Source organism: Lepisma saccharinum, chromosome 5 (assembly GCF_977018435.1).
Source record: "Lepisma saccharinum chromosome 5, izLepSacc3.1, whole genome shotgun sequence".
Lineage (NCBI taxonomy): Eukaryota > Metazoa > Arthropoda > Insecta > Zygentoma > Lepismatidae > Lepisma > Lepisma saccharinum.
In genome coordinates this window covers 1,282,546-1,426,724 of record NC_139233.1, presented here as the reverse complement: position 1 = coordinate 1,426,724, position 144,179 = coordinate 1,282,546, and the positions used below count along the sequence as shown (strand labels likewise).

The window sequence follows — 144,179 nt, the reverse complement described above, 5'->3', positions numbered from 1 at the left end:
CACCCTGTTCCAAACTAAAGAAAAAAATAACGATTACTACTCAATTTTTTACCCAGTGTTTTGACGCATATTCACAGAAATCTGCAATGTTGCCCATTCTCGTCTGGTAGGAAAAGGACACAATTTGGAAACTCACCCCAGTCTCCCCAACCTTCTACCTACTGATTGATTTCATTTTTGATTTTGATTTGCTTTATTTTTCTTCGCTTTTTGTGCCACTTTTGGCTAATTTGCGAAGATGGAGATGAGTGATGACATGATGAAATTCATGAATGGACACACTGACTTATAGAAAACACTAGAAGTGATAATTAAATGAATGAGCATTTTCTGCAAAGGCAAAACTGTGAAATAATTGGTAATCATTTTTATGAAGTTGTTTCCTGCTATAGCTGTATTTATTACGAGACAAGAAGTATTCTCATCATTGATTATTATAGTGTCAGTTATTAAATAATACCTCGCTGTCGTATCAAAACAACTCACAAAGAAAACATTACAGGAAAAGTTGTTCTCCTTGATTTTGCCTACGAGTTGAGAGAGTTCAGTTATGTTGTATTCTGCATACGTCGCTTAAACGTAACTTTAAAACTAAACTAAACTTCGCGACGCAACAGCCCTGTACCCGGTGGAGTAACATAGTGGTTCGGATATATCTTTAAACTGTAGGTCCAGTCCCGATTAGCCTACCTGTGTATAAAGTGGAGTTACTCAAACTCAATCAACAGTCCTGCTTGGGCTATGGCTGCCAGAGCGTTCTTCTGTTCATTCGCTGATGCGTGGTCAGCTCATCGAGTCCCATCCCCGCTGTTTTATGTTATATTATTATTAATAGAAAGCAATAGTTAAATAAAATCTAATTCTTATTAAAAACATTTAACCTATCATTTGATTTCTTGACATTTTAAACCAGTTGCTAAAGAAATAATATTACTGATTTACATGAATAAATGTACGAAATTAATTTCTTTATAAATATTTAATTATTTAATAATTGATGTATTACATGACTATACCTATAATATACATAGTTTCGGGCTTGGCCCACCTCCTAAAAAATCCTGGATACGGGCCTGACGTAATAAATCATGGGCACGCCACTATTCTTTACATTATGAAACCAAGATTCCTCAATGACTGCAATACGAAACCAACCATATAAGGTAGCATTTAGCGTTCCACCCGCACCGCAAGATCTGGTCCCTTTTCGCCACCACTGAGCAGAAGGACAAAAAGACTTTGATTTCTTTCTCCAACATCGGGCTTTTCTGCAACTGATGTAGGTCCAGCCAGTCAATGTCTCAGGCTTAATGAATGTCTTAGGCTAAACCCCATGGTTTCAAGTGCCGGACCCTGTGGCCGAGTGGTTGCCGGACCCTGTAATTGTAAACAGGAGAATCCACTTCACAGCAGAATCGTTGCTAGGTCTTTTGCCAAAATATTGCCTGAAGTAGCCTACTTTTAACAGATAGTGTTATTTGTCCAAAACAATCAAGATTTTTTTTATTTTTAATATAAAATTTTGGGTGCGTCAGCACTAAGGCTATTTTGCGCCCGTCACACTATACGGGGTCCAGCCCCTTACCGTTTCACATAACAACTCTAACGTTGCTTAATTAAAATCATAAAATATTAAAATGTTCTGACTTTCGTTAAAAGCCGAGACTGCAAGGAACACTCAGCACAAATAAGGACAAAACACAGGACAACACAAACAACATTATACTGGCCATGGGGCCAGTCGCCAGAGCCTCGTTAGTCTTCAGTCCAGGGTGTACTAACGTGGAAGTGAGGTTGACATTTGGGTGTACTACGTGGAAGGTCACCCCTTACACCCCAAAACACTCAAGAAATTAAGTGTAATATGATTAAAGAGATTCTGTCAATCGGAATATATTTTACTGCTACTTTTCTTCATTTCTATTTGTACTTGTTTTGATCATAAATACACACGGGGTGCGACCGTACAACAGTGACAACTTTCACAGTGTGTAGAGGATATGAAGGTCAAACAATACTGAAAATGGCATTTTGTATCCCCCATGCATGCAATCCCATTCAATAGCTTCTTGGTTGCCACTGTCATTTATTTTTACTGTAGAATTAGATTCTAAAAGCGAAAATACACCATGAAACGTTATTATGCCAACGCACACACTGCCAGAAAAATTCATTTACAGGGGTCGCACTGGCCTGAAAATCCTGGATAACTGGAGAAGACAGGAAAACAAGGCTAGGAATGAGATGATCATTGGAAACACAGAAAATTTATTATAAGCGTTCGAAACCTGGACTCGGGGGAATTTTTATTGCCATATTTGGTAACCGAAAATACATTTCGTTTTATCTTACATAGTGATTAATATATTTACAACATTAATGAACATAATGTCCTTCTCCAGAGAAAATTTTTAAATTCCACCTATGGGTCTGCCCCCTCCCTCCAAAAAATCTTGGGTACGAGCCTGACCCGTGCCGTACCTACCAACCGACTGCTGGCCTCACTCCCACCAGAAGTTGGATATCATCCAACCAGTTACGGGGTGAGGTGTGAATTGAAATTGAAATCGTAATTTTGGGTGCGTCAGCACTTAGGTTATTTTGCACCTATCACATTATACGAAGCCCAGCCCCTTACCATATATAAAATATAACTAACATAACAATACTATAATGTCAGAGGACTAAAATATTCTTACTTGAGTTAAAAAAGGGCAACACAGGATTTATACTGGCTGTAGGTCAGCAAAATGCGGTCCAGGGTATATTACGTGAAAGTGAGGTTGGCAATTGGGTGTACTACGTAGAAGGGGTGACGTGTGGTCAGCACGACCAACCCCAGTCATTATCGTAGGTTTTAATGACCAGGTTACACTACTCGTTCGTTCAATTTCCTCACGATTCTGGGTGGGTGACCACCTGCCACGACCGAAGGAGATGCGTCCAGCTCCAGACGCGTGCTCAATGGGGAAGGGGGCTTGGTGTTGGTGGATGTCAAAATATAGTGCAGAACTACTAAAAAAATAAGATGAAACACCTTTCGAAAACCCTGGGCACAGTGGCGCAGGAACGGGGGTACAGGGGTACATTGTACCCCCTAAATTTTTGAAGGGGGGTACTGTACCCCCTAAATCCGTAAATCGAGTTGTACCCCTTCTACCCCCCATGTTAAAAGAACCTATTTTCAGTTCGCCCAATAAAAAAGTGTATATTGTTTATAACAAATAAACGTTATCTTCCTTAACACAGAAATTCAAACCATTCTAAACTTATTCTACTATGGTGCGACCACAAGGAAAACCTGGACGAAAAGTCCCCGCTTTCCCTCTCCCCCGCCCCTCCTCGCAGGAGTACGGTGTACAGGAGTCGTGGGTGTGCGCAGGTTGTTTTGCTTATGGTTCCACTATACATTGTGGTTGCTACTAGTTAGTTCATTGACCTAAGTTCTTGGGAACCTCTTTAAGGAGATGAAAATTGTTTAAAATGTGAATGGAACGATGGAATCAGATTTGCTCTCAGAAAATCACGCTGCAGACGAATGCATATTTTCTAAAGAAATCTTCGAAGATAAGATACAAATCTTCATCAGAAGGGTATATGACTGATCCATTTTCTTTTGAATATTTAAAATGGAATTTTCCAAAACGAAATACTTACACGAACGAGACGAGACACTACAGACCAACTTGGGGGGTACAATGTACTGCTGTAACTCACCCATATTTTTTGATAACTTTGAAAGAGGGTGTTCGGAAACTATACTTAAACCTATATATTAAGAGATTTTGAAAATAGAGTCCCGATTAGCCTATCTGAGCATGAAGTGAATCTAGAATAAGTTTTAATGACTTCCGAGTGGAAACCGAAACAAAAATTAACACAAACAAGAACAAGAAGGACCTCGCCACACAGGAGGCTGTGACAATTTTCTACTCATTTCATCGCGATATCATTCCTAGGTAAAATGAAATTTTTCCCAGACATTCAAACAAGGTGCAATTTGCGATATTATCAGAGGGGGGAATTATTTTTACCTATGTATTAGATATACTTATAATTGGACATTAATTGCTTAAAATCTAATTTTGGTATCAAATGCCACACAAACACAACGCCATTTTAAGTTAAACCCTAAAGTCAATCTGTACGAAAATTACATTAGTCAGATGAATGCACGAGATAAATTAAACGCACTGCAGGTTCTATTGGTAGATTTTGGATTTGATTCGCAAGGTCTTTGAGTGAGATGAGAATGTTTGATTGATTTATTTGGTTTATTTTACTTCGCATTTCTGCCACTTTTCGCTAATCGCAAAGATGAGGATGGGCGATGATATCATGAAATTGATGAACACTCACATGCCCTACCTCTGGCGTCAAAGCGCGCTATGCCAACCCCTCCGCCACGGAGGCTGGAGAGGTGGGAATGTTTTGGATTTTCCTTCTAGATGCGAAAATCTTTAACTCTGACGCGCACATGCTTTTGCTTACATTAAAGTTTACCTTTTCACATAAACGAGAAATTGACATGTCACCCTAAAACACGCATGTATCTGCATTTAATACCACTACATACGAAAAGAGACCTTGGGCGGTTCTTCATATTGTCCACCAAAGATTTAAACTAAAAAAAACAAAACATTTTGAGCGTATGATTGTCCTTGCTTCCTCTGACATCTGAAGGATTTCGGTTTTGCATATGTCATGATAGTACTTTCAGTGCTTGAAGAGTGTCATTAGGTACAGCTAATTATATAACAAATAAATACTTTGTCAAATGTTTCACAATATTTTAAAGTTAGACTTCTTACGAGTTGGTCGGGAACCATCTCAACTCAGTTTATTTCTTTTTTTTAATACAACGCCCTACAGATGTCTGAGTAAATACCAAATACATGGCTTCTAAAAGACATTGGATGTGGTACACATATGCCATAAATTCTTTAAAGATATTTTTATGCGTAGCTATGAGAATTTAAAATTAGAATGGACTGAACTCAAGTGGAACTCTATAGGTATGATATATTCATAATGTGGTTTCTATATTCAGTGGGTGGGAGCTGATTATTCCTGGTTGGGGTGGCTCAAGATCCTCCTCACCCCGTTTAATCTCAACCTGCATTAAAATGAATAGATGTATCTTTGTTCGCAATATTCACATTTCGAACTTCTGATTTTCCGTTCCGTTAAATTCAAATAAGGCCAGAACGAAGTCCAGAGCTTTATATGTTTCAGAATTGTTATCTGGTTTTAAAATCTGTTTAAAAAAAAATTCTAAGAAAAACAAAGAAAAAATAGTTATGCAAATTTTGCATTAAATAACAGGACATTCGTGTGTGCTGTTCTAAAATAGAATATTTCCCATGCCTTCACATTATACCTAAGTATCAAAGACATATTTAGGAGGGGTCCGGACACTCCCCCGAAAGACTTACCAAGAAGTAAAAGTAAATAATCAAAATATAATTGTTTAGCATTTGTTATATAATCGGTGGTTATTTCCGCTGAACTTATGGGAAGGCAAGGAATTTGGCTCATACGGCTTTGAAGGGTTCCAAAAGATTTATGCACACAACTAATGATAATATCCATAAAATATTACTCAGAAACTTTACTTTTCGTTAATTGGATCTAACTCCCTGTTTGTTATTCAATAAATATTCAATTATTTTTCTATTTGACATTAAATTCCTTGCCAGGGCAGTTGTTTTTTATACAAATCTTGGCGATCTTAACTACATGTAACTTAGATAATGAATATATGCTTTTATATCTCTATTATTTTACTATCTCTTACCTATTCATGTAATAACAACAATACAATATTAATTAACTTACATATTTAATTAATATTTTTATTTAATTAAATATAATAATTATAATTATTTATTATTATTATTATTATTATTGCAACACTTGGTTGGACCCCCGAAATGTATTTCTAGGTGCTGAAGCATGTGTGTTTATACAATATATATGGGAGGCTGAATTTTGTACCCCCCCAAATGAAAAACGATCCTGCGCCACTGCCTGGGCACACCATTGAATGCGTCCCTCCCAACCAAGACAAAGCCTACATCACGCCGGAAAAAGACAGCACGGAGTTTGGGGGTTGTTTTTAAAGAAATCGTTGACGCACGACATCACTATGGTCAATGGATTCGTCTCTCCCCCAACTTTCCCTCGCTCAAGGACGACTGGTCCCATGGGGTTCCTCTATGCTTCGCAAGAAGTCGTCCCTTCTCCCCGCAGGCAAGTTCCGTCCTGTTCTCTGCCTGAGAAAGCACATTTTTGCAAGGCTAAGGCGCTAAGGCTTTTGTTAACCCTCGCGGTCTGAAAATTCTGTGACGTCATCGTCGAAGCTCCAAGAACTTGCCTTCCTGTGATATCGTGGGAACTGTTCACGTGGAAGCACGTACAGGGGATACAAGATCTGTGGCGCATAGAAATATTAATGATTGATTGATTGATTGAATTGCTTTATTTTACTTCGCTTCTTGTGCCACTTTTGGCTAAATTTGCGAAGATGAGGATGAGTGATGATATGATGAAATTGATGAATGGACACTTACAAACATCCATGCCCACGCCAGGATTCGAACCCGGGACCCCTGCATAGAAATATTAACATCAGTGGCGTACGCAAGGGGAGGGTACCGACGTTAAACCCCCTCTTGAGTTTTTAAAAGATAATGGAAAATTATGTGGTAAAAATGGCAAGTTTATTATTATCTGCGACAATAATAATAATAATCATTTGAATTATTATTCCCATACAGCACAGCATTCCGTATATTTAAGAGTGAATGCCTTGAAAGTAATCACGAATTTTTGAAAATAAAATATGAGGGCAACTATGAATTAAAAGAGAAAAAAGTTTGTTTTGTATCTTCTGCTGCAACAATGTTCACCGAACATGTATTTTTTTTCCTGTGAATAATGAGCATCAAGTAAAGAAAGTTCTTGGTCCATTGTAATCGGCTAATAAAGACAAAGGCTAGGCCGACAAGAATACGCAATAACCAGTCCGCCACCCTATTGTTTACTACAGCAGGTTTGAATTTTAGAAATCGGACGACAATAAGCCTAACTATTGTGAAATATTTTGTTGGTAAGAACAGCGAGGCAATCCAGACGTAAATTATTGTACATGTGCATGGTGGATTTTGAGAGCGGTATTGGAGATTTCTCACGAATCTTTACGGTGTCGTTTGAGAACTTTCGATATGAATCCATGTAAGCCACCGCCACCGCAAAATTCAATTTTGTACCCCCCCCCCCCAAAAAAAAAGAAATCACTCAGTGACTCACGAAAAAAAGGGGGAATCTAATCAAAATGTCCGAGAGCTATTCATTGATTTCAAAAAAGCATATGATTCGGTCAAAAGGTAAAAAAAAGGTAAAGTTCTCCCCTGTGCTTAGCACCACGCCATGAAGGCGTATAGGGGGTGTGGGGGTAACGCCCTACACTTTCTTGATCCGGTCGTGAGTGGGGGTGATGTGATCAGCATCACGCCCCTGACCGCCTTTACCCCCCAGGGTTTCAAAAGAGATAAATTATATAACATATTAGTCGAGTTTGGAATACCTAAGAAGCTTGTTAGTATGATAAAAGTATGCACAAATGAAACAGAAAATAAAATTCGTGTGGGTATTAATGTGTCTGACAAATTTACAATTCATGATGGGTTAAAAGAAGGAGATACATTATCTCCATTGCTCTTAATTTTGCCTTAGAATATGCTGTTAGGAAGGTAAAAGAAACTAAAGAAGGCATGCGCGCCGACTACGTGGGTGCTCCGGGGCTCGAGCACCCACATAAATAATCTTGTGGGTGCGCCGCACCCACAAGATTTTTAGTTTGGTAAAAACAAAATAAAATAAATATTTCTCACTTGCCATTATCAAAAAATAATAAGCAATTAAACATTGAGATGGAAGTTGAAATTTCTAACCTCTAAAACATTATTGTTTTAAATATGTTTGTGCAAAGACAACCAAGCAACACATTTCCCCCCTTCCTTGCCTGTCTCTGGCCAAGTCAAAGGCAGTCCCCACAATAACAATAGAAGTGTATCGTATTGTGAATAGAATCCCGTCTTCTCGGCTTGCTTTGATGTTTCCTTACAAGTGACACACTACAATATGCCCACTCCATTCGTCAACAATTGTTTTAAAATAACTACTTGCCGATATTGAGCACTAATAAAGAATAAACCGAATGGTGATTCTTCGTGAATTAATATAATTTGTAAGACACTCGCCAAAGAGGCTAGCAGTGTTTCAATCGCTACAAGAAGACAACGAAGATGGTGTTGTAAAAAACATTCTTAGACTGACTTTGCGACCATTCGGTCCCACAAGGTGGTGTGTGAGGGTAAAATCACTACAATCGTTGGAAAGTAGAAAGAAAAAAGTGAAGTCGGTGGGAAGGCTAGTGGATATTTTTCAAACCTACATCAATTCAGATTTCTTATTTTCCTGAAAATGTTAATTTCAGTTTTCGGCAGGATTGAACAACTACATTCTTCTTTTCAGAAGAAATCATTGTCATACCGAGAAATCAAAACTTTGGTAGAAACTTTGTCTGCAAGTTTAGCTTTACAAAGGATTATATTTTTTGAGTTGTGGAATGAAACCATGAGGAAAGGGAAGGAATTGAACATTGATAAACCAGTTTTGCCTAGAAAAAGCAAGATGCTAGAACGCTACGACGAAGGTAGTGATCCTTGTACGTATCAAACGCCGGAGGAAATGTACAGACAAATATTTTTTGAAATAATTGATGTGGCTGTGGATTTGTTAAATCGTAGATTTCAAACAAAGGTTTTGGAACTTATTTCACAACTTGAAGCTTTTGCTATCGGTCAAATTGGTGCTGATCGAATTCTGCAGTTCTATGGGACAGACTCTTGATAAAGACAAGCTAACATTGCACAGGGACATGTTTCTATATGTGTGCAGAACGAACAAAGAAAAAGTGGCCAACTTGTCAGACATTTCAAATATTTTAAGTAGAGAAAACAGTGGTCGTATGCGTGAAATGCTCACAGAAATTGTGAAGTTTGTACGGGTGATTTTAACTATACCTGTTATACTTCTTGTACTTCTAATCGGTCATTTTCAGCACTTAGACGATTGAAAACGTTTTTGCGGTCAACAATGACCCAAAAAAGATTAAATGATTTGGCAATTTTGCAAGTTCATAAAGAAATGACTAAAAATATTGACATTACCAAAATTGCAAACAAATTCATAAGTGCAAATGACGTAAGAAGGAATGTGTTTTATATTGAAAGTTAACATGTCATGATTATTATTATTTGGTACATAAAGTTAGTCATTTTGTAGTTTCTGTTCACAACAAAATCCTTGCATAGTTCTTGCTGCAATACAATTAAAATTATTTGCATTTATGAAGTTTTTTCATTTTAATTTGTATGAATGTGGTATTTTCTTTTAGTAACGTGTTGATAATATCATTTCCTCTTGCAATCATTGTGCATGTAAGTTGTTTAAAGTATACAATACTTGATAATTACAGATCTAACCGCCATTGATATGCACCCACAGAAATCTTGGAAAGTCGGCGCCCTTGAAAGAAGGACTAAAATGAAATAGTGTGACTCAGTTGTTAGCATATGCAGATGATGTAGACTTACTGGGGGATGATGTGAATACAATTAAGAATAATGCTAAAATATTTTTCAAAACTGCTAAAGAGATAGGTTTGGAAGTTAACAAAGAGAAAACTAAATATATGCTTACAGGCCGAAACCAAGTGTTAGGTAATAGTCAAAATCTAATTATTGATAACAACTCGTTTGAACCAGTTTCCAAATTCAAATACTTAGGAGTAATATTAACAAACGAAAATTATTTTAAAGAGGAAATAAAAAGTAGGCTTAATTCAGGAAATGCATGTTACTTCTCTCTTCATAAACTTTTGTCTTCTTGTTTAATATCTTAGAAACTAAAAGTTAAACTATACAAACCAGTAATTTTGCCTGTAGTATTATATGGGTGTGAAACTTGGTCCCTTACATTGAAACAGGAACATAAATTGAGAGTATTTGAAAATAAGATCCTTAGGAAAATATTTGGAGCTAAAAGGGATGAGGGGACAGGTGAGTGGGGAAGGTTACATAATTTAGAAGTACATAATTTGTATTCATGTCCAGATATTATTAGAATAATTAAATGAAGAAGCATTACATGGGCAGGCCGTGTAGCACGAATGGGAGGGGAAAGAGGAGTTTACAGGATTCTTGTTGGGAAACCAGATGGTAAGAGACCTGTAGGAAGGCCAAGACGAAGATGGAGGGACAACGTTGAGATGGACCTAAAGGAAATCGGTAGGGATGGAAAAGAGTATATAGATCTTGCTCAGGATAGGGACAGATGGAAGGCCTGTGTTGCTGCAGCCATGAACCTTCGGGTTTAAGAAGGCTCGAGACAGGCACGTATCCAGGAATTCCTTTCGGGGCGGGGCTGAACATCATATTTTTAAGGGGTAGTATAGATAGAACCTCACAATTGTATGTTTAAGGCCTGTGGTGGCGATTGGGTTCCAAAACCGGGGGTGGGGGGGGGGTTGCAAGGAAAGTTTACTTTTACTGTGAAGATATTGCGAGCGAAGCGATCAAGAAAATTTTACGAAATGTATTCTTATTTGTATAATATTTGAAATCCAGGGGGCAATTTCCACTCTGTGCCCTCCTGCAAGTGCCCTCGGCCGTCTGAAAGATAAATGCATGGAACACGTGAAAACTAATTCCATCTTGAGTATCCATTTGTCCTTGTTTTTCTTTCTTCCTCAATGTTTGCTTCCCCTAGAATGAACTCAATCCAAGGTCGGGGAGGGGGGATGGACAATGCCCCCTTCACCCCTGTAGTTCTGGCACTGTTTGTGAGTGTCTCTTTATCAATTTCACGTCATCACTAATTTTTGCGATTAGCTAGAAGTTGCACAAAAGCAAAGCTAAGTAACAAAAATTAAATATCCACTCCCTCTCTCTACCATATGATTCATATGATATGAATCAATATTACCAAAAGGTAGACTTGGGAATCAAAAATGTAAGCAGTTCGAAGTTCATACCAACACATCAAAGAAAAACATCCGAACACATTAGGGAACTTTAATACAACACTACTCAAAATGCCACAACTGTTCTAGATATTGAAAATTGCGAAATCATTTCCCGAAGTCTGAATCTCGAAGAGAATCCCCCCTTGCATCAATGATTGTAAAATAGAACTAAATATACACAATATTGCAGACTGCAAACTTCTGATGTCTGCCTCTCTACACAACAAACACATTCATTTTTGCAAGAAGAAAATTGGAATTTTACAAATTTGAAAAATCGTCGATGTTATTTTCGTAGCTTATTGTAAGTTCACATTTAAATATTTCATAGTTCGAGGAGGGGCATGCCCCCCCGTGGCCCCTCCCCTGGGTACGGGCCTGCCCATATTATATAATATTGCCTAAAATACCAATTTTTCTATTATTTTTTATTCATCTTTATTTCTTCAACTCAGGTTTAAGTACATTGTAAATGCATTTATGACCTAATACATGCAAGAAAATGCCCTATAAACTTAGAAAAATTACCTAAAAATTCTGAAAGATTTTTAAAACAAATTTATAAACTACCAAGAGAAATTCAAATTACAAATCAACGTTACAGTATCTATCACATGCTCATTGCGTATGGTGGTAGTACAAGTAAGAAAGTTCACTTTTTGTCATCTTTTACACTTTAAGTACTGAGTTACAGTACACAACGAATGATTGTCTGTTTTTGGACAAGAGAGCCTTGTACACGGAAATTTTTTTCTCGACTTCCACCTACACAAGAGTAGCTTACTTGAAATGAACAATATCATTTCCTGTTAAGTCACTTTCAATTCCATAGAGTGCAAATTGCTCCCTGACAAAATATCCGATACAGAGCACAAAACTTTGTACCCTTTGTTTTTTTTACAATAATCCTTCTGGCGACAATATATTTACTGATATAGGGGAAATCACATTGTTTGAGCTGAATTGTTATACAACACCTTGTGTCAACAATCCTGCACAGAATTTCTTTGTTTCTTCAAACACAGTCATTCAGAACTGAGCTGAAGACAATGAGACGAGAGTCGGGAACCTCTCTCCTTCAAAGGGTTACATTTGCATGTAAAATGTCCCTTCTTTCACCAAAATGTAGAAAATTCATAAAATGACTTAAAAAAAATGGCCGAAAAATGACAAACGGTTTTAAAAGTCTAAAAAATTACATTTACTTCAAAAAGGTTCAAAGAATTGCAAAAAAGTGCCCAAACAATGGCGTTACCATTTATTCACTTACGTGTAAAATACGTTCCTATTTACTTATGCAATGTTTCTGCCTTACCAAAAAAAATATGCATTTGCATCAAAATCCTAGCCCTAGTTATCACATTACAAAGGATGTAATATTATTGAAATTCCAATTTCTCACCACCAAAGTAAAGAACCTGGATAGCTACTTGGTGACTCGGACAGAACGACACCAATCAGATGTCAGCCCACCCCTTCCTTTTTTTCAGCTCCACATTTATAGTAGTCAATCATTATTAAATTGTTTCGTTCTACGTGTATTTCGATGCCCGGCCTGGGCATGGATGTTCATTGTGAATGTTCTCATATGAATTTCATCATATCATCACTCATCATCATCGCCGTGATTAGCCAAAGTGGCAGAAAACGACGTAAATAACCTAATTCAATCAATTGAGCATTCAACACTTTCGAATCTCCCCCCCCCCCCCACAAATGCTTTGTGTGAGCCTTCTTCAAATCAACATGTTCTCGTTGCTGAAATGGCGACCCTCGGAAGAATTTTCACCTACGTAGGTGACGTCACAGCAGGCCTGTAGCTATAGGGAGCAGAGGGGCAACTGCCCCCCCCCCCTGTAAAAAATACAGAATACATATCTACCTGGAATTCTCACTAATCTTTACAATTTGATCCTGTATTACTCTAGCAACATAACCAAGACATTTATTGATTTTGTGATTTATGAAGGTGTGTCGGATTCCGTATAATGTCGGATCAGGATTTGGGGAATAAAATCTCTTCCAGATTCAAACTTCAGGAAATGATTTATCAATTTTCAGTATGTAGAACAGTTGTGATATTTTGAGTAGTCTTGTATTAAAAGTGCCTAATGTATTTGGATGTTTTTCTTGGATGTGTTGCTAAGAAGTTTGAACAGCATAATTTTTTGTTTCCCAAGTCAACCTTTTGGTAATAGCGATTCATGTGATAGAGAGAGGGAGTGACGTGAAATTGATGAAGAGACACTCACAAACACTGCTGCAACCACAGGGGGTAGGGGCATTGTCCCCCCCCCAATCTTGAACGGAAGTCCAATCTGGGAGGGGGCAAACATTGAAGTAAAGAAACATGACTAGCAGAATCTAAGAATAGTAGAACAAAATGGATACTCAAGTTGGAATTAGTTTTCAAGTGTTTCTTGCTATTTTCCTCCAGACGGCTAAGGGCACTTGCAGGGGACAAAGAGGGGCAATTGCTCCCTCGATTTCAACTTTCTTTTACAAATAAAAGTACATTTCGTAAAATTTTCGCTCGCTTCGCTCGCAAGTTCAATATTTCCTATTCTTTTAATCCCGTTTTCAGAGCTATAGCTAGGGGACGGCGGGAGTCAGCCCTGGGAGCCAAAACGATCTAAATAAAAAAAAATGTTAAAGAGAATGCCATGTTCCCCGTGAAAGTTGTTGCGCCCTATTAAATAAATATTGTTTTCAGTTTGCAAATATTTGATACTAAAGATTTTCCTGCTCGATTCGATCCCAATATGATTATTTTCTGTAATGCATTCTAAATTACCCGAGAGAGAGATAAGGCCAGATATATACTTCAGACTGTTGCTGCTTAAGTGCATGAACAATTCTTTTGAGGAAATGGAGCGTTCACATTTGAGAGACAATTTGGCGGATGAATTGACCATGTAATGTATTTAAATTATATATATATATATATATTAAAGAAACTTTGAATACGTACACAATTTAGCGTTAACATGTTGCATATGTGTTTTCTTATTTTATGTCGCTCTATGTTACATATGTTTAAAATATATGTTGTATACATGAAAGTTATACTTGTCATATGTACAAAATAATAATGTTCGTCATTATTCTGTCCTTGAAAAATACGGTTTGTGTGCTTGTTTTCCATTATTAGCTAATATGAAATTGAACGTGTTGAAAAAATATTTCAAATACTTTGTGTTCAAACACAAATGCTTTAGCACCGACTTCTATCCCCTTTTGCATGATTTACGACGATAATAACGTCTTGTAATGCTACTATTATTACTACCATTACCACCACTATATTACTATTATTATTATTGGCACGTTTGTCCTGGTACTTGACCCCCCTCTCCAGATAAAAAAATGTGGTTTCGCCTCTGCTCACAAAGAAGACTCATGCCCAGGCTCGAACCTGGAACCCCTGGCTTCGCAGTGTGTTATGTAACCATCCTACCATGTAGGTCGGCTAGTGAAAGATGTAGGACAGCTTACTGGCTCAAATTATTATCAAACACGATGAAAATGTGATAGTGTTTCACAATTATTATTTCGGTTAGAAAGCGATAAAATTTGTAGTTCGATAGGGTTACACTAAGCATCTTATGGAGTGTAAATATCAATTTCAAATCTTATGAATCATTTCTCTATGCAAACGCATCAAATATGGTAAGCAACATAGGTGTGTGTTATGATATCCATTTTATAAAGGAAAAGTTAAGTTTTAACCCTGACTATTTGCATGATATCGTTTCAATAGCATGTTATATATTGCTCTCAGAATTTTAAACGGCAGTAAAAATAAATGACATTTGCTACTACGAAGCTTACAATGGGATTGCATCCATTAAGGACAGAAGATGCCTATTTTGATTGCTTGTAACATCGAAAGATGAATTAGAGGCGCAAATAGTGACTGAGAAAAGTTGCTTGCCTTGATGTCCTGCACACACTGTGAAAATTGTCAATGTTATCAGGCGGCACCTTATGAATGTAGGTTCAAGAAAATGACAAGTAGGAAAAAGCTGCAGTGAAATAAATACGATTGAAAATCTCTCAAATTACATTCTATTTATTTTCTTATATTTATAATAATAAATTGTGTCTGTAGCAGAAGTTGTCTGTTAAACCTACCTCAGGCACAACCTAATTTTTTGACAAATAATTATGTCAACTCTTCTGCTATGTAGTGGATTCTCCTAATTTTATTCATATATCTTAAGCCATTGTGTGACTGGTAAAAATTAGTATCAGAATAAAAATCCCTGATATTTGGGGTTTGTACTCTTCTGCTCAAAAAGTGGTGACGATAAGCTGCTCAGAGACTTCGTGCCGCGGAAATGGGGTAAAGCGAAGGAGGCCCCTTATATCTTTCGGTTTCGTACCATAGTCATTAAGGAAGGTATTTTTCAAAATGTAAAGAGGATACAGCATTTCCCTCGATAAAACTTGATAAAACATGAAATATTAATGATGACAGTGTAATCCAAGAAGTCGCTGATCAATCAAGGGATTCCTATTTGTTTGTCAGGTGTGAACACAATATTTTGCAAAATGGTTAACGTAGGCAAAGATTGTCTGAAGTGATGCAAGAGTCTTTCATTTGAAGCAAATAGAATCCATGGTGGAGTAAGGGACCCATTTTAATGTTTTAGCAAGTAGGTCTAAAAAAATGTAAATGTTTACACAATTCATCAAAGTGTAGATAATATGTAACCATTATTATTTAATTAATTCTATTTTTCTTGCCTAACACAACACAATGGTGTTCTTGGATTCTCGTTAGATTCCTTTGTGCGTAAAAATCTTGCATACTGGAAACTAGAGGAAAACATTATGAAGCACGATTTATAAACGTCTTCCATAATGAGTTCTGCAGAGAAGCCCAAAGCTGTTGGTACATATTAATCGTCCATGAACATTATTGACCTGTAAATATAACGTAGATACAGTCCCGATTAGCCTATTTATGTTAAACTTTATCTTTGTATTCTTTGGTAGTCCGAAAAGGTCATTATTGGAAATATTGTTATTTGATGTTGCTCGAACTTTTTTGTTCGTTGGAGTTTCATTCAAGATATCATCCCTTTCCTGTTACTTATCACTTTTGGAGGAGGGGGAGGGGGGCATCTTCCAATGCAACACAATATATTAAAAATTTGCCCCCTCTAGGATTGACTTCGCCCCCCCTACTAAAAATTCCTGGCTACGGGCCTGCGTCACAGAGAAACTGGCTCTGGCGGGATTGTAAACACGAGAGTTGGGGGAAGAAAATGCCTGTAGGACCTTCAAAAGCGGGCCAAACCTGAATCTGATCCGCGAGCAGTTTGGGCATCGGGGTAATGGTTGCGGTCGTAAACTTGGGAACATTACGACAGTGAGTGAGTCCTAACTCAAGGTTAACCCCCGCCCTCCTCCTCGAAGCCAATGCGTCGCTATTTTTCCACAGACGATTTGAATCTGAAACCTGCGAAGATTGACATAACAGCTACTGAAGGGAGCCACGAAAGCTCAATTGATCATGATAATTAGAGACAGTGGCGTAGTGGCCGCCCGGCAATGCAGGTCGTGGCGAGGTGTAGAACCATCCCCGCAATATTCTTTCTCTCTCTCTGCTTCTGAAATTTTATATAGCTTAGAAATTCAACAGGAAGTGTCGCTTATGAAATAATTTAATTTACAAGACGGAAATCTGGTTTCCAGTAACATATGATACGACATCTTCTATAATAAGCAGGGGCGTTCTGGTTCGGCCAGAGGGGCCCGGCTAACTTAACATATGTGTCCCCTCCGAAATGCAGAATTAACTTCCTTGCTCGCAGGTGGACATCTATAGGAAAAATCCCATATCTCATAACTAGACCTCGGATTTTTAGATTCTAAAAATCCTGAAATAGGTCCTAAAAATCTTAAGCTAGGCTCGAAAAATCCTAAAATAGGTTCGAAAAACCCTAAAATAGGTTCTAAAAATCCTGAAATAGGTCCTAAAAATCTTAAGTTAGACTCGAAAAATCCTGAAGTAGGTTAAAAAAAACTTAAAATAGTTCAAAATTTCTGAATACTGCTGATTAGGTATAGTCACCGGCAATGAAAATGGTACACATATATCCTGAAATATCCACTATCTTGATTAACGTTATGTGTGTTGCCTAACCCTACGGCGATGGCAGAACTCAACATTGGAAATTTGCTATTAAAATCCACTCATCGCCGTATAGTTAGACACCAATCTGTTTTCATGTTAACCACAGTAAAACTCCGCAATTTTGTCTGTGAGAATCATCTTATATTCTGAAAATCTTACAACAAAAATATAGTGAGTGGTGCAAACTTCAATGCTGAAATGTTAGTTTGCAAGGCGTGAATGCCACAAAGCATGGAAGTGACGCCAAAGTGAGCAAGACCACACAGATCAGACCACTTTGTATTGCACAGGTAACAGTGGAACCTAAAATAGGTTCTAACAAGCAAAATAGGTTTTTAGGCACTAAAAAACTTTTGTTGCGTTTTTTAACGAAACGCTGACATAACTTATTATTTCTTGCATGAATCCAGTATAGAAACATCCAGTTACTCAACCAGTCGTTGCTTTGTTGCTGCACAATATAAAGAATTAAATTTGATAAATCATGAACTTTTATCACTAATTTTAATTTACGTGTGGTATTTGAATGTAACTTCACATCAAATATTTTCAAGATGGCTCTAAGCCTTTTTATATTCAAATAAGAGCTGAAAAAAACTCTAAAATAGTTTACACCTGTTCCATGTTACTTCAAAGTGGTCCCAAAACTCAGTTTGATGTGGAGTCGAATTATCCCTTTGCCCTAAGGGTTCACAGCGTACGGGTTAAATGTTACCATTATTTGGGGGCATTTTGTGAAGTTCATTTTTCTTCCATATTGAAATTCTGTGGACATTTCCTTCTTTCCAGTGTGTTTTTATTTTATGATCTACAGTGCTCGAAGTGGATACTCCTATAGCTGGTATGCTTGGTCGAGGAGGATTGGATTGATTTGGTGTTTTAAGTCCACTTTATGCACAGTAAGGCTAATCGGGACTGGACCTACAGTTTAAAGTGGGATCCACTTGTGCCTTCACCGGGTATCGAACCCGGGACCCCTTGATTACAAGGCGACGACGCTACCATTGCGCCATCGGGGAGGCCTCTTGGTCGAGGAGGGTCTTTGTGTAGATCAGCATGGAGACAATGAAGAAGTGGGGGATGCTTATGCAAATTATCGTAGCAGGAGGGGATGGTTAATGGAAATGTACATAACTGGGGGAAAAGCACCCCTCTGCACTCCTTCTCCACACCCACAACTCCAGCACTGATGATCTATTATTAATATAAAAAGGTCTTGTTTAATGAAATATATCGAAAAGAAATGCTATTGTTGAAATTATTATTAATAATGTCCACTATTATTAAAATTGAAATCCTTTTCGGAATTCAGTCTTTCCGATCGCTTTCATTGAGTGACGAATTTTCAGTGAATGAAGTCCCATCACCGCCCTATTACCCGTCTTTCAAAGCTGGAGTCCGCCATATTTCCTTCTACTAGATTCCAATTGAACTTGTGATGCTGGGTTAACACTGGAAATCTAGAGGTCCAGTTCAACCCCCAAAACAGAAATGAGTACATTGTTGAATACATTAGTTACAATTAGTATTAGAAGGCTAATGTGAGGGGATTACTTTATATCATACATTTTAGTCCGATGAGAAGGTCCGGAAAAATGCAGATAGATACCTCAAAATTTTTTAGATCCAATTTGTGCAATTGAAAACAATATTGATTTATTAGTGCGCAATTAATTTCCCTGGACGCCACGGCATTCTCTTTTTACAACTTTTTTTAGATCATTCGTGCCCAATGGCTGGCTCCCGCCGCCCCTCTGAACTTGATGAAAACAAGAATAGCAGATAATGCGAGCGAAACAAGCAAGAAAATTTTACAAAATGAATTTTTATTTGCATAAAATTTGAAATCGAAGGGGTAATTGCTCGCATTAGCCCCTGTCCCCCCTGTAGTTGAGTCACTGTATAATGCAGACATATTTAAGCAATATATGTTTACTTTGGATACTTTAGGCTCACTGCCATTGTTAGTCAACCTTATTCTGCACAGTTGCTCGACTAACCTTGTGTTAATGCGAATACCACGCACCCTTCCCCCTTCCATCCAAACAGATTCTAAAGGCATAACAGATAATGTTTTATTTCAACCCTATCGCCGCGATCACCCACAGGTAGGTAGAAAACCTATACATAATAACCAAAACTAAAAATCAATAACAAGTCAATCAAACGATAATTTAAAGTGGGATCCGAACCACTATGTGCCTCCACCAGGTATCGAACCCGGGACTCCTTTATTGCAAGGCGAAAACGTATTCACGGCGCAATCGAGAAGGCAGTTATAAATATCTGATACATAAAAAATATCAAATAAATTCCCTTATATGTATTAAATACTAATGTATTTTTACATGTTTAGTAATTTACTTTTATATTTAATAACATTATAAATATTAATCATATAGGCTCTTTCTTCTCAGTTGCTTGGTAGAAAATTTGAAAAGTTTCATGCACATACATAATATATATGTATAGTTTGTGTATGTCTGTGTAGACCACAATCTTCTTGCCCCCCCCCCAAAAAAAATCAATCTTCAATGATTTCGCGCCCTGGTAGGGTATGTAGCTGCCTGGCAAAGTCCTCATTCCGTAAATTCACGAACTGCATGAAATCAGAAAAAGACATATATTCCCCCCTCGTTTTCAGAAAACCTGTTTCACAACCCACCCCTGTCCTTTCTGTGGTGAAGGACACTCCAGTGGGACAATGAATCTTCCCCCCCTATTTACTGCGAGCAGCAAAAGAAGACGGCCGCGCCATCTACTGGCCACCGATGGAAATGCAATTTCAAAGCGCAGCGAGGTTTAAATGTGGGGTAATCCTCTACTCCCTAACTCCTCTATGGTACAACTATAGATTGAATTGTATCTTCTCCAAATATGATGTATAAAGAAACAAACTGCCGGAGAACTAAGTGAGGTGAGTGTACAATTTTATATTACTATTATAGTGGAACCACAAGCAAAGAAACCTAAGCAGACTCGCGACTCCTGTGTACCGTAATCCAGTGTGGAGGGGAGGGGGAGAGTGGAGCATGCTCTCTTAAAGTCCGAGTTGAACGGAAGAGGAGGAAGGTTCTTTTTCTTGTGGTCGTTCTTGTAAGTAAGGGGAACTGTGATTGGCCATTCATCTATTTTATCACTTCTTCATAATCTCAATTGACTTAAATGGCCGGAAGAGCAAAGTAAATTTATCAAATATAAATACAAGCACGTACCGTTTAATAAATATCCAAAATGGAATGAAAAGTTAGCAGTTTGTATTTTTATTGCTTTGTGAATACGTAGGGAAAAAGCGAGAGAGAATTGTACACCAATGGCAAAGAAATGGTAGGCGAAGTATTTACCAGGATTATACTCCCTACATTCCTGCTCATAATAAGGAGTCGAAGGTATCTTGCTTAAGGATCTTTCTTCGATGTAAACCTAAAAGTTGACTTTTCAGATTACGTACATAATCTTCTGGGCAGAAATGCGCACTGCAGATTCTAGCATTAGCATGATTCACGTTAGCGTTTCCACACGAATCCAAAGCTCGGTGACCGAAGAATCCTTTTGAAAAACGTATATATTATGTTCAATTTTACTTGGAAGATGTATCTTGTGCTGAACTAAAATAAATAATAATAACAAGTGGTGTGCGGTATCTCGGAAAGTCGGGACCGGGATAGGAAAGAAAAATTCCGTCCCTATCACGACTTCAGCAAATGACTTCCCCAAATTTCTGGATCCCGAGCAGTCGGGAAATACCGAATGGTCATTTTAAAACGGTATTAATTCTTGACGTTTTCTACAGTGCAAGTGTCTGGAACTTATCGGAAATTGTTAGTTTTCATTCCAGAAATGCAAGGAAAATCACATAAGGTGAAAATGAGAATTTGAGATTTCCCGGCTAGTCGAGAAATTGCTAATATTTCCCGTCCCGAATGTCGGGATTTAAAAAAAATTCCCGTTCCGATCAAAAATATTTTGTCCCGCATAACAATATGTACCTATCTATATTTATTTTCAATTTGTCTGAAGCCACAAAATGTAAATGGGTGGAAATGCTCATTTGTGTACTCGATTTCGTGTGTTCAGTTTCTGGCACGGTTTCCTATCTGCATAGTGCAACACTAGCGCATAGATTTGGAATTCATTTCATGGATAAATTCACCTCTTACCGTCGTTTCGTCATTACGATTAAACAACGGATTGGCCCAACCTATACTTCTAATAACCTTGGAGGAAGGCGTGGTCTACGCTACACGCTAGAGTGAAGGTCACGTGCTAGCAGAGAGAGCGAAAGGGGGGATTGCAATGGGTTTGGATGTTGATTCGGGATTAGTTCCGTGGTGTCGCGTTCGTTCGATCCCGCGTGTTGTAGTGTAGCGTTGTGGTGGCTTTTATTCGCTATGAACAAAGTGGATTTCTTGTTGGCAACACCATTTCAGACATTGAGTGACCAAGAAAAACTTGTTGTTAAACAATTAGGTCCTGACCATCCGAATGTTACATTAATACAAAAACACAAATCACAATCACGCTCTTTCAATCCAGACTGGTACAACAGAAAACCGTGGATGACAGCTAGCGAGATCAAGAAAACTCTCTTTTGTTTTAATTGCCTTTTGTTTGGTGGTGATGCTTCATGGACAGTTCATGGCAGTGGCGGCTGCTTAATACGTGCTACCGTGCTATAGCACGCTACTCAATTTACAATGAAAAGAAAGAAAGGGGCTCATTTCATAGATTGAAGAAGTTTAGTAAAACACTGCAGTGAAATGAAAATTCTCACGTTAAGAGGCTCAAAAATTTGCAGCGCGCTATGTATTTTCCGCACGCTCTTAACCTACAACGAATACCGTGCTATTGGCTTCATAGCACGCTTTCGCCACCTCGCGGCGCGCCGAATCTGGCCGAATGCCCCTCGGTTCTACGGGGGAGGTAGGGTCGGAGCCAATCAGCTCGCGAAATTCGTCTGCTAGCGTGCTACCATAGAAAAGTTAGGGAATAGAAGTGGAAGCTACATTTAAACCTAGCTGCGCTTTGAAATTGCATTTCCATCGGTGGCCAGTAGATTGCGCGGCCGTCTTCTTTTGCTGTTTCCAGCACAAATTGGGGGAGAGCTCTTTCGGTGACAGTCACGTGGGTTTCAAACGTCCTTATTGGTCAGATCTCTTGTATCCTAGCAAGGCTGTTACCAATGGCAAGGGCTTTCTTTTTCGCTGGTTCCCTTCCAAGCACCGCTGTTAGGGGTGGGGTGAAGAGATGGGATGGGTGATGCGTTTCCGCCACCGCAAAGTTCTTCGGAATCTTTTACTCGAAAGTAAGGTTGCCTTTCCTATGCAATTAACAGATTCTTTGAGTGTTTATTTGAAGGCGAAATTGGGAATGTAAAATGTAGGCATTTTCAACTGGCGCCTGAATTTTCAAATTCAGTTCTCAAAAAACTATTTTTTTAAAATATTTCAACTTCGCTTGTGGAAATTTCCATTACCACTTTTGAAATAACGAGTACAGTGTGTGGGCCTCCCCGATGGCGCAGTGGTAGCGCCGTCGCCTTGTAATCAAGTGGTTCCGGGTTCGATACCCGGTGGAGCTACAAGTGGTTCGGATCCCACTTTAAACTGTAGGTCTAGTCCCGATTGGCCTGAGCAAAAAGAAAAAAATAATAACTCATAACTGAAGTACAAATTGGGGGCGGCGAATTCCATGCACCGGCGCAACAATCATTTCTTGACTGCAACAATCTTTACTCGACCTCGCCGCACAAGAAATGAAAATTAACTGAATAACGTGAAATTCAAATAATTTTTGTTTCACTTTGCTCGAAATAAAATCGTTTCTTTAAGATAGGGTGACCATTCGTCTCGTTTTGACCGGGAGAGTCCCGTTTCATAGGCGTGTCCCAGTTGTCCCGTCGATATTATACAAGAAACACTATTTGTCCCGTTTTTTAAAAGTCTAGGAATTAGCTTGAAAATCAAGTCTAAATTTGAGAGATTCTTAAAAAGAATGACTTTCTGTGTCTTGGCGGAAATTCAAATGTCAAATCCCGCGTTTTGTGTTAGATATTAATATGTGATGCAACTTTTTCGGGGAGCTTTATTAACGGTTAGTAAAGAATAAAGTTGTTCTCAAGAAGATTGATCCTTCTGCAAAATACTTCTGGCATAGTAGTCATACCGAGATTATAAAAATTAATAGCTCTTGACAACGAGAGATCATATTTTACATAGATATTGTTCATGATGTATCATTTATGTGATCCATACTATAATAAATAATAAAAAAAGGTAAAGTGCTCCCCTGTGCTTTGCACCACGCAATGAAGGCGTATCTCGGCCGAAGCTTGGAGTGATGTGATCAGCACCACGCCGCTGGCCGCATTTACCTCCCAGAGTTTCCTCCAGGTATCCACTTTATACAACACTGGGCGAGCGCCGGAGCCGCATAAACAGGTGGAAAAAGTCCCGGTTCTCTCAGCCGGGGATCGAACCCGGGCCTCTCGCATGGTAGTCAGACGCCATACCGACTTTTTGATATATAAAATAAAGAAATACCCCTATTCGGTGGTATCCCCCGTCATTCACACACATTTTCTCAACATTCGTCCATATCAGTTTCTCTCTATATTCTCGGTTTTCTAAATTTACGGACAACACAAACATCCAAGTCCTAGCCGGGATTCGAACCCGGGACCACAATGCTAACCACTCCTCCACGGAGGCCGACCACCGACTGAGCTACAGCGGTTACTATAAATAATAATAATAATACGTTAATGACAATAATTTTATAGCTAATGTAGAGATATGGAGACTATTAGACCGAGAAAACCTCGTCATGTTAATATTCACACTTGTTTATTTCCTGCACTTGTCCGACCAGCGAGCGATCTCAAGAATGCGCTAGCTTGTAACTTCCGTAAAAACCAGGAACTGGAAAGGCAAACGCGTGGATCTAAACAGGATCTACCGCGTTTGAAAGGTTTAACAACCTTTCGACGCCTAGAATGATAAAAGCAAGCTCCTACCCGGAGCTCGCTCTCTTTTGATTCCGACACTCATCGACGCTACATGGATAACTAGTCCGATTACTCTACAACACGTTACACTGCTAACTACGACGATGGAACACGGAGTTACCGCTGCCTAGCATGCTACAAGGCGCAAGGTATCGCTTGGCTTGGTGAACTGAGGGTCGCTGGATAGAACCTTGGAACTATCACGATTCGGTCAGCGAGAAGCATTAGGACAAGACACCACACACATCTACCAGGTATGAACAAGCGTGAATAACCTTTTACACCAACTTTCCATATCTCTACCCTCCTACGGAGCAGGTTCAGCCATCAAACATTATTAAGCTCTACCTAAAATGTTTAAATGAAACTTCCCTGTACCTCTCAAAGCCCAGGTAAAACGGGCTAACAACACTAATTAGGCCTAACCAATTTTTCAGGAGGGAGTAAAGTGACCTTTGGGTCAAAATATTATGGTCACTCTACTTTAAGAGCAACATCAAATCGTACTTGACCATGTTTTTATGTTTAAATTTTTGCAGCTTTTAAAAATTAAGATATACTACTGATGAAATCCTACGAGCAATATTTGTATTTTCCTCAACCACTACAAATTTTTAATTCGCCATGCTCCAAAAAACTTGTAAAATTAATTTTTTTTTTTTTTTTTTTTTTTAAGAGTGACAATTGTCAATTCAACTTGTATGTGGAGTGAGTTGACGATATGTTCGGGGTCAGTTGACCTTTGAAATGGTTTGGAATATTTTATTTCAAACAATATACTGCCTTAAAATTACAGATTACAAAAATGTGATTTAATGAACAGCATAATATGTAACATAAATGTTCCAAACCAGGGTGCGGAATCCCGGGGGGACAGGGGGAATTCCTCCCACCAACGATCTTGTCTTGAAATTCCCCCCACAAAATTCTTCCAAGGGGGAAGAGTTTTTGTTTTAACAACAAATATAAACAATTAGTTTGAAATTCGAATATACATGACTGGAATAATATCGAGAACATACAAAAAGAATGGACAATTTCTCATCGTCTTTCGTTAGCAACCACGAAGTACATAGATATATTAATAAAACACGTAATGGCATTTATATGTGAATTTTATACATGAAACTATTATCATCTTAATATATCTTATATTTTATCCCTCCTCCCTTATGCACATCATTGTTCATCTATTTGCAATTATACATTTTGAATGAAAGACAGTCGATATAATATATTGTATATTTTATAAAATAATTTGAGACATTTAATGACATTATATATATATATATATATATGGGTCGGGGTCATTCATTCCATGTCAAATCAGGCAGGAGTTGACCCTCATAGTCACGATGTTGATGATATTTCGGACAAAGCTTTGCTTTGCTCCAAGACCTGTGAAAGGATTTTGCTGAAATATGATTATTACGAATTATATGATGGTTGTTCAAAATGTCATTTTTGAGCAACATGCTCTTTTCAATTAAGTATATCTCGGGAACGAAGGAAGATATAGAAGCGTTCTTGAGCTCGTTGTAAAGGGGAAAAACGGTTGCATATTATGAGATGATAAAATGTTGAAACTTTGTAAAATTTGAACACGCTGTTCAAATGTTCAAATTTCAAGTTTGAACAGCTCAAAACATCCCACCATCGATTTTTCTCATTTTTGAATATTTTTAACTACCATCCTTCCTCTTCATACTAATAAAGTTTTATCGAGTTTTTTTTTTATATAAGAGAGAAAAATGAATTTGAAATTTGTCCTGCATCAGCAATGAACTGAGCTATAATGAGACTTTTCATTTGTGTCGCGCTAGAGGATATACATACGTACTGTTCAGGGACAGATGATATTCCTCTTGATAATTGCCTTTATTTTGCGCTGTAATTGCTAATTTATACGTTACTGTTTTCATATTTTTAGCCGCGTTCATGGGGACGAGATGTGGGAGTGTTGTGAAAACTTCTGTGTTAGCCAAAAAAAAAAAAATTAAGTTGAAAACGACGAATGTTGGGAATGATTCCGTAAAAGATGGATTTTGGTCAGTTGTTAGACCTCTACTAGAAGAAAAAAATCTCAAAAGTTCACGTCCTTCTCCCCTGTGCTTCCCCTCAAGCATCGGATTCACAGACTCTTAGTTACTGGCTTATATCTAAGCAGTTATTTTTCTATTAAACTTTTGATCCTCATTAGATAGACTGAAGAAAAGGTAATGTTTCGTTGTTCAATAATGCGTAACGATCTGTAGGATTTTATGTTTTGGTAATGAACGATACTCCTATAAGATTGGATCACATATAAAGACGAATTCAAAGGAATTATTTTCCGGAGAGGGGCATCGTAACGATCTGTAGAATCTTTTAAATGTAACGTACAACAAACTCTAAAATCCCAGACATTTAGCCATCATCTTTCCAATCAGGAAATTGCTAGAACCATCTAAGGAATGAATGTTTTGTCAGACATTGCCGAGCTTCCTTGATCGCCATCGTTGCAAACAGGTGTAAACGATCGCAATCAAGTAAGAGTCTACAGATAACTGAGTCGGCATTACTGAGTAAATTCGATTGGAATAAATGTCTGGAAGGAGAGAGGTCAGTGGTCAGTTCTAAGTCAGTCAATCGAGGAGCGAGTACGAGGATTACGAAGAGAGATAAGAGGACGCCTTGGGGAGACCGTGTCGAGACGAGTCGCAAGTCAGACTCTTTGTATAGTCTCGAGCGTAACCTCTCATCGCATATCTTCAGCTGTAGTGCAGAGACAAGTATACCCTTTCCAATAAGCCATGTTGATCCAGTCTTTGGGGGTTCAAAACTCAAGTGGTGTGTCTTGCCACACGTAGGGTTACCAGACGTCCGGTTTCCCCCGGACATGTCTTACATTTTAGCCTTATGTCCGGCGTCCGGGAGGAATTTGAAAAATATCATAAAAGTCCTACATTTTGAGCGTCACAAAATATTAATTAGGAAAATAGGTAACAGAAAGAAATCATGCAAGTTACAAGTCTATGGACTACGCTTCCAAACTCAATAGTGAAATTTATTTTGCTTCAGTCATTGATGTCCGTTTGCACGAACGAAGATCAAATTTTAAACTCGGATCGGGAAAGGATCACTGGAAAATTCCATTGCACGAAGACGGTTCAACACTTGTTTATCTTCTGATCGGCCATTCGCGACCGTTTTGGTGTGTGATCCTGGTTCACGATACTGACGCTTCGACTGCAGGCAGTTGTTGTTTTAATATAAAAAGAGCGGAAAGTGATATCGAGGGCGTGCAAACGCTAGAGATGTTGGATGTACAATGCTGATAATTCGAGAACTATGTAAACTAAAAACTGCCAAAATAATAATAATAATTTGTGGTTCTGTGGTGCAAAGATGTAATGTTTATAAATACTGTACTTTCTATCCCAGAACACAAAACATATATAAATGTCATATATTACGTGCAAGGTAAATTAGAACACAGCAATGTTTACGATATTGCTACATGGTGTTGGAAATATGATTGTATAAATTTACGAAAATACATGTTACTGGCTATTTACACGACACGACAATATAAATATATAAGAATTAAGAAATGAAAAATTCAAATAGTTACCACAGTACAGTAATAATAGAAATAATAATAATAATATATCTTTATTGCGGGCGAGGTTCAGCGTACACTGTTCTCTCAAAATCGAATGTATTTCGTAAGGCATTAAAGTTCCGTAGAAGAAGGTTCCATGCTTTCTCCTCCTTTTGTGTTGTGCCGTCAGTTCTTTTTTAATATCATTATTTCTTTACACTCCGCTACATCCTTGTACATATTGACAAGGTTGATTAGTACATCTCTCAAATTCAGAGAAGTTTGCAGCCCGAATTATCTTCTTCTCCTACATGTTGATACTTTACCACATCACATTACTCTATGGGGTTCTTGGTTGTGATTTGTGTTAGCCAACCAATCAGGTATAGCCTTACAAATTAATCTCGGATCAGTTGAACGGAATCTCCTGAACATCGTTTTTCGTTGGTGCAATGCAAATCCTTAAACCAAGTTCATTTATTGTGGATTAAAATTGATCTCGTTCATCTGAACTTCGAAATAATCGGCGTTGGTGAACGCGGCCATGAGTCATTGCCCCCCCCCCTAAAAAAAAGTTTGTCCTGCTATTAAACAAACAGGAAAACGGAAGCACTTAATGAACAAAGTTTTGGGACCACTTTCTGATAACGTCACTGTTCAATGCCTGAGCAGAATTTCTTGCCTTAGGGTTTATACTGATGGAACAAGGTCTTGCCCATTCTGATTCAATATTCAATACAATTTGATTGTAAAGCAGGGGTATAGATAACAAAATTATCCATGGTGTCTGCCAGTCAAGAAAGTCATGGTAGTCAAGAAAAAGTAAATATATTAACAAGTAGGTCAAGAAGTCAATAAAAAGGCAATAAATTATTCTTGTGGTCAAGAATTTTTGCTATCATAATGACTGATTGGTTGATTTAGTTTATTTTACTTCACTTTTTTCTGTCCCTTTGGCTAATCGCGAAGATGAGGATGAATGGTGGTAAGATAAGATGGATGAAGGGACAGTCACAAACATATAGGGACAACCGACACAAGCCCCATATGAGTTTATACTGGCTGTGAATAGACGCCAAAGCCTCGCATTTCTGCCAAACACAGTTCAGGCCCATTAGTAGGGCTTTTCATTAAATAAATATTTATTTTCTTAATTACTAATTTTCAACTTTACCTAAGTAGGGGTCGCATAAATAGACATTAAGAAAAACGGAAAAAGGTATAGAAAAGTCCAGATAAAGTCAAGAATTCTGGATGTGTTATTTTGGTAGGCACCCTGGACACTACTCAAGATGAAACTTCTCGAACCATTTTCAATTACGGTAACTGCTGAATATTTGTTTGCCATTACAGGTCATAATTCAAATGTTGAGAGAGTACTTTCATTACCATCAGCACAACAGACTCACGAGAGAAATTATTTTTCATGAAGTCTGTAAAATGTTTGTTTGGTACTGGTCCCTATAATTTCAAAGAGTTTGACTGTCCACTCTAACATAAATATAGTTTGGCTAAACCTGAAATTTTGATAAAGATTGTCTCCTCTGAGAAGTACCGCTTAAATCATGTAGTGAGAGGTGCATTGATTAGTATGATTGCAAGTTTTGAAATTTTGCATTTAAAAATTCATTAAGAATTCATTTTTTAAAAACTGAAAAGTGTCACTTTTCAACTACTTTCTAAAGTGTTCTATAGAAATATCTATTATTTATTGAGAATGTTTTGTGTCCTACCTACATTTTGGGACAGCATGTCCTACATTTCCCTTACAGCGATCTGCTAACCCTAGCCACACGTATGTGTTTAGTCAGTACCACTTGCACCTTATCATCAGGTTTGCCATGAACAGCGAGTATGCCAATAGTTGGGGTGATGAATGATGAATGAGCTACATTACCCGTAGTGATAGATGCGGGATATTCATTTATTTCAATTCGAAATAAATGAAAATTGGAAGGATAGGCAATGATACGAATGTAAGTGGTTTTCACGTTATGTAAGAAATCATCTTTTAAAATAAAGGCAAGTCTTGTCTTCCCCTGTAAAATAGAGACAAGTCTTTCTGTACTTTTAGAATTTTCTCGATTGTAACTATCAAATAAATTATTTGGAATAAAAATTATAGCCTAATTTATAAGCGTTAAACTGATATAAGTTTTAATGTATTTAATCAAAGAATCGCCATAAGATGTGTCTCCAAATAGAGGACTCGTACCCACCATCTTGATCACTGTCCAGCGGCTAAGTCCCTAATGATTGACGAATTGTTACACTTTTTGATAAAAGCAAGAGACTTGGTAGTATAATTGTTATGCCATTTAAGGAATTTTCAGTCGAGGAGCCAATCGCTATGTGCGTGCCGAAGCCTCCCATGTTCAAAATAGTCCACCGTATTAGATTTATTTTGGTTTGATATTTCTCGGGAACGGTGACGCCTATGAATGTCTGGTTTTCTCAGAAGTTCTCCAAATAGTATAAACTTTCACACTAAATCAATAAATCTATTTTTAAAAAATAAACGTTTGTGAAATACTCATTTTTAAAGTATTTTGTGAGAATAACTGCATATTGAAAATTTTGTTGATGGTTATGTTCTTACATTTTCAGTCATATAAATTAGAGCTCATTCCAACATCTCGAATTGAGGTCTCAAGCAATAAAATTTTGTATAACTTTCATTTGTCCAGTAACTTTATAAATATAAAAATAGTATTTTAAGAGGAAATCATGCCCCTCGCCCGAGCGCGACCGTCTCCCCCTCCCTTTCCTAGAAAGACGAGTTTTCCCCGTTTATTTGTAAAAGAAGTAATCAATTCCACTCCTCCGTAACTATTGGACTTACGACCTTCATATTTTTATGGGACACTTTTTAAAGGTTTATTTCATAATCTATTCACTCAAATTCTCTGTAGCAATAATGATTTCATACTTGATTTTAATTATATTGAGTTTGGTAACAGCGTACGATTGCCTCACTAAATGGTCGGCTTCTCACTTTCCGATTCCGTTTACTTCCTCATTTTCAGCGAGGGTAAACAAAACAGGTTTCGAGAATCGACGGGACCGAGCGGGTAGGTTTCTAGTGTTTCGCCCGATGGGAGGGATTGAGAGAGAGGGGGAAGTGAACTGCCTCATCCAGAATAAATAGCCTCGGCCTTTTACCATAGCCATGGGCAGGGGCAGCGTGACAAAATTCGCAGCAGCTTCTATTCTCCACTTGCTTGTTTGTGTCCATAGGAACACAGAGCAGATGGTAGGTTGGTTACTCTATCCCAGTGGTTCTCAACCTTTTCGAGACCTCGGCCTAGTATTTTTTTATTTTATAGGATGATGCCCAATCCCAACAAATTTATTCGTAAATACTTTTCAATTTTTTTTATAGTTTATACTAACAATTGAAAAGTGTGGTATAATCATAAAGACTGACAAATATAAATTTAAATTAGTTACCAATCACTGGACCAATGCAATATTATAGCATATAAGTTCCTCAAGCCATCATCATTAAATTAATTTCTGTTCATTATTATTGACAAACCCCTTTCTGATAAAAAATATATAATATTATTCCGTATAAAATTGATTATTGTATTATTAAATTGATTGATTAATTAAAACTGCCGGCCCCCGTGGCGGAGTGCTTAGCACATCGCGCTACGACGACAGGGGTCCTGGGCTCGAATTCCGGCCTGGGCATGGATGTTTGTGAGTGTCCATTTATCAATTTCATCATATCATTCCTCATCACCATCCTCGCAAATTAGACAAAAATGGCACAAAAAGCGAAGTAAAAGAAAGCAAATCAAATCAATAATTTTAATTAAAACTGTACTCACTATAGAAGTCAATTAAGCAGGAAGCCAGCAGAAGAATGACAGCTTATCGGCGAAACCCTGTCCTATCATATACACACAACAAATATGTACATGCGTAAAATATATAATTTAGTCAATAAACACTAGTTCAACACTAATACCAGGCTGTCCCAGAAGTCCTGCACCATCAGCACACTGAGCCCCAAGAGATGAAGTTTGCGAGGGTAGGTGGCGCCACCGGTGAAAGGCTGTTGGCAGGCATAGAGGACAGGTTCGTGGGATCAAGTGAAGGCACGCGCAGCGTGTGTAGCGAGTGTTCCTTTGAAATGAAAGTGGGCACGATGAGTGAGGACCAAATTGCACTTCGTGCAGTGCTAGCTTTTTTATGGAAAAATGTCTAACAGCAAAAGCGGCAGCGGAGGAAATTTGTCGTGTGGAGAACGAAGAAGTGGTGAATCGATGGACAGCTTCCCGTTGGTTTAAAAAATTCGCTTCGGGTGATCTACGCCTCGCGGACAAGGCCCGCACGGGGTGACCTCCGATGGACATTAACGAGTCTCTGCAGGATGCTGTGCATGCTACACCACAATCCAGCACACGTGTTAGCCAGAGTGGTTGGGGCATCCAAACCGACAGTAAAACTTCGCTTGCATGACATGGATTACACCAATAAACAGTCTCGACAAAGTCCACACGAGCTGACAGAGGTGCAGGCCCAGCGCAGAGTTGCAATTTGCCAGACATTGCTACAAAATCCGCATGATCTTCGTTTTTGGAGGAGAATTGTGACAGGAGACGAGAAGTGGGTGTTTCTGAAAACCCCGATACACGTAAACAGTGGGTGAAAAGAAGACAGGAGCCCATCGCCCATGTGAAACAGGACAGATTTGGGAAAAAGCTCATGCTGAGTGTGTGGTGGAATATTGACGGGATTGTCCATTATGAGTTTGTTCCAGAAGATCATGCTGTAACAGGTGAAATGTATTTTGAACAATTACGCCGAGTGTATGCCATTCTGGACGGGAAATACCCGGCATTAACGAGGAGGAAGAGCTCTGCTGCAAAATGACAATGCTCCCAGTCACCGGTCTCGAAGAGTGACCAACACACTAGCTGAGCTTGACGGATTTGAGTTGTTACCTCATCCCGCCTATAGTCTGGAAGTTGCACCATCGGATTACGGTTTGTTTCGCTCTCTCTCATTTCCTGTGTGGTCGGCACTTCAGTTCATATGATGAGGTAAATTATGCCTGTCGTGAGGTTTTCAATTCTAAACCTGCCACCTGGTATCGCCATCAGATTGAACTGTTGTCGCAGAGATGTGTGAAGATAATTGAACATGGAGGCCTGTACTTTGCTGAATAAAGTCTGTCTTTGTTTCTGATATTCTGTGTTTCGTTTTCGTTCTAGTATGGTGCAGGTCTTCTGGGACAGCCTGGTATTTTATTTTGAATCTGCAAACTAGCTGAAAAAATTAGTTGGCTTATTTTATTACAACTGAGCTTCTTTTTTTGTAAGTTATTCTAGTGAAACTTTTGCTGCCGTTTTCTGTCCGTAAGTTTGTTAATTCAGGAATGAATTAAAGTGATATTCAAACGAAGACAGTCACAAAATTGCAGGTTTTTACCTTGGAACACTAATACACTTCTATCTTCATTTAACTTCTTGGATTCCATTTTCTAATATTCCTGTGAAGAGCATGTTCCAATGTCACTTCGGGTTCGGGCCTATTATAATAATTAATGCACTGTTACAGAAAATGAATTACATGTTTAAGAGATGATAATTAACCTATCGTTAATGTCCAGGTTGAAGAGGTCCTTCATTTCTTCCCTTGGGATCTCGTCAAAGAAGGCGTCATTAGAAATATTATGCTTATTTCTGTGCTTATGTCAGAAATTAGTTTTTAAATTATATTTAGTCCCGTCTTCACAGAATTGCTTCCACATAAAAAAAAACATCCACTGTGAAATGAGATTTGAAAAGCCTCAATTGCGTACAATTTATACGAATCCATGTTTGAAAGACAAATTGAACGACATCCAGACAGCGCAAATTTGTAATTTATATTTTCAACAGATAGTTTCTAATTTATATGATCAGCGATCAATATATGTCGTGGGATATACACTAATGAAATCTGTCCGAAAATCTTACTAATTCAAACATTAATAGAATTTTCAAGAAAACGTGTACATTACCCAGGGCGAAGTTCGAACCTGGAATCTTCGGCGGTGACATTTTGAGTCGATAACTCAAATGATTTGGCCACTGAGGCTGTCCATTAAATGTAGAAAATATAGGTACGTGTATCAGTTTGTACTTAATCACTCCGGATAAATTCAAAGATGGTACCATAATGGAGGCTCTTCCTCCCAGTTTCATATTTTTATTCCTCCATCTCGTCTTTCTTGATCTAATGATATAAAGAGCAATATATTTAAGTTTATTACACTTATATTCACCTCACCGTTAGATCAACTTTGATGGGAAAAAGTTTCAAGATAAAGTAAATTGAAAGAAAGCATACGAGATCTTTATGGAAAACACAGACTTATAATTCACATAAACTGACTGTATTTATTATTTTCGTTGCTTTTATAACTCTTAGTTTAATCGCGACGATGAGGATGATGAAGCGTATACAATACAATTTCTCTCTCCGTGTAAACAATAATTATAATTATAACTAGTGTTGCCCACGGGACGAGACGGGACAGGCTTTTAAAAATTCGAGACGAGACGAGATTGATCATGTGTCCCGAGACAAACGAATATTTTCGAGACGAGACAGCATTTCCACGAGACGAGACAGGCCAAAGTCTCGTCTCGTGGCAACACTAATTATAACCCATGGCGCAAAGGTCCAAGCAGGTCAAGATACTGCCGGCATCACTCCCACATGCCTCAGCAGAGGGAGATCATGCAACAGTGGCGCAACTACAGGGGGGCATTGCCCCCCACCCCAACCTTGGACTGAAATGAGTTCTGGGGGGGAACATTGACGGCCAAGTGCATCTGCAAGGGGCAATTACCGCCCACAACTTCAAATTTTATGTAAATAAAAATGCTTTTCGTAAAATTTTCTTCCTCGCTTCGCTTGCAGTAACTGCTTTTCTTAGTATTATCAAGTCCCGAAACATAGCTGGGGATGGCGAAAGTCGGCCTTGGGAGCCGAACGATCTAAATGAAAAGAGATGAATTGTGATTTTAAGTCCACTTTATGCACAGAAAGGCTAATAGGGACTGGACATACAGTTTAAAGTGGGATCCGAAGCACTGTCATGTGCCTCCGCCGGGTATCGAGCCCGGGACTCCATCAAAAGGTGACGACGTTATCACTACGCCATCGGGGAGGCTAAAAAGTTGTAAAAGAGAGAATGCGTTGGCGTCCCGTGAAATTATTTGCACCCTATTAAATTTAAAAAAAAAAATGGATCTAAAAATATTCTTGCTCTCAGGTTGTTTTCTGTAATGCATTGTAAATTACCAGAGAGAGAGAGTAACACTTTTATTAATTGATTTTGTTTTAAATGTATGAGCAATTGTTGAGGAAAAGGAGCGTGCACAATTTATGTAATTTTTGCTGTTGGTTTATTGTGAGATGGATGAATTTATTGTGTAATGTATTTAAATAATATATTATATTGTATATAATATGCATTAAAGAAACTTTGAATACGTACACAATTTAGTGTCCACGTCGCTCCATGTTGCATATGTGCGAAACATATATCGTGCATGAGTTATACATGTTAATGTAAAAGGGAATTATATTTGGAATGCATTTATCAAGCATTACTATCTTTCAAAAATAGTTTGAGTACTTGTTTTCCATTATTAATGTGAAATTGAACGTGTTGAATAATAATTTAGATCGTTTGTTCGAAAACAAATACTTTAGCACCAACTTCTACCCCTTTTTGCATAATTTACGAGGGTAATAACGTCTTTGATACTACTACTACTACCGCTACTACTACTACTACCAATAAAAATAATAATAATGTTGGTCCCGGGTTCGAATCCCGGCTTGAGTGTCAATTCATCAATTTCATCATATCATTCATCCCCATCTTCGCAAATAAGTCAAAAGTGGCACAAGAAGCAAAGTAAAATGAAGAAAATCAATAATAATAACATTATTATTATTGGTACGTTTATTATGGTACTTGCCCCCCCCCCCCCCCGCAGACAAAAATTTAAAAAATTCGTGGTTCCGCCTCTGTCATGCTACCAGTTACGGGATGACGTGTGATTAGCACGACGAACCCTCAGTTGTTGTTATAGGTTTCCACGACCTGATTACGCTAATCGTTCGTAGCTCCCCAATTTGCTCACGATGGTGAGTGGCCTCCGGCCTCATACCCTGGCCAAAATTTTCGGGAGAAAAGTTGTTACTAAGTAGAAATATTTTCCAAGTATAATAAGTAAGAATCTGATATGGTTCTACTAGAAAGTTTGTATTACTAGGAAGCTAGCAAAAAGTCTATCACTGTTTTGCAATTGCAAACCGAACGATACTGATTTTATATGACCAGGGGTCAACCTAGAATTTTACAGAAGTGTAAGGGTAAATTTAGAGCCGAAATCATAAATTTGACTTCAGTGAAAAATTTTAGGTGAGAGTTGAGAAATTTTGTAGTCGTTAGGGGTGCGTGGATAAATTTTTGTATAGGACGTCATTACTTTCACAGGTAAGGTAAAGCAAAGTTCCCCGTGCATATAGCACCGTGCCATAACACACATTTGGGGGATGTGAGGTAGGGCCCCACACATTCTCGGTCTCGGTCATGTGATCAGCACCACGATCCGGCCGCCTTTATCCCAAGGGTTGCCCCCAGATACCCATTGATTAGAGGCTAGGTGAGCCTCAGAGCCGCTTTATGAGGGGACAAGGCCCACCTCCAGAATCGAAACTGTGTCTCCCACGTGGCAGTCAGACGCCCTACCGAGTAGACTACCGAAGCCGTATTATTTATTTTTATTTCATTTTGTCTTTATTTTTTTATTTTTGGTGATCTGGTGTCCCTTGCTATCACTTCGCTTAAGAATGATTTAATACACAAGGATTCTCTGTTTATTTTTAATACACCAAATCGCCGACCTACATGACGCTGTGGTTAGCACTGTGCGCAACAATGCCAGGGATGCAAGGTTCGAAGCCAGTGCTTTGCATGGTTGTTCTTTGTGAGTGTCGGTTCATCAGAACATCAATCATCCTCATCTTCACGATTAGTTAAAAGTGGTAGAAAAGCAAATAAAATAAACCAATTCAATCAAACCACAAAATCGAAATTAAAGATTTGTTTATACCCGGACATGCAAACAATTTTCATTGTGAACTCAGCCGGCTCCCGTGGCGGAGTGGTTAGCACATTGCGCTCCAACGCCAGGGGTCTCGGGTTCCCGACCTGGGCATGGATGTTTGTGAGTGTCCATTCATCAATTTCATCATATAATCACTCATCCCCGTCTTCGCAAATTAGCCAAAAAGTGAACAGAAGTTGAAGTAAACATAAAGCTAATAAAAAATATTGTGAAATTTTATGTAAATAAAAATACTTTTCGTAAAATTTTTTTCCTCGCTTCGCTAGCAGTACCTGATTTTCTTAGTATTATCAAGTTCCGAACCGTAGCTGGGGGTGGCGAGAGTCGGCCTTGGGCGCCGAACGATCTAAATGAAAAGAGATGAATGGTGGTTTTCCCATTAATTCCGAAGAAGAGCACCCTGCCGAGATTTCTTCTTTGGAACCTTTGAATGTGGTATTCTGCGCCTTTTCTTTCTTCGATCTTCCATTTCTTGAAGGTTTACTCTTCCAACGAAGGTTTGGCACTTGTTACAAATAACACAAACTCCCGTTGCTTCGTAAAACACACTGAAAGGAGGTTCAAGCATTCCGTGGTCAAAAGCAGGCGGGCCATTAGCAGCACCCCTCCCTTCCTTCGCGGTCCTGCCGAAATGAGGGGGAAAAAACTCCAACCGCCGGGAAAGACCCCGTCCCGTGTAAAGGGTCGAGGTTGACTTCGCCTGTTTATGGCATTTGGAATGAACATTGCCAAATTTAATGTAAATAAAACCAAATATCAAACCATTTGTGAGAATGAAAATTTGAATGAATAGATTATGAAATAAACCTTTGAAAAGTGTCCCATAAAAATTTGAATGTCGTAAGTCCAATAGTTACGGAGAAGTCGAATTGATTACTTCTTTCAGAAGTAAACGGGGAAAACTCGGGAGACGAACGCGCTCGAGCGAGAGGCATTATTTCTTCTTAAGTATTCAGTTAATCTAAAATTTAAATTAAAACTTCTAACAAACATTGCCCAATATTACAATATATATAATACTATCGTTTGATTCGGGAATATTTTTAAGACTGCTAACTAGTAGTGGTGATCGGCAGAAGAGAAGTAAAATAAAGTAAATCAATAATAACGATAATAATAATAATGTTACAATAACATTATTAGCAACATTATTATTAACATTATTTTATTAACATTATTATTATTATTATTGGTACGATTATCCTGGTACTTGCCTCCCCCCCAGACAAAAATTCGTGTTTGCGCCTCTGGTCCCAACCAAGACAAAGCCTACATCACGCAGGAAGTCACAGCACGGAGTTTGCGGGTTATTTTTAAAGAAATCGTTGACGCACGACATCAAACTATGGTCAATGGATCCATCTCTCCCCCAACTTTCCCTCGCTCAAGGACGACTGGTCCTCTATGCCTCGCAAGAAGGCATCCTTTCTGTCCCGCAGTCGGGTTACGTTGTGTATAGTTGTGTTCTCTCTGCCCACTCCACTGCCTGAAGGTCCCCTTTTGCAGGGATATAAAACCTTTCTCGTGCAAGGCCTCATCCCCTTTTGCAAAGAGAATGAATCGGATTTTGTCAACCCTCGCGGTCTGAAAATTCTGTGACGTCATCGTCACATCGGCTCGAAGAACTTGCCTTCCTGTGATGTGTTCACGTGGAAGCGTATAGAAATAGGAACATCAGTGCAGGCTCGTAGCCAGGAATTCTTTGTATGGGGGGCGAAGTCAATCCTAGAGGGGGCAAATTTTTAATATATTGTGTCGCATTGGCAGGGTACATAGAAGCACTTGCCCCCTCCCCCAAAAGAGATAGTAACAGAAAAGGGATGATATCTTGAAACTGCAACGAACAAAAAAAAAACTTCGAGCAACATCAAATAGCAATATTACGATAATGACTTTTCCAGATTGCCAAAGAATATAAAGTTTAACATAAATAGGCTAATAGGGACTGTATCTACTTGATATTTACAGGTCGATAATGTTAATAGATGATTAATATGTACCAACAGCTTTGGGCCTCTCTGCAGAACTGATTAAGGGAGCCCTTTATAAATCGTGCTTCATAATGTTTCCCTCTAGTTTCCAGTATGCAAGATCTTTACGCACAAAGGAATCTAACGAGAATCCAACAACACCATTGTGTTGTGTTATGCAAGAAGAATCGAATTAATTAAATAATAATTGTTACATATTATCTACACTTTGATGAATTCTATAAAAATTTGTAATACATTTTTGTACTTGCTAAAACATTAAAACATGGGTCCCTTAGTTCACCACGGACTCTATTTCCTTCAAAGGGGAGACTCGTGCATCACTACAGACAATGTTTGCCTACTGGTTACGTTAACCATTTTGCAAAATCTTGTGTGAATTGTTCAGTATTATATTGCTATTTGAAATACACGTTTTGACACCTGACAAACAAATAGGAATCCCTCGATTGATCAATGACTTCTTGGATTACAGTGTCATCATTAATATTTCATATTAAGTTTCATAGAAATAAATTGTTTTAATAGGGCGGGGCGCCATGGTATTCTCTTTAAGATTTCTTTTTTTTCATATGTATCGTTTGGCTGCCAGGGCTGACTCCCGTCGCCCCACAGCTATTTATGCTCTGAACTTGTTCTATAAGAAAAGCAGACATTGCGAGCGAAGCGAGCAAGAAAATTTTACGAAATGTATTTTTATTTGTATAAAATTTGAAAGAAAAATGCAAGGAACACGTAAAAACTAATTGTCATGAGTATCCAATTGTCCTGCTATTCTTAGATTCTCCTAGTCTTGTTTTTTTACTTGAATGTTTGCTTCCCCTTGAATGGACTTCCGTCCAATGTCGGGGGGAGGGGACAATGCCCCCTGCCCCCTGTAGTTGCGGCACTGTATATGAGTGTCTCTTCATCAATTTCACGTCATCACTCATTGTTGCGATAAGCTAGATGAGGCAGAAAAGCAACGCTAAGTACCAAAAATCAAATATCCACTCCCTCTCTCTACCACATGAATCACTATTACCAAAAGGTAGACTTTGGAAATAAAAATGTAAGCAGTTCCAAGTTCAGGGCAACACATTCAAGAAAAACATCCGAACACATTAGGTTACCTTTAATACAAGACTACTCAAAATGTCACAACTGTTCTAGATACTGAAAATTGCGAAATCATTACCCGAAGTCTGAATTTGGAAGGGAATTTTTTCCCCCAATTCTGATACGACATTATACGGAATCCCATACACCCTAATAAATCACAAAATCAATAAGTGTCTTTGTTATGTTGTTAGAGTAACACATGATATAATTGTAAAGATTTGTGAGAATTCCAGGTAGGAATGTGTTCTGTATTTTTCACAGGGGGGCAAAGCAGGCTCTCAGGGGGGCAGTTACCTCCCCTGCCCTTCTCTAGCTACGGGCCTGCATCAGTGGAGTGTACTGAGTGTACCGAGTTTAAACCCATTCTTGAGCTTTGATTATATAATGGAAAATTTGGAGAGCGGTATTGGAGGTTTATCACGAATCTTTACAGTGTCGTTTGAGAACTTTCGATATGTCTAAACCATGTAAGCTACCGCCACCGCAAAATTCAATTTTGCATTCCTGCTCCCCGCCCCCCAAAAAAAGTCACGCGGTGACTCTTGCTAGAATTGTGAAAATTCCTTGCCTCGTCGCATTGGGTCGTCGTTATTGCGAACGTTCTTCCCGGTATTGATTTCGTATCCCCTTGTGAACTCTCAAGTGGTACTGAATCTACATCTACATCAGTAAATAATGTTGATGAAGTGCTTTCTGAATAGCCTAGAAGTGATTAATGCGTTGCAGTTTTTTAAAATTTACTTTTGAACGCAAAAATAGACTCAGTGGAATTTAGCAACATGTATTCTGGTGAATTCCATAGGTAAAGGTAATGTAAATTTTCCCGTGCATATAACACCGTACCCAGGGGCGCCGACTTGTCAAAATTATTGGGGTGGCTCTGATCACTGAAATAAATGAATGAATGACTCCCTCCCTCCCTTTTTTAAAAATAAAAATTACGTCTTCGTATAGCAGATTTAAGCAGCTATTATATTCCTCATGCAAATGAAATGTAACATGAAAAACGTGTCTGCTCATTTGTTTTTTAGATAACAATTAACATTTTTATTTAAAAGTAGGCTATGTATTTACATTAAGAGGCCAACATAACAGTTTTATGCCGGCCTCGGTAGCCGAGCGTGTTGGGTGGTCGTCTCAACTCGCTTTGATCCGGAGCTGTCGGATTCGAGTCCCGGCGAGGGCATGGGTGTGTTTTAATGTCCGCGACAGACTTGTAAAGAAAGGACATGTGACGGATGCAAAGAACCTTAGTGTTGACGTACCCATAAAAATAGCGAATATTTACAATATTTAACAGTTTTATTTAATTATTTACATAAATGCTAACACAAATCGCAGGCAAATAGTTTTACTTTTTTGTTCTTGCTACAATATTTTACTTTTTAAATTTAATTTTGCAATAATAAATAAACACATAGCACGCCGTGCTTTAGCAATAATGCCTTTGATCATAGCCGTTCCCGCTTTCGCAATACAGACTTTTCATAAGCTTTCCTTGCGTACCTTACTGCAAGCCAGTGTTAAATAAACTCAAAGACTTTAGAATTATTTTCTCCTTATTCTTAGGACTAGAGGAAGAGATTTCGAGGATAACTAAATATCATACATATCAATATTGCCTGAAAGTTGTGTTTACTACCTCAAATTGTTTGGAATTTACTAAACAAGAAACATACTGGTATAATTGTCATATCACCTCGTTATTTTGAAACTCTTTTTAGTAAAAATGTTATCAATATTCATAATTATATACTTAGTATATAGTAATAAGTCATGTGTTTTTCTGTCTCCGTTCATAGCCCCCCCCCCCAAAGTTGATGGTTTACCGGTCTCAGCCCCCAAATTTGATGGTCTAGAACATTTCAAATGTGTATTTTAAGTTAAGTTCATGTTGCACAATTCAGAGTAAACTTTACAAGAGAAGCAAAATAATACATTAGATTCTCTTAAGTAAAATTATTTGAGGGTCTCTTCCCCCATATCATTAACATTGGGGGGGGGGCTCGAGCCCCCCCAAGTCCCATGGAGTCGGCTCCTATGACCGTGCCATGATGGCATATGCAAGGGTGGGGCCCACACATTCTCGATCTCGACTACGCTCCGGAAGCCTTTACCACGTTGATTTACTCTCGGGTACCCATTGATATAAGGGTGGGTGAACCTTGGAGGCACACGGCCGGAAAAGTACCAACCTTAGATAACCCATCCCGAGAATCAAAGCCAGAAAAACACCAGCTTTGGGCCTCTCTGCAGAGCTGATTAACGGAGTCCTTTATAAATCGTGCTTCTTAATATTTCCCACAAGTTTCCAGTATGCAAGATTTTTACTCACAAAGGAATCTAACGAGAAACCAACAACACCATTGTGTTGTATTATGCAAGAAAAATCGAATTAATTAAATAATAATGGTTACATATTATCTACACTTTGATGATAAATTATGTAAAACTTTGTAATATTTTTTTTTCTACTTGCTAAAATATGGGTCCCTTAGTCCACCACGGTTTCTATTTCCTTCAAAGGGCAGAGACTCTTGCATCACAACAGACAATGTGACAATGTTTGCCTCCTGGTTACGTTAATCATTTTGCAAAATGTTGTGTGAATTTTGTTATTTTATTGTTGAAATACATGTGTTTGACACCCAACAAACAAATTGGAATCCCTTGATTGATCAGTTACTTCTTGGATTACAGTGGCATCATTAATATTCCATATGAAGTTTCATAGAGAGAAATTTAATTAAAAGGGTGCGAATAATTTTACGGGGCTCCATGGCATTCTCTTTAACATTTTTCCCCCCCACATAGATCATTTGGCTCCCAAGGCCGACTCCCGCCGCCCCATGGTATGGCTCTGAATTCGGACTATAAGTGCGAAGATATTGCGAGCGAAGCGATCAAGAAAATTTTACGAAATGTATTCTTATTTGTATAATATTTGAAATCCAGGGGGCAATTTTCACTCTGTGCCCTCCTGCAAGTGCCCTCGGCCGTCTGAAAGATAAATGCATGGAACACGTGAAAACTAATTCCATCTTGAGTATCCATTTGTCCTTGTTTTTCTTTCTTCCTCAATGTTTGCTTCCCCTAGAATGAACTCAATCCAAGGTCGGGGAGGGGGGACGGACAATGCCCCCTTCACCCCTGTAGTTGTGGCACTGTTTGTGAGTGTCTCTTTATCAATTTCACGTCATCACTAATTTTTGCGATTAGCTAGAAGTTGCACAAAAGCAAAGCTAAGTAACAAAAATTAAATATCCAATCCCTCTCTCTACCATATGATTCATATGATATGAATCAATATTACCAAAAGGTAGACTTGGGAATCAAAAATTTAAGCAGTTCGAAGTTCATACCAACACATCAAAGAAAAACATCCGAACACATTAGGGAACTTTAATACAACGCTACTCAAAATGCCACAACTGTTCTAGATATTGAAAATTGCGAAATCATTTCCCGAAGTCTGAATCTCGAAGAGAATCCCCCCTTGCATCAATGATTGTAACATAGAACTAAAAATACACAATATTGCAGACTGCAAACTTCTGATGTCTGCCTCTCTACACAACAAACACATTCATTTTTGCAAGAAGAAAATTGGAATTTTACAAATTTGAAAAATCGTCGATGTTATTTTCGTAGCTTATTGTAAGTTCACATTTAAATATTTCATAGTTCGAGGAGGGGCATGCTCCCCGTGGCCCCTCCCCTGGGTACGGGCCTGTCCATATTATATAATATTGCCTAAAATACCAATTTTTCTATTATTTTTTATTCATCTTTATTTCTTCAACTCAGGTTTAAGTACATTGTAAATGCATTTATGACCTAATACATGCAAGAAAATGCCCTATAAACTTAGAAAAGTGACTTAAAAATTCTGAAAGATTTTTAAAACAAATTTATATACTACCAAGAGAAATTCAAATTACAAATCAAATTACAGTATCTATCACATGCTCATTGCGTATGGTGGTAGTACAAGTAAGAAAGTTCATTTTTTGTCATCTTTTACACTTTAAGTACTGAGTTACAGTACACAACGAATGATTGTCGGTTTTTGGACAAGAGAGCCTTGTACACGGAAATTTTTTTTTCGACTTCCACCTACACAAGAGTAGCTTACTTGAAATGAACAAACAATATCACTTCCTGTTAAGTCACTTTCAATCCATAGAGTGCAAATTGCTCCCTGACAAAATATCCGATACAGAACACAAAACTTTGTACCCTTTGTTTTTTTTTACAATAATCCGTCTGGCGACAATATATTTACTGATATAGGGGAAATCACATTGTTTGAGCTGAATTGTTATACAACACCTTGTGTCAACAATTATGCACAGAATTTCTTTGTTTCTTCAAACACAGTCATTCAGAACTGCGCTGAAGACAATGAGACGACAGTCGGGAACCTCTCTCCTCCAAATGGTTACATTTGCATGTAAAATGTCCCTTCTTTCACCAAAATGTAGAAAATTCATAAAATGACTTAAAAAATGGCCGAAAAATGACAAACGGTTTAAAAAGTCTAAAGAATTACATTTACTTCAAAAAGGTTCAAAGAATTTGAAGAATTTGCAAGAATTGCAAAAAAATGCCCAAACAATGGCGTTTCCATTTATTCACTTAAGTGTAAAATACGTTCCTATTTACTTATGCAATGTTTCTGCCTTACCAAAAAAAAAATGCATTTGCATCAAAATCCTAGCCCTAGTTATCACATTACAAAGGATGTAATATTATTGAAATTCCAATTTCTCACTACCAGAGTAAAGAACCTGGATAGCTATTTAGTGACTCGGACAGAACGACACCAATCATATGTCAGCCCACCCCTTCCTTTTTTTCAGCTCCACATTTATAGTAGTCAATCATTATTAAATTGTTTCGTTCTACGTGTATTTCGATGCCCGGCCTGGGCATGGATGTTCATTGTGAATGTTCTCATATGAATTTCATCATATCATCACTCATGCTCATCGCCGTGATTAGCCAAAGTGGCAGAAAACGACGTTAATAACCTAATTCAATCAATTGAGCATTCAACACTTTCGAATCTGCCCCCCCCCCACAAATGCTTTGTGTGAGCCTGACATACGCCCCCCTTCTTCAAATCAACATGTTTTCGTTGCTGAAATGGCGACCCTCGGAAGAAGTTTCACCTACGTAGGTGACGTCACAGCAGGCCTGTAGCTATAGGGAGCAGAGGGGCAACTGCCCCCCCCCTTGTAAAAATACAGAATACATATCTACCTGGAATTCTCACTAATCTTTACAATTTGATCTTGTATTACTCTAGCAACATAACAAAGACATTTATTGATTTTGTGATTTATGAAGGTGTGTGGGATTCCGTATAATGTCGGATCAGGATTTGGGGAATAAAATCTCTTCCAGATTCAACTTCGGGAAATGATTTATCAATTTTCAGTATGTAGAACAGTTGTGATATTTTGAGTAGTCTTGTATTAAAAGTGCCTAATGTATTTGGATGTTTTTCTTGGATGTGTTGCTAAGAAGTTTCCCAAGTCTACCTTTTGGTAATAGCGATTCATGTGATAGAGAGAGGGAGTGACGTGAAATTGATGAAGAGACACTCACAAACAGTGCTGCAACCACAGGGGGTAGGGGCATTGTCCCCCCCCCAATATTGAACGGAAGTCCAATCTGGGAGGGGGCAAACATTGAAGTAAAGAAACATGACTAGCAGAATCTAAGAATAGTAGAACAAAATGGATACTCAAGTTGGAATTAGTTTTCAAGTGTTTCTTGCTATTTTCCTCCAGACGGCTAAGGGCACTTGCAGGGGACAAAGAGGGGCAATTGCTCCCTCGATTTCAATTTTTTTTACAAATAAAAGTACATTTCGTAAAATTTTCTTGCTCGCTTCGCTCGCAAGATTAATATCTGCTATTCTTATAGTCCCACGTTCAGAGCTATAGCTAGGGGGCGGCGGGTGTCAGCCCTGGGAACCAAAACGAGCTAAATAAAAAAAAATGTTAAAGAGAATGCAATGTTCCCCGTGAAATTTGTTGCGCCCTATTAAATAAATATTGTTTTCAGTTTGCAAATATTTGATCCTAAAGATTTTCCTGCTCGCTTCGATCCCAATATGATTATTTTCTGTAATGCATTCTAAATTACCCGAGAGAGAGGTAAGGCCAGATATATACTTCAGACTGTTGCTGCTTAAATGCATGAACAATTCTTTTGAGGAAATGGAGCGTTTACATTTGAGAGACAATTTGGCGGATGAATTGACCATGTAATGTATTTAAATTATATATATATATATATATTAAAGAAACTTTGAATACGTACACAATTTAGCGTTAACATGTTGCATATGTGTGTTCTTATTTTATGTCGCTCTATGTTACATATGTTTAAAATATACGTATGTTGTATACATGAAAGTTATACGTGTCATATGTACAAAATAATAATGTTCGTCATTATTCTGTCCTTGAAAAATACGGTTTGTGTGCTTGTTTTCCATTATTAGCTAATATGAAATTGAACGTGTTGGAAAAATATTTCAAATAATTTGTTCAAACACAAATGCTTTAGCACCGACTTCTATCCCCTTTTGCATGATTTACGACGATAATAACGTCTTGTAATGCTACTATTATTACTACCATTACCACCACCATATTACTATTATTATTATTGGCACGTTTGTCCTGGTACTTGACCCCCCTCTCCAGATAAAAAAATGTGGTTTCGCCTCTGCTCACAAAGAAGACTCATGCCCAGGCTCGAACCTGGAACCCCTGGCTTCGCAGTGTGTTATGTAACCATCCTACCATGTAGGTCGGCTAGTGAAAGATGTAGGACAGCTTACTGGCTCAAATTATTATCAAACACGATGAAAATGTGATAGTGTTTCACAATTATTATTTCGGTTAGAAAGCGATAAAATTTGTAGTTCGATAGGGTTACACTAAGCATCTTATGGAGTGTAAATATCAATTTCAAATCTTATGAATCATTTCTCTATGCAAGCTCATCAAATATGATAAGCAACATAGGTGTGTGTTATGATATCCATTTTATAAAGGAAAAGTTAAGTTTTAACCCTGACTGTTTGCATGATATCGTTTCAATAGCATGTTATATATTGCTCTCAGAATTTTAAACGGCAGTAAAAATAAATGACATTTGCAACTACGAAGCTTACAATGGGATTGCATCCATTAAGGACAGAAGATGCCTATTTTGATTGCTTGTAACATCGAAAGATGAATTAGAGGCGCAAATAATGACTGAGAAAAGTTGCTTGTCTTGATGTCCTGCACACACTGTGAAAGTTGTCAATGTTATCAGGCGGCACCTTATGAATATAGGTTCAAGAAAATGACAAGTAGAGAAAAGCTGCAGTGAAATAAATACGATTGAAAATCTCTCAAATTACATTCTATTTATTTTCTTATATTTATAATAATAAATTGTGTCTGTAGCAGAAGTTGTCTGTTAAACCTACCTCAGGCACAACCTAATTTTTTGACAAATAATTATGTCAACTCTTCTGCTATGTAGTGGATTCTCCTAATTTTATTCATATATCTTAAGCCATTGTGTGACTGGTAAAAATTAGTATCAGAATAAAAATCCCTGATATTTGGGGTTTTGTACTCTTCTGCTCAAAAAGTGGTGACGATAAGCTGCTCAGAGACTTCGTGCCGCGGAAATGGGGTAAAGCGAAGGAGGCCCCTTATATCGTTCGGTTTCGTCCCATAGTCATTAAGGAAGGTATTTTTCAAAATGTAAAGAGGATATAGCATTTCCCTCGATAAAACTTGATAAAACATGAAATATTAATGATGACAGTGTAATCCAAGAAGTCGCTGATGAATCAAGGGATTCCTATTTGTTTGTCAGGTGTCAACACAATATTTTGCAAAATGGTTAACGTAGGCAAAGATTGTCTGAAGTGATGCAAGAGTCTTTCATTTGAAGCAAATAGAATCCATGGTGGAGTAAGGGACCCATTTTAATGTTTTAGCAAGTAGGCCTAAAAAAATGTAAATGTTTACACAATTCATCAAAGTGTAGATAATATGTAACCATTATTATTTAATTAATTCTATTTTTCTTGCCTAACACAACACAATGGTGTTGTTGGATTCTCGTTAGATTCCTTTGTGCGTAAAAATCTTGCATACTGGAAACTAGAGGAAAACATTATGAAGCACGATTTATAAACGTCTTCCTTAATGAGTTCTGCAGAGAAGCCCAAAGCTGTTGGTACATATTAATCGTCTATTAACATTATTGACCTGTAAATATAACGTAGATACAGTCCCGATTAGCCTATTTATGTTAAACTTTATCTTTGTATTCTTTGGTAGTCCGAAAAGGTCATTATCGAAATATTGTTATTTGATGTTGCTCGAACTTTTTTGTTCGTTGGAGTTTCAAGATATCATCCCTTTCCTGTTACTTATCACTTTTGGAGGAGGGGGAGGGGGGCATCTTCCAATGCAACACAATATATTAAAAATTTGCCCCCTCTAGGATTGACTTCGCCCTCCTACTAAAAATTCCTGGCTATGGGCCTGCGTCACAGAGAAACTGGCTCTGGCGGGATTGTAAACACGAGACTTGGGGGAAGAAAATGCCTGTAGGGCCTTCAAAAGCGGGCCAAACCTGAATCAGATCCGCGAGCAGTTTGGGCATCGGGGTAATGGTTGCGGTCGTAAACTTGGGAACATTACGACAGTGAGTGAGTCCTAACTCAAGGTTACCTCCCCCCCCTCCTCCTCGAAACCAATGCGTCGCTATTTTTCCACAGAAGATTTGAAACTGAAACCTGCGAAGATTGACATAACAGCTACTGAAGGGAGCCACGAAAGCTCAATTGATCATGATAATTAGAGACAGTGGCGTAGTGGCCGCCCGGCAATGCAAGGTGTGGCGAGGTGTAGAACCAGCCCCGCACATTCTTTCTCTCTCTCTGCTTCTGAAATGTTATATAGCTTAGAAATTCAACAGGAAGTGTCGCTTATGAAATAATTTAATTTACAAGACAGAAATCCGGTTTCCAGTAACTTATGATACGACATCTTCGATAATAAGCAGGGGCGTTCTGGTTCGGCCAGAGGGGCCCGGCTAACTTAACATATGTGTCCCCTCCGAAATGCAGAATTAACTTCCTTGCTCGCAGGTGGACATCTATAGGAAAAATCCCATATCTCATAACTAGACCTCGGATTTTTAGATTCTAAAAATCCTGAAATAGGTCCTAAAAATCTTAAGTTATTCTCGAAAAATCCTAAAATAGGTTCGAAAAAACCTAAAATATGTTCTAAAAATCCTGAAATAGGTCCTAAAAATCTTAAGTTAGACTCGAAAAATCCTGAAGTAGGTTAAAGAAAACTAAAATAGTTCAAAATTTCTGAATACTGCTGATTAGGTATAGTCACCGGCAATGAAAATGGGACACATATATCCTGAAATATGCACTATCTTGCATAACGTTATGTGTGTTGCCTAACCCTACGGCGATGGCAGAACTCAACATTGGAAATTTGCTATTAAAATCCACTCATCGCCGTATAGTTAGGCACCAATCTGTTTTCATGTTATCCACAGTAAAACTCCGCAATTTTGTCTGTGAGGATCATCTTATATTCTGAAAATCTTACAACAAAAATATAGTGAGTGGTGCAAACTTCAATGCTGAAATGTTAGTTTGCAAGGCGTGAATGCCACAAAGCATGGAAGTGACGCCAAAGTGAGCAAGACCACACAGATCAGACCACTTTGTATTGCACAGGTAACAGTGGAACCTAAAATAGGTTCTAACAAGCAAAATAGGTTTTTAGGCACTAAAAAACTTTTGTTGCGTTTTTTTAACGAAACGCTGACATATCTTATTATTTCTTGCATGAATCCAGTATAGAAAGATCCAGTTACTCAAGCAGTCGTTGCTTTGTTGCTGCACAATATAAAGAATTAAATTTGATAAATCATGAACTTTTATCACTAATTTTAATTTTACATGTGGTATTTGAATGTAACTTCACATCAAATATTTTCAAGATGGCTCTAAGCCTTTTTATATTCAAATAAGAGCTGAAAAAAACTCTAAAATAGTTTACACCTGTTCCATGTTACTTCAAAGTGGTCCCAAAACTCAGTTTGATGTGGAGTCGAATTATCCCTTTGCCCTAAGGGTTCAGAGCGTATGGGTTAAATGTTACCATTATTTGGGGGCATTTTGTGAAGTTCATTTTTCTTCCATATTGAAATTCTGTGGACATTTCCTTCTTTCCAGCGTGTTTTTATTTTATGATCTACAGTGCTCGAAGTGGATACTCCTATAGCTGGTATGCTTGGTCGAGGAGGATTGGATTGATTTGGTGTTTTAAGTCCACTTTATGCACAGTAAGGCTAATCGGGACTGGACCTACAGTTTAAAGTGGGATCCACTTGTGCCTTCACCGGGTATCGAACCCGGGACCCCTTGATTACAAGGCGACGACGCTACCACTGCGCCATCGGGGAGGCCTCTTGGTCGAGGAGGGTCTTTGTGTAGATCAGCATGGAGACAATGAAGAAGTGGGGGATGCTTATGCAAATTATCCTAACAGGAGGGGATGGTTAATGGAAATGTACATAACTGGGGGAAAAGCACCCGTCTCCACACCCACAACTCCAGCACTGATGATCTATTATTAATATAAAAAGGTCTTGTTTCATGAAATATATCGAAAAGAAATGCTATTGTTGAAATTATTATTAATAATGTCCACTATTATTAAAATTGAAATCCTTTTCGGAATTCAGTCTTTGCGATTGACTTTCATTGAGTGACGAATTTTCAGTGAATGAAGTCCCATCACCGCCCTATTACCCGTCTTTCAAGGCTGGAGTTCCGCCATATTTCCTTCTACTAGATTTCAATTGAACTTGTGATGCTGGGTTAACACTGGAAATCTAGAGGTCCAGTTCAACCCCCACAACAGAAATGAGCACTTTGTTGAATACATTAGTTACTATTAGTATTAGAAAGCTAATGTGAGGGGGTTACTTTATATCATACATTTTAGTCCGATGAGAAGGTCCGGAAAAATGCAGATAGATACCTCAAAAATTTTTAGATCAAATTTGTGCAATTGGAAACAATATTGATTTATTAGTGCGCAATTAATTTCCCTGGACGCCATGGCATTCTCTCTTTTACAACTTTTTTTAGATCATTCGTGCCCAATGGCTGGCTCCCGCCGCCCCTCTGAATTTGATGAAAACAAGAATAGCAGATAATGCGAGCGATACAAGCAAGAAAATTTTACAAAATGAATTTTTATTTGCATAAAATTTGAAATCGAAGGGGTAATTGCTCGCATTAGCCCCTGTCCCCCCTGTAGTTGAGTCACTGTATAATGCAGACATATTTAAGCAATATATGTTTACTTTGGATACTTTAGGCTCACTGCCATTGTTAGTCAACCTTATTCTGCACAGTTGCTCGACTAACCTTGTGTTAATGCGAATACCACGCACCCTTCCCCCTTCCATCCAAACAGATTCTAAAGGCATAACAGATAATGTTTTATTTCAACCCTATCGCCGCGATCACCCACAGGTAGGTAGAAAATCTATACATAATAACCAAAACTAAAAATCAATAACAAGTCAATCAAACGATAGTTTAAAGTGGGATCCGAACCACTATGTGCCTCCACCAGGTATCGAACCCGGGACTCCTTGATTGCAAGGCCAAAACATATTCACGGCGCAATCGAGAAGGCAGTTATAAATATCTGATACATAATAAATATCAAATAAATTCCCTTATATGTATTAAATACTAATGTATTTTTACATGTTTAGTAATTTACTTTTATATTTAATAACATTATAAATATTAATCATATAGGCTCTTTCTTCTCAGTTGCTTGGTAGAAAATTTGAAAAGTTTCATGCACATACATAATATATATGTATAGTTTGTGTATGTCTGTGTAGACCACAATCTTCTTGCCTCCCCCCCCCCAAAAAAAATCAATCTTCAATGATTTCGCGCCCTGGTAGGGTATGTAGCTGCCTGGCAAAGTCCTCATTCCGTAAATTCACGAACTGCATGAAATCAGAAAAAGACATATATTCCCCCCTCGTTTTCAGAAAACCTGTTTCACAACCCACCCCTGTCCTTTCTGTGGTGAAGGACACTCCAGTGGGACAATGAATCTCCCCCCCCCCCTATTTACTGCGAGCAGCAAAAGAAGACGGCCGCGCCATCTACTGGCCACCGATGGAAATGCAATTTCAAAGCGCAGCGAGGTTTAAATGTAGCTTCCACTTCTATTACCTAACTATTCTATGCCTCTACTAACAGTACGCACAATATGGCCCAGATGCAAGTGTTACTCCGCCACTGCTTGCTTGACGAGTACCGTTTAAGCAATTTGTGAAAACGTGAATAAAAATGATTATTTGTCCAAAGAAAGAGCATGAAGAAAAGGATCGTTTTGCAATAGGCTAGAAGCTGGTAAAATAAACATTGGATTCATTTTATAATTGTGCATGCATGCCATTTCCTTATAGGTGTGTAGTCTGTGCTCTGAACTAAGCGTGAGATATTGAATATATTGTGTTTACGTAATATTTTAATAACAATAATAATTGTGCATAATGTAACGAAGAACGTTACATTTGTTGCAAATCTAAATGGGTATGTTCAATTATGAAAATAATTTCTTTCTGCAGACTACTGGTTGAAAAATACATGGAACTGCGAGAAAGTTGTCAAATTTTGCATTACAGATTTCTACACGTACAGAGGCTAAACGAAAGTGGACCGTTTCAAATTATTTTCGAATCATTGAAATTAGGACTGTAAAAATCACACATGACTTGTCTAACCTAGAAGTCGATTTCAAAAACGCACAATATTTTCTGAACAACTGACAATAATAGGGGTGCACGACATATTTTTTGCCACACATTTTGTTCCCAGCTGTTCTTATTTTTTTTTCGTGATGAATATGAATGAGTGTTGAAAAAATAATAATTGTAACACAGAACCCCATTTTCGAGTTCTGGGTATAGTGAAAAATGTCCCGTAAGGTAACGATTTTAGGAAAACTTACGAGTAACATGATTTCAGTTGCACAATACTCTGTCTGTCCACCCATAATTAAAGCCAAATTTATTTTTCCTGTAAAAATATTCGTGTATGAGTGCATGCATATATATATATATGTATTGCCCCAGTTTTTCCCTGGATAGAAAGGATAGGCCCAAGTTCATTTTGTTTTATTGCGATTTCATCATGCTACGAATGCAATTTTAACATGGTTCGATTTCAATTTACTTCTGTTAACAGATACTGCCGAGTTTTAGCGATTACTTAAGATTTTGTTCAATATATGCTTTTGTAGTTAGGTTAGGAAGGCCAGGTTTGGTTCTTTTAGCATTAAAATAAAGTCTCTAAATGCATTCTACTAAGGTTACGATTTACTTCTACATTCATTCCCACTAGTCTACGATACTTGCAGTCGCTTGTCAACGGAAAATACATTGTCCATGAGAAGCGTGCATGTTTGCGTAATTTTTAATTTTCTTTTTCAACACAAATATTTTATTTTTTTTCTAAATCAAAACAGTGCTCATTACTTTAAGGGAGGTTTAAATTCGTGTGACAATGATTGCCAAAATTCTTCGATAATTAGTCTTCCTGTTAGGAGAAATCATAAACCGTAACCCATCATGCTACAGACACATTTTTTACATGCTTCATTTTGGATTTGTCTGCTAACACATACTGCGGAGTTTTAGCGATTACTTACTGCGTGTTTTTGTGAGAGAAAGGTTTTTCACTTCCATATACTCCTATATAATTCTATACTTGTCACCAGCCATTCGTTTACTGTCGTCTTATTTACGGACATGACTCATCACATGTAAGTCAAACATCTCGGTCAAGTGCCAAGTGTAATCTTCTGACACAAGCGTGGAATGCATTTGTGTAGAGATAATATTTATGTCATTAAATTTACTATTTTCAATAACTTTTTGAAATATAAAAGTCTAGCAATTGGCCATGGTGACTCAGTCGGTAATGCATCTGACTACCATGCTAAAGGTCCCGGGTTCGATCCCCAGCCGGTTCAAGTCCGGTAAATTTTCTAACGTTGGAAGCGACCCCAGCGCCCACTCAGTGTCTAATGACATGGGTATCTGGGGGAAACCCTGGGGGGTAAAGGCGGTCAGGGGCGTGATGCTGATCACATCACCCCCACTCACGACCAGATCAAGAAAGTGTGGAGCGTTACCCCCCACACCCCCTATAGGCCTTCATGGCGTGGTGATAAGCACAGGGAAGCATTTTACTTTTTTTTCTTCTTTTTTTTTACCTAGCAATTAGCCTAATTGTAAAAAATGTTATAGAGAGACATTGTATTTTACCATTATGTAATCTTTCCTTGCGGTATTGAAATAAATTTATTGGTACTTGTTTACTATCCTTCGGACACATTTATTTATTTTTACAGAAGAAACTACTTACTGTAATAAGTTCCTGTAGCATTGTCGAACATCGGGAAGGTGTGTTGTGTGATGTGGGAATGTTTCATAGCTGAAATTCATGTTGTTCGTTGAAAATTAATTCTCCGACGGAGAATAGCTAGCCCCATGAACCATTCGCGCGTGGATAGGTTAGTTCTGTTAGTTTAGGAAACATAGTTAAAATTTGGTGTCGTGTTAGTATCAGGATATAGAAATTGGAAATAATTGTGAACCATTGGCGCTAGCCCCACGAACCATTACCGCGTGGTTAGGTTAGTTCGTCTCAGGCAAGCGAAAAGGCCTATCAGAAAGACGTACTGGTAATGTGAAAAATTGCAATTAATTTAATCAAAACAACGTTGATACACCTTCAGGAATGTTCCGTGAAGCAGATACGTAAGTACGATTGTCAAAAATTGACGAAACGAAAAAATTAGAGGTGTCCGAAGGATAGTAAATTTTTACCAAATTATAATTATAAGGAAAGTGTGGAATAAGAAATACAAGAATGATTATTTTTGTTGAGTATACACTTCAAATTGTGTAAATTTAGCAATGTCCAATTTTTGAAAATATATACGCCTTTTTTTGAGAACCTTTTCCGTTGTAAAAAATTGCAGTTGGAATACATATAAATTTTCGCAATCTCTTTTGTTTTACATGATTAGTTAAATGTGGTCATTGTATAATTTTCCTAGTTTATATGTCATGTCACAAATTTGTTCTACTTTTTGTTTAACTTCTACTTCAATGGTCAATTTGGCATCTCTTTCCCTTACAAATTCTCTCAGTATTATTTCTATGTACTTATTGATAATCTCCACAATTATCCTCACAGTAGTGTCATCTATAAACGTCTCAAGAGGAGATAACATTTGTTTGGAGCTGCACATTTTCTAGGAAGGCATAAAAAAATATTCATACTTCTTGTGCTAACATTTGGACACGAGCGGGCAACAGCAACTTTTTTCTATCGTATTGTCTCAATCTTTTCCCAGGAAATAATTTCCATCATCTTCTTTGATATTATTCTGATCATCGTGATCTGCTTCTTGAGTCAATTCTTCATCCCAAAACATTTCAGATGAGCTAGTGTTGCTCTCATGAAACGTCCTCCAACATCCACCGTATATCCCCATGCTGTCTTTACACTACATGTTTTTGAACATTTTTTTTAAAAAAAGGAACGTTCACTTTAAAATCTGATCAAACATCTCCTGATCAAGTAAAATATGCTAAAATATTTCACTCACGAAGCACAGTAAGCCAAAGTTTTAAAAAAAACTGAACAAGAAAGAAATCACACACTTTACCAGGAACATGGGGTTATATTTGACCCCCCATCAATTTTGGAACAGCTTTACTTTGCTGTAGTTATTCACACACTGAAGGAAATGGCGGTGACGTTCGAATCAGACTGTTTTAGGAAGGTACTAGAAAAACTAGCAGTGTGGTCAACCAACAAGTGTGTAGGTATTAAAAAATTCCTAGCTGGGGGTCAAATTTATTAAAGTTTTAGTATCCCCAAAACATCTGAAATTCCTTTATTTTCTTCTTTTTCACATTGGTACTTACATATTCTGCATTGCTAAGGATTCTTGAAGGTGGCATTTCATTTTTTTCATGAAAATAATTTCAATTTTCGACATATCGAGTAAATATTGTTAGTTTCTTTTTTTGGTTGAATTACACACAATATGGCGGGCTGTGTAGTGTTTCCAACTTTCTTCACCGAAAAATGTCTACTTTTGTGTTACTGATTTTGGATTTTTCTCCAGGTTCGAAAACCTCACGTACCCCCACGAACCATGCACGGCAAAGTTAGGTTCACTTAGGTTAGGCAAACATAGTCAAAATTGTCATGTTCTTGGAAAACAACGGTGTGGTTGGAAACACTGACCGGGGGTTACATCATCGAACGCATGCAACATTTGGTTCACGTAGTGGAATGAGATAGAGGCAACAGCTCTCGTTCATTGGAGAGACATTAATCTTCAAAAATACATGATTTACCGGTGAAATAAATTAAGCGATGGGAAAAAACACTTCCACGACCGTTCAAAAGTGTACGTGAAGTCAGTTCGGTAAGTACTTTCTCCCGTAAAATTGAAGAAATACGTTTCGTGGATACTAAAATTTTACCTTCCGATGCTCCCCAATGTCGGGGACATAATTTTTGCTTAAACGCAGAACGGACATTTTACAAATTGTGAAATTTGAAGTAATTGCTTTAAAGTTTGTTTACATGGAATTTAGAACCTCAAACTTTCTGTGTTTGTTATAAAGCAATATTTGTGTTCCTGTTAACACTTGTATACAGTCCATGGTAACGTATTGCTTTCTGCTAGCAGTTTCTCCATCTGCTTTCGTCTGGGCTCTGATATTTTCGAGAAGTTCAATAGATCTAGCAGGTGAGCTTTTTTTCTCGGGTTCCCACTCAGATTTCACTCTTCACCATGTGATGCTTCTGCTAAAAGCAGAGAGGCTGGTGCTTGCCATAGAGCTGCTGATGAAGTTTACAGCCATAAATTTTTGTGAAATCTGGTTATTTTAATAGTGCAAACACTACTTGCATTGCTTGTATTATATCTGCTTATATTTATACTGCCGTTAAACATCTCATAACCATTAATTACTCCTAAGGATATTTTGATGATTGGTGGAGGCTGGTGGGCTCCCACGTAGCCCTCTTGCCTTTGGTGTGAGTAGTTCCGTGTTTGATTCCCGAGAGGTCTATTTGAAAAGAGGAATAAGCAGGCCCGGGTATCGAGAGCCAGAAAACAAGCAATGGGAAATGATGCGCTGACTATGCGTCACCCAATGTAAAAGCCACTGTGGCAGGACCTGGCTCTTTGAGGGCTGTTGCACGACGGAGATGGAGACTGTTGTTATGTAGTTTGGATTTCATGAAATAGAGTATGCCTAATATCAGTTATTCCTTGAACTTTCAAATTGTTAAGGGAATGTGTTGTGATTTCATTGTGTACGTTTTACTTACTTTTTTCTCCTAGACTTGCGAACAAGAAAATGGAACAAGTTATTTTATGGTTTATTACAGGTGAATCAAATAATGGCAGTTAGTGATGTAGTTGCAGATGCGCTTACTACCCTTGCCCAGTCCCAATTACAATCAAGTATGGGTGAAAAGGATGACTTGCAGGGACAGAATGCAGCTAGTCAGACTAGGAAGCTGTCTCTGGGTGATGGTGTTTCAAGAGAGTCTGTAGCTGAAACTCCTGATGATGAAACACCCAATTTATTCAGGTAATTTTTGTCCCCAAACTGTTTTTCTTATGACTAACGGATGTTATAATCCTGTAAGAACTAATTATATATGATTTTAGTTCATGCTGAAGGGTCATTCCATGCGAAATCACCCAGAGCAGGTTGCTGCTTAGTCATGGATTTGCTTCCATTTTTTTTTTTTTTACTAATAGATGCTTTGTCCAATATGACAAATATGCAATATTAGAATTGTCCAACAAATATGTTGAAAGTTACACATTTTTGAAAATTTATAGATTATCAGGAATTGGGTGGACGAGCAAACGCACCATGTGACACAAGACATGTCATATCTGGGTCATTCCATGGGAAGTCACCAGAATTGTCCGGAAACGGGTCGCCTCATAGTAACAGATTGTAACAAGCTTTTGTGCACGTTTAGAGTTAGTAAGGAAATATCATTGTGTGAAATATCTCGTTTCAAAACATAATACATATTGTACAGGGTGCCTCTAAAGAATGTGATCCTTCAAAAAAAATACAAGACACCGACATTTTCACATAATTGTTAAGAAACAACAAACTGAGATAGAAAGTTTATTTTTGCTTTATTGTACAAAGTAAAGTATACTTAGTTGTAACGCAATGTAGATTTTGCCTTACCTTTATATGTGTGAGCCCAGAAAGTGGTTGAAATACACTGTCGTTAAGATGTGCGGCAGAAAATTAGACAAGTTTATTGATTTCTCCCATACTGAGGAAATCAGCCAAAGTCTTTATATTTGTCACAGTATGACTTCTATGTATGGTTCATCAGCACACAACCTCATATTGCTGTTTAATGTTTCTGGTTATAAATTACAGACACTTTTTACAGTATGTTTGGGGAAGAAAGTGCAAAATGAGGCTATTTCAAGAGTTAAAATCTTGTAATGGGAAAGATGGCAACACTATGCAGGTGGTATAATTGGAAACACCTGAACTTTGGTATTATTTACTGGAAATATGAAAATTGCACTCTGCCTCATTTGGTATCTATTGCGGACATACGAAATACGTGCAGTGCAGAATGTCCGTAATACGGAAGTTTCCAATAATCATATCCCAAGTCAACTGGAAGTTGTAAGTGGAAATTAATCTCAAGGGATCAATCAGAGTTGCAATGTGGAACATAATTTTACATTGACAGTGATGATTGTCAAATTAGTTAACTGAAAAACACTCATTTGTATGTCGCAAATGCAGTGTGAATACGTTGCAGAGTTCCTGAATCCAGAGTGTAGGTTCTCCCAGTAAATGTGCCAGGTGGTGAAATCCTGAGCAAAATGTCAGTGTGTGGAAGCCAACATGAATCTTCCTTGCTCGGCCATGTAAAACTCTGTGCAGGTCCATGAGGGTGCATAAATTTGACACACAATATTCACTGTTGTCATGAGACACTTCTGTAATGATCCCCAACCACCACTCCGAATTGTACACACAAGCAACGTATGATGAACTGTGTAGCATTATTTTACCTTGTGTTATCGGCACGTTGGAAACTTCTTTAGATATCACACTAACTTCAGTTCTTGTAGTCATGCTGGATATGTGAGATGTAAGCATGCGTGTTTTGGTTAGTGGTATGAAACAATGAAGACTTCTTGTTCCTTCAATGCGAGTTGCTTGAGCAAATCGTGGCTTTAACTTGTCTGTTTGCTGTTCAATTTCCTTAGAGCTGACATAGAAAACCTGAATGTTCTTGATTGTAGATGCAAATTCACATAGTTGCATAGGAGTTAGAATATGATTGTTGTATGGTCTTTGTATGCTTGCCCTAGTTGCCAACCGTTTCACTGTGGCACCTACACCATCAGAAGGTCCCTTTCCATGACAACTAGCAAAAAAGTGCCACTCTGCTTTCAAACCGAAATCATCCTCATGATGACAGAGATATATAAAATTTTTCCTGTTCTTGTATTGTGCAGAAGATCCATCACTGAAATACACAATTTTCCGTATAGCTGGGAATCTGTTTCTGAGAATTGAGAGAACTTCTTGTTGAAAGGAATAAAAGGATGCTGTGTCATGAATCAGGTGATCACTTACAGCACACAGAGAAACTGTACTAACATAATTCATTCCGCACATAGGCAACAAAAGGATGAAGTGTGGCTTGAGAATTTTCCCAGTGAAATCCTTGCACAGCGTCTTGGGCTACAAAAGCATAATTCTCTGAGAAATCTACTAGAAGGATGCACTCATCATCTGCAAGCGATGATTTCCTTGTCGACAGAAAGTGGCTTTGTGCAGAGGATATAAAATGGTGTCTGGTTAAGGCTGGAATTCTTTCAAGGAAAGTAGCAATGAATTCTTCTATTGTTTGTACGACTGATGTGAGTGTGCTCCTTACTGTAGTGACCCACTGTTTGTATGTTATTTCCTCATGTTCTGCACACACATTTTCTAGGTACTCCTGCACTTCGTAGCTCCCTGAGCAGTTTGTACATTCACCAAACATACACTCCATATTTGATATATCACAAACACATTTTTCCATTATAGTAAGAAGTTTGACATGGGGTTGAACAGAGTGCAGCATGAGCTTCATATTCTGGTGTATGATGCATACACACACACACTATGAGTTCCACCTGCTCCTGGAAGAACACACCATTTTGGACGTAATTCGGCAAATTTTGAGAACCCCACTTGCAAGTTTGGATGTTCATTTTTAAACAATGCATACAACTCTTTTAAATTGCACATTACCAGACGCTTTTGTTTATGCACCCTTCCTCCGTCAACCTTCACAGAAATGATATCTTTCTTTCCTGCACATATTCGGCTGTTTTCATCATTCTCATAAAACTTGCGGCAAGCATCAATGGTATCCCCATTCAGAGCAATGCCAGTCTTTGGTGAAGGCAGTGCCAGTATTCCTTTCTCAGCTTTCAGTATTTTGGCTGTTCGTACCATGTACTCAGTAGTGTTCAAATATTCTTTAACTTTTGTTGTTTGCCAACTATGAGGGGTAAGTGTGAGTATTTGAAGCTGTTCAGCTCTTAAAGAGTTGATGAATTTCTGCTGAAGTTCTGACATGAGAAGGTTTAGGTCATGTTCAGCATGAGTTCTTGTAGCCTCAGCAGATTCTTCTGACTCTTCAGGGATATGTAAAACTGCTGCAACATGCTTTGTGACACAAGATTGTATTTGTTTCATTTTTGCTTTTCCATACCTTTTTATCTTCTCTTTGTTCACATGAGTAAGTGTCTTCATGGGAGATACTTGTATTTCATGCAGACTTGAATTCAGTCTCTTCAATGGACTAGCACTGCTGTCTGGGACGTAATCACTGTCATTTACCTCATCAACATTACCCAAATCTTCAGGCTGGTATGGTGTTTCTTTCACGCGTGTCTCACATTTTCCACACAATTTTTGCCCAGGAATCAGTTTACCACCATATATCCTTGCTGTTTCTACAGTAATTGTCCTTAATGACTTCTTACAAGGACCCTTGTGATAGGAAAGTGGGTCGCAACAATGAGAACCAAATATATGAGAATAATTTTGCAAGTAAACCTTTGCATGATGGAAACAAATGTTATCTACACTACCTACTCTAAATTTCAACAGTTCTTGATCTAAACCTGGCAGGGTGCTTACCAATACAGTTCCTGTTTTTGGTGTGTAGTGATGTAGGTGACAAGCACTGTCTGTCTTCAAGCCTACACTGCACTGCACTGAGGGTTCATGTGGCACACAGCCCTGAGGCAATGCCATGTCTGTGTTTATTTCACTTTGAGTTATCACACACAGAATGAATGTCTTCCTGTCTCTTAAGTACAGTTTGTTAACAAGTCTTAATGTTATTCACACTAAATAATTGAAAAACACCACTGCTTTCACCAAAATATTACGGTACACCACCAGAAGCCAGCCTCATATCACACAATAGATTTGGCGGGAAAACAAAATAGTCCTGAAATTCACATGAAACAAATGAGTATCAAAATGCACAATTGTTTCACAATTAACTTTTTTGTTTTGGAATATACTCTTTTTATAGGTGTGAGTGCATGGGTCGAGGTACAGCAAATTGAAATATTTGAAAGGAAAACTCAATTACGCATTATATGTGAAAACAGATATTAGCAGAATGGCAGTACACATAATTCAGTATTCTATGAAAATGGTTCAGAGTGCAATCATGAAATTTCTCCTGAGGAACATGTTGGAATAGTACAATATTTTACTGCCACTCATTTCTTCTTGATATCTTTCCCTCATATGGAACTTTGCACCTAAAAAGAGTGCTTTTTTTTAGCTTTTTCATATTTTTAACATACATGACACACTTTTTAAGCAAGAAGGAAATATATTGCAGTCTTCCTTTTTAGTAGGGAGACCCCACACTTTGGGAACTGTTCTTGTGAGAACTATGAAGATTGCACTTTTTTTCCTTCCACTTTAAAATATGACATAGATTTCCACATATATACCACATATATGTGTGGGAAGTTGCTTTTTCGGTTATGAAAAAGACAACCACAAATTAATATAGTTGTCACCAAACTTAACTTTTTTTCATTGTATATATTTCCTTTACATAATACAACAACTAGAAATCATATGTCATTTATTTTCGTTACGCTACAAGCATTTATCTTGTACCTTCGAACTGTACGTTACCACGTCACTACACACTGAGACGGTAACTTTAATCAGTCCTGTAGCCCAAACTAATGACCGTAGACGTAAATAATTTTACAGTTTTCCATAATACCCTCAGACGTACATTTGTGCAAAATTTTATTAAAATTGGAGATGTAGTGGCGACTACCATTTCGGTGATTTGCCATGGAATGACCCATCTCAGAAACTATATGGAGTATTGTGATGAAAAAGACACTCAACTTTGGGTAATTGTTTGATAGGGAATCCCAGGTTTTACCACAATGAAAATTGTTACTCATCATAATCAATGCATGTCAAACATAATATTAAAAAATCAGAAAGGTAATATTTTTCATAGTTTCAGTATTGGGTGTATGAACCAATGTTTCCACTGGCATACAGCTATATTTTTTTGGACAAATGGCCCTAAGGCACTCACAAATTACCACTAATATGAGTACCCATAATATTGCTAGAAAAGTTGAATAAGTGGAAGAAGCATTACTATAATTGACAAGTTTAAAAACAAGATGCTGCAAATAGCTGTTGCGCAGGTCACTCCACTTTTCGGAGCGACGTTTGTTCTCAGTGTTGCAACCTGGAGGGAGCAGAATGGTCTGAGGATTTCGAACGAAATTTGTATTCGCTTTTTCGTGGGCTGTTTTCTACCTGTCAGAGTACAGAACTTCAGCTCACCTTTCGCCAACAACTCTTTTCCTTCTTTTAAAACTTGAACTCCACAATGGCGCAGTGGTAGTGTCGTCGTCTTGTAATCAAGGGATCCCGGGTTTGATTCCCAGTGGAGGCACATAGTAGTTCGGATCCCACTTTAAACTGTACGTCCAGTATCGATTAGCCTTACTGTGCATAAAGTGGACTTAAAACAACAAATCAATCCAATTGTTTTAAAACTTGAGAAACCATCCATTTGGATACTGCCGTGGCGGTGCTTGTGGACTCAACAACATTATACTTAAGTTTATGTAACTCCTTCTCATTTTGCAAATATGTTGCAAATTTGTAAACAATTTATGTGGCCTGTCCTCTAAGAGGCTTTCCAGAGCAGATTGTAAATTTCGTTGGGCCCGGCATGATTTGATTTTTGCATTTCAAAAATATGCAGCCAAGAGTAAAGAACAAGAACATTTCAATGCTTTGAAAAAGAACACAGGCAAGCGTGTTATCAGATTGCCTTCTCGTAGTGATTGTTGTACGATAAATAAAATAACCCCGACCCCTACGCATATCATGACTTGTCAGGCTATATGATGTTTATCCACTTTTAGTTCTCAGAAATTGTACTAAGACCAAAGTTTTTGTCGAGAATGTATATGGGTCTGTCCATACCAAATGGTGCAACACTGGTTGCTTGACCATTTTAAAATTTTCAATATTTTTGTTGTTCAAAGCAGGCATTATTTTTCTAAAACTTGACTGTGGTGGCCAGTTTTTGTTTCTGAACTTTGGGTATTTTTGGCCTTTGCAGACAGTTGTGATAATTATGACAACTCATCTAAGAAAAATGATAGAAAGCTGTGTAAAAAATGTTGTATTTCAAGCGTTATTTTATGTCCTGTACCTTTTTCATAATCTCAAATGCAAATGGCTGAAATTTAGAGCCAAAACTGATATTCAAATTTGAAGAAAAATCAAAGTTAGAATTTTTTTTAGTAGGGAGGTAATATCAAAGTTATAATTTTTTAAAGGAAACTTATAATCCAAAGTTTTGGCAGAAAATATTTGAGCTCTGCTACTGGTCTCCTCTTTTAGTTATAGCTCTTCGAAAATGCTCTATTCTTCTTTTCAAATTTTCAAAAATTTGTAACTTTCAACATATTTGTTGGACACGTCTAATATTAGACCAAGTATCAATCAGTAAAAAAAGTATGAAGGAAATCCATGACTACGAAGCAACTTCTTTTTTGTCTTCAATTGGGTGATTTCACGTGGAATGACCCTGAAGCAATGAAACTAGATACAAAACAGAATACATTTTCTTCATGTTGAGTCCCTGTATAACAAAATCTAACCTAACCTAAGTTCATTTGACATTTATAGTTTAAATTTTTGGCAACAAAGCAATTCATTGCAGTAGCATAAGAGCGGAAAAAATAGCGTAATTTATCATTATTTGAGTGTACACTTAACCCACGATCAGTGTCACTTGAACAGTATTTGTGGTGTTTTCTAGGTGACTTTTGGAGTGTCATGAGTTATCTGATCACATTCTTGTGAGATGATGTAAAGAACAGCATGAGAGAGATCATTGTTGTGGAAGGAGAGTTGTGAAGAGTGAGCACAGAACTCACCCATGACCGATTACGTTACGTTCTTTATTTAGTTCTTTGCATTAATTATTACTGCAGTTCTATTACTATTATCACTACCAGTCCTAGCAGGAGCAATTACTATACTACCTAGGTATTAACAGATCGAAATCTAAATACTTCATTTTTTGACCCATCAGGAGGAGGAGATCCAGTTTTATACCAACAGCTATTCTGATTCTTTCGGCACCCAGAAGTTTATATCCTAACAAAAAATGTAACATAATCGGTCATGGGTGAGCTCTTTGCTAACTCTGACAACACTCCTTTCACAACAACGGTCTCTCTGTGTTTTGCGTCATATCAATAGAATGTGAGCAGGTCACTCATGACACACTAAAAGTCAGCTACACAACACCACAGGCCAATATTTAGAATTAATAAACAGTAAAATGACATTTAATTAAAATTAAAAGTGACGTGGCACCCACCCGCAGCCAATCATGGGTTAAACATGACTATCCTGATGTTTCTTTGGTGGCATTGTGGAGTGTTTTTTTTTTCGCCATGATTTTGCTTGATTTACATTGGGGTGCATTGCTTTTTGGGGAGTTTATATTTTTTTTGAGTGATTGCGTTATTTTGTCAAGCCTGCATTTTATTGCTTAAATTTTAATGTTTAAGTCATAAGGAAGCATATAATTAATTGGATGGGAAACAATTGCCCTTGTGAACTTTGGGAAACTCTAGGTGAAGATGATGTGGTGGTTTGTTTGTGGAACATTGATGGCATCTAGCACACACACGTTCTTGTGGCACAAGTAGATTCTGTTGCAGACTTTGCAGATACTTTTAATCACATTTAAATGACAGGTGCAACACTCATTTTGTGCATGCTACTTTACATTCATTTCTATTCAAATTATATTGTATTTATGAACTAGTACAATTTGAATGAACTATGTAGTCATGTATACTTCTGGGGTGTAAGGGGTGATGTTTTGAGAAGGCACCCAGAAGTCAACGTCTCTTCCACATAGTACACCCCTGTAACTGCAATCAGCCTGTGTGGAAAGAAAGGAGTTTTGAAAAAGAAACATAGATGGCTGCACAAGGTGAAGGAATATAAATAAATATGGGCACAGGCCAACAAGCCTCTGCCGCCTGGACCTATGGCTGGTATAATTCCTTGTATGTGTTGAAGGCCCCTTTACAGCCTCTGCTTTTAACCTGAGAAAGGAAATTTTAGTCCTCAAAGACAAGTGTTGATTTTAGTTACGGTAAGGGGCTGAACATGATATAATGTGGCAGGTGCAAAATAACCCAAGTGTTGATACACCCATGGACGTCCGGAAGAGGGGCTGGAAAATGAATGTTCACCTGAGAATTTTATATTTCACACATAATTTCATTTCAGCCACAGTAATTTATGTTAATTATTAAAAATACGTTGAAGGAACATGCACATGTCAGACTGAAATAGTGTTCTTTGAGGAGGCATCACTATTATGGGGGAAAATATGCCTCCTCCCCCCCCCCTGGAAAAAAATTACCTTGCTTGCTCCTGCCTGGAAAAAATCTTGCGGACGTGCATGGGCACCTGAAGATTTTATTTCAAGTAATCAATCAATCAATTATGGATACTTCTGGGTTGTGAAAACTTCATAGACTTGCAGTGGAATCATGACTGTAAATGCAGGTCTGCAAATACCATGTGATTTTTATGGAACAAATTTGTATAGCAGTCCAATCATTTCATGTAAGAACAGACATCCCTGATCATACAAGAAGTAACTTTAGAAATGCACAATATTCATGTGAGGACTTAATGGCATTCCGTGAGGTTCTCCCCTCATCAGCAGCTTGGAGCACTGTTGCAGTGGTATAATATAAAGGATTGCACCCGAAGGGAGGTTGCATATTAAGTGGCGGTCACAATGTGGAGCCTTACTTGAATTGACGTTGTATATATTTAAGACAAAAATTTTCCTATCTTCGTATGTTACGATGAAATTTTTTTATGGCCAACAAGGGGAATATTGTCTGGGTCTGATGCACATGAGTGATTACGAATGTTAAACATAGATGGCAGCACAAGGTGTGCAAGACAGAAGATTCCTGTAATATACTTGAATGTTAGTGTAAATAAGTTGCCAAAGTAAATTAGGAAGATTAACAATAATAGAGCACAGTATAAGATAATAAAGATAATAAATTAAAAGATGAAACAGGTACTCATATGTAAATAGATACGAAGTTTAAAAGAAGTGAAAGTACCGGTACCGATATAAATTTGGGTCTCCTAACAAATCTTGGATTTGTAGGATTACTACGATCCCCTTTGTGGAAGTTTTGATTACACCAGTGCCAGCACGTTCCAGTCGTGACCCACAGCATCTTTTGGCTGTGCGTCACAATCGCAGCACCGACTTGGCTGCACGTTTCAATCATTTGGCACCAAGTCTATACTTTGTCTTATTTAACAGAGGCGGCACGTTCCAGCCAATGCCCCAAGGGAGGAAATTACGATAATACCTAAAGCTTGAGGGAAGAGAGTGGGGGAAAAGGATAAAAGAAAATCCTGAAACAGGCGGCAAAGACATTAATCCTCCAGCACAACTCGTAACTCTCTAGAACTTCGTATAAGTGAGAAGAAAGTGAGGGGTTATATGCTTACAAGAATCAAACTTGTTGGTTACATAAGAATCAAAATCCCAAACCTGAAGGAAATCCAGACCCAAATCCTGAACCAGAATTAAGTACCAATTCAGAGGAAGAAGACTATCACCTGTTGATGAAGGAAATAAAGTAATGAATCGTATAGAAAAAGATAAAGATATATAGGATAAAAGCAAGGAGGGCCAAAAGGGCTAAGTAAAAATCAAAGAAGGTAAAAGGAAACTCTCACTGGACAGTAGAAAAATTCAAAAACCGGTTCCGTCTCTTTCTCCTCACACCGATGATGCCACGAAGTTAGCGAAAATTTTGAATTTTTCTACTGTTCGGTGAGTGTTTCCTTTTACCTTCTTTGATTTATATATATATATATCAAGATGAAAATTTATTAATGTGAATTCAATTTAGTTAATAAGAACTTTTGAAATAAGAAAAATGATTATGTAAATATTTAAATTAGGGTGTCCTCAACTATATCTTGTTAATGTAAAGAGATAAGATATAATATAATTTTATTAACTGTCTCTGTTGGAAGGCTCGCTGTCTGGTTTCTTTTCTAAAAAGAACCCTTCTCCCTGAAGATAGTTATCTGTGGTATAAAGGACTGCACCCAAAGGGAGGTTGCATATTAAATGGCGCTCACAATGTGGGGCCTTACACAAATAGATGTTGCAACTTAGCTCTTCAGGCTCTTTCATACACTTGTTTGGCTGTGAACTGGAACTCCCACCCCGCTGCCCCACTATGATGCCATCACTGGCCCCGACCTACATAGACCAACTTTTGCCGTGAATATACATTTTGCACGTGATATTGTTAGGCTGTGTCCGAAAGGTACAAAGTGCAGATTTGAAGTATGGTCTTGAAGGAAGTGACGTCACCTAGTGTAGTTCGAAAGTACAAAGTTCACGAGGAATCAAGACCACAGGGCAGAGCACTCCAAGTTGCAGGCTTGGTCATGTGACAAGTGGACTTGTTGTTCATTTGTTTGAAATTGCGGAGGTAGAAAGCCAGCAAGTTGTTGGTTGCAGTTCTTCTAATGCGTGGAAATGTATGTATAAGAACCAGGTACCTGCAGTCTCGTATCACTCCTTGCTTTCGTTTTGAAGCGAGTGGGCACAGCCTATGGTCTGAGTACGATGGCCGCATGTTGCTGCCCACATCTACTTCAACCTATGACTTCACAGACAGAAGAATGTCGCATCGGCTGCTGCAAGCGCACGAGGGCTTGAAGGAGCATGGAAGTAGGCTCCAACTACAAATGCAAACTTGATGTTTACTTTACACTTAAATACTACAAAACAAACTATAACGAGCTTTATTTTCTTATGGAATATTATTCCTTCAGGTTTCCTGTCGCTTCTGTTAGTACAGCCGTGTGTTGAGCAGGCACCATTGCTTCCTAAATCTTATTCAAAAGTACACAAAATTACATGCTTTCTTACGGCGTCTTCGAATGTTTTGGTGTGACTTCTCCGGTTCTGTCACGTGACCTGGCTTCAGAAAAATCGCACGATGCTTGCTCCTTCCCCTTCTTAGCTCCATGACAAGAACATTTGCAAATGCTATGTGATTTCTGTGGCGAAAATCAAGTGTTTAAAACGTGGAAAACCAACATATTCTCGGTTATATCTACTGATCGTATTTGGCGCTGCAGTCGAAGTGCAGTTCAAAAGACTTTCACTTCCAGTCCACGACTTCAAGACCACACTGCGAGACCATACTCGGAGGATGCTCGCTTCAAGTATGTTCTTGCACCTTTCGGACACGGCCTTATATTGGCTGCATCACCCCATCCCCTCTTACCTCCCCAGCTACTTTGTTTTATAGTGCTGCGGCTGACGTGAAAGTGGCATAATATTGTTATCCTGGAACTCTTTATGTGTATCAGATTTGCCAGGAGGGTCATAGGAGTCGGAGACATGCATTATGCTTATGGAAGTATTATTTTATTCCTTTTTTTTTGGGGGGGGGTACCAAACTTCCGATAGATATCAACGAAAAGATGACAGATTGAAGATGTGATTGGCAGGCAGAAAAGTCTAAACTTCCATTTGATTATCTGTAACTTGAAGTTGTTACGTTTTTTCCTTCACAAAGAATACATGGTTTTTCTTGTATGTACGCATTGCTTGCATTATAGAATTATTTTCTTGTAGTTTACGGTTATTACAAGCATAAGAAAACAGTTTTTCTTTGTGACGTTTCAGGAGAACACACGCTCCTTTCATCAGACATTTATTTTCATTTTGACTAAAGATACAGTTATAACAATGGTTAGTAATTTTTAAACAAAAAGAATCCGTTATATAATGGACGTTGTCAATGTTACATTGTTGTAATATAGCAACTTAACTGTGGAAAAAAAAAAAAAAAAAAGCAGTCTGTTGTATTTTTATTTGAGATTTTTTAAATTATGAATCCCAAATATCATCAGGTAATTCAAATTCATCATTGTTTTCACACAGTCTCTTGATGTTTTCTGTTACATTAAATTTCAAAGATGGTGGCTTACTCCATTTGTGAAAAAGAAAACTCCATACTGGATCTACATTACCATTTTCATTATTTAATTTATTCCAGTGTTCTTCTGCAATGAACGAAGCTTCCCAGACATTCAACTCTGTGTTTCCCGTTAATCTTTTTAAAACCCTTCTCTTTTTAATCAAATGTTTCTCTTCGATGATATGAGTTGACAAACCTGTTCTTGGGTTTAGATTTATAATGTCCAAATCGTGTTCGTGCCATCTTATTGCCATTTTCCTTGCTGTTTGTCCCACATAATCCTTTGAACATGAACAACTTATATTATATATTCCTGTGGTTTCCGCATCTGGTAGAGAGTTTCTCATTTTGAATTCATTAAATGTACATTCCAAACTTCTTGGTGATTTAAAAACAATTTTGAAATCAAAACTTCTGAAAATTTTTGCAATTTTATGTGAGAATCCCTTGTGGAATGGAATGCACACAAATTTCTTTTCAACAGATTTTTCATCTTTGTCTGTATCTCTCTTTTCCTTTAGTTTTCTTGCTACTTGTTTTTTGATTTGGTTTATTCTGTTAGTGTGAAAGCCATTTTCTTTTGCTATACTAAAAAGCCTTTCTTCTTCATTTTTGATATCCTCATTATTAGAACATAGTCTTTGTGCTCTCAGGAAAAAATTTAAAAATATGTTATCCATTGTTATACGCGAATGTTCTGAATTGGCATGGATGTATTTTTCACCCGCTAATTTTTTTCTATGGACTGATGTTTGAATTGTTGAGTCAGTTGTCTTAATTTGCAGATCAAGGAAAGAAATTACATTGTTATTCATGGGTTCACAAGTGAATTTTATGCGACGATGTGATTCATTTAACAATTTAAATACGTCCATGATGGTGTTATCATTTTTAGCAATAATTAGCACATCATCTACATATCTGATGTAGAGTTTGATATCCACACCTATTGCATTAACAATTGGAGATTCTATGTAATGAAGGAAAATGCTGGAGATGATTCCGGATACTGGGTTTCCCATTGATAGACCATTACTTTGTTGATAGATTTTGCCATCAAATATAAAGTAATTGTAATTTGCACATACAGTAAACCATCGAACCATTTCCCATGATTCTACTGGGTTAACCTTCATCTCAATAAGCCATCTGTGTAATGCATCTGTGGCACCTTCTATTGGGACACTTGGATATAAATTTTCAACATCAAAACTTGCAATACGATACTCATTATTCCAAACAATATTTTTTAGTTTCTGTTTCACTTCATATGCATTTTTAACACTGAATGGTGTTTGTTGTTTAATTATAGCAAGTCTTTCAACTAAATATTTGGATAGTTTGTATGCAGGATGTGTGAAAGTTGCAATGATGGGTCGTATTGGAGTTCCTGGTTTGTGAGTTTTTGGTAGTCCAAAGGCAATTGGCAGGGTTGAATTTTTGACAATGAGTTTTTTCTTCATTTCCCTTGGTATCGTGATACTGCTTTCAATTACTTTCTTTACCTCATTTATTATTTTATTTATAGGGTTTCGAGAGGTTTCTGTGAAATTGTTTACTTTGAAACATTCTTCCATTTTTTCTTTATAGTCCTTAATTCGGATAAGGACAGGTTTATTTTCCTTGTCTGATTTTATTAAGAAAATGTTGTTTTCTTTCAACCAGATCTTGAAGCCATGAACTTTTTTCCCCAACCTTATATGCTCTTTCTCCCGTTCTGTGTATTTTGGACCTCTGTTATTTCTTCTGTTGTATTCAAAACTTAACCGTTCATCAAGAGCATCATGTGTGAGACTTCGTAATTTTCTCTTTTCCTCCTCATCATCTAAGAAATTCAGTGCTTTTTCTATTGAAATCACAAAATCTTCTTTGTGTATATAAGCATTACCAACTGCAAATTTCATTCCGAATTGAAAGATTTGTATATACTCATCAGGTACCTCAATATCCGTAAGATTTATAAATAATCTGTTGTCAATGTTCTTAGTTTCTATTTTACCAGTGACATTAACTGCTTCTCTTCTTTCATTGTTGTTGTGTGTAACTTGTTCTTCTTGAATTAGCTGGTAGAATTTCCTATCAAGTCTCCTTTCTGAAAGCTTGCTGTAGTGTTCTACAACTTGTTGTGTAGCTCTGTTTACTTTATCCCATATGAGTGGATGCAAAGAATTTGACAAGGTGATGTGGAGATCATATGTCTTTCGAGAAAGGCTGTCCAATTCTGAGTACGAGTCCCTCATTAGTCGTCCTATCATTAACATTTGTAGCTTGCCTTTAAATTCACTGGTGTAGGTATTACGAGTTCTAACTTTCCACTTCAAAAAATTTGGCACTATATTGTTTAACTTGCATCTTCTCAAAAATCTGATTCTCTGAAGTGTTGTTTGAATCTTGATTTGATATTTCTGGAAGGTACGTACCTCTCTCCCCGTAATAGATGAATAATAGTTTTTCTTGTATGTACGCATTGCTTGCATTATAGAATTATTTTCTTGTAGTTTACGGTTATTACAAGCATAAGAAAACAGTTTTTCTTTGTGACGTTTCAGGAGAACACACGCTCCTTTCATCAGACATTTATTTTCATTTTGACTAAAGATACAGTTATAACAATGGTTAGTAATTTTTAAACAAAAAGAATCCGTTATATAATGGACGTTGTCAATGTTACATTGTTGTAATATAGTAACTTAACTGTGAAAAAAAAAAAAAAAAAAGCAGTCTGTTGTATTTTTATTTGAGATTTTTTAAATTATGAATCCCAAATATCATCAGGTAATTCAAATTCATCATTGTTTTCACACAGTCTCTTGATGTTTTCTGTTACATTAAATTTCAAAGATGGTGGCTTACTCCATTTGTGAAAAAGAAAACTCCATACTGGATCTACATTACCATTTTCATTATTTAATTTATTCCAGTGTTCTTCTGCAATGAACGAAGCTTCCCAGACATTCAACTCTGTGTTTCCCGTTAATCTTTTTAAAACCCTTCTCTTTTTAATCAAATGTTTCTCTTCGATGATATGAGTTGACAAACCTGTTCTTGGGTTTAGATTTATAATGTCCAAATCGTGTTCGTGCCATCTTATTGCCATTTTCCTTGCTGTTTGTCCCACATAATCCTTTGAACATGAACAACTTATATTATATATTCCTGTGGTTTCCGCATCTGGTAGAGAGTTTCTCATTTTGAATTCATTAAATGTACATTCCAAACTTCTTGGTGATTTAAAAACAATTTTGAAATCAAAACTTCTGAAAATTTTTGCAATTTTATGTGAGAATCCCTTGTGGAATGGAATGCACACAAATTTCTTTTCAACAGATTTTTCATCTTTGTCTGTATCTCTCTTTTCCTTTAGTTTTCTTGCTACTTGTTTTTTGATTTGGTTTATTCTGTTAGTGTGAAAGCCATTTTCTTTTGCTATACTAAAAAGCCTTTCTTCTTCATTTTTGATATCCTCATTATTAGAACATAGTCTTTGTGCTCTCAGGAAAAAATTTAAAAATATGTTATCCATTGTTATACGCGAATGTTCTGAATTGGCATGGATGTATTTTTCACCCGCTAATTTTTTTCTATGGACTGATGTTTGAATTGTTGAGTCAGTTGTCTTAATTTGCAGATCAAGGAAAGAAATTACATTGTTATTCATGGGTTCACAAGTGAATTTTATGCGACGATGTGATTCATTTAACAATTTAAATACGTCCATGATGGTGTTATCATTTTTAGCAATAATTAGCACATCATCTACATATCTGATGTAGAGTTTGATATCCACACCTATTGCATTAACAATTGGAGATTCTATGTAATGAAGGAAAATGCTGGAGATGATTCCGGATACTGGGTTTCCCATTGATAGACCATTACTTTGTTGATAGATTTTGCCATCAAATATAAAGTAATTGTAATTTGCACATACAGTAAACCATCGAACCATTTCCCATGATTCTACTGGGTTAACCTTCATCTCAATAAGCCATCTGTGTAATGCATCTGTGGCACCTTCTATTGGGACACTTGGATATAAATTTTCAACATCAAAACTTGCAATACGATACTCATTATTCCAAACAATATTTTTTAGTTTCTGTTTCACTTCATATGCATTTTTAACACTGAATGGTGTTTGTTGTTTAATTATAGCAAGTCTTTCAACTAAATATTTGGATAGTTTGTATGCAGGATGTGTGAAAGTTGCAATGATGGGTCGTATTGGAGTTCCTGGTTTGTGAGTTTTTGGTAGTCCAAAAATTTTTGAATTCAACCCTGCCAATTGCCTTTGGACTACCAAAAACTCACAAACCAGGAACTCCAATACGACCCATCATTGCAACTTTCACACATCCTGCATACAAACTATCCAAATATTTAGTTGAAAGACTTGCTATAATTAAACAACAAACACCATTCAGTGTTAAAAATGCATATGAAGTGAAACAGAAACTAAAAAATATTGTTTGGAATAATGAGTATCGTATTGCAAGTTTTGATGTTGAAAATTTATATCCAAGTGTCCCAATAGAAGGTGCCACAGATGCATTACACAGATGGCTTATTGAGATGAAGGTTAACCCAGTAGAATCATGGGAAATGGTTCGATGGTTTACTGTATGTGCAAATTACAATTACTTTATATTTGATGGCAAAATCTATCAACAAAGTAATGGTCTATCAATGGGAAACCCAGTATCCGGAATCATCTCCAGCATTTTCCTTCATTACATAGAATCTCCAATTGTTAATGCAATAGGTGTGGATATCAAACTCTACATCAGATATGTAGATGATGTGCTAATTATTGCTAAAAATGATAACACCATCATGAACGTATTTAAATTGTTAAATGAATCACATCGTCGCATAAAATTCACTTGTGAACCCATGAATAACAATGTAATTTCTTTCCTTGATCTGCAAATTAAGACAACTGACTCAACAATTCAAACATCAGTCCATAGAAAAAAATTAGCGGGTGAAAAATACATCCATGCCAATTCAGAACATTCGCGTATAACAATGGATAACATATTTTTAAATTTTTTCCTGAGAGCACAAAGACTATGTTCTAATAATGAGGATATCAAAAATGAAGAAGAAAGGCTTTTTAGTATAGCAAAAGAAAATGGCTTTCACACTAACAGAATAAACCAAATCAAAAAACAAGTAGCAAGAAAACTAAAGGAAAAGAGAGATACAGACAAAGATGAAAAATCTGTTGAAAAGAAATTTGTGTGCATTCCATTCCACAAGGGATTCTCACATAAAATTGCAAAAATTTTCAGAAGTTTTGATTTCAAAATTGTTTTTAAATCACCAAGAAGTTTGGAATGTACATTTAATGAATTCAAAATGAGAAACTCTCTACCAGATGCGGAAACCACAGGAATATATAATATAAGTTGTTCATGTTCAAAGGATTATGTGGGACAAACAGCAAGGAAAATGGCAATAAGATGGCACGAACACGATTTGGACATTATAAATCTAAACCCAAGAACAGGTTTGTCAACTCATATCATCGAAGAGAAACATTTGATTAAAAAGAGAAGGGTTTTAAAAAGATTAACGGGAAACACAGAGTTGAATGTCTGGGAAGCTTCGTTCATTGCAGAAGAACACTGGAATAAATTAAATAATGAAAATGGTAATGTAGATCCAGTATGGAGTTTTCTTTTTCACAAATGGAGTAAGCCACCATCTTTGAAATTTAATGTAACAGAAAACATCAAGAGACTGTGTGAAAACAATGATGAATTTGAATTACCTGATGATATTTGGGATTCATAATTTAAAAAATCTCAAATAAAAATACAACAGACTGCTTTTTTTTTTTTTTTTTTTTCCACAGTTAAGTTGCTATATTACAACAATGTAACATTGACAACGTCCATTATATAACGGATTCTTTTTGTTTAAAAATTACTAACCATTGTTATAACTGTATCTTTAGTCAAAATGAAAATAAATGTCTGATGAAAGGAGCGTGTGTTCTCCTGAAACGTCACAAAGAAAAACTGTTTTCTTATGCTTGTAATAACCGTAAACTACAAGAAAATAATTCTATAATGCAAGCAATGCGTACATACAAGAAAAACTATTATTCATCTATTACGGGGAGAGAGGTACATACCTTCCAGAAATATCAAATCAAGATTCAAACAACACTTCAGAGAATCAGATTTTTGAGAAGATGCAAGTTAAACAATATAGTGCCAAATTTTTTGAAGTGGAAAGTTAGAACTCGTAATACCTACACCAGTGAATTTAAAGGCAAGCTACAAATGTTAATGATAGGACGACTAATGAGGGACTCGTACTCAGAATTGGACAGCCTTTCTCGAAAGACATATGATCTCCACATCACCTTGTCAAATTCTTTGCATCCACTCATATGGGATAAAGTAAACAGAGCTACACAACAAGTTGTAGAACACTACAGCAAGCTTTCAGAAAGGAGACTTGATAGGAAATTCTACCAGCTAATTCAAGAAGAACAAGTTACACACAACAACAATGAAAGAAGAGAAGCAGTTAATGTCACTGGTAAAATAGAAACTAAGAACATTGACAACAGATTATTTATAAATCTTACGGATATTGAGGTACCTGATGAGTATATACAAATCTTTCAATTCGGAATGAAATTTGCAGTTGGTAATGCTTATATACACAAAGAAGATTTTGTGATTTCAATAGAAAAAGCACTGAATTTCTTAGATGATGAGGAGGAAAAGAGAAAATTACGAAGTCTCACACATGATGCTCTTGATGAACGGTTAAGTTTTGAATACAACAGAAGAAATAACAGAGGTCCAAAATACACAGAACGGGAGAAAGAGCATATAAGGTTGGGGAAAAAAGTTCATGGCTTCAAGATCTGGTTGAAAGAAAACAACATTTTCTTAATAAAATCAGACAAGGAAAATAAACCTGTCCTTATCCGAATTAAGGACTATAAAGAAAAAATGGAAGAATGTTTCAAAGTAAACAATTTCACAGAAACCTCTCGAAACCCTATAAATAAAATAATAAATGAGGTAAAGAAAGTAATTGAAAGCAGTATCACGATACCAAGGGAAATGAAGAAAAAACTCATTGTCAAAAATTCAACCCTGCCAATTGCCTTTGGACTACCAAAAACTCACAAACCAGGAACTCCAATACGACCCATCATTGCAACTTTCACACATCCTGCATACAAACTATCCAAATATTTAGTTGAAAGACTTGCTATAATTAAACAACAAACACCATTCAGTGTTAAAAATGCATATGAAGTGAAACAGAAACTAAAAAATATTGTTTGGAATAATGAGTATCGTATTGCAAGTTTTGATGTTGAAAATTTATATCCAAGTGTCCCAATAGAAGGTGCCACAGATGCATTACACAGATGGCTTATTGAGATGAAGGTTAACCCAGTAGAATCATGGGAAATGGTTCGATGGTTTACTGTATGTGCAAATTACAATTACTTTATATTTGATGGCAAAATCTATCAACAAAGTAATGGTCTATCAATGGGAAACCCAGTATCCGGAATCATCTCCAGCATTTTCCTTCATTACATAGAATCTCCAATTGTTAATGCAATAGGTGTGGATATCAAACTCTACATCAGATATGTAGATGATGTGCTAATTATTGCTAAAAATGATAACACCATCATGGACGTATTTAAATTGTTAAATGAATCACATCGTCGCATAAAATTCACTTGTGAACCCATGAATAACAATGTAATTTCTTTCCTTGATCTGCAAATTAAGACAACTGACTCAACAATTCAAACATCAGTCCATAGAAAAAAATTAGCGGGTGAAAAATACATCCATGCCAATTCAGAACATTCGCGTATAACAATGGATAACATATTTTTAAATTTTTTCCTGAGAGCACAAAGACTATGTTCTAATAATGAGGATATCAAAAATGAAGAAGAAAGGCTTTTTAGTATAGCAAAAGAAAATGGCTTTCACACTAACAGAATAAACCAAATCAAAAAACAAGTAGCAAGAAAACTAAAGGAAAAGAGAGATACAGACAAAGATGAAAAATCTGTTGAAAAGAAATTTGTGTGCATTCCATTCCACAAGGGATTCTCACATAAAATTGCAAAAATTTTCAGAAGTTTTGATTTCAAAATTGTTTTTAAATCACCAAGAAGTTTGGAATGTACATTTAATGAATTCAAAATGAGAAACTCTCTACCAGATGCGGAAACCACAGGAATATATAATATAAGTTGTTCATGTTCAAAGGATTATGTGGGACAAACAGCAAGGAAAATGGCAATAAGATGGCACGAACACGATTTGGACATTATAAATCTAAACCCAAGAACAGGTTTGTCAACTCATATCATCGAAGAGAAACATTTGATTAAAAAGAGAAGGGTTTTAAAAAGATTAACGGGAAACACAGAGTTGAATGTCTGGGAAGCTTCGTTCATTGCAGAAGAACACTGGAATAAATTAAATAATGAAAATGGTAATGTAGATCCAGTATGGAGTTTTCTTTTTCACAAATGGAGTAAGCCACCATCTTTGAAATTTAATGTAACAGAAAACATCAAGAGACTGTGTGAAAACAATGATGAATTTGAATTACCTGATGATATTTGGGATTCATAATTTAAAAAATCTCAAATAAAAATACAACAGACTGCTTTTTTTTTTTTTTTTTTTTTCACAGTTAAGTTGCTATATTACAACAATGTAACATTGACAACGTCCATTATATAACGGATTCTTTTTGTTTAAAAATTACTAACCATTGTTATAACTGTATCTTTAGTCAAAATGAAAATAAATGTCTGATGAAAGGAGCGTGTGTTCTCCTGAAACGTCACAAAGAAAAACTGTTTTCTTATGCTTGTAATAACCGTAAACTACAAGAAAATAAGAATACATGGGATTCTGAAAATTCTTATTCGTCATATTTTTAAAATACCTTGTCTAGCTTAATAATCAACATAAAAGAACGCTTTCACTTACAACATGGGAGAAATTCATGCTCTCTTGTACACCGTTATTTAGTACTAGTGCCCGTTCATGCGATATTGAAATAAATGCGCAACTGTCCAAAACTGTCACTTTTCACCTTAAGGAATGGCCAATTACCATAACTTTTTATGCTAATTTGAGTAGGAATGTGAGATAAATTATGCAGCTCCATTCTGGGATATGTGGCATCACCAAAGTCTCCAGTAATTCAAAAGCAACAGATCTCATTGTGGTCAACATAATTGCCACAGACGTAAAACAACGAAAGCAAATAATGGCTCAGTAGAGCTGAACACCGTATGCCAGAATCTGGAGTTGAACCAGAAATTATCCCCCCTAAACCCATTAACTGCAGTGGATCTACATGTAGACTCTCTAAATATATTTTTTTGCGGAGCATTTATAAATATACGGTATTTAAAAAATTAACGGTAGTTGTATTGCGGCAAGTCATTTTTATAGACATGGACTTCATCGTGCTTTTATTAGTCTTTTTGAGTAAACAATCCATTCTTAATTCTTTGTTGGTTCCTGAAAAATAGTTTTTTTATAATGAGGTTTTCCTGTATTTTACAATTTGCAGCAGAGTCTATATATAGATTGTTTTCATTAGCTTCATTGTGTGGTAAGTCTTTTTATAGTTATTTGTTACATTATTTTGCGGTTGCATCTATTGGGTTGGTGCGAATGAAATGTCCGGCCCAGGTGCGTCATTGACAAAGGCCAAACAAATCAAAACTACAATACCTGGTTAATCAAAATAGTCGCCATCTGCAGCCACGCACTTTTGCCATTGCTCAGCCAACAATTGGATTCCATGGCGAAAGAAGTCTGGAGTCTGCTACGCAAAGAACTCCTCAATGGCATATTGCACCGCCCGATCATCAGGGATGGTCTTACCTGTCACGAAGTGATTGAGATGCCGGAAGAGATAGTAGGAGAGAGGTCGGGAGAATATGTTGGATGAGGAAGGGTTTCATATTGCAACTCATGGAGAGCCTGCACCGTCGTTTGCGCGACATGAGGACGAGCATTGTCGTGCAAATGAGGACACCATGTCTGTGGACCATTGCTGGATGCTTGCGACGAAGTTTGCGGTGCATTTCATGGAGTTCAGCACTGTAACGATCTGCATTGATGGTTTCACCTCGCCTGAGAAAGACATGATGGATCACACCCACCATAGACCAGCAACAACCTCTTCTGTGGGTGGAGAGGTGGTTTCGGAAACGGCCCTGGACGTTGATCACGATCCAACTATTGTCCTGATCGTTTACGATTGTCATAGCAGATCCATTTTTCATCTGAAGTGACAATCCGATGGAGGAAACATCCCGGTTATTCCTTACACTCAAGAGAACTGCACACCTCCAGACGGCGAGTCTTGTTGACCGGTGTCAAATCATGTGGTACCCATGAGTCCAACTTTTTCACTTTACCGAACGCACGGAGCCACCGAACGACAGTGGTATGGTGTATGCCTAACTCGCCTGCAATGGCATGAACACTTTTCCGAGGGTCCGCTTCCACGGCGTTCCTGAGGAGCTCATCTGAACATGATATTGGTCGATGGCCATGGGGCTCATTTTGCAATGCTGTGTCACTGGAACGAAATTTGACAAACCAGCAGCGAATGGTGCATTCATTTGCCATTCCTGGCCCAAATGCACTGTTAATGTTTCTGGCGGTTTGCTGAGCAGAATGTCCCAGTTTGAATTCGTAAAGAAAAATCTCTCGCAATTGTGTGTTCTCCATGGTGCACTTTCAGACCACCCTGTTCAGCAACACACTGCCTCCTGGCTGTCTGGGTGCTCCAGCCTGTTTGCTGGACATATACAGAGTTTATGGTGTTAGACCCGTGACCTCAGTCAATCACTGTGTTGTGTTGATTAGGTGAGTTTCCCACTAGATGTCAAAGCGGACATTTCATTTGCACCAACCCAATACATAGAGATGATTTATTTTGTAAGCACTTCCCTTCAATGTCGCCGCAGGGAAGGGGTTAATATCCAGATACATAAAACTGGTGTTACGTTGTATTCTGCAACTATTTCAAGGTTTTGCAATAGCATGTTAGATCATAAGTTTACTCTGCTGTGTTGGTTTGCTTGCTTATTGTGTCCACGTGTTGTTTGCACTGTGTTTGTGTGATGCATCCATGGGAGCTTGTGGTTCTTTTTTTTTCCCCATCAGGATGAAAAAAATGAACACGTTTGTGCCTCATTCTCCTAGTGCCTTGATATCGGAAGGAGTGGCGAGCAGTTTCCGGATTCCTATTGTAGGCTACGAAGTGATGGAGGAGAGAGCCAGATTTACAGTGAGTAGATGGAAATTTTCCATTCCTATCTAGATAAGAACTGAGGTCAGGGGTAGAAGGGGTAGACAAATACAGAGCACCAGGTCACCATGGCACCTGAAATTTCAAATTCAGTTCTATTTTTTTATATAAATTCGATTTCACTTATGGGAATTTCCATTACCTTTTTTACAAGTAACGAGTACAGTATAGGGACATTCCACGAAGAATGGTCCTGCTCCATGTAAATAACAAAATGAATTATTATTCCTTTTAGTTGCATTAAAGTTTAGATGTTTGTGAATACATATAATTTAGACATTTCACCAGTAAATGTTACTAGCATCTAGCGTATATGATTCACAAACAAATGAAGTCAAAGTTTGCTAAATTTTTCAATGTCACATGGGTAATGCACTTTTGTTAATACTTTTCATGCATTCAACCGATTCCATCATACTCAACTTCTTTCATTTGTTAGCAGACACCACAAAGTACTTCATAATTCTATGAAATCAGTTCATTATGGATATTTTAGTCCAATCACGTGAACTTAAATTTTGTGTGTAAAATATCACACACGTAACGCTGGAAGGGCACTATATGATTTTCCATGTTTGTGTTTTTTCCGTATCACATGTATCATTATATCAGAATAATAATGAACATTCTCTTACAATTTTTTGCACTGTTTGTAGCAAAATTTTAAAATCTGCAGTGATGATATACAGTCAGCGGTACATTAGAATATATTGTGTAGTTATTTATGCTGTTACTGGTAGATCTGTGAAAAATGGGCTGGTGTCTGAATTGTTTTTAGTTTTGCCTACCCTTTGCTGAGGTGATTCATCAGTGCTTGAGTGTCATTTGCTTTCAGTAGTTGTTGAGCATCTTTCTTATTTTTCATCGCTTTTCGACCTCTTTAGAACCATTCCAGGACTTGAATCCAGAACCTGCCATGGTGAGATTGTGAATTGATCCACCCACTGAAAAGCAGTAGGTTTTTTTAGTCCACTTTTTCTCAGGCAGGCAAACTGGGACTGAACCATGGTGTGATGTGCTTACACTAGGGATGAAGCAGCAGTAATATCAGCCAATATTTCTGATATTGCAGCAGATTTTTCGTGCCTCCCCAAGAAAGTTGTGGTAAGAGTAACTAATGCTGTTCCTTTCTGATCAAGGCTTCCAAGTTATATCTCTGGTGGAGGCACACATTGCACTTCAGATGCCACTGTTGGTCAAGTTCTGATTATCGTGTCAGCATAAATTGGACTTAAAACGAACTTTTGTCCGTACCTTACTTCTACTTGATTTTTTTTTTATTTGATTTAGTTTATTTTACTTCGCGTTTTGTGCCTCTTGGCTAATTTGCGAAGATGGGGATGAGTGATGAAATGATGAAATTGATGAATGGACTTTCACAAACAACCAAGCCCGACTGGGATTCGAACCCGGCACCCTTGGCGTTGCAGCGCGATGTGCTAACCACTCAGCCACAGGGTCGGGCATACTTCTACTTGAATTTGGATGCGGAGTGTAAGGTGACCTCGTAAGGGACCAATAGCTCCATTGTTTCAGGTCAACAGGACTCTGGTGCCTGGACCTACAGCCAGAATATTCCTCTGTGGAGTCATGTGTTGTTCTGTTGTATACTTACATGTGCTGAGTGTCCCTTTACTTGCTCAGCTTTTATCAATGCTATGGTTATTTTTAGGGTGAGCCGATACTGATGCCAATACTCTCACTGATTCCCACCGATACTGATACTTGTATAATTCCAGTTTAAAATAACCAAGGCTAGTTACCGAGTCATACTAACTCATTACATCACATGGGTAAGTGTTTTTTTTTTTATGTGGGTTGCAGTTACATCAAAAAATAGGAGGATTTTGTCTTCCGTTTCATGAAATCACTCTTCCATAAAGAGCTCGGCATGATAGTAATGTTCGTTTTAGAATTGTCCACCTTGCTTACCCCACAAATTTGAGACCAGGAATTGGAAATGGACGATTTATTTTACTTCCACATAGCTTTTACCAGGTACTTACATGCATTCGAGAAGTTTTGGGAGCAGTTTTCACTTTGCCCTGCCTTGGCAATCTTGTCAATCATCTGCTTCCCAGTAGGGTGTAGGTGTGTCCTTCTCGTACCTAGCAGCGGTAACCTGGAATTCACTCCCAACGAAGGTCAAACTTGGTACCAGCAAAGTGCAGTTCTGTCGTCTTCTATGTTCACATGATTATAAATATTAACTCCAGTAATATTATTTGCAGTGCTTACACTCCCCCCACCACCACCACCATTCCCACCACACACATATGTTTTAAATTTTTTATCCATGTGCTTCGAACATTAATTTCATACACACTCATACAGAGACCCACACACCCTTACACTTTCCTTTCTTCTAAATGTGTATAATCTCAAACTTTCTTTATTTCATTGCTACTATAGAACACTTTATACTGCATACTCATGTAAATTCATCTTATTTTCTTTAGATGTAGCTTTTGTATATTTTTTTTACCACATAGGGCATCAAGTCATAATTTGTATTAATATTGTTCTAAATGAAATGTTGTATGGCTTAATTGTAACCCTATTGAGATAATAAATAATAATAATAATTTCTCAGAAAATCTGTATGCAGAACTTCTTGTGCTGGCCTTTCAACCTGTCATTAGGAAGAGTGAACGAACCTCTGAAAAGGGACTCTTTAACAATGGTATCGGTGAATAGACCGATACATCAGTATTGGCTCGGCCCTACTTATTTTAGTTCTTATACCCATTAATTTTAGTTATGGGAAGGAGCATGGCCCCTTTATAATGTGATGGGGCAAATAGGCTATGTGCTGATGCATCCAACATTTTCCATTTCACCGTGATTTTAGTATTTAGGCAGATATTATCTTTTTTCTTTTAAAATACATAATTGAATATTCACATACATAATATACCCCAATTTTATGTTAACAAGGTGGCCACTCACTGAGAATTCCTTGAATTCCAGGAGTTATTCGTGAATTATTCATTCCGGAATTATGCATAAATTCTGTTTGAATTTTTCCCCCTAGGTGTGAAAAATTGCAACATTTATTAGTCCAAATCCCATTGAATTTATACATACTTATTTATGATTGCCCCGTTTAATTGAATTGAATTAGAATTTTTGGATACATTGGAATCACACAGACCCTTTTATTGTTAATATATTTGTGTGTGTATGTGTGTGGGTGGTGGAGGCGGTAATACGTAATGTTGAGATAGAGAAACATTTGCTTGTAGCCTTGAATTTTTGGAAAGTTCGCCTTCAAAACCAGGAATTATAGGTGAGTTTTTCATGCTGCTAGAGTGGCCACGCTGGTTAGGCATCACAATTAAGATTACAATAGTGCTGTAACAAATAAAATATGAATTGTATTGTTATTCATTCATTTCAATTGGAAAATTTATGTCTGAATAAATTGCAAAGGAAGCAAGTGCAAGCAATAATCTTGATAGTAACATGAGAATTGTGTGTTCCTTTGTAGGTGTACAAACTTCAGGTTCAACACCAAACCTCAGGGGAATCTTGGTTTGTTTTCCGGAGATATACAGACTTCGTCAGACTTCATTCCAAGGTATGATTAACAGATGCTTAGTTTTTTCTACCATTTTGCTCAAGTGAATATGCATATCCTGTACCATAGTTTATTTTAGTATGGATGTTTCATATTGTAAAGAAAAATATGAATGTAAAATAATTACTCTGCTGTATTTGAAAAAAATATTGACATCACTTACAAGAGAAAGTTGTTGTTGTCACATTCGTAGCTACAGGTAACCTTAGTGGATGTAACCAATGGCATCGTGTGCGGTTCACATTCAAGTGTTCACAATAATGTTTTTGTACTGAATGTAGATTTACTCCTCTCCCTTTGTAACTTCATCTTATTTTCAACAATTTTACCCCAAAATCAAGCTATATTTGAAGTAATACAAGATTTTTTAATACAACTAACACACATTATTTATTAAAACCAATACGTTGCTGACCAAGGCAGTTTATTAAGATAAAACACTTAACACGTAACGTTTCGACCCTGTATCAGGGTCTTCCTCAGACGAAGAACTAAACTAAAAAAAAAAAAAAAGATTTTTTTTTAGTTTAGTTCTTCGTCTGAGGAAGACCCTGATACAGGGTCGAAACGTTACGTGTTAAGTGTTTTATCTTAATAAACTGCCTTGGTCAGCAACGTATTGGTTTTAATATGGAAAAAACAAGGCTTAATTATATTACATTATTTATAATTAGTAATGGCTAGTCCAAACTAATTAGTATAGCATGCAATATCAGGTATGTACAACTCAAATCTTCAAAGAGGACACAATTTCTTGCATGGCATTGGAAGTGTGGCATGTGGTGCCATCCTGCTGAAAATAGCCATTACTTAGTTCGTCGTCCAAATTGCCAAGAACTCAGACTGAAAGCACACGTCTGTATAATTGGCATTTAATGGCAGAATCACTCAGATGCATGTGCATGTCCACGCAAGGACTAACAAGACTCTGGTGCCATCTCCAATGATGTCACCATGTTTCTCATACACCAAGGAATGTCTGTAGCAAATTTCATTACTTTATGACTAATAGTTTGATTTTTATAAATGAAAATCGGGGGCCAAGAGCGAGTGAAACACCCTGTATATTAAAATTTATAAATATTGTCAACTACTGTTAATTGTTATAATATTCAAATATTATTATTGAAATTGTGGTGGGAATTGTTAAGAGAGTAGTTATTAGTGTGGAAATCTGCTCAGCCGTAGTAAAAATAAAATTTAAGAACGTATTTGAAGCATTCTTAAGACATTATTCATTTTGGACATTTCCTCCGAAAAAGTAAGTATGGAAGTTTTCGGAAAGCGTCGAGCAATCAGAAGTGTGGCTACTACGAGGGCTGATCAACAATGAGTGAGACCAATTTTTTTGTACAGATGCTTATTACTCTGGTGGAAGGGTTACATGATCTTTTTCAAAGTAGTCCTCCCCCAACTTGAATACACTTATGACAACGTTTCTGGCAATCTGAAAACACATAATGTAATCCATTCCTTTTGAGATCCTTGAGAATCGCCTCGCATTTTTTCAGCACTGCTTGAGGGTCCGCAAAATGATGGCACCGTAGCTTTGATTTGAGTGTAGGGAACAGATAAAAATTAACAGGGGCCTACATCTGGATTATAAGGTGGATGCGGTAGACAGCTGATGTTGAATTTCACCAAATACTTATGCCATCACGTTATTTGCCGCATGAGGTCGTACATTGTCATGATGAAATCACCACCATTTCGATGAAGTTGTGGTCGTTTCTTTGCAATGTGCCTCCTCAGTGTCGCCAACGCTACGTGCTGGTACACCACTCCCTTAGAGCCAAAGAAAGTGATCACCATCACCTTACCTGCAGATGGAACAACTTTTGCCTTTTTCGGTGTTGGAGTCCTTGGCGATTTCCATACTGTTCTGGCTTGTTTTACTTCTGGGTCGTAGTCATGGCAGAGTGGTTAGCACATTGCGGTACGATGTCAGGTGTCCCGCGTTCGAATCCCAGCCTGGGCATGGATGTTTGTATATGTCCATTTGTCAGTTTCATCATATCACCACTCATCCCCATCTTTGTAAATTGGCCAAAAGTGGCACAAAAAGCGAAGTAAAATAAACAAAATTCTGGGCCGTAGTGGTGCACCCATAACTCTTCACCGGTGATAACTGAATCCAGAAAAACATCACCTCCATCATCAAAGGGATGTAGCACCTCACGACATGTGTCCACTTCATTGCTGCGCACTGCTCCTCACCTTCATTGTGTGTTATGTAAAATGCACGCACTGCCTAGAAAAAAGAGTGTTGCTGCCAAACAAAGAATCAGTGTGCTGTCATCTCTTGGTATTATGTATGAAACCCCGCTCTTGTCCTATATGCACAATTCAAACATGTAACGATGCAGGATGCTGTGCGAAGAAAATCAGTCTTACTCTTTGTTGATCATCCCTCGTACTTCAAACTACCCTAGTGTATATGTATAGTATTGTGCTATGCACATAGTCATATTTATTAATGTGTAACTGAACTCCACTGTATTTTTTTTATTTCAGCTGAAGAATGAGTTCCCCAGCTTGAGACTTTCCCTTCCTCGGAAGAGATGGTTTGGCAATAACTTTGACCAAAATTTTTTAGAAGATAGAATAAAAGGACTTCAAGGTTTTGTAGATGCCATTTTGACATACACGGAACTGTATAATTCCAAATCTGTTAAGGATTTCTTCTGCCTGGATGAACCTCCTAGCTATACTGACAGCATAGAAGAATCTCGAGTGAGTATTCATTATTGTAAACTGTTCTCGTTGTCCTACAAAATGCTTAACTGACTGATAATATTATAGTTTTAACTGGCATTCTGAAACCATGTAGTCTCTTCCATGCATGCTGCGTGACCTGCCCACCACTCTTCTTAATTTAATTATTAGACTAATAGTAGAATATAGGACTAACCATTGAAAAATAGAAAACACAAGGCGGGGCCGAAAAACCTGATGACTTTTAAAATGATGCAACACAGTAAATAAAAAGAGTTTGTGTTTATTCATGTGCTAGCCTTGCAGCCATATGTATGCCATTATTGTTGAAAAAAATTATGATTTACACCAACATTAAGTGCGGAAAATAATATCTTGCAAATGGCACCCATTTTGGTCCACACACTGCTGGAGTTGGTCGCTGAAACTCCTCTTTTCTGGGGAAGAGAAACCTGCCGATTGTTGTATTGTTATTGCGTCATGTTGCATGGTGGGGTCGTGGGAGAGGAGGTGGTGAGGATTCCACTCCTCAGCTGCCATTTCAGTCACCATGGAGCCATGGAATGCAATGCACTGCACTGTCATTGTTAACTTGCACTTTTAATCTTTCTCAAGGGGCTCTTTACACCCCTTTTGCAACTTTAAGGCCTGGCTGGACCTTTGGCCGCACCAGGACAGCAGTTTTCAAATTTTCCTCTCCTTTCAAAAAAATGCTGTGATATTCCAAAATCTGACAAATTATGTCAGCCTAGAATTCATGCTAGAGCATTGACGTGGATTTTTGTATGGTTTGTTTTCGCTGTTGCTTAGATGTTATCAAGCGTCTCCTTTAAAGGAGAGGAACATTTGAAAGCTACTGTCCTGGTGCAGCCAAAGTTCCAGCCGAACCTAAGGGGATATTTTCTCGTACACTTGAAGGGCACTAATGCCAAGCTTAAGAGCTGCTTGTGTAGAGGACATTGTTCCTTGACTTTTATGCCTTTGTTTCCCTGCTAGCATAGTGGATGATGCTGTTGCCTTGTGATCAAGGGAAATGCACTTGTATATAAACATTTATTTATAAGCATAAACAGCATATTTTCAGACCCATTGTGGTTATAGAAAGTAACCAGAGTGTAATGAATGACAGATATTATTCATTTCAATACATAGTTTATTTATTGGTTTATTCATACACATCCATTCAGGGTGATGATACAAACAAAGTTAGTGACATCACCTGTAGTAAAAAAAAAAATGTACTCTTGTGCTTAAAATTAATAAACACAATATACTTTTAGAAGATTGAACGTCGAGTTCCACATTGATATCAAGATTTGGCTTTCCTGGGTTCGATGCCCAGTGGAGGCACATTGCACAGTGGTTCAGATCATACTTTACACTGTAGGTCCGGTCCCGATTAGCCTATCTATGCATAAAGTGGACTTAAAAACCCAACAAAAACAAACAAGAATAGACTTTTGTTATTTTCTCTCTTTTCTGGCACTTTTGGCTAATCATGATGATGAGGATGAGTGATTATGAAATTGATGAAGGAACTGTCACAAAGAACAAACACTCATGCCAATGCTGGATTTGAACCCGGGACCCCTGGCCTTGTGTGCTGTGCTAACCACTCCACCACGGAGCTTGGAACATTGCTATCAAGAACATTCATTATTCACCTGTGTTTGATTCAGCTTGGTGGCTGAGTGTGTTCGGTAGTTGCCTTTTGATCTCGCAGAAAAGTTCCATGTTCGACTCTCAACCTGGGTCTGGCTATTATTTGTGGGTGTCCCTTCATCAATTGCATGAATCATCATTCATCCTCATCATCACAATTAGCCAAAAGTGTCAGAAAAGCAATGCTAAATAACTAAAATACAAAATTTGACGTTTATGTTTAAATTTCTTACTTGGGTTGATTTTTATCATTTATTCTGAACCTTGTTTTTGTAGGCTATATTTGAGTCCCTCGAGGAAACTGTCTACCTTCTGAGACATCAACTGAAGCGGAAAGAATCTGAAGCAGAGAGATTGAAAATGGAACTGAAGTATGAATGTAGGAAAACTGAAAGTTTGACCAGTTTTATAAGGTATTGTACTCATTATTAGTGGTTGTAGTTCTACGAGGTGCATTCAAGTTCTACATTCTCTTAATTTATCGTGTAAAAAGAAAAGCACTCATCTCAGAAAGCTGAAACATCCGTCACTTCTCAACATAATCATCCTCTAGACGTACACATTTTTCACGAGACTGATGCCACGATAGCATGACCTCTGCAAGTACTTCTGTAGGGATCTGTTTTGTATACTGAAAAATCCTTGATGAAGGAGCGAAACAGCTTGAAAATGTGAGGCCACGGTGACTGTTCTTCAGTGTTGGAAAGAACCCAAAATCGCTAGGTGCGAGGTCAGGTAAGTATGGACAGATCATGTGGAATCACTTCAATTTTTTTTTCCTTGAAAAACATGTGAACAATAGCCGTCCGATGAGGAGGTACGTTGTCCTGATGCTGCTCAGCTGCAGCATCTTCCGGATGTTTCTCTCGTAATGCTGGAAGCAACGTGGTCTTCAAAAGAGTTTCATAGCTTATACCCGCCATTGTGATACTCTTAGGATAACAATCCGTGGTATAACGCCTATGCTGTCCCAAAAAAATCACTTTTCTCAGCAATGGCGTAACTGGTGGCTGGTTTGTGGCCGAGGCTCCTTTGGTTTGTTTTCACACGACGTTCAGACTTCCCTGAACTGTTGCACACACAAATGCACATTATCCACGTCCGTGACACCATCACAGCATGTCTTAGTCAATTGAAGATGAATATCGATGGGTGTTACTCCATGCAGGTGAAGAAAATGGATAATAACATGCTGTTCTTTCGATTTAAATGACGTCATTTCCAGTCTCAAAAACATGTCCGTTGTTAGATAATGCCACTAGCTTCCTATGAACCATATTGTGCTGCCATCTGGCCTCATCAACCTTCCAAGAATGAATGTTTCTTCTCAAACAACTCTCCAGTTTATATCGGCTTCAATTCATGAAAAAAAAAATGAGACCTTAGAACTTGAATGCATCTCGTAGAAGGAAAGTCTGGTGCTTAGTGATGTGGCCTTCTTTGTGTATATGAACATCCGCTACATCATGCTGTAAGTTCCCTCTTCCCCAATTATAAGCAATGCACTTTTTAAGATGTTTTACTAGTGCACTATTTATCATAGCGCTAACCTGCTCCTGCAGTTTAGCATGCAGGCTACTCAGTCCTCTTCTTTCTCAAGTGCTGTTCAAGTCACACAACCGAGATTTTGAATATACGTAACTGTCTCAAGTTTTAATTGATATGTTTGATATTTTTATCAATAGATGTCAGGGGCTTTCAGTTTTGTTTTATGCTTACTCTTGAACAAAGAGAGAGAGTAACGCTCAGTCTGTTAGCGAGACAATATGGCCGAGTGTGCTCGGTGATTTCATTCCGTCCATCGCGTTGTACATACATGTAATCTTTTGTTTTAGTCAATATATCTTCGTTATTATCAGTGAGTGTCATTTGCAATCATCCGAGTCGAATCACCTTATGGAAAACAATATGGTCCTCCACTCCAGAGGCATGGGTTTGTGATAAAGCGACATGCAGTAAGTACTATCATTTTCTTTGGCGTGCATCGTACAAATTAGGCAGACCCATCTCGGCCCAACAGGCAAGCACATTTTGGTTCATCAGTAACCACAAAACATAATCCATTCAGTAACATTTTTTGCACAAAAAGCAATACAGACATGAAACTTACACTGAGTATTAAATTTGTCTATGTGGATAAACATTAAAGAAGAAAATCATTAAAAAAATCATCGCCTTGTAATCAAAGGTGTCCAGGGTTTGATACCCGGTGGAGGCACATTCACAGTGTTAGCTGACCTCCGTGACAGAGTGGTTATCTCAGCGTGCTTGAACACCGAGGGTCGAACCCACTTATCTGAGCACTTTTCAGGATTTTTGCGTGAGGTTACATGGAATATCAGACTATCTTCAGTCCAATTATTGAGACTATACTGTATTTGAATATTTCAAAGCAAACTTCTGCTTCCGGGGATATTTGCGATGGAATGGTTATACATGGTGAGCCTAAAATAAATATAGGCCACCTTGATGGTGCAGTGGTAGTGTCGTCGCCTTGTAAACAAGGGGTCCCAGGTTCGATACCCGGTGGAGGCACATAGTAGTTCGGATCCCACTTTAAACTGTAGATCCAGTCCCGATTAGCCTTTCTGTGCATAAAATGGAATTAAAACAACAATTCAATCAATCAACCTAATATAAATAGACAGGTTAAATGCTTTATAAATTGAAAACTGTTTGTTTTATCAGGAAGTATTTAGTACTGTTTTATAGCAAAAGTCTTGAAGTTTACGACCTCCACTTTTCGTTTGTTTTCGTGACATCAGCATTATGTGAGTGCCCTTAACGTCAGTCGAGCAATATGGCCACTAGCCAGGTAGAAAAGGCTTTCTGTGTGCTTGAATTTTCAAAAACAAATTCTGTTACTGTTGTACAGCGTTGTTTTAGAACACGGGATAGGAAAAATCAACCACTTACAAGTGTAGGTGGTTGTTTGCTATACCACACACAGCTGCTGCGACTTTTGACATGTACATGCTGAGACGTGTTTGCAGAGAACCGGACTATCGCTTTGATATCTGTCGTGTTGCAAAAGAGTCACACACAGAACATTTGTGACTTAGCCGTGTAAACTTCAGGACATACTGTTCAACCATGTAAGTATTTCAGCCATGTTATTAAATCTCTTGTTTCTGTAAAACTTTGAAACTGTGTATTTCTTTTAGGCTCACCCTGCATATTAAAATTTATCAATATTCTGGAATTTTTATTGTTGGTTCATTATTCACAGATCTGCATAGACTCCAATTTGTAAGAATATTGACATTTGTACAGATATTGGTTCAAAGTCACGGTAGCATTTTAAGCATGGGTTTTTCAAGGATTCCAATACCAACCCCAATATGCTGATTTCATCTGATGTTTATCGATCAGAAATTAGCTTCGTCACATCCTAAATCATTTCTAGCATGAAGCATTTGGTTCCAGTAACAAAGTTGCATGTTTTTTGCAGAAGCGCAACAAAGGAATGTGCCTCGTGTTCCAAGGCGTTTGCATCAAGTCAGACGTCTCTTCCATCTAGCTCCACCCCCAAGAAGGAGCCTGGATCTCCTTCGTCACAGATTGACTCTGTTCACTTGTCAGAAGATTTCCACAGTCCAACGAACGCAGAAGTAGTTGAAACTAGCAAATCATCATCGCCCAGCTCGGAAGATGCGAGTAAGGCTGAATCGACATGAAGTTTATAAACAGTGGACCAATGTTTTTAGTTTTGCAAGCAAAGAGTGCAACTGAATTCGTTCAGTTATTCTTTATTTAAAAATGTAAATAGTGTGTAGTGTACATTTGAATAGTTAGCATTATCATTGTGGGTAACTGTAACAATAAGGAAGGCTGTGAACACAGAAGAGCTTAAAGTACGTAAGAAATACATTAGGTGAATATGTAGAAAGAAAACTATTTCTAAACACGATACTCATTTTATACTTTGCCAGAATATATATATTATATGCACACTTTCATGACATTTAATTTAGTTTTTCATCATTGTGGTTTTGTTTGCATTGACTTATGAGTTAAATGGTGTATATTAGGAGTGTGACCTGAAGTAGTTTTGTGAGTGGTAGCCTCTGTGAAGTCTCTGTCACAAGCACTGGATATACTTTGAAGGCTGCCATTGAAGAAATGTGTGGAGTTGAAGAAATGAGGATTGGTCAAAGGACCTTGATAAAATAGTGCTCTTTGTTTTCTGGAATCATGAAGTCATAAAAAAATCATCTATTGTCAATATTTATCCATATTTCGAATCGAGATGTCACGATGTAAATTCTTTAAATCCGTGTGATTGTTTAACTGAACTATTTTGAGATACACCAAAATTTTGTACAGTAATAAACAAAAACTCCATTCATAGTTCCTACCTATCTGGGTTGATTTGTCGAACATATTAATCTGGTATGTATCTTGCAAGTACATATAGTTTATAGCTATGTCCTCGTATATGACAATAAGTAGCATTTCTCTATTGTAATATGTATTCAAATAATAGAATCCAGAAAACAGGGGTTATCAATTTTATAATTTAAGATTATCAAACATAAATGATAGAAATTTGGTGATACCATTGTTAAATTAGAAGCAATAGCAACACACAGATAAAAAGAAGAAAAACTAGATGAAAGACAGAAAGTGTGTGTCATCTGAGAATGTGCACTTATTATGTGCAGTGATTCGACGGGGGGTACAATCATTCACAAGACCACTTCAGATGCCCTGTCTTCCAGGAAATTGAGGGGCCATTGGTGTCTGAAAGGGGGAGAACGGTATTCAGAAAGTTTGAAGGAAAGAGTTAATTAAAGTTCACTTCTGTTATTTTAATAAGTTCGTAACACTTCTAAGGAAGTGTTCCGTGTATCAGTATTGTTCTGTGTGCTATACTTGACTTTTATGGGCATATTTTAATTTCCGTTTCTTGTTTACAGTACAGTATATTTATTTTAAACCTTTATTAAATCTCCTACGTGGACTCGGTCAGTAATTTTAATTTTAAGAATTTTGTCAGTGTGACATTCTGCACAAAATACTGAACCTTTTTTTTCATGAAGAATTACATTCAGACATGTACAATATTTGAGTGATATTGAACACAAAGTTAATAAACTAAGAATTTTTTATTTTAAATTTTTAGAGTACGAGTTATCTGTGTTAAGCATTGAAAATGAACTTGGAAGTAAATAATCTGTTACTTTATCTTTTGCAGAGATACAAGTTGGTATGGTAGTTGCATAACCTTTTAAAAATCACATATATGGAAAGTCCATATTGCTTGTGAAAATTGTTTTAATTCTCTTTGAGTTATTAAAACTGTTGACAGTAACACCAAAATCAATTGGTGATTACTCAACTTTTCTCAGCAAATGCAGACAATGCCATTTTGTTTTAACAACAGAACAGAAAAACAGCATAACTATAATAATACACTAAAACTAGTATCAAGATCACGTACTACACAGTGATCCCTTCCCCATCCTCAACTACATTTAACATTGTTTCATTGTGCTGTTTTTGGCTTACGTGGTTTCTTCAAAGCAAAATATTCTTGTTACTGATACAAGATGTTATTTCAGTTGACTTTTTGCTATTTGTTTTGTGCAGCTTAAAAATGGAAAAGTAAAATCAGTTCTTGTATCTCTACTTTCATTTTATATTTCTCTCTTACAGGCTGCTGAATAACATGCATAAATGTTTTACAATATTTATATTTAAGAAATAACTAGTGCAAGAGTACCTTACTGCACGTATTTTTTATCTTGTATGCAGATGTACAGACAATTGTGCAGTGAAACTTAATTTCTTGGTACCTTATAATGAGAGTTTATGTGCCATACTTAATGTTATACAAAATGAGGCAAGAAAAAAACAAAAGGATGAATGTGTACTTTTCTAAACATTTCTATGATAAACTTTGGGTCATAGTCATGGACCATATGTCAGTTACTATACATCCTTTATATTTAATATGTACGTATGAGAACTATGAAAGATAAGTTTATTTTTGGTATGATGTATTACGAGAACGAAAGCTTTAAAGTTGTTACGGTTGGACTTCACGATGGTGCGTTACGATACAAATAAGATTCATAGGATTATTATGTGATGAAAATATAGTTTCACAGTGTGGTCACCCAAGATAAAGGCAGTTACATTTGCAATTGTTAAGATTGTTATGTTTATGAATATACTGAAAGGAAGTACTAACTTTTCCACAAAGCTTGGTCTTTGTTCTTCATGGCCACTGCCACCAGTCTCTCAGGAACTTGTATTGATGCTTGTTAGGGTACTGAAATGTATAGAACACGCACAACAGCAATTTTGCAGATAAGTGAGTAGTACTTCCTTTCGGTATATCAATTTATACTGCATCTTTCATTGCCTGAAACATGAATTGTGTTTCTTGCAAAGATAGAATGGTTTATACAGGGTGGCGCATATTGTATCTACCAGCTTCAAATGACAATGGAAAAACATTGAGTGCTTGTAGTTACTTTATATGGTCATGAAATAAAAATATACAAATAGGCATTTAATACAGTTTATAATATGGACAGTATAGACACCAGTGCACTTTGAAAATAACATCCTATAAATGTCCTTCGGGTTGAATGCACTGTTCGAGACGAGGCAGGGAAATCTTTCATGACAGGCAGCTCAACATGTCCTGTGGAATAGTGTGTATTTCACGGCGACTGATGTTTCACAACATTATCCATGGCTCTTCACTGTCTAACTTGCCTCAGAATGCTGTCTGTCTTTGGAACAGATGCATGGCAGTCTTCGTTGTTCCACTGCAGTGCCATGTGACGGGATGATAACTTCCACTGCCGGAATCTGCATCTGCAATGAACAATGCTCCATGGTATACTAATTGCCTGACTCCCAACTCTCCACGGATGTAGGTATGCCACACACACATGCATTGTGGAAGTGTTGCCAAACTCTAATTGGTAGATACAATATGCACCACCCTGTATATTTAATTTACAAAGAAAGTTGTTATTTCATGAGACATGTCAACACATAAGTGAAATAAAATAACAACATGTACCTTGGTTTGTTTGTTGAATCATCAGACTGGGATGGAAGGAAGGAGGTCTGTCCAAAAATTAAGAAGACAAAGCAAGGTACGTGTTGTGATTTTGTTTCATTTTTAATTAAAGCCACATTATTGTTTTATGCTGTGCAAACATTTCTGTGCATTAAGAAAAATTGTGACCTTCGGAAGAGTATAAGATGGAATGTACTGAAGCAAGTGAATAATTCTGATGGTGTAAAGATATTTTCTTCCATTTACAGTGCATAATGCAACCTATCTAGAATAGGAATGATTGGTTGAAAGATATGTATAATATATATATTTTCCTTGTAGGTAGTTGTCCGTTAGTTGTTGTTGTTAGGGCTGTTTCAGGGAAGGGTTATGTTAAAATTAAGGGTGAGGAGTTACCACTGTATTGATATTGAAAAGTATATGTTCCAGTTATAACTATTATGAACAAACAGTAACTGAAATACTTCTAAATTCTTGTCCAACGTTTCCCAAGCATCATCATCCTGTTTGTATATTCAAGGGTGCAGTTAGATGGGATTTAGATTTCTTGTCCATGTTACCATATTTATTATGATGAAAGGGAGATCCAAGCAATTAAAACAGATATAGAAGGAATAAAAATGATAGGGAAATGGGAAAGTTAGTTTGTGATGAAGGGACTATTTAGATGCTGTTACCTGAATTGGAAATGCATGATTGACCTTTCAGTTTGTCCACGTTTGATGTATGTGCACATGCAGTAACTTGACGAGTCCATTGGCTAAATATAGATGGTGGGCAGAACAGCTGGTTATACAAAAACTGTCTGTTCAACTTCGAAAGGGAGTTGTAATAGCCGTAGGAAAGGCAAACAATACTAAGTAACAACATAAGAAGCAAAGTACTGATCTAAAACTTGCAGTGAAGTTACGAACATTTTTCTCTGTACTTTCCCTTTCATGTTACGATTCTTCCACTGAAGCTAGTTAGAGCCCTGTATAATTTCAAATTTTTGGTGCAAATAGCCCTGACATTGAAGCTATCACTGTCGAACATTAAAAGATAAATAACAAATTAATTCCATAAATATACAGATGCAAATTACTAATTTTTCTGTGCAACTTATTTATAAGGGTACTAATAATTTTGGTCCCTTGTGGATGATGCCAGGGGCCACCGAAATTAATAGAACCTTTATAAGTAATTTACTTCCATGATTTTGTTATACTACCACGGCTTTCATTTCCCAAAACATGAATAATTTCTGCAAAAATATATTGACATTGGCAGCTGATTACTTGCACCCAGATATTTTGTGTTCAAATGCATCACAATAGTAACACATTCATGTCCAATGCAAGCCTTCTATTGCTATTGAAGCTATCAGCGCTTACTTAAATTATTTTATTACAGTAACTGAAAATTTAAAATTCCATCCCTTTGATGGCAGAATGTACTAAACCATATCAGATTTTTTTAGTCAATGCTATGGCTCTTATAGTATCTGATGCTTTAAAAGTTTGATCAAGGTATATTTTAGATTTTGGCTTCTGCAGAAGTTAGTGGAAGAGAAAATAAACATATTTTTGACATGTAATAATATACTATTTTTCCAGGTTGCAGTATGCACAAAATTCAAACTAAAAAATGATAATTTTTGTGAGAATTATCCAACCTGAATACCTTTGATGAGATGTGTAAGATTGAGAATTGAAATCTCAAGATGAATGACACTGTATATTTTACTTAGATTTTATACTCACTTTATATGATGGAGGTCCTTTGTGAAAGCACAGGCCCATATGAAATACAGAGAATGAGATCTTATGTCGATCATAGTTGCTTTGTAGTAACAAAAAGAGGAAAGTGTTGTTCAAAGTTATTTGAAATAAAAATAAAAAATAGAAAACAGATTCAAATTCACATTTTATCTTTTCATTTTGTTTTCTCAGTATATGAATGTAATTATTATTTGCATTCATAATTGAAATACGTTGTGTTTTTCTTATATTTACCCACATTAACTGGTATTGTATAATTTATTTTAATATGTGGGGATAAATTACTAAACAGGGGATTGTAGCATTATTAAGGCTCCATGGGACCTTTGGTCCAGCCAAGCCAATTTTGAAGATTTCTCTTCTTTTGAAAGTTTGCTATGATGTTCCAAACTGAAAGAAAATAAAAATTCATCTGTATGGAATTCCTTCTTGTGCATTCACATGAATTTTTGTGGCTTGCTTTTGCTATTGTTCAGATATCTGTGATGGAAAATAGGCTTCCGTAGCCACAGAAACTAGTATGAATATCTACGCAGCAGAAAGAGCAAGAAGATTCATGTGAATGCTCTGTAAGTAGAGCCACATAGTTAATGGTGAATGAAAGATCAAGAGTTCGATACAAAAACTGGGCACATTTTGGGATCAGAAGCGGTGTATAAAATAGCATTTCGGTGTTAAAATGGTGAATGTAACACTAAATTTGAAATAAAAACTACACTTGTTACACAAAAATAAATGTTCTCTTCTAATCTCATATTTATGTATTTGTCAGAGTATTAATTTTATTTCTGTGTAAGGGAGTCCCATTTTTGCTTCTGAAATATTTACAGCAGAATTAATCAAATTTTTCTTGATTTGCATAATTCAAGACTTCAGAAAGTGTCACATTCGTAAATAAACTCTAAATTCCGTGTTTCAGAGTTTATTTCGCATTTTGCAGTTTATTATGCATTATTTCATGACAAAACGTAGTAGGAAAATTTACCTCCCACCTTTCAAAAATATAAAAATGAACATTACAGTGTGGTATTTCACATTTAGTGTTTCCTTCAAAATCAAAATATGTATGTGTTGTCTAAGGAATTATAAGCATTTGTATTTTATTTAGAATATCACGGCAGTTTTTCGAAACGAGATAATGTTTTTATTATGACACAACTGGTATTTGTGAAAGGTCCAGTGCAGCCTAATTCAGAATAAATTGAGGATGAGACATATTAACAAGTAGCAGCCAGTGTAGTCATAAAATTATCAGATTTTATACCAATATATATATCTGAAATTTCTGTAAGTACAAAATTATGTAATTTTGTTATTTTTTATGTCTAGTAAATGTCTAAATACAGTTATTTCTGAAACGAAGCCCATTATAATCACCTGGTGATAATTAAGGAGGTTAGTGAATCATTTGTGTTTTTCAAAGAACATTTGCAATTTTACATTGGTTCTTTATCAGTATTGGCAAAAATTACGTATTGGCTCTTCCTGCCTGTGTTCTTTCTGGGATGTAAATATGGCTGGAACAAAGTCGAGAATCTGTCGAGCTCTACTTCCACACCTTAGATGCATCTTTCATGGCATGATGCAATATATAGAGGAACAGGGAACTTACCGCAAGAGCAATTTCATGGAAAATGCAAATTGCTTGTATTCTCTCAGTTAGAAGCCAGGGAAACTGGAATCTTGTTTTATTGTGGCTCTGACACCGATGCTCCCCCTGTTAACAGCAGGTTACAGTTTGAATGAGTGAGAAATCTTTGTTGGAAAAGCTACCAACCATTCTTCACTCTTTTGAGTCTATCATATTCTCCCATGTCAGTTATGACGAAACTGATGTAGGAGAGACAAGGATATTCTCAGATTGATCTTGTGTATAATGTATATGATAGAAAATGACTGGAAATGAAATATTAAATATAAGACCCCAAAATATGGAAGTAATTTCTGAATTTTGTCCATGATAAACCTGGAATTATATATTCTCTTATTCCTGTTCCTGATGTTTCAGAGTGTGCATTTGTACTTTTCACATTACAAATATCATTAAATGCAAACATGTAAAAGGCACTTTATAAACTGATTAGTATATTCTCAAGTTATAATTGTGGGAAACAAAGCTACAACTTATTTGCCGCATTCCTTTCCTAATTTCATTAGAATTTTTCCTAATTTTCATTGCTGGTAGCTTTGCAATGTAGCACATTATTTTTAGCATCTTATCCACACTGTTTTGGATGAAAATGTACTTTATTTTTTTGAATATCAGCAAGAACTCAGTAATTTATAAATTTCTTGCATAGTATTACATGTTGAAATAGTGATTTTATAATAGTGCATGAATTATTTGCATCCTTCTTATCATAGGAAGGGATATATTTAAGTTATTTGTCTTGGTAGAGAAACATAACGAGATTTTAATATTTGTTACAATACTTGTTTATATAAATATTTTTTGTAAAAGTGAATTAGTACTTTATTATCTCAGTACTTCATTCTGAAATGTTCTTCATTTCTAAGCATATCTACAGGAGTATATAAGGTGAGTCAAATGAAAGTGAGCCAAAACAATGTTGAGACAAAAAACCAGTTTCTATGTCAGAAATATGCACCCTTAGTAGTAAGATACTTGTCTCATTGTGTAACGAGCTTAGTGGTTCCACATTCATAGAAATCTTTGGTAGCTAGGTTAGAATTTGTACGTCCACATCTGAAGCCATTCTCTGACCTTTTGGCTTCCTTTTGGTTCACCGAGCATGAGAAAGTCAAATGGTGAAAGGTCCAGACTGTACGGAGGGTGCTGGTTTCCCCCACTTGAACTTCCATAGAATATGCACATTGCTAGCATTGTCCTGCAACAAGATTACGCCCCCCCCCTCCCTCCCTCCGCGAGGCAATGCACCATGGAATATCATTTCCCACGCAGATCTTTATTCAACAAGCTTTGGTGTACCTTGTAGAACAGAATACAACCTTACAAGTAATTGCATTCACTGGGCAAAACCATTCAATCTATGTAAATACTAGCTCACTTTCACTTGACTTGCCCCTGCATATACATATTCAGGTTTTTGTATTCTGCATGGTTATGAATGTGACATAATCAATGCAGTTACTTTGGAGAGAATGTGAAATGTGTGAATTTATTTGCAAATCCTGGCTAGTTTCATGACAATAAGAGATAAGTGTTCAGTAAGCTGCCTTAATTAATAAATATATCTGGCATAACTAAGATAAATTACTATATGTATGTTTTATTGAACCCTCCAATGCAGAGTAATACGGTAGAGGAATGGATGCTTTAAGATTAATGAAAAGTTATCTAATTATATAACTGACCAGGAAATAATTAACATCAAACAGCTTTGTTGATATTTGCTATTTGGTGTAGAAAAGTTTTGAATTTAAGAAACTTGTTCTTTTTTAATTACTTGTGTGAAAACATGAAATGTGAAAAATCAATGCAATTTTTGGATCTTGCACATAATGGCATCCACAGTGATGAAATAATATACACTAATTTTATCCATAAATATCCGTAACATAATACAAAATGGTAACCTAACCTAATGTATAACACACATCCATGAAGTGAGTATGTTTTTGTGAAATATCACCAAATTAGACCAGAAAATCATAAAACACACAATGGAGTCTGCATGTTGGTATTGCAGGTTTGTGATGTACGAGGGTAATCCAGAAAATAAAGACCGTTTCGTTATACAAAATCAAAAACACAATAGTTATTAAAAAAAAAAAACAATTCTGTTACATACCTGAAGCTTCCTTCACTTCTCTACATAATCACCTTCTACATTTAAACATTTGTCGTATCTGGGCACGAGCTTCAGAATTCCCATGTTATACTCTTCTGCCACCAGTTCATCAGCCCATTCTCTGAGTTGCTGCGGACACAATTTCACCAAGCAAAGAACGAGAAATGTCTGGAAATACAATGTGCAATTCGTCGAAAGTTACACGCCTGTCTTGGAAGATTCTGTTGTTCACTGCAGTCTTCAGGTCTCCTGTGATGAGTGATGGGCATCCAGGTCGAGTTTCATCGTGCACATTTGTTCGTCCATTGTTGAACATTTCACACTATTTTCTCACATTTCTTTCGTTCATTACATTATCACCATACGCTGCTTTCAGTTGCCAGTAAATTTCTGCTGGTTTCACCTTTTGAGCATTCAGAAATCGAATAACACTCCTTACCTCACAGTCGGTGGGATTTTCCATCACGCAGTTAATTTTGACCACCCCAACTGCACAAGGATGACTTCTTGCAACCTCCACTCACAGCGTTATGAGCACAGCTGTTACGGAAGCCAGTTGACCCTGAAAAGACAAAGAGGAGTGAGCTGCGTGGCAGAAATGCGCGAGCGGTCTTTTGTTTGAATGCACTGACCACCTGGCTTAATGAACTGACGGCAGAAGAGTATAACGTGGGAAATTCTGAAGCTTGTGCCCAGATACAACAAATGTTTAAATGTAGGAGGTGATTATGTAGAGAAGTGAAGGAAGGTTCAGGTATGTAACATAATTGTTGTTTTCCAATAAATATTGTGTTTTTCATTTTGTATAACCAAACGGTCTTTATTTTCTGGATGACCCTCGTAGATACAAATGTCAGCCAGCATTTTGTCCCCTCTCTCCTCAATATCTATCACAGTTGTCAGTTAGCATCAAACTGACAAGAGCTGTTCATGAATTGGCACCCCAAAACATATTTATTTGCGTAATTAAATTAATCCGCACACCAGGCACATATCTAGAAATATATTTCATGGGGATCCAAACCAAATCTCTTAGAAATAATAATAATATAAATGTTTAATTTGAAGTAATTATATTAAAAATAACAACATTAATTAATATTGTATTATTATTACATGAATAGGTAAAAAGATGGATTAAGAATAGAGATACAACAGCATGTATTCATAATCTAACTTACATGTAGTTAAGATTGCCATAATTTGTATGAAACATATGCCCTGGGAAGGAAATTAATGTCAAGTAGATAAATACCTGTGCAAAAGTTTCTAGGTTTATCCGCAGCCAAGTTGACAGAGGGATTCTTTGTTGGTCCAGATATCCGCAAGCTCATGAAGGATAAAGACTTTGAGACTAGCATGACAATAAAGGAGAAAGAAGCTTGGGTTTCCTTCAAAGATGTGGTCAGTAAATTTCTGGGGAATTACAAGGATCCTGACTATAAAGCAATTGTTATGAATATGCTAGACAAATTTCAAGCGTTGGGTTGCTCCATGAGTGTCAAACTACATTTCCTTCCCTGAAAATTTTGGAGCAGTCAGCAAAGAACAGGGTGAAAGGTTCCACCAAGATATTAAAGATATGGAGCGCAAATATCAAGGACGATGGGACAAGAACATGCTCGCAGACTACTGTTGGATGTTAACGCGAGAGAGGCCTGAGATTGCACATAAAAGAAGAACGTCAAAAAGAAGTTTCAAAGGCAAAAGGGTACGTACGTAAATATAAACTTTGTTTGTGTTTGGTTTCGTTGTTTGTTGAGTTTACAATTTGTGTCAAACGTTCATGTACAGTGTCTCTCAAAAGTTTTAGGACAACGACATTTTAAAGTAGGCAACCCAATTTACACAAGGCGTTGGTGGGTTGCGTGTAGAGTTAGGCTCAATTTCAGGGTTGCCACATGCACAATAGATATTTATAAAATATGCGAAAGAAAAAAAAAGAAGTATTATTGTATAAAAGTATTAAAAATATCACTATTATATTGCATGTGAGAAAATTCCTTCTCAAAGAAAAAAAATAGGTCTTCTAGTATTTCATCGCTGATGAGTCTACAGAAAGGAAAAGAGGTGAGAGAAAACGAGAGGTGACAAAGGAGAGGAGAAAGAGGAAAAGTAGAGGAGAGAAGAAAGAGATGATATGCGAGGAGAGGAGATGTAGTGAGGAGAATGGAAAAAGATTCTAGGAGAGATGAGGAAAATGGAGCAAAGAAGAAAAAAGAGAAGAAAAACGAGACGAGAGAAGAGGAGACGAGAAGAGGGGAGTGCAGAGAGAGTAAAGGAGAGGAAAAGAGAAGAACGAAAAGAAGAAGAGAGAAGTGCAGTGGAGTCGGAAATCTAAGACAGGAGTGGAGATGAGTGAGATGGAGATAAGATGCGAGAAAAGTAGGGAAGGCGATATGAGATAAAAGCAGAACAGAAGGAGGGGAGAGAAGAAGGAGGAGAGAAGAACAGAAGGGACTGAAGAGAAGAGGTAGTTGCAGAAAATATCGTCTCAGCGTCAAGAATTGATGCATAGGTCAAATTGCCGACATGAAACATTCAATAACATTTTGAAATGTATTGGAGAATGTATTAGATTTAGATCGGTGCGAAATGCCTTTTGGCTTAGTTCAGAGCAAGATAAAAATCTTCCATGTAAGATCTTTGATTTTACCTGCGATTATACCACTAAAACCATGAATGTATTTTGAATATTTATAAGAATTATCCAATGTTTGTCCACTTCTCGGTTCGTTGAAATGGAGATTTTGTAATTTAATATCTCCCCTCCCCCATCGTTAATTCCAAACTGAATTATTCCGTTTCACACGGCGTGGACAATGAACACAATGGGATAGGTCTAAAACTTACGAAAATTTTCTGCCACCGGAAGGGTTTGAACCTAGGACCATCAGATTGACAGTCCTGAACGGTAAACACTACCCTACAAGCTTTCGCTCCTGAAAGTAAGTAGAAGGAGCTGACCAATGTGAAATGCAGACGCAACTCTCCTCCTACATGTAATGTGCAAACAATACTTGTTTGTAACAAAGAAAACGAAGGTAGTACGACTCGGCGAAAACATTTAATGGAGAATTGCACATGATGAGAACTTTTCATTCGATATTTGCGGATGTATACTTGCATTGAACTCGAGTGGGAAAAGGGGTAAAATTAGAATGTCCTGAATTGCACAAATATAAATAGTTATTTCATTAATATTTTTCAATGTCTTTGAAACAGTACACAACTATCGTTAGAGTATCATAATTCACGATCTTATACATGAAAATACTCCTTTGAACGTGTGTCAATTCATTTATTTGTTTATTTTTTTTTATAAATTCCATATGCAGAACAATGTAGCCACATGTAGCTCTGAACTAAGCCAAAAAGCATTTCGCACCGATCTAATACATTCCCCGATACATTTCAAAATGTTATTGAATGTTTCATGTCGACAATTTGACCTATGCATCAATTCTTGACGCTGAGACGATATTTTCTGCAACTACCTCTTCTCTTCAGTCCCTTCTGTTCTTCTCTTCTCCTTCTGCTCTGCTTTTATCTCATATCGCCTTCCCTACTTTTCTCGCATCTTATCTCCATCTCACTAATCTCCACTCCTCGTATCTCCTCTCCTGTTTTAGATTTCCGACTCCACTGCACTTTTCTCCTCTTCTTTTCGTTCTTCTCTTTTCCTCTCCTTTACTCTCTCTCCACTCCCCTCTTCTCTCATCCCGTTTTTCTTCTCTTTTTTCTTCTTTGCTCCATTTTCCTCATCTCTCCTAGAATCTTTTTCCATTCTCCTCACTACATCTCCTGTCCTCGTCTATCCTCTCTTTCTTCTCTCCTCTACTTTTCCTCTTCTCCTTCCGCTTTCTCTTTCTCCTCTCCTTTGTCACCTCTCGTTTTCTCTCATCTCTTTTCCTTTCTGTAGACTCATCAGCGTTAAGGCGCCAATCAATTTGTTTTTAACCCTTGCTGTGGCCTTTATCGCTTACAATACAATGCAAGCCTTTGTTGGTTTGTTTTTGTAAATACATACCCCTTGATCATCCACTAAGCTTTTGTTAATGGCCAGGCAGGAAAGAAGACTTTGATTCCTTGAAACTCGCACCTGTAACAATGCCAGTTTAAAAAAAAAAAAAATAAACACATAAACACTGCTGATGAGTGAGTGAGTGCAGCTTTCGCGTGGACAGCAACTAGTTTTTGTCTTAATGTATTCTCTGGCTGGTGCATTCAGTTTGTTGCTAGTGCGTTTGCGATTTGGTGGTTTTTCTTTTCTTTTATGTAGCAGGCAGCATGAAGCGAACAAAGTTACAAGTGGGGCGGCTTATCGTAAACTTGCAAACGCAAAGCGTGAAAGAGGAGCAACCTTACAGAAAAATCTTGGTACAGTGGACACGTTTTTTAGGCGAAAGGAACAAGTGATTTCCGAAAGCAGTTCAAAAAGTGGAAGCCGAAGCGGAACCGGCTACATCAAGTGAACTCTGTGAAACGCAAAATGTCGAAAATATTGTGGGTTTAGTGGAGGAAGAAAGTGCACCTTAGGTAGTGTCCCCTCAGTTCGTAGGAGTTCCTGATTGTGATAGTGAGAGTGCAAATTTCGTCAGTGACGATCCTACCGAGTGGTGTCTGAATGAGTCTACAATTGACATTCTTCTAAGACGTGGAATTAATCAGAATGCTGAAAACGATTTTTCTAAATCGCGAAGACTCATAGCAGGTAAGACAAGATTTTTAAATAATAGTGTTTTTTTTTCGTAAACTTGTAAATGGCGATTCAATTTTGCGGAACTATTTGGTATATTCGTGCAGCACTGGTGCCGTTTATTGTGCATCATGCTAATTGTTCAAGGGCAAGACAAACATCGCAACTCACGGCATTGCAGACTGGAAAAGCATTTCAAATATTCTAGCATCACACGAAAAGTGGTGAGTGGTGAATTTAATTTCTCAATACATTACATAATTTTAGGTATAGCACATACAGAAAATGAATTGTTTGTTATTTATTTTTATCCTTTGTTTTTTATTTCAGTATGTTCACTAATTTTTGTATTAGCCTGTAAAAATACTGCAAATAAGTTACTACTTTTCTTTTGAGAAGGGCGCACATTAAGTTTGTGCCTAGGGGCGGCTAGGAAGCTTAATCTGCCACTGACAATAATACTTGTTTTTTTTTTCTTTCGCGTATTTTATAAATATCTATTGTGCATGTGGCAACCCTAAAATTGAGCCTAACTCTACACGCAACCCATCAACGCCTTGTGTAAATTGGGTCGCCTACTTTAAAATGTCGTTGTCCTAAAACTTTTGAGAGACACTGTACACATACATTGCTCCTCGTGGTCAATCGTCTATTTTATGTGCGTTACCTTAATAAACACAAATGAACATAATACGTTGGTGCTTTTTTTCTAGAAACCACCATAATGGGATGTTAAAAGTGTAAACGCAAGGGAACTTTGTGTTTTTCTCTCGACCAGAGGCGGCTCGTGCGATCTGGCAACAGTGGTTTTCTTCCATTTAAACCTATAAAAAATAAAATCAATTGCTAATAAATCAATTTGCATCACCAAACATCGATTTTACATAGATTTAAATGGATCAAAACCACTGTTGCCAGATAGTGCATGCAAAATTGTTCGCGAAAATTCCTTTTCACATAGGATTTCGGCAAAAATATCGATATCGATTGTACAAAAAATCCTGACGTGATGGGGAAAAAATGGAGGTCATTTTCGAAATCAGCATATAACAGATTATTTTGAGGACTGATTATTTCTTCCGAGAAGAAGGAGGATAGAGGCAAAATGAAGTGTCCTTACTATGCATTGTGTAAAGGGACAAAGAAAAACGCGGTGAAGTTTTTCGAGCAGTGTTTGTATGTAGAGCCTTTGAGTGAAAGGCCGCGTTACTTCGGGCGTTGGCTGCAGAAGTTTACATGCAGCAGTGGCGTCGAGATCTCTGGGTATGGAAAATTCGCGAATTTGATAGTGCTATCGGCAGCAAATTGCAGTTAGATATTCGTGGACTGTTTTTGTAGATTTAGTCTGCCCAGTGGACAGTTAACAGTGACCTGTGTTCCGGACATTTGAAGTTTCGCGTGATTGACAAAAGAGCGCGCGGAATTTTATTTAAATACAGACTGTTTTTCTCGTGGCAACTTTTATAGCGCGAGAAGTGAAAAGAACAGTGTAAGTGTGTAGTTGTGAACTGAGAATTGCTAATCGAGGTGACGACGTTGATACCAAGTTCGACTTTTGAACTATGAATGCGATGGTGAATGACTTCGAGGGATAGACGTCGAAGATCTTCGAGGGCAAGAAGAAGCGGCGGAAAGAAGACATCAAGGAGCTTCTGCCAATAGTGTTTCCCCCCTAGTGTCGAGAGCTCTCGAGATGTTTACTTTTATATCGGAAGTGTTGATTACAGTAAAAATGAAAGCGCAGCGCTGAGTAAATTTCGTAAGTAGGTCGACCATATTCTTTTAATTGAGGTTGAAGTGTTTATTTTCTGTTTATTAATCTATGAAACTAACCTAAGATTAATCTAAGGCAACTGGAGGTAATTTTTGTATTAGTTGTAACTATGTAAAACAAAGCCCTCCAGCTTTCCAGGGCAAATTAAAAATGTATTAACCGCTAGTTTATTTTAGAAGTTTGTAATAAAAAAACAGTAAAGAATCCTTGGGTTTTCTTAAGCAGTTTTAAAGTGTAAATTAGAAATGTAAAACCAAAAATATGTTGTAGCGTAAACGAAACTGCGACACAAAAAGTCCAAAAACAACTTTTATCGTTATAAGCACACCCAATAACATAAAACTTAGCAAACACGTCTCTTGTATTTTTCAACAGTTTCAATTTCGCAGGCCTGTGTAATTAATGTACTGTAAATTACTATGACTGATATCAAATTGTGTGAAATATATACTTTTACATTGACATTCGTTTTCTAAATGGGAGATGTGGCCATCCTTGTCCCCCTTCCAGACGTCCATGCCCCTATATTATTACACTTTCATCTAGGAATTTAGGGTGGAGGAATCTTGTCGCCGTTATTAAACGATAATATGCTCTTAAAGAAAATGAAGTATTTTCAATCCTATGCAAGTTCAAAGCAACTACGGGGGGGGGGGAGGGGAGAAGGTGCAGTGCGCAACTACAGGGGGCAGGCGGCATTGCCCACCAACCTTGGACGGAAATTCTAGAAGGGCAAGGGGGCAAACATTGAACTAAAGAAGAAAGGCTAGCAGAATCTTAGTGACAGGACAAAAGGATACTCAAGACGGATTTAGTTTTCACGTCTTTCTTGCATTTTTTTGCAACTAGATCGAAATGCATCCATTTGCTTTTTTACTTTAACTATTTTCTTGATTTGTGCATATATTGTGAACTATGTTGCTTAATTTCAATTTTTAAATGATAAAAATTTAGCAACACATACAACTAAATGGAAGTTTTAATTTCTTGTTTGTTTTTCTACAGTGCATTCCCTGACATTCGCTACGAGACTCGACGGCAAGCGGCCCGGCATCAGTGCTTGTCTTTCCCGGTGAACGGGTCCGCGACAGTCGGTAGAGTCGGCTATTAAAATTACATATTCATATTGTGTACTAACCTTGACTACAGAAGGTGTTGAAAATGATGTCCCTCTGCTGCAACACATTCCTGGCACCTCCGAAGGAAATTGGCATTTTACGCGGTGGCTCAGTCGTTAACGCGTCTGACTACCATGCTAAAGGTCCCGGGTTCGATCCCCGGCCGGTTCAAATTCGGGAACTTTTCTAACGATGGAAGCGGCCCCGGCGCCCACCCAGCGTCGAATAACATTGGTACCTGGGGAAACTTGGGGGTAAAGGCGGTCAGGGGCGTGGTGCTGATCACATCACCCCCACTCACGACCGGATCACGAAAGTGTGGGGTGTTACCCCCACAGCCCCTATACGCCTTCATGGCGTGGTGCTAAGCACAGGGGAACACTTTACTTTTTTACGTGCAAGTTCGTCTACTGTAATTCTCGTACAATACTCTTTTTTAACTCACGGATGGTTTGGTTTGGTTTGATTTGGAGTTTTAAGTCCACTTTGTGCACAGTAAGGCTAATCGGGACTGGACCTACAGTTTACACTATGTGCCTCCACCGGGTATCGAACCCGGGACACCTTGCTCTCAAGGCAACGACGCTACCACTGTGCTATAGGTGAGGCCCAACTCACGGATGGTGTGCGGATTGTGTTTGTATACTTTATTTTTTAGATTTCCCATTTTTCTTTCGAGGTTTAATATAGTGGTCCTACATAAAACGGGAACACTAGGAAATTTCGTTGCAAAATGTCGTCTCACATCTTCACAATTCCTCTTGAGCTTAGTCTCTGCCCCACGGCCATCTGTAACTCTACTGTAAATAACTTGCACTCTGGGGTGGTTTTCTTGAGACTTTTCAAGATGGCTAGGCGCAAAGTCTTCTCCTGAATCTACCAGTTTGTTGTAATGTAAACTTTTGTGGAGCCACATTAAGCCACAATCTTCAACACACGGACACGACACAATACAACTAACGAGAGAGGATTGTACTGGCGTCAGTCTGCAACGTCAACAGAAAGGGAAAGAGAGCGAAAACAACAGACTGTAGCGTGCGACTGTCGCTGACCCGTTCACCGGGAGAGAGAAGCGCTGATGCCGGGCCGCTTGCCGCCGAGTCTCGTAGCGAATGTCAGGGAATGCTCTGTATATGTCATATTGGCCTTCCTTGAACAAGCTTCGTTCGTTTCCTCGGTAGATATGGCTTAGCATTAAAGGTTATAGTGAGCTGCCTGCCCCATGCCCTCCCCCCTAATCACTGCCACCCGTTGTCCATGTAAGGATATGATTCGTCTCAACGGTTTAAGTAGAGCTCAATCAATGAAACATAAATAACACATTAATCATTTATTTACAAACGAGTTCTCATTCCTTTAGTATATACATACTGCTTTCAGGATTCACTGGCGTAATCTGAAGATTTCATCCATAACGCATTATATTTATGTTCGGAGGCAGTTTCAATCACTTCTTCACCTGGTAATGTACCGGAAAGTTCTAGTTCTTGCGCAGAATCCTGTTTTGAAGTGTTCGTTGGCAAAAAATCATTTATTTTGTTCTTGTATTTGTATCTAACAGCCAAGGACATAAAGATTAGCATACCAAGAACCATTATGGCAGAATACAGAAAGTAACTTAACGCTTGTCTATCGATTACGTTGAAAGCTGTTACGAACACTAAAATTATGTTTCCGAAAGCTATAGACAGAAGCCACGCTGCTTGCAAAACAGTTTTCATGGTTTCTGGAGATTCCTCGAAAGTAAATTCTAGTCCTGTAACAACAAACATAACTTCTGCCATTGTGATGACCATGTACTGAGGTACTTGCCATAAGATGTGAACAGAATTCGGTTCGGTGGTCGTTATAAGTTTATACGTGGTGCCACCGTCACCGATAAATACAACTAATGTATAAACACCAGCTGTTTCAAGAACAATTGCCTCGTGTTTTTGACCTGAAGAAAGTTCTGGATCAACTATAATGTATTTACCTGTGTAAAGAAACTCTTTCTCCACAGTTATCCCGACATCACCAACCAACAGAAAAGATTCAGTGTATTCTGCATTTTCCCCCTGAATCTTGAGCTTAGTCTCTGCCCCACGGCCATCTGTAACTCTACTGTAAATAACTTGCACTCTGGGGTGGTTTTCTTGAGACTTTTCAAGATGGCTAGGCGCAAAGTCTTCTCCTGAAACTACCAGTTTGTTTCTGTTCATAGTTATCAAGTATGATTTTAAGATTCCCTCTGATGGCTTTAATTCAACAGTTATGGAACTCGTATTATTTGATACAAGTGGACAACCATCTGGAATTGTGACTGTTACAACAATACTTTCACTAACGGGTGCATTCGGATTCAACCAGTACTGAAAACTGCTCATAACAGTACCATTTAAAGTAACTTTACACGGTAATCCATTTATAATTCTCACTTCTCCTTCACCTTTTCCGGGTAAAACTGGATAGGTGCTTTCGATGAAAAGTTCTAATACTCCTGCCATCAGGAAAGCAACCACAGCCAGAAATAGGCCTACGGTCATTCTTTGGAGGGAGCGAGTAAGTAAATTGCATTTCGTCAAGGATGGATAAATCCAACCTTCGAATACGGGAATTAACAACATGATGAAAACATGATTAAGAACCTGCATATGATCAGGTAATATTGTAATAGATCCTATTTCTCCATTCAATCGCGAAGCTTGGTAAATCCAGGTGGAAAATTGCTGTTCGAAGAGTGTCCAGAATAATGGGAGAGGAATGTACAATGTAATTATATTAATAATAGTTTTAATATCTTCAATTGTTGAGACATCATATGTATCATCTGCATAGTCCATCCAGTGTTTACGTTTAGTATATTTCGAAGAACATTTCCGTACTAGTGCACATGAAATGCAACGGAAAATCGGAAACATTCTGTTGCCTTCTGGGCGTTTCATAACGTATAAACTGGCTCCTATTCGGAAGATAAGGATAGCAATAGCCATTACAATCACAGGGACCCCGAAAGCTATAGCATAGCATGTATGTTGTCCAAAACATGAAACATGCTTTCTTAATATTGGCGTGACTATCGAGGAAGCAGCTCCTCCTACATTGACAATAAAATAATATATAGAGAAGTAATTTTTCAAGTAAGTAGCTTGGTCAGGAACAACAAATTGGTCCCCTCCGAAAGCGACACTGCAGGGTCTTAATAGTCCTGCAGACATTGAGACAAGCGCCAAACCTACCAGCGTTAATATCACTGCTCCTAAGGGTGTCATCGCAGACGATGTTACCAAAATATACCCAATAAGACTCACGAATGAGACGTAGTATACAGTTTTGTATTTTCCCAAATAGCAATCAGCGAGCATTCCTCCGAAAAGCGTCATCACAAACTCAAAACCAATATATCCATGGATCACTTTTGTAGAAGCTCCTTCCGTATATCCCAAATGATTTCTTAAGTACATAGGCACAATTGTTTGAGTTCCAAAAAGAGCAAACTTTTCACAGAATTCTCTTAGTAGAATAAAGTACACACCCCTCGGATAAGGAATTGGTTGAATTTCCTCCTGATCCTTCTTTAACATGATAATATCTTCACATAAATCCGTTTATTCATGACTAATTAGAGCTCTGAAGCACATAACATAATGGATTATTACAGCTTGCACCATATTCAAATTCACAGCAAACAAGAATTTTCCCTTTCTTCCTTTCTTGTATTCAAACCAATATTATGTAGAGCATTACCTTGGAGCATTACAAAGTAATTCACACAGAATAATAAACAGTCACAGTCACTTATCGACGCCAGGATTAATCATCTAGGGGCGCTGAGTGGGTGCGGAATGCGAAATGAAATTTAGAGGGTGCAACATTGAAAATTAAGAAAACACGAAACCTGTTTTATCCGCTACATCAACATATGGAAAGACAAAGCAAAAAATATTATCTTTATAACCTCCATTTAGTTGTATATGTTGCTAAATTCTTATCATTTGCAAAATTGAAATTAAGCAACAAGTTCACAATATATAAACAATCAATAAAATAGTTAAAGTAAAAAAAAACCTATTGAAGGCATTTGGATCTAGTTGCAAAGAAAGGTTTGCATCGCTTTGCGAATAATTACTATGAATTAAAATTTTTCACGAATTGGTGCGACTAATAGGGTTAACTACCGGGTCCGAACCCGCCTGAACTGACATCCGACCTCCGGGGGGAGGGGGGGGGTGATCCGCTGCCTATTCAGAAGTGAGGGGCCTGAGCAATGAATACGATTCAAACTCGTCTCTACTTCGAGAGACGAATGAAATGAATTAAAAATCTGGGAAATGACTTCTTACTTAAACATTTGTTTATCTTGAGAGAGAGCACCCGTTTCGCCTCGAAGCAATTGACATTTCCAATACATGAAATATGCTTTAAATCCATTCATTTTACGAATTAATAATACAGAAATGAGATGTGCAAAATTTCTCTGATGAACGAGATATTTTGTTTGTTGCCGGAACTCAGTTCCTGCTGCGACATTGGACATCCATTTTATTTATACTATACAAAAGTCCATCCTTTGTTACATTAATTCCATCCCTCTTACATATCCAGCTATATTCTTGCATCTGATAAAACAAGTGTAAAATAGAGACTTCTCTAAAGTCTTTAAAATACTCTTTCTCTTAATTATACGTACTAAGGGATGTTTAAAGTTTAAATAATGGATTTGTTTCTACGTGATTTATTTTATCTCTATTCCAGATGGAAGTAAAATATTTTCGGTTAGAATTCGCTTATTTACGAGTTACGTTTATTCAGTATTTCGGGAAATTTAAAAAAAAGTAATATATTCGATAAGCCCTATTCGTTTACGATGTAAATGAGAACTTGATTTCTTTAAATGAGAGACGCGACAAATCTTGTGTTTATATATTTTCTTTAGATGCAATAATGATATTAATTTGTGATTGGCGTTCCGCCGGCCATTGACAAACAACTTTAAACATTGCCTACACCAGGAAGCGAACCCAAGATCCTTTGAAAATAAGGTTTATTTTATTAGCATCAGTAGAGTTTTGTGTGTGTGGGTGTGTATGTGCGCGCGCGTGTGTGAAGTAAAAGTGGCTCTACGTTATTTGCATGAACAATGTTTTCAGAAAGGAAAGAGCTTGAGAATTCAGGCGAAACTGTCACAAACAGGAGCAGTATCTAATCTATCTAGTGTCCACCAGTTAACGTTATTGCCTTGTAACCAACAAGTTCCGAATTCGATTTTCAATGCCCACTTATTTAAGTATTCAGTAACGGCGATTGCGTGCCAAAATTCGGGGGAAAAGAACGGTTTACTTTCTTTTGGTGCCTTCCCGATGGCACCAACTGGTATCGCCGTCGCCTTGTACTCAAAGGGTCCCTGTTTCGATACCCGGTGGAAGCACATAGTGGTTCGGATCCCACTTTAAACTGTAGGTCCAGTCCTGATCAGCCTTTCTGTGCATAAAGTGCTGGTGTCCTCATGGTACCTGATCCATGTTTTTAAGCGCCGAATGGTACTTGATTGATTGATTGTTTTATTTTACTTCGCTTTTCTGCTACTTTTGGTTGATTGATAGATTTGGTTTATTTTACTTTGCATTTCTGCCACTTTTGGCTAATAGCGAAAATGAGGACGAGTGATGGTATGATGAAATTGATGAATGGGAGAAACATCCATGTCCAGGCCGGGATTCAAACCCGGGACCCCTGGCGTCGTAGCGCGATGTGCGCACACTCCGCCGCGGAGGCCGGCTGCCGAAGATTACTGTAAAAAAGTAATTTTATATGACGGTGCGTGAACTGTTATGGTTAGATCCTGAACAGTTAAGAAATTCCAAAGGGTCGTTTGTTAAAGTGGTCAATCCTTGCTTTCTCTGCACTCTGCATTTCTGAAACTTCTTGATATTAAAAGTTTTAAATACAGAAGCGCAAAAATAATCGTTGAGCCGGAAACAGTGTGTAGAATTCGAGATTTTCATCCCCTTTAGGCAAATGGTCCCCAATGTCAGAATTATACAATTTTCCTTCTCAAACCCGCCTTGCACAGCACAGCAGTCAACGTGATTTTCATGTCTGTGTAAATGTGTTTCCTCGTTATTTTGTTGGACATGGCATACCTACTGGAAATCCAGTTCCGTGTGATGCGGGCTTTACGTCTGTGATCACATAAAATTTTCACTGTAAAAATCGAACATTTCCCACTAGGGGATGTCCCGATCCCGACTTCGGGAAATGACTTCCCGACTTTTTGGGATCCCATGGAGTCGGGAAATATCGAATGGTCATTTTAAAAAGTTGTTAATTCTCGACGTTTTCTGCATTGCAAGTGTCTGGAACTTATCGGAAATTGTTTGTTTTTATTTCAGAAATGCAAAAACAATCACTTAAGTTGCAAATGACATGTAGAATTCGAGATTTTTAGAGTTTCGCGAAATTTCGAACATTCACGTCCCGAAAATTTCCCGACTTTGTCGGGAAATGGCGATTTTTTCCCGTCCCGAATGTCGGGTTTAAAAGAATTTCCCGACCAAAAAATTTCTGTCCCGCACACCCCTTTTACCCCCCCTATGCAAAAACAATTCCAGAAATGCAAAAACAATCACTTAAGTTGCAAATGACGTATAGAATTCGAGATTTTTAGAGTTTAGCGAAATTTCGAACATTCACGTCCCGAAAATTTCCCGACTTAGGCTGTGTCCAAAAGGTACAAAGTACATACTTGAAGTACAGTCTTGACGGAAGTGACGTCACCTAGTGCAGTTCGAAAGCGCCAAGCAAACGAGTGTACAAGACCAGAGCACGCAGCAAGCGAGCAGTGCACACTTGCGATCTGTGCTTGCTTTTCATTTGTTAAAAAAATGGACGTCGGAAGTCAATCAGCTGGTAGCTGTAGTTCTTCCATTGTGTGGAAATGTAAGTAAACAAATTTTTAAAATACTATGTAATTTTATTTATTGGTTTTATTCATATATGCGTGGTTTCTTTCTTCTATAGTGAGAAGTGTTTAAAAGTGAGAAAACAATTTATTTTTCCGCGATCGTAAACCATGTTGCGGAATGTGTGAAAATTAATTTCAAAGAGCAAATTTCTTTCATATTTCTATAACGTGCTGTGTTATATAAACTGCACGCCGAGTCATGTGTGTGTTGTGGCACATACAGTCGATGTTTGATAATTTTAGTTTCAAAGCAACTTTTGTTGCAATCCTCACTTGTGCTGGCGCTGCAGTCGAAGTGCAGTTCGAAAGCTTTCCGCTTCCAGGCTTCAAGACCGCACTGCGAGTATGCTCTCGAAGTATGCTCGCTTCAAGTATGGTCTTGCAGCTTTCGGACACAGCCTTTGTTCGGGAAATGGCGATTTTTTTTTCCCGTCCCAAATGTCGGGTTTAAAAGAAGGCCGAGTCTGCTGCCACGCACGTGTCAGCAGTAAGAATAAGCATCAAATTTGCTGCTGCCACGTAATTCGTCTGCTACAAATCTTAAGAACAGATTAAGACGAGAGAAATGCAAGTTTATGATTAGTGGGAATGAATGTACAGGTAATTTAGAACCTTTTTCTTTAGAAAGCATTTAGCGATATTTTTTTAATGCTAATAGAACTTAACCTTACTACGAGAGCAATTAAGTTTATTATTAGAAGAATGCTGAGGGACCTAATCTTAAAACATTTTTGTGAAAGTAATCGCTACAACTTTACAGTATGTGTTACAGACGTAATTGCATACATAGCATGATGAAATCACGATAAAACAAAGACCGAGTCTACTGCCACGCGCATCTTTTTTGAGGTTCCAGCAGAAAAAGAACGTGGCAGCAGACATGCCTTAAAAGAATTTCCCGACCAAAAAATTTCTGTCCCGCACACCCCTTTTACACCCCCAAAATAATTCCTACTGAGAAATTGCAATTATTTCCCGTCCCGAAAGCCAGGATTTTATGTAATGTGTTATATATTTTTCTTCCAGACAAAATAATGGTGGATATTACACGTGTAATTCAGGGTCATTTTAAGGGGTGTTTGCATTTGAATCACTTTATTATTTTTCTCGAGATCTTTAAGACTTTTATTTTGAACATTTCGAGATAGGGTGGGATCTTTGATCGAATGACTCATTCTTTCATTTCGAACGGGTCATTTATTCGCGAACGACACATCTCTACTGTAGTCTGTGCATTAACCATAGACATACTCTACTACGCATTAACCTGTGCGTGTGTGTGTATTGAAAACGCAAGTGAAATTTGACATTTTATTTTTCTTCATTTGTAAACATGCCAAAAGTAGTTTCACGGAGTATTGTTTGCTCCGACACAAAAGATCAAGAAGAATATAGTGAAGAAAAACCTTTGCATATTTATTATTGTTTATGTGGTCAAATGACACTAATTTTAGGTAAGCATTCTCTTTCGGGTGGACATACGAGCAAATGGTGTCCGGTGGACACTTGTCCATGTAAGAGGTCCGTGCCATCCAGTATAGTTCCATGTTAACAACTTCACGCTAAGTACACATTAAGAACACATGAAAAGTACAATTTTTTGGCAGACAGAAACCACCCTAAAAATTGAATGAAACACAATCGCGCGCAACAGAGTTTTCAAAATCGCATTCATTGCCTTTTAATGTATGCAAAATAATACCAATATTTCGAGGGTAATGAATGCGCCCAAGTTCTGATTGTTTAATTCCAATTTATTCATGGTACAAAGGCATGGTAAATTTCTCGTATCGGACAAACGGATTTCGTCAAATTTACAGGAGAAATTACTTACCGAATGCAGTTTCTTTATAGTTGTGGAAGTTCGGGGAAGTGGTTTCTTGCATCGTTCGTTCAATTTTGCCGGTTAATCATCTTTTTTTCGAAATAAATGTGTGACCGTTGCACGAGAGCTCTTGCATCCATTTACTTCCAGGTGGATGTAGCCTGTGCATGATGACGTAATCCGGGCCAGTGTTTCCAAACATACGTTTATGTAACTGGTCACACGTTTAAATACGTATGATCAGTTGAACGTGATCAACGTTTTGAAAATGACGCGTGCAGGATGCGTGGATGCTAAATTGAACGAAAGGAGTGCTAATGGAACCGAACCTAACAGGCCTAACCTAACCTAGTAGGCATACCTCATCCCCGTGATGATCTGTGGGGCTATCGTGAGTTTTTGGGCTAACGTCAATGGTTTTTGGGGCTACCCGTGCATGGTTTGTGGGAAATAAGGAACAACAGTAAGTACTCGTTAATGTAGTTAACGTAACATTCTGCATTGCGGAACATTTCTTTAGGTGAAATAATGAATTTGTAACGAAAATAATGTATATTTCTTACATTAACGAGTACTTACTGTTGTTCTTTATTTCCCTCAAACCATCCACGGGTAGCCCCAAAAACCATTGACGTTAGCCTAAAAATTCACGATAGCCCCATGGACCATCACGGGGACGAGGTATGCCTACTAGGTTAGGTTCCATTAGCACTCCTTTCATCCAATTTAGCATATACGGACAACGTCGGCTTCTAGCAGCACCAATAGATCGTCGGAAATAGATTTTCGTTGAAAACCACATGCATTCGCATTAAAATGGATCAAAACTACATTCCCGACATTCCTCCTCACCGGTAAATAATGAGCAATTGTGCCGATCGCGGATCACTCAATTTCGCTTATCTTGCACTTTCTACGCGTGGTGGGGTTGAAACATTGCATATGGACTAAGGTGGTGAAACTGTGACGGCCATTTCCTGTGTTACGGAAGGGAAGAAGCAACCAAGAAAACTTACTCGATATGTCGCAAATATAGCTATTTTCGGTGAAATTAGCTAAATGTCACCTTCAGCAATGTTTGTCAATGCAGAATACGTAAGTACGAATATTGAAATGAAAAGTAGTATGAAATTTCAGCTGTTTGTCCGATACGAGAAATTTACCCAAAGGCATATTTTCCATGGTTTATTTTCTAGGAAAGATTTTACAATACCGGACAATTCCCCGATTTCGTTCATATTTCGCATACTCAATAATTTAGGGCTCCTAATCACGAATCTGCAGTTAACATTTGGCGCTCACGTGTGTGTGTGTGTGTGGGGGGGGGGGGTGAGTGTCCGTAATCGCAACCGACAATGCATGATTGCTCATTATGTACTGGAAGATTTGTGTTTCTATGAAACTTACATTTTCTTACGGTGCGCCACACACCTTTCACGCATAGCCTCACAAACCATTCACTGTAAGGTTAGATTAGGCAAGTACAGTTAAAGGTATCAGTTCGTTATATCCGAGACTCTTTAAAATTGGATATTTTATGTTTTGTATGGTTCGTACTTACCAATTGTGTATTGTGGAACATATTTGAAGCGGCGATTAAGGTTTTCACACAATTAGAAATATTTTTTACACTAAAATAAGCCATTTCTTGAAGTGTTACGGAACGCACGTCATGGTGCGAGCCCCGCAAACCATTCACGCATAGCCCTAAAAACCATTTGGAATCGTATAACCATCCATGAATAACCCCACGGACCATTCACGGAAGGTGAGGTTAGGTTCAGTTAGGTTAGGCAAACAGTTAAAAGACGTCATGGTTACATTTTCACTTAAATTGAAGCAACGGGAATTGATTTCCGGTTGAAATAGGTTGAAAGAAAATGCTACGACAATGCTACAGAAACTGATTTCCGTAATTAGTTTCTCCTGTAAATTTGTTTTTTGGAAATTCCACACGTGAGCATCAAATATTAAATGCAGAGTCGTGATTAGGAGCCCTAAATTATTGAGTATGCAAAATATGAACGAAATCGGGGAATTGTCCATTACTGTAAAATCGCTCAGTCTTATATTTATGTCTGCTAACACATACTTCAGAGTTTTAGCAATTACTTAATTCTTGTTTGTTTGAGAATGATTTTTCACTTCCAAATACTCCTAGATGATTTTTAGGTGTTAAGCAATTTAATTTACCTCATTTATTATATTTTTAATAAATGAAGGATTCACAGTGGATGTTCATTCATATGTTTATGAATAAAAACTTATTGAAATTGCTATGTGTATAATATGGCCTAGTTTCTGCCTCTAGGTCTATTGGAACTGAACATATCGCTTCACATATCCATCTACGTTAGTGAATTCTTAGTAAGTTTGAATGCATGGAAATCTATGGTAAACCTAAGTTTCTCTTCACAGATTGCCCAATTGAAAAGTTGCCCTTGAGACGCAGGGATGGTGCTCGTGTTATTGATGGAAGCAAACATGCTCATAAAATTACTTGTGACCAAGATGAAACAGTCTACTTAAAGAGAGCAGAAGGCATAGAGAGGCAATACAGGATGAAGTGCAAAAAGTAAGTAGTATTTTGTAGGAAGAAGTGTTTTCTCAAATTATTGTCTTTTGAATGTAATTATATCTGCACCTACATGTGTTGATGGTTCTGTAATATATTAACATTTGGCATTACTATAATAATGTTAAAAATAATAGAAAAACAAACACTACAACATTAGATGGTTGGTTTTGGACCGTGTGGAAACTGAAGCTAGAGGTTGGAGAGATTCCAGGATTATTCTGTGGTTGAACAATTTTGATAAATATGTGCAGTGAAATCCCAATTTTACATTTTCTCCCCTTACGTATACATTTGACCTTCATGGGCCTAACATAGAAAAATGTTACATGAATTTTACATTTTCCTACATTGTAAGTTTTGTTTACCCTTTGCCCTTGAAAATTGAGGTTCCACTTTATGTACAAAAAAATTACACCCAGGTTTGCATAGCCAGAAGATTCAGATGTTTTCCCTATACCACCTCTACAGGCCACTTCTTGTTTCAGGCCGTGACTGACAACCACTGGAACAGTGTTTTTTCTGCTTTAATTAAATTTTCTTTACAATGGCCCCAATATTTCCTTCCAGAACTTCACTCTTTGTGTTGTTGGATAAACAACAATTTTAATGCTAAAATTCAAGTGCACAGCCTTGAAAGTTTAACCTTTAGCGAACAAGCGGTAGCTATGTTTACCACCTTCTGATGACAGCAATCAATGTATAATTTCTTCAGAACTACACACAATATTTCAGTTTTGTCTTTTTTTGTTCATTTGCATACTTGAATGACAGGCATATTCTTCTTTCTCCTTATATGCAAAGAATTTGTGCCCAATATTGTTGGCAGAATGTAGACATTGATGTACTGTGAACTTGCTGCAGCCAGTTCCAGTCCGAGCATTTTGCATATGTGTGTGTGTGTGTGTATGTTCTTAATCAGTTTCATTTAATCATTCTTGCCCCAAAAAGTCTATGAAAATACAAAAATTTTCACCCATCAGGTGTGGTCTGTTGCTGTACTACAAGCACGATCTGAAGAACAACGTGAACTTTATTGTGAAGGGTGCTGTGAAGAGTTCTGGTGAGGGCCCCATGACTGACATCTACAATCAAGTTGCAGTCGAAAAGCCAAAGAAGATCATGGTTACGAAGCATACGAAGAACATGGGGAAATTCAGCTCTGTCACAGTTTCAACAATAGACGAAGAGGAAGATGAAATTGAAGCTGTAAGTATTTTACCGACTTTAAAATTGGAACTGGACATAATTAAAACTTTTTACTTTGTCAGTTTGGAAATGTATCGTGAGTTGTAAGAACGGCCCGCGAGGCCGAAACATGCCCTCTCAATAAAGACGATATTATTATTATATCCAGTGAAGAGAAAATGTGTTTCCTCTTTCAACTGGAACTAACCCTTTCGTAAAAATATACTGTAAACCAGAATGGTTTGAAAATTTATTTTCAAATACAAGCCAGAGAATCTGTTGAAGTTGATGTTACTAATGCTGCTTTAGATCTTTTGCTGTGAGTGACCAATTAAACCAATATTAAATTTCAAAATTTTCAAGCAAAGAAGATGTATTGGTCAGGGTTTCGGAGCGGAGTGCAGAGCGTACTAAAGGAGCGCTCCGGAGCGACTTTGAAGCGTCAGTTCTACTCCGCTCCTCGCTCCGGAGCGGAGCGTGGTACAACAGCAATCCGCTCCGGAGCGGAGTGGTTCGACTTTCTGAGTCGCACGCTCCGATCCGGAGCGGAGCGTGATATAACAGCACTCCGCTCCGGAGCAGAGTGGTTCAGCTTTTTGAGACGTACGTTCCGCTCCGGAGCGGAGTGGTTCGACTTTTTGAGTCGCACGCTCCGATCCGGAGCGGAGCGTGATACAACAGCACTCCGCTCCGGAGCGGAGTGGTTCGGCTTTCTGAGACACACGCTCCGATCCGGAGCGGAGCGTGATACAGCAGTACTCCGCTCCGGAGCGGAGTGGTTCAGATTTCTTAGACGCACGCTCCGATCTGGAGCGGAGAGTGAGACGACAGCACTCCGCTCCGGAGCGTGGTGCTTTTGACAGCACGCTCCGATTCGGTTTAAGAGGTTTTTTTACACGAATGCTGTAATTCAACTATGAATAATGGGAATGTGCACATTAAAGCCGACTTCCGTGACGGAGTGGTTATAGTAGAACCACATGGAAAAGAGCCTGTTTCCACGTACTCTAGTTGTTTGTATGATCGCCTCCGCTTGGAGGGGAGGGACAGAGTGGATCATGCTTCCTTATGGCCCTAGTCGAACGGGTGAAGGGGGAGGTGTGCAGGGACTTCTGGCCGAAGCTTTTTTGTTTGTGGTCGCTCTACAGCACAGCACCCTATGACGTCAGGGATCCTTGGGGTGGTTCAAATCCCGGCATGGGCTTGTACAGGGTCAACGAAGTTAGTAATAAGTTTGTTTTATACACTTGTATGTTGAATTGTATCTTCTGCAAATATGCTGTATAAAGAAACAAACTGCCGGAGTACTAAGTGAGGCGAGTGTACAATCTTTGTGTGTATCGTTCATCAATTTAATCATAACATCGATCATCCCCATCTTCGCGACAAAGAAGAGAAGTAAAATGAACTAAATCAATCAATCAATCATGCGCATTAAACATTGGTAAAACAATACAAGAATGTTGTTATGGCTCAATAGAGAGAGAGGGGGGGGGGAGAGATATAGTACGTAAATTGTTCATTTGATGCAAGTTGAAATATGAATTACGTAAATAGTATTTCTGTATTGAGATGTACTATTTTGTATTGTAACTCTTAGATATAAGAGTTTGACTGTTATGTGTTGTATGGGTTACGAATAATTTCAAGCAATCAGTTTTTCTGCTTTGCGGATTTCTCCGACCCACCTCCCTCATACAACAGACAGCTTCGTTGTGTGCCGTATTCTGTGTTCCTTGCAGGTGAATCAGTGCAATCGGCTAGCGCATTGGTCTTGTGCCCGTTTCAAGAGGGGAGGAGGGTGAAACATAGCTTGTTTGTGTGTGCTTTCGGGGTTGAGAACTTCGTTCGCTGCGCTGTACGTTGCGTTCGACGTATCCGTAGAGACATCGCCTTTGCCAGACAGATCCATTGTTGACAGTTGTATTAGAATTATGCTACACCAATTCTGGCTAGATTGTTCACTTTTAAAAGTATTACTTGCGCGTGTTGTTCTTCTCTTCACTGTCATAAAAAGAAGCCTTTAAAGCCTGTGTTCTCTTGTATCATTACATGCATATTATGTGTGCTTGTCAACGGTGATGTATGGACATTTAATGAAATTTTTAACGCCGCTGATACATGGACGTCTTCAGGATATTTTCCAGGAAGGGACAAGCAAGGTATTTTTCCAAGGGAGGGGGCAGAATGAGGCAGAATTTCCCCAAAATAGTATTAGCTACTCCCTTTAAAAAATTCTACAGTTTGAAGTTATCATGTTTCTGCAACGCCCTTGCAATAATTGACATATATTACTGTGACTGAAATGAAATTATATGCGTGAAATATGAGTCTCGGTTAATGGAATTATAAGGGGACTAGATTTATTAAATCAATATACAAGAACAACAAAGAAAAATCCGTAATTGTTAATTCTATGCATCATTAGCCACGAGAATCATGGAAGATCTATACTGTAATAATGAATTGAAGGAAATCATGCCGAGTTTTTATTTATAGTCTACCTGTTCAAGTAGGAATGGAAAGGTGCACAAAAAGAATTACAAAAATGTATGTAAAAGAAAACCAAGTATTTCGATCAAGCTATTTCTATAATTGTAATCAATAATGACCAATTGTCATTTCAACTAAGTATAAGTTTCAATTTGTCTTTACAGGACTATTAACTTTGCCTTGCCTTTAATCGTATATTTCTCATGATCCGTAATTTTAAACAAATCCTAGATAAGTCGGCAAAAAAATAGGACACCGAAACTATGGAAAAGAAATATACTGTGATAGAGAAACAAACACAAACCAATGACATTAACGTGGGTAAAACCAAAACCATTTGTCGTTGAGAGCTGAACTCACATCCACGAACTCGCAGAAATATTCCCATGGAATTCGTTATTCGTCTGATATTGAATACCCAATGATGCTTTCTGTTATGTAATAGACACTTATGAAGTGAATACATTATTAGGACTTTGTCAGATTTCAGAAAACACACACATACGTAAAAGATATGAATAAGAGGTTGTTCATTTGGAAATTAATTTCCAAGTTGTATTTTTATGCTCTTGTGAATAGATGTAAAGGAAAGTGAAGTCTCTTATTGTTAAACAGAATTACAAATTTATATTTGCTTAAGGATTAATTTATCACAATATACATTGCAATTATACATTCAACATACGTTGAAACAATGCCTTTTGTTATGGACTTTTAGTGGATTTAAGACTCAACAATACGCTATCGAGAATAGACCTACAGTTTAAATCCTACCTAAAGTGGGATTCGAGCCACTATGTCCCTCCACCGGGTATCGATCCCAGTGCCCCTTCATTACAAGGCGACGTTGTTACCACTATGTTATCGGGGTACAGCGCGCTATATTTTCTTCAGTACATATTTATCAATTCTCTCCTTACCATCGTCGCGATTAAGCAAAATTCAAAGCTAAGTAACAAAAATCAAATCAAATGCCATCAGTGAGGAAGGCACGTCTTTCTCGCAGCCCTGTTTTCCAAAATAAAACCATAAAATTCAGGACATGCCCCTATCCAAGTAGATAATATTACATTTTGTGTTTATCACGGTTATTAAGGTTTATACATCTTGTTTCGACTTATCTGCTGACTACACATTGTTCATTACTGAAAACTTGCTTTCAGTTTGCTGTGTACAACGTACTCAATACAAAAAAAATATTAAATTTATACCTATACGTTTTCTGGCTTTCTAGACTCAGAAAGTTAAATATAGCAACATTCCATTCGTAGTTTTTCCAAATTTTTTGCAATTTTCTTATAACCACCATGCCTATTTCCAGGTTACTGCTTACAAACTTGAAATGTTAGATATGGCAACCAGACATTTTGTAATTTTTGCAGTAGTATACGTATGTAACCATTAAATACCCATTTCAACTTCCTGCCTTTAAAATTGGGAATATGAATCGATATGACAACCCTGTATTTCATACTATTTTTCATACATATTCCCTTGTTCGGCTGTATACAAACAGCATTCAGATTTTCGACTTTATACCTTCATAAAATTAAACCAAATGTGGCAACTTACATTTTTGGTTTAGCCGGTTTTCAACTTTCTAGTGTCAAGATTTTTAAAAAGTTAGATATGAAAACTCTGTATTTCAAATTAAAACGTTTCCTAATTGGCCGTGTTTACGGTAACATTAATTAGCATGATTCCGATTTTCAACTTCATACATTCAAAAATCGAAAAGTTAAAATTAGCAACCTGAATTTCCAATTACTTTAAACTTTTCCCTTTCGCTACATTCAAAGTATCATACATAACCAGCGTAAAAGAAAGTTAGATATGGCAATCATGCACCAGCGAGTGTATTGCATGAACGCCTGTCTGCCTTTTATCTTTCTCCGTACAAGTCGCTTTTGGCTTTTAGAAGGTCGAATGGATTCTCTGCAGTAGTTTCACCAGTGTTACTCGAACCAATATTCCGGAATAACTCACTTCTCCCGCGACGTGGACTGTAACGTCGGGCCGATATGCCGAAGTGCTTAGCCCGAACTAGAAGTTGAACCGAAATGAGTTTCAGTCGTAATCCCTGGTGGCAGGAAATGAGAGAGTGGTTCCATTCTCTCAACTTATAAAACCACAGGTGGCACACCTGCTATTGAAATATATTGTCCCCAGAAGTAGTGGTAGAGTAGTAAAAGTGATAATGAAAATGTAATAATAATACTAATAATATCGTTCTCTTCACGAAAACAGTCCAGTGATGATCGAAGCTTCCCCATGCCTCCTCCATACCCCTGGCCCTCCAGGTTTGCCACACTTCTTCTACGCTTCACAGTTGACACATTTCGCGTTGTACGTATGCAGTTGATTGTGCCTTCCCTGGTGCCTTGTGTAAGGATTATTCCTTGCTTATTGGCAACACTGTAGGTGAGTGACGTAATCTTGTCTGGACTGTTTCCGTGGCGTTAGCTTTAGTAATAATCAGTTTTATAACAACAATAATATTTTCAAATGCCGTACAAATTCCACAAACAAAATTACTAATGTACAAGGAACCTTTGATCGTTAGCTTTCTGTATACACTCGTATTATCCAACCTCGGAGCGCTCCGGAGTGGAGTGGGCAAGTTCTTAGAATATCGCTCCTCGCTCCGGAGCGGAGTGAACCGTTCGCTAAAATTTCGCTCCTCGCTCCGGAGCGGAGCGAGAAATTTCCCGATTCCCGCTGCTCCGGAGCGGAGCAGGCTAAGACATCGCTCCGCTCCGGAGCGGAGCGAACCATTTCTTAGAATCTTGCTCCGGAGCGTGGGCAACAGCCGGAGCATTGATCCGCTCCGCTCCGAAACCCTGGTATTGGTGTGGTTTTCTCATTAGTTTAACCTCTTAACTTGCCAATTGTATTATGAAAGATGGTTTAAAATTTCTCTGATTTGTATTACTAAACCCTAACAGTAAAAAACTAAGAATACATAATGTGAAGTGTTTTTTAGGGCCACATATGAACTTATTGCACCAAAAGTATAAATTAGACTTCCAGAATTATTGTTTTAAGGCCACTTTATGCACAGAAAGGTTAAATGGAACTGGACCTACAGTTTAAAGTGGGATCCGAAACACTATGTGCCTCCACTGATTACAAAGTGACTATGTGTAACGAAATATTTTTGGAGGTTTTAAATGGTTTTTTTAAAATTAAAAACCAGCAATCTCTCGATCTTTTATATTAAGGGGTCAATACAGTAAAATCTTATAGTTTCCCCTGTAAGTTAAATGTTGTCTTGAAGCTCTGATTTCTTGACATTACAAATTTTATTACTTTTTCCATTGATATAACTCACAATCTCAATAAAATTAAAGTTCGAGGTTCGAGTCCTGGCATGTCCATGCATGTTCCTTTCAACAATTAAATAAATACGGAGAAACTAGTACTCACTTTTATCCGCGAAGCTGTTTTTTCTTCTTTTTCGATTAATTTCAGTGGCCACTGCCACCATCCTCGTTGGAACTTGCTGCGCTGTTGCTTGGCGTGCGTCTTTTGTTCGTAGTTCTCTGGCTGCCGTTAGGTGCGCTGTTCGTCTTGGTACGTCGTCTGCTATTTCCGGGCGATAACTGCTGCAGTAGTGGAATCCAAGTATGGTGCGGCCCTAGAGGTACAAGAGATAACCAGACTATTGGAAGTTTGTCTAAAACACAATTACTTTCAATTTGAAGATAAATTCTACAACCAATCCGAGGGCCTTGCGATGGGCAACCCGCTATCAGCTCCTTTAGCCAACATCGTCATGCACCTGGCTGAAAAAGAGATACTCCACACTCCAGAACTACAACACATCCGATATGGAAGGTACGCGGACGACACAATAGTTGTATATAAAAAGGCAGAAGAACTCAACCTCCTAGTGAACAAACTAAATAGCATCCACCCCAGGCTCAACTTCACCGTAGAGCATGAAAAACTTGGTAAAATCAACTTCCTGGACATCACCATTAGCCGTGCACTTAAGGTGTATATGATGCGGAGTGTGAGTGCAAGGCTCATTACATCGGCAGGTCCATCAGATCTGTCAATGAAAGAATCCAACAGCACCTAGCAGATGCGAAAAAAGCCCAACCCACTACTGGTCTTGCTAGACATATCAAATACAATAGCCATAAAATTCAAAAGGTTCGAGTCAGACACACTGCCCACACGCTCATAGACACCAAAATCAAGGAAACGCACGCCATAATGCACTTCCCGCACGAACTAAACATCGATAGCGGGCAAGCGCACCATACTTGGATTCCACTACTGCAGCAGTTATCGCCCGGAAATAGCAGACGACGTACCAAGACGAACAGCGCACCTAACGGCAGCCAGAGAACTACGAACAAAAGACGCACGCCAAGCAACAGCGCAGCAAGTTCCAACGAGGATGGTGGCAGTGGCCACTGAAATTAATCGAAAAAGAAGAAAAAACAGCTTCGCGGATAAAAGTGAGTACTAGTTTCTCCGTATTTATATACTACCGCGTCTCTCTTTTCCCAATCATGAACAATTAAATGTTAAATAAAATTTACATGTGTATTTACATTTACCACACCAAAGTAATCATGGATGTCAGAATTGGTTCAGAAAATTATTGGCGAATTCACCAAAATTGATAAATGTTCTATTTAATGACATCATTAAAATATATTATGTAAATCATAATTATTAACTTTCATTTAATTTCAGCGTGAAGTTGCAGATTCGTATGCAAATAATGCGAGAATTATTGAGAAGCAGTTGGAAAGGAAAGGCATGAACAAGAGGAAGCTGATCGAGCAACAAGCGCAGGCAGAACTGGAGGCCAAGAGGAACAGAGTGCGTGGAACGTTGATTGATAAGTGAGGAACTTACCTGTACTGGTTTCGTGTGAATGAGTATGTTTTGGAAGACTGATAAAAAAGGGTAAGGAATTTTGTGTTCAAGTTAGGACTGTCTTAAGGATAAAGAGGCAGTATTATTTTTGAAAGGACTTCTGTAAATAATAAACATGATTTGTAAATATAAAGTGATTACTACATTTGCTTTGATTTGAAACTAGGAACCTTCACTTCCAGTCACTGGATAAAGAAATTAAACCATTTTTGGTCTAACCTGCTGTTTCACCCCACAGTGTTCTTACTACAGAATAAGCCCTTAAAGAAGACTGCAAATAAGCTCTGAATATACTAAAGTGCAAATCACCAACCCTGAGACCTTCTGTAAACAAAGAGTCTCACCGATTCGATGTATCACTCTGCGTCAGCTGATTCATGACCACAATCATCTGCTGTTACACTCATAGTTCGCCACACCTATTCATTTTATATAAGAACCTCTGAATGTGAGAACCCGCTCTCAAAACATCAGACGAATATGCAGCCGCATACATTGTTACTTTCCCGGTCATTTTCTCTTTCATAACCGTTAAAACTGCAGACACTGACACACCACTGCACTGGGATACCAACTTAACCTCTTCTTTTACTGGTTTCTCAGGATACCACAGACAGAACGTTACATAAATATTGAGTAGAATCTGTTTCTCACCCCTTTTCAAAGGCTGTCCTTGCTCGGAGAACACGAAGACCTTCCCGCATGCATAGAACTCGCAATGTTATTTTCCTAAGGACAAGTCAGGCAATGCGATGAGTTGTGTGAATTGCTGTTCACATTATTATTTTTAGAAAATAACCAATGTTATAAAATATCATTATGTATGAGCCTGCAGGCACATTTACTTTGATAAAACATTTGCAATGTGAACCTGCACTGCCACATCCTGCCTTTTAGACCAGACCTTTAAATTTTAGAAAAAAATCTTTATCACTGAATTTATAATTAATTTACAGAATTTCAAATAGAAAGTAACAGAGGCATCTCCTGAATGCATGCGTCAATTGTGGGAAAAATGACAGCTTGCTCTGCGACGACGTTAATGAGCATCTCTACATTCTAATTTCTTCATATAGGAGAAGTATTTAGTTTACACGAGAGCGCTCAACTAAGCTTATATTACATTTCTTGAATCTGATGCATGCGTCAATTGTGGGAAAATAATTATTACTTTCTTTCACTTCAGATTCAAGAAATGTAATATAAGCGTAGTTGAGCACTCTCGTCTAAAATAAATACTTCTCCTATATGAAGAAATTAGAATGTAGTAGGGATGGGACCGATTAATCGGTATCGGCCTATATAGGCATATCGGTTTATCGGTAAAATTATCGATTATTTTACCGATCAGATATATCGATAAATATCTTATAATTTAGTGCAAAATTCTGCCATTTTGTTGTAATTTTTATGGATAATTTCCATGCTCTTCTTTCTAAAAATTAAATGTCTAAATATTTAGCTTCTCTTGCACTATAGTCACCTCAAAACACACATTCATTAAGGAGATCAATGAACATTTCAGGTTCTTCAAGGGCCATTTTTAATTTTATATCGGATCAGTAGAATATCGGTTATCGTTATCGGCCCATACCTAGAATGTAGAAATGCTCATTAATGTCGTCGCAGAACAAGCTGTACTTTTTCCCACAATTGACGCATGTGCAGCATGCACCGCATGCATTCAGGAGATGCCTCTGGAAAATAATATGCAAGTCTACTTTCAACAAATATCTTAGCTAATCTAACTACGAAAGAATTTTAATCTTCTTTGTCAACACACCCAAAGGAAGCAAGAAAGAAATTGTCCAACTCAGTACAAAAAATATTTCCAGAATAATAAAAAACTGAGTATCGTCGTATAATAAACTAAATATGCTGACCAAGGCAGTAATTTATTTTATTAAAAATATAAACTAAACGTAACGTTTCAACCTTCTAGCAAGGTCTTCTTCAGACTCTGTATCAAGTACAAAAGTTACGTTTAGTTTATATTTTTAATAAAATAAATTACTGCCTTGGTCAGCATATTTAGTTTATCATAATCATGGAAACAAGGCTTAATCGTCGTATAAGCGCACCCCGTCCGCCTATGGTACCTGATAGACGACACCTTTGGGTTTCATGGTGATGGTATTTTATTTATATATCATGCGAGGTTAGGAAGAAAGTTCGCGCCTCAGTCAATGCGATGAGTTGTGTGATGATGCTGTCTGTTTCTGAATTTGACTCAGACCAATCGTACGTATATATCGTCTCCTTCCTTCCCTCGCCTCATGAAGCTCGTCCATCCTATCGGCCAACTTTTTGCTTGCAACCCGAAAAAGAGAATCAGGATTCTGCAAGTTTTTCATACCGCTTATTTTGTGAAGATTGTCCATAAAAATCATCTCGCACGGTGGACAAAATTCAGGCGCTATTTTGCTTAAGTCGACAAGCCTCATGACATCCTCACCTCCATCGAATGTGTATGCAAAAATCTTGTGCAGCAGTTCGAGTGGTAAGTCGGTTATACGAGTTGTCATTTTCACGAGGTGTTAATTAAATAGAAGTTTCTCTGTATTTATATAAATTTTCTCAGGGAAAAATACAAAATGCACAATCAACTCAAAATTCAATAAGATTCTATTTACTAGAAAAAAACACTTTTAAACTTACGATAATTGATAGAATGTAACTTAAAAATAACAATAGTTATAATTATAATTTTTTTTTCAGCTCTGGTATTTATATATAAATTTTCTCGGGAAAAAAATACAAAATTCAATACAAATACAAATTTATGCAAATTCAATCTGTATGAAAAAAATGACTTGAACCGCCTTCAAAATAAAATAATTGTAGCTATTATGATAAAATTTTCAGCTATGTTATTTATACAGAATTTCCGGAGACAAGAAGTAACATCTGATCACATCAAAACTTAATTTGATCGATTAGTGTGTATACTTAGTCTGTTACTATTTTTGGTTTTGGTATTTACATATAATTTTTTGGGGCTCAAATCAAAAACTATATACTTAAAAAAAATGGAAAAAACCCACAAGTGTCTGTCAAGTAAACTGGAAGTAGACCGGAACTAAATTTGTGTGGGTGTAAGTGTAGGTGTGGGTGTGTGTGGGTGTTACGTACTTTTAACTCGTAAGAAATTATGACACTCGTACCAAGTACGAGATGAAAAAAACCCACAGATTTGCAATAGTATAAAATCAACAAAAACATCATCAAAATAGGTTTACCATTGTGGTTAAATTAATAAAAACAATAGGCCTCGTACCAAGTATGAGGTGAAAAAACACAGATTTGCAATAGTATACAGAAACATCATCAAAAATAGGTTTACCATTGTGGTTAAATTAATAAAACAATAGGCCTCGTACCAAGTATTACTTTGAAGCCCTAAAAATACACTACTTGTACTTATAAAAAAACTGGAAAAACCCACAGGAGTCTGTCAAGTAAACCGGAAGTGGACCAGAAGTAAATAGGTGTGGGTATGGGTGGGTGTGGGTGATACGTAAAAATTGGATGTCATAGGGGAAATTATCTAAATCTTAGAATTTTTATACAATAAAATTGAAATTTAAGCTCTTGCGTAAAACAAATTTTCAGTTTTTTACACTTGGAAAATCAGCTAAAATCATGATTTTCAGTTAAATTACACTAAGGGCCAGTTTTTCAATGTCCTGTTAATCTTTCTGTTAACTAACTGCCAGTTGGAGATAACAGCCAGTCTTACCCAGCACCGGGTTTTTCAATGTGAAAGTAACTGCCAGTTAACTAAACCATGGTTCGTTCTCCAAAACAGTGTGTTGGCAATTCTGAAGCACGGAAATTACAGGAAATCGATCTGCGCACCATCTGTTAGTATAGTTTCAAACCACGTCGACTGGCACACAGCCTGGAGTTTAAATATAGAACTACAAGCACGCCACGCTTGAAAGCACGTTATTGCATTGTGAAACGATAGGAACAATGGCTGCGCATCCATTTTGTATGCTTACGAAATAAATTAACGAAAGACAGCACTACAAATTTGGTTTTCTTCTAATAAAGGCCAATTCCACGTGGGGGAAATTATGTTATGGGGCGCAAGCGCAGATACTTTCTTGTAGAAGAATCGTGAAGAACTCGAAAGTCGAGACATTAATAATAACGGTTTGTTGATATAAACACTATTATTATTATTATTAATATGTAAATATTGTACATTTGACTGCATGCTTTGTACCTCTCTATGCATGTTGTTGAACGAAAAAACATGATGTTAATAGTAAGCATGCTTTCTAAACTTCTAAAAATATGAAGGTACGAGTAAAAATAATTTTAAAATTTACTCTAATATTAATCCGAGAAGATCATTCAACAATAAAGCGTGAATTAAATGCAACACATGTAATAAATAATTGACAAAAAAAATACCCGTGACCAGGACTCGAACTCGTATTACAAAACCAATCACGCTCCGAAAGGTGGTACCGCTAACCACTACACCACATTACTGTTTGGAAATTGTCCCGCCTGGTAGATCGGATATCGTGACCACAAATTCTCTAACACAACCTTACCAAACAAATTCTAGCAACTATGCTGCTTAATTTCCATATTTGCATGGATGTTGGTAAGCTCTGCCAAACAAAACGAGTCTTTTTCTGTACCAATTTAAAAGTTTTATGAATCATATCTTGTTTAATCTGACAGTGAAGTTGCGAGTGTGGAACTTCGATAGCTGCACGAGGCATCCATGTTTAAATCCCACTTTAAACTGTAGGTCCAGTCCCGATTAGCCTTATTGTGCATAAATTGACCAAATAAATGAATCAATCAATCAAACAGATTTTCTCTCTGGTGTAATTTAGCCAATTCTGATATCTACAAATTTCTTGTGTACATTATTCTGTAATTTTATTTAAAGTGATTTCAATAAGTGATTTTTTTAAAAAAATAGAATTCCCCAATTTCAATTTTGATTTAAATCAAACCACCTTGCTTAACAGAAAGCTGGCTTCTGGGCAGCGAATGATACTTTTACATTAGATCTTGTCCTTTCTCGTTCAAGAGTGAGATTACTGAGTCCGGTAAATTTGGGCTGAATCATGCCATTCGACACTACCTTCCAGAAGTTTTTCCTAAGTTTCAATTTTGAGAAAGTTCCTTTTTCGTGGTTGTTACTTGAAGAGTAGGAAAAAAAAAACAGAAGGCGGTACAGGATACAGAGAACACTGGAAGCTAGTGTAGAGCTATCAAGGAGAAGAAACTTTGCCAAAGCACTTGATTTCAGATTGAAGCACATTCCTGAAACATAAAACTTTATCAGGATATTCTGAAGATAAATCATCTTCGTGCCCGTTACAGAGGGCAATAGCTGCATCTGTAGGAAGGAAGGAAGAACTACTAATATTATCCATACCCTTCCTCAGTTTAAAACACCGGGAGCATTTAAATGCCACATACTTTGCTCCGTGGCAGTTTGAGGTGCTTTATCATTAACATATTAAAATCGTGTAGGCTATGCAAGGTCACGAGACAGAAGAAAAGCCAAGACAAAGTGCTTTCTATTCAAGAAAATAATAATTGGATAAAATTGTCCAAGCAATTTTTGCGTTAATGTTTCACATGAGAAATGAGAATTGTTTTGACTTTTTTGGGACCCCTTAGGCTTAGAGCTCCCGCCCGCCTCTGATTTGACGTATTCATTCAAATTATAACGTTAAACTAGAATATAAAGCCAGATAAAAAAATGTTTTAATTTTATTGCCCAAAAAAATTAGCCTTTTCTATCTTTGACTTCCATTTATTACGTTTTTCGTATCAACCTCATAGGACGCGAGGCCCCTATATGCGCGAGGCCCAGGGTGGTCGCCCACTTCGCTCACCCCTTGCTACGCCAATGATTATACAACCTCAAGGCACCTGCGCCTAGTAGAAATTCAAATATTTCCATGCGTAGTGAAATATAATGGCCGTTGGCAACACTGACAGTAGTGCTCGCCGTCTACCTGCAAGAACTACATCGAGTCTCTCATAGAAAAGCCTGGCAGGCATCGATGCCTGTGCACAACTGTGACGTGAAGCTCGCTTGCGCGATTTCAAACATCTGGGCTTGACGTGCATGTTGCATATTATTGTAGGCGCGACTCCTTGCAGACGGGTTTTTTCCGGGTCTTGTGCAGGTCTCTAAGTACCATGTCACATGACTGTCTCACTTATTGCACAACACTTTAGCAACCTTGTGTTCTGACGTCACGGGGCCTACGTTGTTATGCTAGCTAGGTTTAGTACTCTTAGCCTAAATAATAATTTGTCATTTTATTTGAGTCATTCCATGCCAAATCAACACATGCAATTTTTCAATCTGACCATCTCCGATTTTCTTGGAATTTGGGGAGTTGAAACTATGCATGGAACTTAGTAACTATGAAAATTTTTAGTCTCGTTGTCTTGTAATTATTAAATTATTGGAGGTCAAAGTTAGCAGAAATTGCACTTTCTGAGGCAATTTAACTATACTAAATGTGCTGTGACTCCGCCCCTATTTGGCCTAGGAAGCTCAAATAAAGTTTATTGTACAGGAAATTGAACACACTTTCTAATGATATGTAACAAGCCAACTTTTGAATAAAAATAAAATTTTGTCACGTGACAACCATTGACCTTGAATATCTCAAAACATGTCATCCCCAAAAATTGTGAAAAAATATATTTGGCACATCATGCTGTACTCTAAAACATATGAAAAAATCAAGCTGGGACTACCATGGGATCACAAGATACAAAATAATATGTATTGCTATGTGACTGATAAATGCCTCATTACAATGTACTAGGGTGAGTCAAAGGTCGCTTAACACCTCCCTTATAAAATATAAAGGAGTTATGATCGCTATAATTATTCATTATAGAAAGGTGTTAGGCCCAGGGAAAACCATAGTTGTGTGTGTCAAGCAGAGGTCTGCCATATTGATACCAACTCAAACATTTTCAATAGAAAGGGGATGATGTGATATGTTAAATCAGGCTAGAATTTCACGAGAAATGCAGTGGTGAAGGTATCTCCAACATATCTTTAACCAGAGTTATAAGCATATCTTCCACTTACAATATCTGTTCATTATGTTGTCCATGTTCCTGTATGCAAAACTCGATCTCTCAAACTCGCATAGAACATTTTGCAATGTAGCAGGTGCAACAGCATCGCAAGCAGCAATGAGATGTTCAATATCACGGATTATTAGTGCATATGCCATTGCCTTCAAATGTTCCTGAAGGTAAAAGTCATATGGTGTTAGATCTGAGGAACGTACAGACCTTTTAATAGGTTCAGGGCCGCCAATCCATCTACCAGAAAATTTACCATGAACAAAGACCATAATATTCCCATACTGTGGTCGAAAGCAAGGATGAATAACTTGTTCACTTAACAAATCCAAGAAGCCCTGATCATTTAAGATTCAGTCGTTGAAAATGAACCAACTAATCCCATTCGCCATGTACCATAGGACACCATTAGCTTAACAGCACCAGCAATTCAGCTGGGATCTGTCTAATGTAGATTAACAGGTCACAGGTATTGCAAAATATTTTTATTTATTTCACCGTAAACATAAAATTAGCCTCATCACTGTGAAGGACTTTTCATTCCAAAGGAAGCGTCACATTGTAATTTTTTGATACACCATTCACAATGGCAATGGCACGTAAACTTCTCTCTTGAGACGTCAGTGTGATCACTATGCGTTCCTCCTAACACGTTAGAGGCATTCTACCTTCTGTCAAAAAAGTACCGGGAATTTGTAATTTAAAAGGCCCGCGCAAATGATTTTTTAAAAATATTTTTTTCCGTAAGTTGGTAGCACTGTACTTAATTACTATGCCAAACATGAGCATGATCTCTCAACCAGTTTGTTTACAGCAGCAGGGTGAACCAGTCCACTTCAGTAGTGCATCACGATTTTTACAATGCACGAAATTATTGAACAAAGAGTTTGCCTTAAATTTTGTGTTGCGAATGGAATTTCGTGTGCTGACTCGCTAAAAATGTCAGAAAAGACTTATAGTGAATCAGTTTTATCAAAAACACGGGCTTACGAGTGGTACAAAGCGTTGAAGGAGGGCCGAGAGATCGTCGAAGACATGTCTCGTTCTGGACGACCTTCGACCTCTTCAACCGATGAAAACATTGAAAAAGTGAAGGAAATTGTGCTCAATAATCGCTATTCCAGCTTAAGAGAGATAGCTACTGACCTTAACATCTCTCACGAGTCTGTTCGTTCGATTTTGGTGGACATTTTGGGCATGAGACGCGTTGCCGCACAGCTTGTTCCAAAAGAGCTGAATTTTCTTCAAAAACAGTACCGTGAGCAGGTCTCTTTAGACATGCTGGATCGTGCCAATTCTGATCCCACATTCATGGAACGCATCATAACTGGTGATGAGACATGGGTTTACGAGTTTGACATGCAAACAAGTCAACAGTCATCAGAATGGAGGACAAAAGACGAGCCGAAACCGAAAAAAACACGTCAAAGTCGCTCAAAAGTCAAGGTGGTGATCATTGTTTTCTTCGATGTTCGTGGTTTTGTGCATCATGAATTCGTTCCAGAGGGAAAGATGGTCAATAAAGAATACTATTTGGCCGTATTTAAGCGTTTGCCTGAGAAAATCCGTCAGAAACGGCCCAATTTGTGGAAGAACAATTCGTGAATTTTACATGACGATAATGCGCCATCCCATAGAGCGACAGTTCTGACCGAATTTAAGGCCAAAAACACAATAAATACCATCGAACAACCACCATATTCACCAGATCTGGCCCCATGTGACTTCTTTATGTTTCCAAAACTAAAATTGCCGCTCCGGGGTACCCGTTTTGACTCGATTGAAGCCATAAAGCAAAATTCGTAGAAGGAGCTGAAGGCCATACTGGAAAGTGCCTATAAAATGTGTTTCCAAGACTGGAAAAAACGCTGGCATATGTGTGTTGCATCAAATGGGGCCTACTTTGAAGGCAACAAAATAAATATTGATGAATAAATAAAAATTGTGGGTTTTATTTAACAATTCCCGGCACTTTTTTGACAGAATATATTTATTTTCTTGACACCTCAAAAAGGGGAAAATGTTTTAAAGCATTTAATCATAAATTTTTGCTGGTTAAAGATACGTTGGAAATAACTTCACCACTGCATTTCTCGTGAAATTCTAGCCTGATTTAACATATCACATCACCCCCTTTTCATTGAAAATGTTTCAGTTGATGTCAATATGGCGGACTTCTGCTTGACACACAACTATAGTTTTCCCTGGGCCTAACATTTTTCTATCATGAATAATTATAGCGATCATAACTTCTTTACATTTTATAGAGGGGTGTTAAGGGACCTTTGACTCACCCTAGTACATTGTAATGAGGCATTTATCAGTCACATAGCAATACATATCATTTTGTATCTTGTGATCCCATGGTAGTCCCAGCTTGATTTTTCATATGTTTCAGAGTATAGCATGATGTGCCAAATATATTTTTTTCACGATTTTTGGCGATGACATGTTTTGAGATATTCAAGGTCAAAGGTTAAGGTCACGTGACAAAATTTTATTTTTATTCAAATGTTGGTTTGTTACATATCATTGGAAAGCATGTTTAATTTCCTTTACAATAAACTTTATTCGAGCTTCCTAGGAAAATAGGGGCTGAGTTACAGCACATTTAGTATAGCTAAATGGCCGCAGAAAGGGCAATTTCTGCTAACTTTGACCTTCAATAATTTAATAATTACAAGACGCACGGGAGTCAAACTTTTCACAGTTACGAAGTTCCATGGATAGTATCAACTCCCCAAATTTCATGAAACCCGGAGATGGTCAGGTTGTGGGCTGTGTTGATTTCACATGGAATGACTCATTTATGCTAATGCTACCTAACCTAGTAGGCCTAACCTAACCTCTTAGGCATTCCTAGACTGACGTCAGAACACAAGGGTCTCACTTATTGCACAACACTTTAGCAACCTTGTGTTCTGACGTCACGGGAGATAGCTTTTAATTTTAGGCTAAATGCCAATGTTGTTAGGTTAGTCTAGCTAGGTTTAGTTCTCTTAGCCTAAATAATAATTTGTCATTGTATTTATGCTAATGCTACCTAACCTCGTAGCCATTCCTCGTCTACCAAAACATCGTCTGCAGTAAATCTCGCGCTTCCCGATGTAACACCAGGATTGCCGACCTTCAATCTCCGATATTTCTAACACGGCTCAAAGTTACAAAACAGAAACAACATAACAACATGTTCCTTCATATCACATGCAGATGGCAACAATGAAAATTACGTCATAAATAGTCCCATCAAAAAACTCTCATTACTCCACAATAATACATCTCCTAAAGCTAAAAACAACAGTAATCGTTCGTATAGAACATAATCTTCATAAGTGACACAAAAATCATCACCTTATCGTGGGGGTACAGAGGGTCTACGATACCGCAAAGTATTACATCCATGAATGCTTTTGTTGTTAGGTCAGGCAGGTCCCATTTAGTGCTTTTAGCTTTAAAATGATGTTCATAAATGGTTCCAACACCTGATCACATAATATTGGTCTCAAGCACAAAACCTCTGTTGAACCTCGCACAAAAAATATGCTGGATCTGGTGGTCTGAGGAAACTGTAAATCAAGAGCAGCTATTCCCTGTAAAGCACAGATGCTAGTTTAAGTAACTTTTCAATAAAACATAATTTCTCTGGTAAATAATACTTTGTGCAGTTTTCAACTGCATTAATTAGTTTCTCCAAGCTTTGAACTTCCTTTCACAATTGTTTCCAATAATCTAAAACACTTCCTACAACTCTTGTAAAACTTGCAAAATATCATTAAATATTTGGAACCATGCTAGCTCTTATACAGTGTTTCTTTTAATTAATAACATTTATTGAATTATTTTTTTTCATGGATCTACCAGATACAGTGTATTTATTTTCATTCAGATTATCCACTATGGAACACTAGTCTTTGTCAATTATTCATAGTTACTGATGAGCAATTATGAAGTGTGAGTTTATTATAATTATACAGCATATATGCAATTACAACTTGTTTACGTATTATAATTTCTAAAATGAACAGAAACAAAAAAATTGAAGCCCACATTTTATTCACAATTGTGCTGTACCTTGAAAAACATACAAAATATTACACAACCGCTACTGAGAACATATGTATAAAAATTATTAAAGCAGTTATGCTACAATATATAACTGTATGTGCTTGGCATATTTACATAAATACATGAAATGGATGCTAAGAATTTCATATAATGTAAATCAGTGTTGAAATATGTATATTCAGTCAAGTATAAGATAATCAAATGTACACTTAAGATGTGAAGAAATTAATTAGAATTCAATGTTTATTTATTCATTATGTAAATCAATGATTTTGTACTCAATATAAAAAGTAATGTTAGGTACATACCTAATGTTTTCAAGCTTTCCCATCATCATATGCTTTCTTCAGAATGATTTGACAAGATCACATCAAAAATATTAAAAGAGGTAAAAAGGAAGAGATTGCTCTTTCACTGTGTACACACTTCCATCTGACAACTAATCTTCTTCTAGTATGGCTCACAATATGACAGGAAGTTAAAGATGGCAGCACCTTCAGGTAGCTATGTGGTTCTGAATTTGAAACATCCACACCACATTTTTTTGTTCATAACTTATCTGAAAGTGCCAAAATATAAAACCCAAGAAATGATAAAAAGAATGTAAAATATAAGGAATGCTTCATCTCAATTGTTTCACTCGGTATTTATAATTTAAATGATCCCTTTTGGCTGCACCAGTTCGTACACTTGTGAAACTTACACATTGCTTTCTTTCTCCTGTGTTCTGTTTTACAAGGCAAAAAAAAGATAGTATTTCCATTGTAAAACTATGCCTTTTTAAGAAAATAATTTCTAGTTCTAGATCATGCTACTTCATGTTCGTCCTGATTAAGCACTGAGTTTATATTAAACTAAAAGTTGTGATCTCTGGTGAACCATCGTTCAGCAATAACAATTATTTAATCACCACCATTCTATGGACTTAATGTTGAATTCTTACAACTATTGATGAACATATTTATTTTATTTTCTAATTTCTTCTGCAAGTGTCTGTCCATTTATTGTTTTTCTTGTGGAATATCAGGCGAATATTTACAACAGTTTTATGTGCATAGTTTGTTTCCAAGACAAAATATTACAGGGTGTCCAACAGTCAAGAAATCAACAGGTAGGTCAAGAAAGTCAGGAAATTATGCTTTAGGTGAAGAATTTTTGCTATTGTTTACAGTATAGTGAATTTTCATTGTTACATACCTGTAGTGGAATTTGATAAAATTGAATATTTGGAAATATAAAATGGTATTGAGTTGTGGTCAAGATTTTTTTCACTTTGTTTATTAAGAATTACATTCTCATGTTCGTGAAGTTTTGTAAAAATATTAAAGTAATATGGCCATTCCCTATCCAGGATGAAGTCTGAAGCATTAATTTTTACATGCATTAATAATTAAAGCAAGTCTAAATCACTTGTTAAAAGTACAGCTTCAGTTTTCATCTTACCCAGCCTTGTGGTAGGGGTTTTTCATTGAATAAAAATACCTTTTTTCTTAATTTCCAACTATAGGGGGTGATTATATACACGTTAAGAAATAGGGGGAAAAAGTCAAAAGAAAGGTAATGAAAAATTCAAGAATTTTGGATTTATTTTGTTAGACATCCTGTATTAAATTTTTACTGATAATAAAATGGTGATCATTTCATTTAGAATGTGAATAATTTCTTTGTTGTTTTAATTAAAGTGTGACTATGCCCATAACATTTGCCTTAAACAAGCAAGCTGTATGTTAAAAAAACATTTCATAAACAAGGATATTCATGGAAGTAAAAATTTAATGGCACTCGATAACAGTTTATTTGCAGAAATGTTGGACATGTAAAAATTCTTGTCAATTCTACCAATTAGCCAAAATGCTGATACCAATTAATCTGTCCCAATAATGGTAATTTTATGTTGGTGCAATGATGATCAAATAAAAGGGATGGGACATACAGATCGCTACTCGATTGGCAGCAACCAATATATTTATGGGTAAAATTGCCAGGAACTTTACCAGCCTGATTTTTCTATAAAAAACTTTCAACAGTGCAAATTGTCAATTTTCTTTTTCTAATCAAAGCATACATGTATTAACTGAAGAGGTGAACGGGTGAGTTAGTTTATTCAAGAACAATGTGCAATTTTTGATCTGATTGGTAGAGAACAGTTTTTTGCTCAGTGTTTTTGTGGTATTAGCCGAGATTTCATACTGCTCCATCACTAGTAAAATCTAGTATAGAGCGACCACAAACAAGAGAGCCTTCAGCCAACTTCCTCTCCATCTGTTCAACTCTGGCCTTGCTCCACTCTACCCCCTCCAAGTGCAAGTACAATGTGCAGTTCTCCACAGGTCCCCTTGCCTGTGGTCCACACTGCCATACTCGACCACATTCCTCACCTTTCAGCATAAAGAGATAACCAATTAGTGTTGAAGGAACATGCCCTTATCTTATTACACCGGAACCTTGCATACTAAACGTATTATCATCCTGCAATCTATACAAAACACAAATACACAGAACATTTCTATTTTATGCATTTTGCTATACTTCACTCTGTTCTCCACATTTGCATTCAGATTATAGACATGGAGAGAGAATTTTAAAAAAAAATCAGTCAACATTTCTCACAAAACTAAATGCCTGATAAAATAGAAACTGTGTTTAATATAGAAAACTAAATCAATTGTACCTTTGCATCCAAACTGAGGGATTGTGTAAAGAAAACTGGTTGGGCATTTTCAAGCATGGAAGGAAGTAAAAGTTCTTGACTTTCTTAGAGGCATTTTCTATTAATGCAAAAATGATGAAAATTCAGTTTTAACAATGTAGAAGTTGTATTCAGAAAATGCAAGTTTGCTACATACAGGAAAACAGGGTCGTCTCTTTTACTAGATTTGGTGAAGCACATACAGTTATGTGGGATCCACAAACATTACATTTTATTAATTCAAGAATGACTACAGAACAACTCTTCACACATACCATAAAGAATTGAAGATAAGTCAATAAAAATAATTCCTAATTATTGTTTTCTTTGTGTTTAATTTCTAATGGCTACATTAATAACTGTAGCATATAACAATCAATATGCAATGAAAAAGCATGTGGAGGATTTACACAAAACATAGTCACAAATAATTTTACTCTTGAGTATCATTCATCCCTTATGACTTCTGCAGCCTAGAAACAGTTAGTTTTGTTCTACCTTCTACTAACATGGAAACTATAGTTGATATTCTGGCATAATAATTTTCAAGATCAAGGAAAAGTAGTGTTAATGTTTTGTTTTAATAAAAAAAAAAGTTTGCCTAGAAATCTAGACAATATACATTGTGCAAAAACATGCATTTGAACTAATTATTTCCTATTTATCTTGAAGTAATAAAAGCATGAACAAAATTAAACAGCAATGAAACTGGATTAGTGACAATCGTGTAATTTATGTTATAATTTGTTTTAGTGACAAGAGTTTAAGTGCCGTGTGGGCTACAGGTATTCAGTGCAGCAAGTAAAATTTACACTGTACACATTTGCACTTACAATCATATTAACCCTCGCATTACCAAGCGGGGTATTCTGACTACCCCAGGTTGATTTTTCCCTATAATAATTGTATCTGAAGAGATACATACTTGTGGTTTCATGACTTTGTCCTAAAATGATTGAAATTGTATTCACACTCGTGACTGACCCAATTTTCTTGTTTTTATA

General features: G+C 37.4%; 3 protein-coding genes across 4 annotated transcripts; 2 read left to right on the top strand and 1 right to left on the bottom strand.

Moving 5' to 3' along the window:
• Positions 1 to 52,650: 52,650 nt before the first annotated feature.
• Snx16 (sorting nexin 16) lies at positions 52,651 to 97,115 on the top strand. 2 transcript variants are annotated; one of them, XM_083121961.1, is made up of 7 exons: positions 52,651 to 52,758; positions 57,652 to 57,857; positions 81,175 to 81,259; positions 84,771 to 84,860; positions 87,375 to 87,593; positions 89,514 to 89,650; positions 92,689 to 97,115. In XM_083121961.1, the coding sequence occupies exons 2-7, from the start codon at positions 57,664 to 57,666 to the stop codon at positions 92,912 to 92,914; spliced, it is 951 nt and encodes a 316-aa protein (XP_082978087.1). In that variant the 5' UTR covers positions 52,651 to 52,758; positions 57,652 to 57,663; the 3' UTR covers positions 92,915 to 97,115. The 2 variants fall into 2 exon arrangements, with proteins under 2 accessions (XP_082978087.1, XP_082978086.1); XM_083121960.1 differs by having other exon boundaries at positions 81,136 to 81,259.
• A 13,603-nt stretch (positions 97,116 to 110,718) lies between these two features.
• Positions 110,719 to 113,123, bottom strand: LOC145987596 (peptide transporter family 1-like). Its single transcript, XM_083121955.1, has one exon. The coding sequence runs from the start codon at positions 112,964 to 112,966 to the stop codon at positions 110,780 to 110,782; it is 2,187 nt and encodes a 728-aa protein (XP_082978081.1). The 5' UTR covers positions 112,967 to 113,123; the 3' UTR covers positions 110,719 to 110,779.
• Positions 113,124 to 117,581: 4,458 nt separating this feature from the next.
• Positions 117,582 to 129,456, top strand: LOC145988171 (STING ER exit protein). Its single transcript, XM_083122998.1, has 4 exons — positions 117,582 to 117,800; positions 120,590 to 120,746; positions 121,730 to 121,955; positions 129,138 to 129,456. The coding sequence occupies exons 1-4, from the start codon at positions 117,680 to 117,682 to the stop codon at positions 129,291 to 129,293; spliced, it is 660 nt and encodes a 219-aa protein (XP_082979124.1). The 5' UTR covers positions 117,582 to 117,679; the 3' UTR covers positions 129,294 to 129,456.
• Positions 129,457 to 144,179: the final 14,723 nt, after the last annotated feature.

Coding starts and splice junctions, on each gene's coding strand:
- Snx16 (XM_083121960.1), top strand. CDS start 57,664: ATGGCAGTTAGTGATGTAGTTGCAGATGCGCTTACTACCCTTGCCCAG. Junction 57,858..81,135: donor GAAACACCCAATTTATTCAG/GTAATTTTTGTC, acceptor TTTCCCCATCAG/GATGAAAAAAATGAACACGT. Junction 89,651..92,688: donor AGTTTGACCAGTTTTATAAG/GTATTGTACTCA, acceptor TGTTTTTTGCAG/AAGCGCAACAAAGGAATGTG.
- LOC145987596 (XM_083121955.1), bottom strand. CDS start 112,966: ATGTTAAAGAAGGATCAGGAGGAAATTCAACCAATTCCTTATCCGAGG.
- LOC145988171 (XM_083122998.1), top strand. CDS start 117,680: ATGCCAAAAGTAGTTTCACGGAGTATTGTTTGCTCCGACACAAAAGAT. Junction 117,801..120,589: donor TCAAATGACACTAATTTTAG/GTAAGCATTCTC, acceptor TTCTCTTCACAG/ATTGCCCAATTGAAAAGTTG. Junction 120,747..121,729: donor TACAGGATGAAGTGCAAAAA/GTAAGTAGTATT, acceptor TTCACCCATCAG/GTGTGGTCTGTTGCTGTACT.